Genomic DNA, 104,632 nt, shown 5'->3' on the forward strand with positions numbered 1-104,632 from the left:
ATATAAATTTATTTAATTTATAATGTGTTATACAAATGACCGATATCAAAACTATTTAGTAAATAGCACATCTAAATAATATGCTGTAATTTGTGATATCAAATCTTTTTTTACATTTTACTTTTCTTTTTTGAAGTTGTTTTTCTTTATCGTACTTATTTTTAATGTACATGTACAACTATGATATAACATTTGATTTTTTTTAATTATACCTTTTTTATCAACTGGCAATTTAGTTAAGTTTTCTCTTAGATTATACACCTATAGATGTAACCACTAAAATGACCTTCCTTGAAAGAGCGAGATCGTTAATTGTCAAACCCATGCAAAGAAACAGGACAGAATATATAGTTTTTGTCTTTGTCGACATGGCCGGTTTTATTGTTTGGCAAGAACAGATTGTGACAAACAAACTTGGCGTCTTTTGGATTTTTCTGTGATTGTGTGAATTTACAGTGTTTATTGCGTATAAAAATTGGATAATACAGAGTATTTAGTGTACGTGCGATGGTGGGTTGCAGTGTTTTGGGTTGTAAAAGCCGGAGTGAGCGAAAAATTGAAGGAATAACATTTCACACGTAAGTAGGCGAAATTATCATTTCTTTCGTTATTACAACGCCAGATGATCATCGATTATGATGTTTTGTGATGAATTCAGTGATGTGATGCCAAGAATATTGAGTTGTGATACGTGTTTTCACTATCTTAAAATAAAATAACGATTAACGATGAACGGTTCAGGGTTGCCATAATGGCTACTTTAATTTACCCAAATAAATCATATTTCTTTATTGTCAGTACATACATACGATTCGAGGTCTTGTTTTGTGAAGAGAAAATATAGATTATGATTATAATTAAAGATTATGATTGTTGTATGTTTGTTTGTTACTCAATCACGCAATAACGTCTGGATGGATTTCAATGATATTTTGCACATGAGTAGTTTATTACCTGGATTAACACGCGGATGAAGTCGCGGGTAAAAGCTAGTAGTATAATATTTTTATTTAGAGGAAATTAATTCTTCTGTACGTAAACTTTAATTTTAGTTACATTTATTTAAGGGCTTTATTGTAGTTTATTTAACTTATTACTCAATAAAGATAAACTTTCGTAACATGCGAATAAAATCTTCTTTTTTCAGGTTTCCATCCAATATTGATGAAAAGAAATGGCTGGATGCCACTGGACGAGAAAAGTGGCTGCCAACAAAATATTCAAAAATTTGTTCCATTCATTTTGATGATGATTCATTGCTGTATAAAAATAAACGAGTACAATTAAATCATTCAAAGTGTTGGTAACGAGAGGACAGTAGTGACTTCCGGTTTTCTACTCTTTTTTGCCAAGCTGTACTTATTTCATATACGTATATAGTAATAAATAATAAACATGTTTATGTTATAGACTGGTTTTATTTCATCATTGAACGTGTCGTGTGTGTTTTATGTCGTGTCGGTCGATAAATGTCTATCATTGAGGTATTATTAAAGAGAGGACACCACGAACAAAATCTGTGCAACAAGCGCGGCGAAGCGGGCCGGCTAGTGAGTCATACACTTTGTAGATATTCTGCCTCTTAATACTTATTAAAAAAATATGAATAAAATTATCAATTAAAACCAATCAATGTAACAAAAAAAAATGGTCCGAGACGATTGACTCTAACTCGTGTTACAAATACTTATGTAGTTTAAAAGCGATGCCCTCTCTAGTACGTAGTACGTGGTCAATGATGTCCATACAATTCTCCTTACCTACCTTACGGAGGTTTTATTAAAGTATTTCGTACGACTACGACATAAGAGTTACATTATTGAAGCTAGCATTTAAAATATGCAAATTCAGAATTTTTAGTTTGCGAAGTACTTACAGGTATTTATAAAGTCTGTTCGCGATCAAGTAAGATTCATAATATTTTTTACCTAATATGTGGGAATTGCCAACTTATTAGGCAACACCACAAAATTCTATATCTGTTTCAAGTGCGGTCACGCCATGGTTACATCTATAGGTGTATAATCTAAGAGTTTTCTCTAAAAATTTCTGGCAACACTCATGATGATATCGGAACGATTTTATCGGACAATGTGAAAGGGCAAATTGTATCCGATATCGGATATCGGCTATCGGCGTCCGATATCCGATATCGGATCGGATAATGTGAAAACGCTCTTATTAGATGGGTGATAGTCGATCTTAATTTTTAATTTGTATCTTAAACTAAGGGCGTTTGTCCACTACAAGGAATTTTACGGCCCGGCATTCCGATTTTTTACGGTCCGGTATGGCACGCAATTAATCTAAATATTAGCTTGTGCACTATACGTAATTTTACTGTCCGACATTTTACTTTTCCCTATTCCGGATGGTTTTTTGAGTTTACGAGTCGCTGTAGGTATAATTGTTTTCGAGTGCCCACTTGCTTGGATTTTACTCTTTTTATTGCACATGCCAATTGAAAGCAAGCTCTTGTTTTACTTTCTTTTAGCTGGCAATGAGATTTGAGAAGTCGGTATTGTTATTTTATATACATTGACCAAGCATTGACCTATAATTATTATCTAAGTAAGTGTTGGTAAGTTAAAATTCAAGTGGGAATAGATTTAGCTCCTCGTCACCGATTAAAATAAATAAGTGAAACACGCATTTTAAATCTCTTACGGAACTTTACTTTTTATTATAACGAAGTAATATAATATTTCACCTTCTATATTTTTACTCGTTTCTTGTAAAATGCGAAAACAATCATTTATGATAGCATTATACCGCCATACTTCCTCGAACTGTACCGCACTGATCCGAGTAAAGACGGACAGGTGCACAAGCAATTCATCGGTTTTTTCATGCCACACCGGACCGTAAAAAATCGGAATGCCGGACAGTATAATTCCTTGTAGTGCACAAGCGCCCTAATAGAAAAGATATCATCCTGGCAATACGTTTTAGCAAACTTTTTGGGTAGAGTATTTTGATATTTTCTATTATGTACACATGTAGGTATAATAACTTTGATGTGGTAGAAACACATATTATGTATTAGGTATATTATAATATTTCCATGGGTAGAAATAAAAATTATGATATTATATGCGACGGAATTTTTTTCCCTTATTTTTTTATTGCGTTAAGCAATCTTAGTTTTTGTCATTTTGAAAATGTTTTGAAATTCGTTAATTTCATTAATAATCTATGGAAGTGCCGAAAAGCGAATTGTGTGCCGGTCGAATTTAACTATTTTTTTTATAAACGTATGAGTGTCCTCATCTTGCAATTATTATAAAAAAGTATGCCTATACATAAACTATGTATTATCACAGACTAGTATTATGAATATTCTTATGAATATTTGAATATGAATCGCTTACTTACAGAAATCTACACTGTTCAGAATTTACATGGGCCATTTATAGTACCTACAGTTCAAATACCTATACTTCTTATAGTACATACTATCTCTATGACTTCTTAGTGCTAAGGAATTGTTAGAAACTGTATTCTCGAAAAAACTTAAAATAAAATTGTACATAAGTAACTAACTATGTATGCACAAAGCAGGCGAATTCTTATAAGTATCAACAAATCCATTTTAAATATTAAGTATAAACAAATCGATAAATAAATCTATCCCATATCTACAAATCACAATTCACACCATATTTAACTTATGACCTTAAGCTTCAGCTTTTTTCCAAACTCATTACAATAACGCATGTCGCTTATACGTACCTTAAACTTATACATTGCTTACAATTTTCCGGCTGAAAGAAGTTGTGATGTTGAGATCACGGGTCGTTGCACCTCAATGGCGGGGAAGCAAAACCACTGACACAGCTGAAGCGCAGCCATTGTCGCGCGCCTGCACAGAACGCATGCGCGGCTGTTGAAGTTACCGCGAAAAGACAATCGGATGAGTTCGCCGCGAAAAAGTTTCTGTATATTTTTGTAAATATTATTTTTGATATTATTGAAAAATATATAAATCATAATTTTTACATAGTTTGTTGAGTGTTTGTGAATTATTTTAAACATGAAGTATAAGGTGAGTTTTGAATTACCCTCAATTTGTGTATTTCTGAACGATTAATGTTTACTTAATATATGTCTATATATTTTGAAAGTAGCTTGTATGATTGAAATGAAGAGAATTCGCAAAGATATTCCTGTATGTAGGCAATTTATAGAACAATATTAAACTTACACGAACTTTAATCAAAACATCCAACTCGGTAGGTATATCCTACCCGCAAATTTCTGATATTGTGAAGAAAGAAGAAAGTATACTTAAAGTTTTAATTTTTAAAACCTTAATTATTACAAACGTTTGTTTGATTGGTTTATATGAAAATGGATGCAACTGCATAATAATAATATAATGGCACTAATGAGTAAGTAGGTACCTAAATAAAATTCTTGACAATAGACAAAACGAGGGTTACGCTTATTAATTATCTTAACTAGCGAAAAACCTTGTGATAGGTAGCATTTGTAGGTAACATCATAATAACCTTTATGCTGATAAAATAAAACGAATTTGAATACATTATGTGCAATATACAAATGTTTCTCAATTGTCATACTATACAATTTATATAAATATTATATTGTCATAATATAATTGTACCTATCTTTTAAATCCATTTGTGGTAATTTTTGAAACTAACTAGGTATACTGATTTCAACTTTTAGTGAATTATGTAGTTTGTACACAATTTATAGTTGGCATTCTTTATTAATCTATTGCAAGAAGATCGAGGAAGAAATCATACTGCCAATGCCGGGTGGTGCCGGTTAGTTTTGAAATAAATTTCTCAGTTCACTTTTTTTAAATACAAATTGACTCAAATTTCGGGGGAAGTAAGGCAATCGCAACAATATTATTGTTCAATAAACGGCAATTTTTGTAGATAGGCTTTCAGGGCCTACTGAAGGAATTTCCTTGGGATTAATTTTCAGTTTGCCAAAAAATATTACCTAATTTACGTATAATATTATATGCTAAATTATCATTATTTTAATAAGCACTTTAAAAAAACTTACACTTATTTATGTTACTGTACTGTATGAAAACCTCTAAATCAATCGAACTGATTTAATTCGGCTTTAGTTACATAATATACAAATTTGATTAATCTGGCACTGACTGACGAATGAAACAATAACAAAAAATCTATATTCGTGAACAATACCCATTAAATAAACATAAGTTAATATTTTAATAAACCAATACCATTGTTAATTCGGACGAAGATATTTTGAAATTTTTATCAAAACAGTGTGCATGTGGTTAGCATTGATGTATGTAATTGGCAATTCGTTACTAACTTACTAGGTATGCCCCGCGGATTCAACCGCGGACAAAACGAGCGTAGATCTATTATCACAGTCTATTATAGTTATTACCTACTAGCTGTGCTCCTCGGTTTCACCCGCATTGCTCCGCTCCTGTTGGTCTTAGCGTGATGATACATAGCCTTTAGCCTTACAATCTTGATCTTGATTACTATAAACCTCTAAAGTAAATAATTATCGTGACTTAAATCTTAAGTAATTTCTAACGTCTCAAACTATCTCTTAACAGAATTTCATTTTAATTGGTTCAGTGATTAAGACGTCAAGAAGAGACAGACAAACAGACTACTTTGCATTTATAATATTAGTACCTAAGAATGGCTTAATTAAAACCATTTTTTAGTGAAATGTAGGTATAAGTTGAACAAAAGGACACAGACAAAGGACATAATTGTTACCAGATTACATCTGAGTCACTCTGAAATTTGAGCCAAAGTATCAATTCCAAAAGTTAACACTCCGGTATAAAAAATATCTATGTCCTCGCTGTAGTAAATAGTTATTCACACCATGATTCACACCCATTTATAAATTTTTTGAATAATAAAATCACTCTTTAATCATAGAAAGTTTACCTTTACTTTGACATTTAAGCTACTTTCTCACTCCGCTGATAAATTTGTATTAATTTGCTACAAATTCAATCTAGGCCACAGCATCTAAACATCATCAATCTATAATTATAAAAGCGTGTCGTATAATCTAAGACACCCACATAGTATCGATATCAACACAATGACCGTACAATATTTGGGGTCCCGTTAAAGTGACCCACATTAGCACCGTTATCCTCCGCCATACATTACCTTGAGGGACGTTGACCGTGTAACAATAGAGGCAATTATGGATATAATTCATCATATTATTTGAGCCATTTAACTTGAGCAACAGGTTGTCGCACGTGGCTTCGTAGGAAATATACAGTGGGTCATCTCACCAGGCTCAAAAATATACAAGTTTGACGTGTGAGAATAAAGAAAGACTACGTATTATACAGAAAATGAGCACAAATAATATATTCACAGATACCGAGATGGTAAAGTTCAAAAAGCCTAATAAAAGCTCGATTAAGCTTTGCTATAGAACTTTATAAAATATCCTTATCCATAACTAGCTGTTTCCCGCGGTTTCACCCGCATTGCTCCGCTCCAGTTTGTCTTAGCGTGATGATATATAGCCTATAGCCTTCCTCGATAAATGGGCTATCCAACACCGAAAGAATTTTTCTAATCGGACCAGTAGTTCCTGAGATTAGCGCGTTCAAACAAACAAACAAACTCTTCAGCTTTATAATACATATTAGTATAGATACATATACCTATGTATTTGTCGGTATCACTTATTTGTTTAGTTACTGAAAAATCCAGGTGCCACCGCCCAATATATTAATTTACAGAAATAAATATACTAAAGAACCTAGCAGTTGCGGTGAATCTATAAAATATAATTACCATTATTCTATCGTGACAATTGCCCCGCTATTATATTTATTAACAAAATTATGACAAAAAGTGTGATTCATTCGTTACCCAATTATTGGACAATGACTATTTCTATAATCAAGATATTCAATTGAATATTAGCTGATTGCAGCATCTTATTTAATAACTAGGTGAAATTTTATCACGAATCGTTGGATTATTTGATTAGCGGGCAGTGGAGCAAGATATTGTATTTTATAATTCATTGAAAAATTGCATTGATTTAAAAATTATTGCATGAACGTAAATGAAGTAAGAAGAATAGAATGTAGTAGTTTTAGATAGGTACATCCTACAGATAATGTATTATCGATCATCGATATAATATTTTCTAATTGTATCAATTCGTTGTAGTAAATTAGTGATATCTTGTGAAATACACCTCAAAAATATGTGACTAACACACAATAACAATACTTATGTTAGGTATGTTGTCGCGACCAACCACATAAATACATTGCATAAATCTTTTTTAAATCTTTTTAAATAATTTAATTTATAAAGTAAAAGCTCGCCGAATTGGTTATAAGTTTATAACTTTATAGGGAGGAGGTAATGTGCCTCATAGCCACCAGTCACCACTCAGGTGGTTTCCTGTTTACAATATAATTAGTTCATTTCATAATATATGCGTAATAAACGTAATATGAAGATGCACCATAAATAATACATTGGATGTTGTTGGACGTGGCGCCGCGCCGTGTCCGCATTGTGATTTAATTATCTAACGAGATCTGCATCTCGTGATTGTTTGTTTTCCTTATCTGGGTATGTAAGTAAGTATTTAATATGCAGTGTCGTCTTCTTTTACTTATTTTAGAATATGTATGAAACACATAGCACGGTTTTTTTTAGTACAATGCAGTATAACAGAGCATAATATTATGACGTATAATGGTGATAGTAATTCTTTAAAATGTCCCAACGTTGCTCGCGTAAACTCAATGATAATTATTTTCCTAAAAAATCACAACAACTAACAATAATTTAACATCTAAACTTATTATCTTATTTCAAACTTTTAACGCTCCGCCAAGTTCAGTGATCGATCTCTAATCTTTGAACTTGAAGTGACGAAACAAACAGTTTCACTGTCTATTGCTAGTTCACCGTAGATTATTGTAATCTATGCGAAATCTATGGTTGTTATTACTAAGCACATTGCCAATTCAAGGGTCACGAACCACTGCATCACTTCAAGCGATTATAATGTGAAATACTTGGTAAATATTATTGCATTAGATTATGCAGATGCTTACAGATGTAAGCGAGATTGTCTTTCCTAATGGCTTTGGTTTTTGTTTATTGTTATTTATGGTACATTAATGCGTTACCATTACTTGTATACGTAGTATATTATTATTAGTCTGTGCCATTACATAATGTGTTTTGTGTAGTAACTGACTTTAGTAAATTAGTAGGTAATAACTAATATGTGCTGTGTGTCGACTGGTTTCGTCATTGTTAATGAAAGCTCTATAGTCTATAGTATAAACGAACTTAACTGAACATTTTGGAGGACAATAGATCCACTAACAAAATTTTTATTAAATGTTACTTAGGCCGTCTTGCATGCTCACCCGGACGATTTATGGAACATAGGTACGAAGAGAACTTACATTGGAAGTTACAAAATATAACACCGATGATAATACGTACTATATTAGTCCAATACTAGATAGAATAGATAAAGATAACATGACAAAAATAATTTTTTCATAAAGTGCTAAATCATTATCCCCTTATTGATTTTTTCTAAAATAGGTACATAATTTTAAATTTAATGACGGGTTAAACGTTTTCTCTGTATCTCTAGCAATTACTATTCGAAATTTATTACTTAGGTACTTATATATTATGGCATCACTACCATAGGAGAGTTTGTTATAGAGCAACGTAAATTGATAATATAAAGTTGAGAGTTGTTTATTTATTTAATTCAAATGTAATTTATGTAAGTACAAATTTTCCTATAAAGAAAGCACACTGAATAATAATTTGTAGCTTATATTTGAAAGCCTACGAAGAAAATTCGAACAAAAACATTGTATTCAAAAGAAACAAGAAACTAATCATGCTTCTTCTCATAATTTTTAGCTTCCATTACTAACCGTGCTTATTTCACATTCTAAACGATATAATATACCATATTAAAATTTAAACCTCCATTTCCTTAGATAGGTACATCATACAAAGTGAACAATTTATATGAACAAGACAATATAGGCTCACAATGGAAGGGAAAGCAAAAAGCACGTAAGCCAATTCTCTCACGGGTGAAAACACGCGTGCAATACACGATACGATATTATTTTACTAATCGTATGTGTTTGTTTAATATTACACCTGTGACGTCATTATTTGTATATAAGGTTTTTGTTTACAAATCCATCTCTAAGGTATACTATAACCAAAGAATAGTGTACTGATGTAATAGTAATAAATTACAATATCCTAATTAGGTACAAAATGTTGGCTTTTAGGTTAGCGTATTAGCGCATTTTGCGCTGTTCTCTGAAAATTTGTGCGCATATTTTTATGGTCATTATATGTGAAGATAATCATTATTTATATTTTTTTTAAATAAATAAATGTAAACTGGGAAGCGAGATTTAAATGCATGAACCTACTAGGAGGGTGTTGATAATGCAATTTAAAGAAAATTCAAGGAAAAGCTAATTAACTTATCCAATAGGTATGATAATATTCGTACATTTTATTGACCCTCTATGTTTCAATTCAACTCAATCATATTGCATCACACATTTTAAGAGACGCAGTTCTTGTGAGACTATTTTTTTATTCTTGTACCGTCATGGTGTCTGGGTTGCATAGCGTGGATCAGCTTAGCTTCCGCCATGTACCATACTGTAATTAATGGAGAAAAAAAACATAGATAAAATGTATTTATAAAACATCTGTTGTTTGTTTTTAAACGATGACCGCGTTCTAAATACTTAATTTAAGCTTAATTTATTCATAAAGGATAAAATTCTGGCCAAAAATAGAAAAAAAAAGAAACGAAGTCAATGTTCCAATTTTGAATTGAGCTTGGAACAAATGCGTGTTTAAATTATTGTGTGCTAGAAATATTTATGTAAATTAATAATTGTAAGATTTAAATGTTATATTTAGGATTTACATAAGGATTTACATTTAAAATTTCCAGGTAAGCTGTGACTGTATTTTTACTGTAGGACCTTTATTAACATAATGTATCATCACTACATAGTATAAAACAAAGTCGATTTCTCTGTCCCTATTTCCCTATGTCCCTTTGTATGCTTCAATCTTTAAAACTACGCAACGGATTTTGATGCGGTTTTTTTTAATAGATAGAGTGATTCAAAAGGAAGGTTTTAGTATACAATAATTTGTTATGTTTTAGACAAAGCGGGCGTAGCCGCGGGCGGAAAGCTAGTTAGATTATAAATGATCAAAGCTTTTAATTCGATATAATAATCTATATCTTTTTTGTCTGATAAGTACGTTAAATATTTTAAACGCTTATTGTTACGATCTTAGTTATTGTTTTTGTTTTAACTATCTTACCTATATATATATTTATGACCCGATCTCAATTTCATTAGTCACCATTGTAATCTTTTTTTCCATATCGAAACATAACACCAAACTTTACAAAAACTAGTAGGTAACAACCCAGAAATGTATAAAAGGCATGACAATGGTGCCACTAGACCGACATACATGACATAACTACCGGTAAAAACGTTTTATAGGCATTTAGATTAGTTGTTCAGTGGATTTAGGCTGTTAGGTGATGAGGGCCATTTGCAAAGCCTTGGCTGAAATGCTTATTGTTAGAACCTTGGTGTTTTATGATAAGATGTAATTGGTGTACCTATTTGAAGTGATAAATAATGTACTTGTCTATCTGCATGTTCATGGGGTCCCGGACCCTCTGTTTATTCCCGGGACTCCCGAACTGCTCCCCTTTGATACGTCAGTATTAATAGTTATAGTAATAGTAGTAGTATAGTATTATATTACATGTGGTAGTACTAGTAGTAGGTACATAAAGAAATAGTTTAAGCGATCAGGGGTTTTCCTTAAAGTGGAATTAAATCCCAGCACATCTATTTACTTAAATGTTTTTTTGCGGCAATGTAAATATAATATAGTGATGTCATGGGCGTAGCTAACCATGGGCACAGGGTGGGGCAAAAAAAAACCAGCCAAGTGCGAGTCGGGGTCGCGCACCGAGGGCTCCGAACGAACCTACTTTTTATTATGTTGTAACTCTAAAATGTATGTTTTAGCAATTTTTCCTTTATCTGTGCTATAAGACATTGCTTTTAACCAAATTTCAAGACTCTGTGTTCACGGGAAGTAATGTAGGTTTTGATTCCCTTGTGAATGTCGAAATTTGCGATAATTTGCAGCATAAAATGGCTGTATCTTTTGATTGCGTTGGCTTATAAGTTTGAGTTTTTCACAGCTTTAAGAGACCGTAGACATATAAATTTCAGCTTGATAACTCTACGCGTTCCTGAGAAAAAGTGTGTTGACACCGACAGGCAGACTTTGTTGTGCGTCTTTCTGTCTGTCTAAAAATACCTTTTTTTTCAAGAACGCGTGGCGGTATCAAGCTGAAATAATAATGAATAAATCAAAACAAACAGAAGATACCTACAGCCGTTTATATTGCAAATTTCAACCCTATATTATATAGTTTATCAGCAGTCTAATACAATAATATGATTCCTTTTTACCATAAAATATAGGTCTATGTAAATAGAAAAATAAACCATTTTAAATAACTCAGTAAATAAAGCAAAACCTTGCACTTCCGATTTCATGTTTGTTTTAGGTTAATGGTAACTTATTGACCATAAAAACACAAAATGCAGACAGATCCAGGTGGAACTTTGCTCGCAATTTATAGTTTTTGACCGATATCTCGAAAACTATCCACTTTAGGGCAAAAGTTGCTTAGACTTTATTGTAGAAAGTAAAATTTCGCATAATTTATACCATGTAAATTTTTTTGTAAAACTTACTATTTACGGTTTATGGCCTATTTGATGAACCGGTTGATCGTTAAAATATTGGATTAATGAATAAAATGCATGTATGTACATAGTTTTTAGGTCACTTTATTCTATACAAGTTTTGTTTGAAATTTTTTTTCTAGTGCCCATATTTTTTGAGTTGTTCCACGTATAATGTAGAAATGCCAAATGCCACCGCTCGGCGGATGACGTGGCAGACCAAAAGTTTTTTTTACGGATGTAATAAAAACGAAGAAGAAATTTCCAATGCAAGTGGATTTTCGGCAAAATTTTTGATTTTTTTTTACTTATAGTAAATTTTTAATACATTTTTTAAAATATTTTCCTTAATTTTATTTTTGCATCCGAATATAAAATAACTACTCAATATTATTTAGTTGTACGAAATATATACGAAACATACATAGGAAACTTGAAATTTACTATTTAATATCGCCAAACGTTAAATAACTCAAAAAGCATTAGAAAAAAAAAGTTTCAAATAAAGTAATCTTAATAAATGGATAATGCATAATATGTATAATATATTAATGCCTGTGCATTTCATTGATTAATCCAATATTTAAAGAGTTACTTGCCAAATATGATTAACCGGCTCATTAAATAGGCCATAAATCGTAAACGGAAAGTTTTACATAAAGTTTACAAAGTATAAAAGATGTAAAATTTAACTACCTAAAAAAATTTCCTAATACTTTTTGCCTTAAAATGGATAATTTCCGAGATATCGGCCAAAAACTTTTATGTAAGATTGCGAGCGTAGCTCCACCTGGATCTGTCAGCATTTTGTGCTTTTATGGTCAGTAACTTATCCTAAAACAAAAGTGAAATTGGATGGGAAATTTAGTGCGAATTTGGCTATAAAAACAGCTTTGAATGGGGTAACACTACTTTTTCTGGCACCAAAAGTGGTTTAAATCATGTAACATAGAAGCGCAAGCTTTTTGTTTGGATCGCATTTTTTTTGTGTCGCCTGACAACTTTCGAGTGAGAATTTTTTAACGGATATTAAGTTTTGTAGTCAGTACCTAGATAATTACGTTTTTTAGATTTGGTTAGGTACCTTCCAGGTCAGAGCCAGGGTGGGGCAAGTGCCCCACCCTGCCCCACCGTGGCTACGCCCATGAGTGATGAAGGTACGATGTTTACTGGGTAATACCATACTACAATAAATTATTAGCAACATGATGAAAAAACAATTTTAATATTAAAGCAAGTAAAATATTAAAATTAACAAATATTTTTATAATTAATAGTAAGTATTTCATATAAATGTTATGAAATATTTTAACTTTCTCCATTCAAAAATTATTGTATTGCAATGTTTGGCAACAGTTTGCCAACTTAGTATGGCGAATTTGAATATCGTAATAAATGGACACGAATTTTCAGCGACTTTTAGGTCATTAAAATAATGTTTTATTGTTTTTCATAATATAGTGTATTAAAACATTGCTTTCAATATGACAAAATTTAATTTTGTAACCTAATTATTGTGTCATTGTTTTAGTTGTGAATATCAATTTGCGATCTAATTAAAATTGTTTTGAAGGTAAAAAATATCAATTGTTATCAATGGGTATGCTTGCGAGATTATTTCCTAAATGAATTAAATTCTAATTGAGTATAACGTGGATATGTGAACTATAAGTAAAATTTTACCCTACTCTAAAACTGGGTGAAATTTTATTATATATCTTTAAATACAATATTTACCACATCTGTGTAGAACCTTTATCTACAAAAATATCAAAATGAGATCAAATTTAAAAACAGGGTTTTATTATTTTTAAGAGACAAAACGCAGAAGCAGAACAAATGACAAATTTAGTACAAGGAATAAACAAGTGTCTATCAATTAAGTTTATAGCCTTAACCTAGACAAATGTCAAATACCTAATTCTTTTAGAACATTAAGATAATTTTAATAGTCTATGTACATTTTTATTACCTACTTCTGACTTTGGAAAGAAACCTAAATTTTACTTACTACATATATGTGTATCGTCCTTAATTATATGTATCTTTAGGACTTCAGAAGTCATACGTAAAAAAATACTATCAAATTTAAGTTTGATATCTGCTTAAAATTGTCTCAGAAATTGGATATAGACTTATTGCACGCCTCATAAGCGAAGCGTTGAGGTGGGTACTACCACAGTATTACCATTATTTCCTACAGTAAGGAATCGCCTTTGATGTCGCGCGATGCCGCCGCTAGCGTAGGTAATGACGCTGCCACACGAAAATACGCTAGTGTTGCAACAAATGGGAAATAAAACAATTGTGATTATTAATATTATGATGAAATCTTTATTCATATGTAGGTACATTCAAAATAATTGCGATTATTAAATCTGATGTAATTATTTGTTCATAAATATATAATTACAGATATTGCACTGCTAAATATTATTTACGTGGACACTTTATTTTTGGATGTTCTTAATTGTATATTATAACATTTAACTAAGTAATGCATTCGCATTGGGATGTACAATCTGATTAGAAAATAATGAGGACAACATATATACCTACATAGCTTTGATTTTAATTCAACAGATACAATTAATACTAGGGATGTAACGATACCGATACCGATACCGATATATCGGCCGATATATCGGCAAGCCGATATATCGGTATCGCCGATAATAAATCAACCGATACCGATATTTTTTTATTAAATTATTTCTTTTCTTTTATGTTTTTGCATTGTATTCATTCATATTGTTTTATTTCTGTTTCTGTAATAGTGTTAAGGAAGAGCGGAACCTCCTGACACAAGCATTTTATTTGCTTACTAGGAGTGTTCTAATCACAAATTTGTTTATGTAAAGGAAAGAAATAAATAATTTTGAATTTTTTTAATTTTTAACGTGATAACGTTTTTAAAATCGTTTTAGTCGGGTGACATGTTCATAAACTTGTGTCACACCAAAACCTCACGAGCGCGATCGCAGGTATAATGAGAGAGAGACGGACCGATCTCCCGTTTCATCTCGAGCGCTGCCACTGCATTATGTTATCACGTAAACATCTCGAGCGTAAGCCTACTTTACAAACAACCAATTCTTTTGATATCAAATAATTCAAAAATCCGCGCCCAATGAACGATGCGGCAGGCCGCCCGCGCGTGCGCACTTTGTTTTCTGAAAAAACTCTACCAATTATAGTAAACTTTTATTAGGTACTGATTGTATGTGTATTACTTAAAGTTTAACTGACTTCGTAAAATAATAATACTAAAATAAATGGTTTTGTTGTTTTTTGATTTGGCATTTTTATTTAAAAGAATACGATTAACAGTTGTCTCTGTTAAATGTTGGTAACTTTTTATGCATAATTCACTATTTATTTTTCTACCAAGCCATCGATATCGGTATCGGTATCGGTATCGCCGATACATTACTAAAAATATCGGTATCGGTATCGTATCGGCAAAATCATGTATCGTTACATCCCTAATTAATACAATCTTTATGAAATATTGTTTCCTTCTGGGATTTCAATGTAGATTTACATCCGTAAACCGAACAGTTTGTGCGCGCCATAATAGAATATGTAAGTACCTATGTATAATAAAATTATTACACAAAAAATACGACTGCGTCATCCTTTCGCGCTAGGTAAAGCAAACTAAGCGTGTTTGCTTTACGCGGCCCGCGTCGCCCGACCCCCGCCAGTTCCCCTCCGTTTCTCTGCACAAGTACATTCGTCGCACTACTGTAGGAAATAATGGTAATACTGTGGTACTACTGTCACTTCGCGCAACACATCTGATTTTTCAAACTTAAAATGTCTTTATGTATCATACATTGCACTTGTAGGATAATACATACACACACATATTAAGAAAAAACACTATTTTTAACGTTCATGATATTTTTGATGTCATTTTTGTTATTTAAACTAGTTAAAAAACAGTTTAAAAAAGTTCTGTCTTGGACGTCCGTGTGTCTGTATGTGCGGATCCTTTTTCTTGTTAACACGATAGCGACCGAAATACTTTACTAATCGAGTCTTTTTTTTTCTCTTACGCTTGAGTATGCTCAGGAATAGAACCCTTTCATTTTTCAGGGTCTGATTCGATGTGGTTTAATTGTTATTAAATAAACAAAAATAATAATTAATAAATATTTATTTAAAAAAAATTATGAGGCGTGCACTTTTGGATTTTCCAAATTATTTTCACTTTTGTTATTTGAAAAATTTGTTATTTCAAATTATTGTTTTACTTTCAAAGTGTGTTGATTCAATCAACACAAAGATGGATCGTTTATGAATGAATACCGTACCCTCGTTTGTACAATGTAAAATATGTACTCCGTACTTGCTCTCATTTCCTCTAAAACCATGATGTAAACATTTGATGACTAACAAACAACACACAAACGTGTACTATCTCTGCTAATTGTTTTCAGACAATACCGTTGATCTCATTTATCTCAATTCGCTTGTGTGACTCTAATAACATGCGATACTTACGTAATACACATGATGTGCACTTTTACTAGTGTAGCCTTTTCTGCAACTTTGTCGTCTGCTTTAACCTAATCTCAATTATTAACTTATTATAACTACCTATTTAAAATTCAATGTACGATGCCTGAACGAGCGGCTAGATTAAATAATATTGTTAGAATTTATGGTGTCCCTCAGGGTACAATATCTGGTCTCCTATTTATTATTCACACTTTCACTTCAAGTTTGTCTTCACTCTACTATCTACATATAGATCTTATAAAACCTTGAGTTTCGAACTCCCACGGAGCCTTTGAGGTTTGTGTGAAAATCTAGAACTTCCTTATAAAGAGGATCTTCCTGAAAGCCTTTGTGGCTAAGTAATACATCAGAAATACCAGCAGCCACAGGCCAGAGTAATTAGGATTTTAATTATTCCAATTTAAAATTATTTTATGTATGACGTCTCTAAATTGTTAAGTAAAAAGGTTTTATTTCCTGTGTAGAAATTAACTACTTTCACTTCTAAGTTTTATTGTTGACCCACTTATCATTACACCGGAAATATAATAATAAAAGGACTTCCTAGGCAATATAAATTAAATTTCCTTTAAATGGAATATTTTGTGATTTCAGTGGAATATCTATGGAAAATATCACAGGAAAATATTAATAAAAGGATTATTTAAGAAATGTTTTCCGTTATTGACGTTCATTCTCAGTAACAAGTGTTTCCCAGTTTGTATTTGTGGTTTTGAATTATTAATAACGTACATAATATTTATTTACCCACATTATCTAGGAACTATAATAAATTATTGTACAAATAGGTATGTATATTTAAAACAAAGGCTTCCAAATTCCATCCAACATTACGCGTAAACATCCATGACTAATTGCTGCGGATGCTAGGGGTATTTTTTTGCTTATTAGGTGCGCGATGTGTTTATTTACTATCATCACAGCATTATTTTATTAAAAGACATTTTTTGTAGAAATCTCTCAAAAGATAAATCAGACGACGAAGCACTTAAAAAGTTTTAACTTTTAAACTCTGCGTTACATAACAAAGCTTTTTACATAATTTTTAATATTGTACAAAACAATTTTCTACTCATTATAAACATGACAATTTAAGATTTAAAATCATGTAAAAAATAATTTATGTCAACAATATAATCAGCAGAGAATTTCAGCCAGCTGCAACTGCAAAACAACCTTGATAAAAGCATATTGCCTTCATATTACTTATTAACTTTAAACGTAAAATTCCTGTAATTTAAAGGGTAAATCATTATAACAGTCACGTTTGGTTCCAGGTGAAGAACGCTGACAGTGAGAGTCAACGTCAGCCAGACTCCGTCCTTGAAGAGAAACTGTAAGTGCGCATTGAATAATTCCACATTCAGTTTATAACTGTTTCCATTTGTGTCTTAGAATTTTGTATTGTGAAAATATAGAAAACGGCCGGTTTCTTATTGTAGGTACGTATTTTTTGTTAAACATTTGAGCAATGTTGTTAAACTTGCAAATGTTGTTGAAATAAGAAATTTGGATCTGTATGTTGGTGTAAGAATATTGATAATGGAAACTACTACAGAAAATTTAGGCCTTACAAATTATAGTATACCGAACTTTAGAAAATAGTGTAATTGAATTGAAGTCAGTACTAACATCACAAAATAATTGTATAATATGTAGTACTACCTAACATTGCATTATAATAATAACTAATAAGTAATGCTTATATTATTACGTATTTCAACTGAATGCTGACTTGCTGATGCACAAGAAGGCTTTCTAAAGCTCAGACTCAATGGGATGGTCGTAAACTCGTAACATAGGTAATGATTGCATAGGTAATGTAACATCATCTCAACTGAATTGAATAATTTTACTCGTAGGTAAAGGTAAGAATAATAATATAATTGTAGATAATGAGGCCCCACAAGAAGAGAGATTTTGCGAATATGGTAGGGTTGATTTTTTTTGAAGTTTCTAGATCATTGAACTACTAGGTACTAGGTACCTATAAGTGGAAAGCTAAATACTTTCGGCCAGTCATTGCTCCGATCAAAACCATATTGTACGATCTTTTCAATGAAATTACGTGAAAGCGAAGTCATAAACACAATGTTAAGGTCTAGAGATAGTAAGAGCACGTTGGTTGTGTAATGTGTATTATCTTTATGTGATCGCAACACGCTTATACCGTGGCTTTGTTTGCATTGAATTACCTTTGTGTTGTTATTAAGTGGTGTCTATGATTCACAATTACTCGACTGTCGAAAAAGATTGTTAAACAGATTTAGTTGTAGGGTGAGGTAAATAGAAGTAACTATAACTTTTTGAATGAACTCCAAAGAGATGAAGGTACAATTTAAAGCATATAAGCATCTCTCAAGCAGACAAAAAATGGCTAACTTGATTCAAAGTTTGAAAAAAAGTGATTAGCAGAGCGTGGTTTCGATCCACGGACCTCTGGGTTATGGGCCCAGCACGCTTCCACTGCGCCACTCTGCTTATGAGCGCTAGTTTGAATTTAGGAATTTGTTACCCTTAGTTGTTACCTATATTCTTTAAAAACTAACACTAACTTAACTAATAATATAATATACTCAAGTTGGAGGTTAGCACATAATCTCGATATGTAATGCAATCTTACATAATGCATGAAACATCAGTGATGCGTTTACAGGAAGCTGTTTTGATGTAAATTGTAAACGGTTGTAGAATATTGATTATTGTTTATAGAAGAGGTCCGTGACCTTCGTGCTAGACATAGATCAAGAATATCGTATAATAAAAAGTAAAACAACTAAAACCAAACTACGACAAAAAACGACGCTGAAAAAGTATAAAACAAGATTTTCAGAATTCTACTATGTAGAGATAAATTTTCATGTTTGGAAAGGCGTAGTCACACGTTACATATATCTACCGTAGTACTTTGAGCCTTTTGCTTTGCCGTAGTCGGGTAATAAGTGATTTATCTTTTTAATTTCACTTATCAGATATTTTAGTGCTGATAATTTTGTTTAAGTAATTAATATTGATTCAATTTCTCTTCTAGGACACAATGTTTTTTTTTAATAAGACCTTTTTCAATACATATCTCACAAAGACATTTTCAATCTCTCGGTATGTATTTTCCACTTTTTAGGGTTCCGTACCTCAAAAGGAAAAAACGGAACCCTTATAGGATCACTTTGTTGTCCGTCTGTCCGTCCGTCCGTCCGTCCGTCTGTCAAGACCCTTTTTCTCAGGATCGCGTGGAGGTTTGAAGCTGAAATTTATATCAATTACTCAGGTCTACTGTCCCTTGAAGCTGTGAAAAAATCAAACTTCTAAGCCAACGCAATCAAAAGATACAGCCGTTTATGCCGCAAATTTTCGACACTTGCAAGGGAATCAAAACCTACAGGGTGCTTCCCGTGAACTCAGAATCTTGAAATTTGGTACGAAGCAACGTCTTATAGCATAGATAAAGTAAAAATTACGAAAACCATAAATTTTTAGTTACATCACATAATATATATTTTTTTTAATAATTTTAAACTTACTACCCATTTCCTCATAAACGCGTAGAGGTATTAAATTGAAATTCATACCAAATACTCAGGTCTAAAATACCTTTAAGCTGTAACAAAATCAAACTTCTATGTCAACGCAATCAAAAGAAACAGCAATGTACGGAACCCTCGGTGCGCGAGTCCGACTCGCACTTGGCCAGTTTTTTTGGCTCTATTCCTAAATACTTGTGTATAACGATAATGCTAATGGTATACTCTTTTATAGATTTATATGTATTAAATCAATTTCCACTACATTAAACGCATTCTAGCCAGGCGAAGAAAACGTGTTTATTACGGTAATATTTTTTATCAGCCCATTGTCTCGGCTCAATAACTAGCGTTCTCACATGGTTCTCACTAATCGGCACGTTTACTTGCAATTTTCCATACATTTGATCTAATTACCTACTACAAGTATACCTACAGACTACAGTGTTTTAGAATACGAATGCAAGAAATTGCGAATTTATAAAATATAGAAGCGAAATTTTCGGTTAGCAAACGAAGTCACTGTTTGTATGTATTAAATATATCTAACATTAATATAATATACCTAGTATTATATCATCTGTGTTAATACCTATATTATTACTTCGACCCACATGGTACGTCTGTAGTACGTAGTCAGGTGTATCGACCACAACTTACCTGAGATATTAAAAAAATATCTGCTATCATCTGAATTTCAAAGCTATTTATTTAAACCCAATGACACATTAGAGAATAATCACTCTGATTGGGGGCAATTAAAACTTTCAAGGTAAACCATGCGATAATCATGAGAACTACCTAGGTAGGTATGTCTTAACTCTTCACCATTTATTTAATTACCTATTTGAAGTATCTCCTCCTATATTTTAATACTTACTACTACAAGATTATCACTTAATACAAACAAGAAGAAAGAAAATAATTAGTACCATCCCATGGCACATGGCATTGTTATATGCGATTAGAATGCATGGCGCATGCAACTTAGCATATTATGCAAAATGCTATCAGGCAATTAGCATACATCCCTTTGTTGTCAGCTTTCATGTCTAATGTTTTATGAGCATTACCTTGGAAAGATCGATAAATGATACATTGTAAAATGGTTAGAATATATGCGAAATAATTTCTTTTTCTGCACATGGAGTTAATAAAAAGTATTAATTTACGTTATACAAAATTTATATAAAACAATTTCAATTCTGACCAGTAGTTCCTGATATTAGCGCGTTCAAACAAACAAACAAACTCTTCAGCTTTATAATACATATTAATTTAGTATAGATTGGTGAGGCAATGAAATGTCTTAATATTATGTTTATTAATTGATAAATATGTAAATTAGCACAAATGTACGTCCTTATAATATAATTGAATATGTAATTATTTAAAAGATGAATTTTGGGACTCATAATAATTTATAGCTTCACTGTTATTTGCGTATGTATTTTTATTTGTTGACCATTTTTTGTATCATTTGGGTTGGATATCAAAAGCATGATAAACTTATGACGTATTTTAAAATTAAGATATTATTTTAAATTTAAATGCAATTCAACGATGAACACTTAAAATAACAATTATTAATTATTCTAAATGCAGTTTGGATTACTTAAGTCTTAAAGATTATACAATCACTATATATACACAATATACATATGTATAATAACAATAAAGGAAGATATCAGGAAATAAGTAATAAATAACACCAATGCTACACTGATCTCCTTGGTAGGCGCAGTGAGATAAAATTACATTACGATGTATCGGGTTCGTGATGATAAGAATAGTCTGTAACGAGGGCATGGAAGTTTGATATTTTCCGTATTTTAATAAATACCTTAGTTCAAAATATTTATGAAATAATACTGATAGAGATAATTGTACTCTGTATTGAGTAATATGAAATATTTTATTGAAAGCTGCGATAAATAAGCTGCGCAAGAATAGAAATTACAACGTTCTTATACTATATCCTACAGTTTTGTCCCAAACAGTTAGTTAGTATTTAGTCCTAACGTCCCGTCTCTGAACTCTACATTTTTTTTACAATTACATACAAACAAGCTTCTTTCTTTCTACGTTTACTACTTCCGAAACAATCTTCAACCAAAAAGTACACATCCATCGAACCTTACCTTCCACCAAATCAATAACACATCAATAACTACCGCCTTCCTGCAATAGAAACCGAATAACCATCGAAATAAGTGAGGACCATAATTGTGACGCCGCACGCGACGCTACTGCTATAGAGAAGTTAATCGGTCACGATTTTACGCTCTAATTGCGTAATTTATGTGATATGTTACACTGCGTTGTTTATGTCATATGCTCTTGGAAATAACAATGACGTAGTCATCATCATCAGCCTATGTAAGTGGTACTGTAAAGAAACAGGCTTCTTAAGCGTGTTCCAGCCATAGTCCATCATGCTGGCCAGGTATACGAATTGAACTGCAAAATCAAACTAATGAAGACTTAAGTTATCTAAATCAATATAGAAATTGGCATGGTTCAGATGATCTTTATCTATAGTCTGTACATATACGTTATAGTAATGTATAAGATCTTTTAAAAAAATAAATACCCATGCACGAACAAATAGGCTTTACACGATTGTATTAATTGCGATATATTTAGCCAACATATACGTTGACATTTCAAACATTACTGAGTCACTGGCAAGTCACAGTCGTGACACAGGTTCGTGGCATCAGAAATTATGATATCAGTGTATTCCCTTAACTTTTGCAAATGCTAATTTTGCGGCTCATGAGCAAATGCTAATTTTGCGGCTCATGAGCTCATACCTATAAGCGGCATAAAGGTTATGTTGAATGTAATTTCTAGGGGTGTTTGTAGGTTGCTTTGATGGTACAGAATAAGAAAAAAAAATATGATAAATTAAAAAATTCACTAATTATTATACCAATATCCTATATCGACCTAGTCTGCAAGCGATCACTCGTTGAAGTCTTTTGCTTGAAATACTGCGTGAAACAATTTTTTATATACATAATATTCCGCTCTCCTTTCCATAGTAATATTGGGCAGTAACTGTTTGCATGTATGTTTTTCATAAAAATTTCGCTAAGTAAGTATGTCTAAATTTGCACAAAAGTGAAAAAGGCCATGTACTGATTTCTATAGGAGTGACGCCGCGTGTGATCACTAGTATAAACAATTTAATAATTAATTTGGTATAGGTTACAATATACAGGTACAACAATAGATTTATCTCTGTTATTAAAAGCCTTGAAAACTAATTGAGTGACAAGGATGTCGCAATTTTAGGTCGATTTCTGATTCTGCTTTTTGTTCCGCTTTTGTTAATAAATGTTTTGCTGAATGTTTCAAGTGAGCTAAATAACTTCTTTCCAATAAGGTTAGGTATGTTGAATGTAATTTTATACTGTTAAAGAGTGATTATTCAAAATTTTAATAAGTACACAAAATGTAATATAGTACCTACGTATTAATGAATTGCATTCATTTTTCATATACTTGTAGATATCCTCCTATCTCTTCTTATCTTAATCTTTATCTTATCAATGCGAAAGTTTGTGAGGTTGTGTGTGTGTTTGTTACTCTTTCACGCAAATACTACTGAACCCATTACAATGAAATTTAGCAGACATGGTTTTATCCCGGAAATCCCAACGGGAACGGGAACTATGCGGGGTTTCCTTTGAAAACGCGGGTGAAGCCGCGGCCGGAAATCTAGTTTAATATAATTACCAAAATTAACTAGTTCTTTCTATTTTGAACCCTGTAATTTTCTTCCTAATCGCTAATAATAAAAACTAACTCATCTACTTAAGAATCGTAAGGTATAAAAACGCGTTAATTATACACATACATACTTAGGTACCATGTACATATATATATACATTGAATGTACACTTTTTATAGAACAAGTCTTCACCACAACAAACACAAAGCCTTCAAACCCAGAATAATCAAGTGACAAGTATGACAAAAGAAATTTAACATAATTTATCTCTGCCAGGAAGTTATAGGATACAAAGACCTCGGTGGTCCTGTGATTTCCGTACAGAAATCATCATAAATTATGGATGCGCAGGACTAAGTATAATTTTCATGAATCATCGTCGCTTCGAGGGACCTTCGGGAACAATGAAATGTTGTTTTAATCAACCACGCAGATGTACAAGCTAATTTTTATGGAGATACTCGTATAACATGCAAGTCATAGTAATGTGTAATCAACCAATTTTTTTCTTTAGCTTGCATAAAGAACGAATTATGATAATGCTTATAATATCGATATAGCTTTTGATAATTTTATTGAATAGTTTTAATTTGATTTGGTACTTTACGATGCATGTTATTTATTAATAAAAATAACTTGTTTTCTAAAGATAATAATTTACTATCCGGTATCCCCCCAAAAAAGTAATGACGACTTGTATAATTATATGATTAAAATAATTATCTGAAATTAAATCATAAAATATCATGTAGAATTGAAAATGAAAAATACGAATAATTTATGTAGGTTATGCTTTGTATGTGCCAGACTAACATCTGTTTAAATTTATTTTAAAAGTGTTTTAGTATCGCATACGTAGTGTAGTGTATCTATGAAATAGATATATACATTGTCTCACGTACACCAGTGGTGGGGACAGCTTATAGCTGTCATTAGTCAGTCGACGGCCGATGCCGGACTGGAATGGACGTGTTCCCGCACTATTGAGTGTAGTGGTGAGCCAGTGCAATTCTACATATATACGTACTGTAAGCACAGTACAAGTGGCGACGAGGTAAAAGGTCAGTGTTACAATATTATAAAGAGAACGCGTGCAATAAAAAGTTTTAAGAAATTTAATAAAAAAGGGAGAGGGTATGTAGTAACATACCAGAATTCATTTTGAAATGTTAAAGACAGAATAACCGTTACGTCCGTTGGTTCATATTAAATACAAATGCAATTTCAATTTTATCCAAAATCCTTCACAAGTTAAAATAGAACGACACAATAAAAATAAAATCTTTTGAATTTTAATCTAGTAATTAGAATACGCAGTTATTTTGGTTTGAATAATTTATTGAATATAATATAATATAATTTATTGAATTTAAGTAATTTATTTTCAAGACATCCTGTGAGCATAATATAATGTTATCAGGAGAGGTTAAACTTCTTGTTATTTTGAGTTAATTATATGGTCACACACTCACATTGAGGAAACCTAGTTTAGAGGCTTCTGTGATAATAGATATTTAATGAACAGTACCGTGTTTAGGTTGTTGGTAAATAATTACTCACTCACTATTTAATTTCGCTTATTTGTTCCACTCAGAAGGAGGAAAAATAAGTATAAACTTACTATGTACACACTGAATTCATAATACACTTATTAGAAATTAAACAATAAATACTGATAAAAACAAATAGACAAGGAATAAGAACGAACGATTTTAAATTTAAACAGAATTAAACTGTATTGAAACATTTTAGAACTACCCGCACATTAATGAATATTTTAGCCGCAGAACGCATACAACGCTTATACTGCGACTCGTTAAATGCGAATATAAATATGAAATAAAATATTTGAAATACTTGTTTGAGTAATATATACATAATATTATAAAAATGCATACACTAAAATACTGTGTGTTAGCCACACCTAGTTTTATTATATTATTCAAGTGGCAAACTATTTAAGTGTCTTAACGTTCTCACGACTGCTACTTATCTGTAACTAATTTCGTTAAATTAGAAATTAGAAATAAATATTTAAAATGTCGTTAGACTATAAATAGATTGGGTAAATTAATATATATCCATGTTTGTTTAATGCATAAAAAGCCACAATATAAATACAAGTGGTAACCTGTAGTAACCTGTAGGTACCAAGATGTGACAAAGTATTATGGACTCGCAACCGCCATGGTTATAATTTTATATTATTATGACATTACATGTAAATTGGGCGGCTAAGCGTGGGACGACCTCCCACAAGATGGACAGACGACCTGGTTCGAGTGGCTGGGAGTCACTGGATGCAGGCCGTCCAGCAGTGGACGTTCCATGGCTGAAACGACGACGACGAGTAAACTCGTTTGAATTTCATATTCTATTTGAAATGAAAATAGATGGACTTCCATTAAATTGGAGGTATTGACTTCCATTAAATTGGAAGTATGGACTTCCATTAAATTGGTAGTATGGACTTCCTTTGAATAGGAGGTATTGATTCCCTATATATAGGAGGTATGAAAGAAAGAAAGAAAGATGACTTCCTTTAAATAGGAGGTAGGGACTTCCTTTAAATAGGAGGTATGGACTTCCTTTGAATAGGAGGTATTGATTCCCTATAAATAGGAGGTATGAAAGAAAGAAAGAAAGATGACTTCCTTTAAATAGGAGGTAGGGACTTCCTTTAAATAGGAGGTAGGGACTTCCTTTGAATAGGAGGTATAGATTCCCTATAAATAGGAGGTATAGATTCCCTATAAATAGGAGGTGTTGATTCCCTATAAATAGGAGGTATGGACTTCCTTTAAATAGGAGGTAGTGACTTCCCTTAAATAGAAGGTCTGGACTTCCTTTAAATAGGAGGTATCGATTTCCTTTTAAAAGGAGGTATGGATTTCCCTTGAATAGGAGAAATTGACATTCCTTAAATGGGAAGTGTGCCATCGGGACGAGGCTACTTTACATTCGAACGTTTTCAATGGGAAAATGTATCCAACAGTAATTCTACGTGTCACTCTTTGGTTGGTGCCAAAGGTAAGGTGTCGACTGTCGAGGTCGACAAGTGCCAGCAGGCCGGCAACTTCACTTTGCGCAGCATGGATGGCGCTGCCGCTCTCACCACTGCTTCGAACGCCATGTCATCGCGTCGTGCACCGCAGGAGTCGAGCTTCGAGCGTCATGCATCGAGTATCATTCGTTGATACGCAACACGATATCCTAGGTACCGTGACATCACATCTGGGTCCGCGACACCATGCCTGGTGTCCGCTACCACGTCGAGCAACGTGTCAACACATCCAGCCGGTGCTCATCGGAATCCAGGGTGACGTATAACTGGGTGACTGGTACCAAACTAATCTGTATTGCAATCATTCACATAAAACGGTCAGTAGATAATATAATTTCACATTGAGTGTGCAATTAGAAATAAAGTAAGTTTTCAAACTGTAGTAACTTCACAATGATGCGATGGTAATACTGAACAGATTTTGTTGTAGGTTGTAACGTACAAAACCAGTGTGTAGTTAAATCTTATTACATTAAATTTAACCCAACGTTTTACGTAGTTATATAATTATTATCTCGTGTGATATTACTAGTATTTCACGTAGTTTGGAACCTACTGATGATCTACATCAGTAATTCATGATACATATTTCAAAAAAAAATAAATCCTGTGGCGTAAGCACGTCTTTCATATTAATTGCACGAAAAAAAGGAGGAATAAATACTCAAATTATGACCAGATATCAGAATAAACTATATTAGCAACGTGTAAAGTTTATACTGCAAAAATAGTTTAAATTCTAGAAGTATTACAATCTACCTTCATAAATACCAGACAGTTTTAAACAACTACCTATAAATATATTGCAGACAGGGTTGATAAATTACTTACTCACTTACTTACTTATTAATTATTGACATCATATTGGACATGCATTTGCAATAATAATATTATAAGAGTAATTTCGTTATGTATCGAAATAACACTAGTGACATACCTACCTAATATTGTTTAATGTAATTTAAAATATAAATAATTTCTCGTTCAACTACGAGTGGAAGGATTAAGAATCTTATAACTTGTATATAGGTAATATCTTTGTAATTACATTCCGCAAATAATGATGATAATATGAATTTAAATATACCTTAACGGTTTTGTAGTTAGCAAGTTAACACTAGCAACGAAAGTCATTGAATTGAACGTAAACGATAAACATTCACTTGTCCATATATTACAATGAAAAACCATTTGCGAATTATTTTGAATTGATTTCTTGACTACCCACATTAGTACGTACTAGTCGACAGATCTTACCCTTGACAAATCGAAATGACATGCTATGCAAAGACAGCTTTATAACTACTTGAATAAAGATGAAAAGTAATGCGTTAAGTAGTTGCATCAAGATATTTAATAAGTTTTTCGTAACTTTTGATTAAGGCGTGATTTCCATTTGACTTTAATGTATAGATACTTAATGAAAAAACGTGATGTACAGCATTGCCTAATTGACTATGAAAAAGAGGCAGGTTTAATTTAATCGAATAGAAGGTAAATCGAAACACTTAATACTCGCATATTTTAATACTTTCTTATTTACGCAGTTCATAATAAAATGTAACAGATAATTACGTGTTTAGATAAGCAGCTGACATAAGGTAAATCCTATGGTTAGAATACGTATCTTGAATTGGTTTTTGAAGGTTGTTCAAATGTTCATTTATTGTATTGTTTAAGGTAATTTAGAATTCAAACAAAAGGTACTTAGATCTCAAGAATGTTTGGGTCTGTTGAAGATTAAGATATTTAGATTGTTTACACAAAAAATACAAAAATAGCACGGTTATTGGCGTATACATAATACATAATAATATTATCGTCAGATAAAGTCAATTGGTTTAAAGGAGAAACTGAACACGTTTTTAGTAGGTAATTGTGTAGCTTTAGAATTCAGAACGCAAATCCTAAACATTGAGACATTTGCAGTTTGAGTAATAATCAATATAAACATGTAGCATTGAATTTGGTGGTGTACACTCATCAGTACGGAATCTTGGCCACTTACAAATTTGCTGATATTAAAAAAAAAAAAAAAAAATAAGAATAAAGTTAATAAGTTTGAAGATATGCAGATACTTTAAACTTATGTTAGGTAGTAAAAACATGGAGTTCAATAATAAGTTTTGTACTATTTTTGAGCAAGCCAAAATTTGTAAATTTAGATAACAATGTCATATTTTCTATAATTGTCTAAAGGAGATTGCCCAAGTGACTATGGCACTTGGTATCGCAATCAAACTTGTTGTGTCAAGATGAAATATAGCTCAATTTGAAGTTTGATATTGGTACTTTTAGAAACGATTAAAGTTTTCTTTAAAAAAATAATTTATCGAGTTTAAACTAACGATGAACGTTAAGTTTTACATTTATTACATAGGTAATATTTTGATTTACAAGACAAATGTGAAAAGTGAATCGTAATAAACATTATTTCAAAAGAACGTCAAACAATGCGTCGAACACATTCATTCAACATTCATTTCAAATAGATACTATGACATATGACGCAGGATGCTTGCTAGAGAGATAGATATATGTGTCAAAACAAAAACTTTTACTTTTATTTCTATTTATTCGGTATTATTTAGACTTAATATTGATACATATGATCATTGTAAATGCAAATAGGAATTAGCAATATCGCGAATACGTGGCACAACTAAAATTTTGCCGATGCCACCCGTAGTCATTCTCCTTTGTTGAACTGTCGAATACTACAAAATGTCTAATCATTTTGAAGGACAGACGCTGTTTATAAAATGTTGGTTAATGTTATACACTTCTATACAATATTCGTTTGAAAATAGAAAAAAAAATTTTTGAAAAGGAAGGGCAGGGGTGGAAGCTAGTACGGAATGAGTTTATCAAGTATCAAACGAGTAGGTTTGATAAGTATGTTCTGATTTTAAGAGTTCTTCATTAACTTAGGTTTCAAAGTTCTATTGGGAATTATTGATTAATAACTTGATAACTGTATCATTCTATAATTTTTCATTATGTGATTATTTGGAGCGAAAATTAATTAATTTTGAAAAAGGAAGGGATGTAGTGTATCTATGAAATAGATATATACATTGTCTCACGTACACCAGTGGTGGGGACAGCTTATAGCTGTCATTAGTCAGTCGACGGCCGATGCCGGACTGGAATGGACGTGTTCCCGCACTATTGAGTGTAGTGGTGAGCCAGTGCAATTCTACATATATACGTACTGTAAGCACAGTACACGTAGTATATTATTATTAGTCTGTGGTATCGCATTGCTTTCACCAACGTGAATTAGTACATCCTTGAAATCATGTTTTTGAATAAGTTTGAATAAAAAAAAACATAAATATTAATAAGTTAGGTATTAAAGATTCATGAATGAAAATTCAATGATATCTATTAATAGGCAATATTATTATATATCATTTCTTTTTGTATTATTTTTACGATACTAGATATTTGGGTTATAATTTCGAAGATCTACATAAAGATAATTTATAATCAAAATAAAAACGCACTCTTATATTATACTAGGTTTCCGCCCGCGGCTTCGCCCGCGCAGTCAAAGAAAAACCCGCATAGTCCCGTTCCCGTAGGATTTCCGGGATTGCGTCATTTTCCCGGGATAAAAAGTAGCCTATGTCCTTTCTCGGGTATCAAAATATCTCCATACCAAATTTCATGAAAATTGGTTCAGTAGTTTAGGCGTGATTGAATAACAGACAGACAAACAGAGTTACTTTCGCATTTATAATATTAGTATGGATTAGAAGAAATTCAGTGGAGTTAAAAGGGAAAGTTAGAGCCTTATTAGGGGTTGTGTTCACTGTTATATCAGCATCTGCGTCGTAAACCATAAAGCACGCCTGCAAATTATATTATTTCCGTTAGTGTCCAAATTACAAGCATAGCGGATTTAAGAAAATTATTACCAACTCATCATCATCAGCCCATATACGTTCCCACTGCAGGGACATGGGTCTTCTGTGAGGGTACAAGCCATAATCCACCACGCTGGCTAAGTGCGGGTTGGCGGATGTCACATGTCGTCGAACTTTTGATTCTTCAATATGTCAGATTCCTCACGATGTTTTCCTTCACCGTTCCACCAACCCAATAAATTTGCACATTTGACTAATTTTAGTACGCGGCGTTCATTGTATAGACTATAGAGAGTATTTTTATAAATTAAATTAATTTCCCCGTTAAAATTTATTTTAGCAAATATATACGCTCCCGCCCACCAATTACGCCCGTGCGTAGGTTGGAAAGCAGCGGACGTGAGGCGGTTTAATTGTTCACAACCGTTGGCCGAGCCGTGGCAATGAACCTGACTGATTCACTATCGATACTTATCCGATGATTTATTTCATGCAGATTTGATTTGGTATTCATAACCGCTATGTCACTTGATTGCTGAGATGAGATAAATTAGTGTGTGAATTTTTATTATTGGTTATTATAAGCTGTTATAACAACACGACGTACTGAAGGATCTTGAAAGGTTCGCTAAAGTCGTGCAGATAGAACGAACAAGTCCACACGTAGGTAAAGTGTGGATATGTTCGTTCCGGGAAAATTTAACATAGGGAAAACTTTGGTAAAATTTTCCCGGATCCTATACTTATTTGTGCTGACATATTATACGTACCTATACATACATAACTATTCATTTTTAATTTACATCTAGTAAAAGTACCTCATAGGATGCCCGTGTCCCACTCCCAGCAGTGGAACGTATACCTATGGGCTGATGATGATGATAATTATTACCTATAGGTATATTATGTGTTCTTAATTATAAAAGTTATCTATAAATATTGGATGAAAAACAAATTCTCTTAAATAAAACTTTTATCATGCATTTATTAAATTCAATTTATTTACACGTTACACCCAATCACTTTGTAAACAAAAACTATGCTCATAAATATTTGATACTAGCTTTCCGCCCGCGGCTTCGCCCGCGTTTTCAAAGAAAAACCCGCATAGTTCCCGTTCCCGTGGGATTTCCGGGATAAAACCTATCCTATGTTTGTGTTTTTGTTAATCCAAGTTACCATCTATATGTGTACTAAATTTCATTGTAATCGGTTCAGTAGTATTTGCGTGAATGAGTTACAAACACACACATACACATCCATCCTCACAAACTTTCGCATTTATAATATTAGTAGGATATATTTTGCGATGCATCAGGGTCAACAAACGATATACTTTTGATGACAATCACTTACTACGAAACCCAAAACGAGTTTTGATATGTACTAAAATTTTTGCATACCGAACCAGTATTAACGCCTCTCAGGTCAGAGTACTTTACATTATCTTTATGATAATATTGTTGTTATTTTTAGGGTTCCGTACCTCAAAAGGAAAAAACGGAACCCTTATAGGATCACTTTGTTGTCCGTCTGTCCGTCCGTCCGTCCGTCCGTTCGTCCGTCCGTCTGTCAAGACCCTTTTTCTCAGGAACGCGTGGAGGTATGAAGCTGAAATTTATATCAATTACTCAGGTCTACTGTCCCTTGAAGCTGTGAAAAAATCAAACTTCTAAGCCAACGCAATCAAAAGATACAGCCGTTTATGCCGCAAATTTTCGTCACTTGCAAGGGAATCAAAACCTACAGAGGCTTCCCGTGAACTCAGAATCTTGAAATTTGGTACGAAGCAACGTCTTATAGCATAGATAAAGGAAAAATTACGAAAACCATAAATTTTTAGTTACATCACATAATATATTTTACGGAACCCTCGGTGCGCGAGTCCGACTCGCACTTGGCCGGTTTTTTATATTATCTAATATCATATTTTACGTATAAAAATAACTCTCTGAATCTAGAATAGAATAACGGTTTGTACAACATATTTATTTTTAATTTTTTATTTGATTTTAAGAATCGCGAAAAAATTTATAAAATTAATCAAAATCACATTAAAATATACAAGTGAAATAAGAATCCCATGTCGAGTTTGGAAGAAGCAAAAAATGTGGAAAATACCGATCTAAATGTGGCTATTTTTTGCACAAATTACAGATTTTGGGTTTTATAATATGTCGTCATAACCATGTTTTGTTTTTATATATAACTTACAAATTATTTTAATTTTATTTTGTATATAGTAACACAATAATGCAAATAAAATAATTAATGGTAGAGCCCAATCTCTATGGATGTAAATTGAATTGAATTTTTACACATATGAATGAAAATTCACCCTCTTAAGATAACAATAATATAGGTATGTTCTTAGAAAGTATATTAACTCAAGAACAATGAATATGCTGACTCGTTGATTTGATCATATACATAGTACATAGTTATATGTACGGATATGTTATAATCATAATTAGTAATCAATGCAATACGTATCTTATTATCTATTGTTACTAAATAGTTAATACTAATTTATACGTTTTAATTTGAATGTTTCACTGTATAAAAAGAAAAGATTGATAATAACAAAACATGGTACGTAACTAACCTAATAATTATATTATTTTTCCACTGATTAGCCAACTGTGAATGTTTATAAGCACAACTTAGGTATATAAGCATAATTAATCTCATCAACTGATGGGATGGAAGATTATGAACAATTACGCACAATTAGGTAACTAAGTACACGTCAATTATCCATGTGAAATGGTTTTCCTTAAATTAACTAAATTGCATACATTTAAAAACCTCAAATACACACAAAAAATCTCGACCTAAACTAATTTTATATGATTCTGAATACACATATATTTATAGAAACTCCCAAATGCCATAAAAAACAACTCTGATATTTTCCTTATTAGAATAAGTACCTATGTAATTACGGTTTTAACGTACTCAGTCAACAATTAAAGTGCCTATATACTATGTTTAGTTATGTTACTATTCTACTAAAATAAAATTTCCAAAATTCAATCGTGGTTTCCAATAATTCACACTTAAAGTATCAAATAGTATAGTTAGTTTTATAGTGGTATTGCCACTATAAAACTAAGTAACTATAAAGGGCACAATATAAAAGACACGTGGAACACCATTGACTGCATCAGACGACGATTACGACATATTAATTAAATAATTAGTTTAATTGTTTAAGGAGCCGCTGAGTCGATTAATTAAATTAACAAGCCATTGTTGTAGTTTTAAATTGAACAGGCAAATGTTTCTTGCGGTATAACTAGAAAATATATGTGCAATTTCTTTTATGACTGATTCAAAATTTTATTAGGTATCAGAGGTATGACTTGAGCCTAAAATATTCGATTAGTGTAATCAAGTATGATCATCGAGGTGAAGGAACTTCATCGCGTAGATGGATATAGTAAAAAATATTTTACAATGAAAATCCTGTACACGGCCCCAAGGCATCAAGGCCCTTACACAAGCTATGAATCTTTTGAGTACTTTCCCATTTATGCATTTAAACAGAGGCGGCTTTGAATACTTAGAGGCAATGGTCGTTTTGCAGAATAGAAATATTGTAAGTTTTAAAATATTACGATAGATACCTTTCCTTGGTAAGGTAAACAAGTAGTCTATCAAGAATGTTATGACGAGATTTTATATAATTATTTTATTTGATAAGCCTCTTCCTCGAATACCAACATCTTTTACCACGGGAAAAAAAATCACCAAATCAGTTATAAAACCCAATCTATCTAGCTTTATCCATGTTTCGTAGCCCGAAGCCCTGGGACATTGCCCCTACTACCACCTGATAAGGCCACTACAAAAGAAATAATAATTACTACTAATAAATCCCACAGCACGTGCATCGAACAACGCCGTGGGATGCATACTAAGTACCATTTACATTATGTATAAAATATATTACGTAGATATATTGTTTAGTCACCGTTACATACGATAAACATCTTTCGCGTACCGTAGTTTTCCTTTCGTGGTTGTTTCTTAAAAACAATAACTTTTATGGTTTAACTTGTATACGTAGTATATTATTATTATAGTCTGTGGTTTAACTTTAAAGCGTAGGGAATAATCCTTACAATCTGAATTAGATTATTACCTTTACTAGGAATGTTGCGGTATCAAAGACATTAATCACTGATGTCTCAGAATTTCATTTTCCTTCTAACAAAATTACATGGTATTACAATGCTTACTCATTTTTAGCATAGGCTGTATAGTCGTTATATGATTTTTCTTATAGAAAACGGAAAAACTTTAAACTAGTAACTATATGCGCTAGTACATAATATTAAATACCTAATATAAAGTGAAGTCCCATGTCCCCTAGTGGGATAAGGGGCAGATGCATTATACATCTGTTTCACTGATCGATTTTCTTTAGGGACAAGTAGGTGATCAGCCTTCTGTGTCCTACGAGACCGAGACATTTTTTTTTCTTAGTCTCCACCGGGAATCGAACCCAGGACCCCTCGGTGCTACGGTCCCGCGTAAACCACTGTACCAAGGAGGCGGTCAAAAAATACCTAATATAGTTAATAATAAATTGTTACTAGATATATACGAAAATAAATAACACGATTAAAGACTTTTCTAACATAGTATTACGTAAAATAAAATAGCTTTTTACGAGAGAATTTCAAAATACGGCTCTAAGCAATTAATGTTCTCATATAATGTTTGCTCAATGTTTAATGCGTCAATCAGCAACTTTCACTGCGCATTAGCTGGTACAAGCCATGGTTGTGCGCTGTGCATAATGACAATCGAGGAACCATTAACAATTATAATATTACTCGCTTTCCGGTGTATTATTTGCTCGCACCTACGAATAGTAATGATTATTAAGACTCTACATATAACATAATCATTATTAGAGCCTCTATAATGTAGAGACATTGTAGAGCTTTGCTCTTCAATCTCTATCCCCTATTTTTATCCTTGTAAGCTCTTTGACGTCTTGATCAATTTAGTCTAGGATCCTGCAGGCAGATAGTATACAAAGACTTCTACTTGCTTTAAATAAATTCGATTATAGCAATTTCTGTGCTTTCTGACCTCTAAAGTGACTTATCCCGCTAAATATTCTACATATTCCATCTTTTAATTTTATTATAACCTTAAGTTAATTACAAAAATCTCACGATATTTATAAGCTTACTTACACGCAACTCGTTATCCCGCGCAATTACACAATTAAAATGTGTAAGTAATTTTCAATTATTTTCACGGCAATAAATTGTTAACCAAAAGCGAACAAGATATTTCCGCATCATCCTTTAAAATTTAATGTAAACGAGACAAAACGTTTCGTACAACAACTTCCTCAAAACGTACGACTATCCATGTTAGGAGATTTCATATTTAGCATCGTATTTATCTTTTAATTAATAGGTAATTGGTCAATTTTTCAAAGGGAAAAAAAATATGGAGGTAAAGGATGAAAATTAAATACAACTTGTCAGCAATTTTTTCAGGCTTTATGCGATTATCATCGATGATAATAAAATTTCATATTCCATTGTATAAAAAAAGGGGTCCATTTACTTATATTATTACTTACTTAATCTTATGCAAGTCAATATTTAACAATTTATGCAACTTTTGCTAAATAGATTTGTTGATTAATATTTTAATGCTTAAATAATAAACTATAACAACTTAAGTGAAACAATAGTTAAATGTTTCTACTTTCTTGTATTGAGCCAGATTTTGTAATTGAGTTTTACAACAAATTTTATATTCTTCCGTAAACATTGCTTTAGCCATCTTAGGCTTCTCAACGATCATATCAGACATTTAGTAAGCGAGAAATTATGAATATGAAGATTTTAAGATGGTTATTTAAAGGTTGTTCCGGAGTTTTATTCAACAAAATTATTATTATTTAAATTGTGATAACGTTTTGTTCCTTTGTTGTGTGCTTCATATTTTTAATGAATTGATTTTCATTTATTGGTTCATAACATTTTTATTTTACGGCTATTATGCCATAGATTTATGGTCATTTATTGATCGTTAGCAAAATTTTCAACGACTCACTTTTATTTTCATATAGCTTTCCTATTACAAAACCTCTTATAACAATAAATAAAAATAAAATAATCTTTCACAGAGAGAGAACCGTCCGATGTTCGTCGATACTGATCGTGGGGCTAGGGGTGTGCCTGATCGCGCTAGGGGTGTACACCACTGTGTTAGTGCTGACCGACTATAACAGCCCCCAGCCGTGTATGAGCGAAGTGTGTGTTGGTACTGGTAAGTTGAATATTTCAGTTATTTAAGATATTATTATGTACCTGGTGTATTTTAATTTTAATGTTTTAAAATATTTTTCGCTCTCTATAGAAAGCCAAGGTTGATTTTATAGTTCAGCATAGTTACCACAGAACCCTCCCCAGTGTAGCGATTAGCGTTTATTACCTAGCGGCAAAAAATAATCTCGATTTATCGTCATAAAATGCCAATTTGAAGAAATTCAACCACAATTACAATGACACGAAAATTTCAATATAAGATTTAACTCTTCCTCATAAAATTATATTCCTACCTACGATGAAAGATCTATGACTATGTAACTACATATTATGTTTACACGTTCTTGCATTAATTATAATTGCCCCAAAAGAATGCTAAGTAAGCACAATCATTGTATTTGCATACCCATCTGCTATAATTAATAATTATTATGCAGATATCTAAAAAATTGCGTAACCGTTTATATGGTTCAATCATTCTCCATTTGCATACCAACTTTAATAGGGCTATAAATTCCACTATTAGGTACTTATGTTAATAAAAAGCAGTGATTTATACATGCGATTAATTTATGGAGATGCGTTGTACGTTATGAAAACTGTATCAAAATACATATGTCCTGTAACAAGCTTTCTGGTCTATGCCTCGTCCGCTTTGTCTAAAACTTAACTTAAACGAAACAAAACTACTATATTTCAGAAAATAAATTGCATTGAAATCCGTTGCCTAGTTTTAAGACATAGGATCATAGAGATAGACAGCGGGAAGTGACTTATGTTTAATAATATTATGTTGTAGTACGTACGTACGTACCTAGTGATAGTATTCTGTATTGAACTTATTTTACTAGCTCTATGTGATACACATTAAATCCACAATAAATCGTTACTAATACTGTTAGGTTCATTGCATTACTTTCACTAATTGGATAGGTATGCATTAAAGGAGCTTTAGAAGTTGAGATAAAGGGACTTTCACGTTCCCCAAATTCCTTTTCCACATTTTTTCAGTAGAGTGGAGCTCTACCGAAAAAAATTCTAGTACCTAAGTAACATTTGCGTCACAAATATTTCTCTGCATTAAAATTTTCAGATACACTTTTTACATTTTACACCACAAGTTAATCCAAAACATGCCATTATTAATTAATAAAGTTATGAGTCATCGCAGAACCTAATGAACTAATAATATTCTTGATCTAACACGTAGCTGCAATGTAAAATGAATTAAAAATCATTAAAAAAACAATTACTGTGTTAATTAACTCATTTTTAAAACGTGTAAAATAATTTTATTGCATGTAAGTACCTCAATTTTGTATACTTAAAATAAATTAATTATTCATAAATATTGAAGACACGTGTGCTCCATTTATAAAACTGCGCCATTTTCATCAATAGTTCACCACTATTGCATCAACCTAACTTATAATAACGCGTAGATATAATTAACTATGTACTATCTTTCTATTGCGCCGATCACATGTTTTCATTACAATTAATAAATATTAAATAGGCATCAGTAAAACAAAACAATTATTTTTGCGAGGGCCCTTTGACGTATGTTCATAGGACTAATAAATATTTAATTCATCCTATGAGAATACATACATGCATAAATTAGGTCCAATTCAGAATTTTCTTGATTCTTGAACAATTTTTATTCGAGAACGTCTAACATAGAAACTACCCCTACAGACTGCTAGGTATAATCAAATGTACCTACCGCTTTAAACTCTATCGGAACGAAAGCCTCAAACTAAAGCTTGTTTTAGATTTAATTACATAATTGTATTAACATTTACTAACAAAATTATAGGAAACATAATACATATGTACAAAAAGTAATACATAAAATAAAAAATATACATTTTTTCAAATCAGAGTGACCAAAACTCATTAAATATTTGTTTGTGATTGTGGAGTATGTAAATCATCAACGATATTTTAAAACCACCATTATGTAATCATATCGATTAAATATAACTTATTTTTGAAATTAATCTGCCTTAGCCCTAGTTTTACATTTTCTGTTTATGTTTTCGATACGTAAACAGAGCCTCGTGGCTTCGTACACACATTAATTAAAAGTAAATAGATTTAAGTTTGATATACATATGTTGAGATTTTAATTATTATGTGACTAATACAATTGAAAAACACGTGGCGTTTAGGAACAATATACTTATAATTTATAACAAACAAGTTATTATGCGCTTAAATTCTTTGGAAATACGTTTTATATAAAAACTACATGCATTGCATGTACTGTATGCAATAGTGTTGGACAGTGCATTTAAGTGAAGTGTTTTGTAGTTTTTTTTAACTCGTAAATTGGTGAAGGCTTTGCAATGGCCGCTAATATGATGTTATTATTAAACGTCGGTTAGTATCAGTGAATTTAAAATTTTCGGAATTTATCTTGCATAAATAATAATTAAGAAAAATTGTGTACCTGCTTGAACTTTTTATTTACCTACCGCTAAAAGGAGGAAACGCCTTCTAAATTCCGAGCGCAAATCTGATAACGTACCTAGTGTATTAATTATGTATATCGAGTTATCAACATAACGTATTTGTAATTGAATCTATTGTTTTTTACTTTTTTTGCTACATTTTTAATGGAAGTATTTTTTTTTTACAAATAATTTTCTGGAATTATTACAATCTAATCCCTTAATACAATCTAACTATCACAAACATCCACAGCATCCCGCGTACTCTCTGCAATGAACAAAGAAGTGGATCCTTGCACGGACTTCTACGAATTCTCCTGCGGTGGCTGGATCAAGAAGAACCCGGTCCCCGAGTGGGCGACCTCCTGGGATCAGCTATCGAAGCTTCGGGAACAATTGACTTCGGATCTAAGGGATCTGCTTGAAGCGCAAGATGGTCCTAATTCGCCGGAAAGCGTGAAGAAGGCGAAAGCGCTGTATCGCACTTGTATTGATGTTGGTGAGTACTTTTTATGGTTTTATATTACACTGTAGTCTATGTTTTAAATGAGAACTTTCTTCATTAGTGATAATATTGAATACTTTTTAATATATTTTATAATTTGCGAGCATATAATTTTCTTGTAAATGCTTTGTGGTGTCAACATTTTGATGAACATTTTCAATCGTTAAAAAATAAGTAATTGTAAATATATCAATGGTGTTTTAGATCATAAACATATTTTTTATTTCACTTGTTTCATTTGTTGGGTATCAACTTAGAGCATTATGGTTTAATGCTCTAAGTTGTAAGGGTATCAAAAATAATTATTTTTATAGGCAATAATTTTTAATTGCCACTTCATAAACAAACAACGTTTTGCCATAATCATGTTACACCTAAAGTGACAAAATTGACTTTTTGTAATTTATCTAAATTCGACAACAGATAAAATGGAATCCCGCGGGATCCAACCGATCCAGGACCTCCTCACCGATCTGGGTCTTCCTCCCAACCCTCCCGCAATAAGCAGCAATATCTCCTGGGAGGAGGTCGCTGGTCGTGCGCGGAGGAAGGTCGGTCTCAGTGTGCTGCTCAGTGTGCAAGTGTTGGAGGATGTGAGGAATACTAGCAGAAATCGTGTTGTGGTGAGTATTCTAACTTAGTGTGGACAAATAGCTTGTCACTTTTAATATTCTATACAAAGTTCTTTGCAGCTTTTCGAACCGGTGGTAAATTATTATTAATTTTTGTACTTTGACGATTCAAAAGCGCTTCTAAACGAAGTGTAGTTGAATAAATAAATGTTTGAGTTTTAATAAACAAATACTACACAAATCTAATTTGTGTATATTATGAGCAACAGTGTGAGCGAAGCGTACCTATTCAAAAAATACGAGTGTTGACTGTTGTGTTACTATAGCTTTTAATTCTTCTAAATATTACAAATGAAGTCACTAATCTGTAACATGAAACAACAATAATTTTATACATAAGCTCATAACATTTCGGTATGTGCCTGAACCTTTTAACTGTCTAGGCATATTTTTATTCAAGATTTCATATCAGTTTGCACTTTATAGTTGAAGGTTGTGAGGAGAATCGTGATGAAAACCCCATTCACGATTTAATATTATTATTTTCAATTATATGATAGTAAAATTATAGAAGCGGATTTTATTATGATCAAACTATGCCTTCTGTGGGCTTATTTTGTGTTATTGTTTTGGACTTATTTCGTGAGGTACTTACAAGAATATGTAGTATTATTATTGATTCTATTTTCTTTCATTAGATAGCTAGCTTGTATGTAATAAAACGATCTGTATGATGATTTATCGTAATATCTGCAATATTTAGTCATATTATAAAGTACCTAACACTGACATTTATGAAATGACGAATTCTACACATTTCCCTTAACACGAAAGTTTATCACTAGTCGTTACGTAAATTATTTAATAATTGTCCTTACGAGCGACACACAGCAGACACGGGTTCAAAAAAACTTTCTCTTCAATTATGATACCATTACATAAATGTCGCTTAAGTTACTACTTACTACTTACTATGGGCTTGAAAGCGATGTGCGAGATTAATCGCTGTTCAATTATAAAGACTAGCTGTGCCCCGCGATTTTACCCGCATTGCTCCACTCCTGTTGGTTTTAGCGTGATGATTATTAAAGCCTTCCTCGATAAATAGGCTATCTAACACAGAAAGAATTTTTCAAATCGGACCAGTAGTTCCTGAGATTAGCGCGTTCAAACAATCCACAGAACCAAATAAAAAATCCACATACCAATACTTGTCAAAACACCATAATCGCATTAGCAATGAAGAGCATTAGAATACTTTATCAGCAGCATCAGGGCAATCGTGACGAGATATCCTTCGTCCCGGCACGCGGATCCATTGTGTTTATTATAATACTAGCGGTCCGCCCCGGCTTCGCCCGTGGCACATACGTTTTCTCTACATAAGAACCATCCTCGTACTTCAAGGAATATAATAGAAAAGAATAATCGAAATCGGTTCAGCCATTCACACGTGATGCCGTGACAACGCGAAACGGGTGCAGACCCGCCGCCTTTTTAATTTTTATAGCTCCCGCCGCGCAGCGCGTCGAACGCGGCAACTGATACACAAAAATAATCCTTATGGCATGATTCTGTATTCACGCGCGATGACTTGTAACGTATTTCATGTATAACTTTGGTGTTTCTACACCGATTTACATGATTCTTTTACTATAACCTGCCCAGGAGTATGAAGAATAATTGTGCCAAATTTAGTTAAAATCCGTCGCGTAGTTTTTGTTTCTATAACGAATATACAGACAGACAGACAGACAGACAGACAGACAGACAAAAATTTTACTGATTGCATTTTTGGCATCAGTAGCGATCCCTTATCACCCCTTCATAGTTTTTTTTTAAATATATTTCATGTACAGAATTGGCCTCTCTACAGATTTATTATAAGTATAGATTTTATGTATTTAAGCTTATTATTATATGTTATATTTACCGATGTACGTATCGATATTCGTATGTGATTAAAATATTATGTAGAGGATGTAGAGCCAATTTTCTTGTTGATAAACTGGATGACGAAATTTAACAGCATAAGTTTTGTTAGAATTCTGTGATAAAAGATCAAATAAATAGAAGAGAGCTCAAATAGAATGTCAACTCATTCTCTTTAAATTTAAAGTTATCGAAACATGAAAAAAAAAAACAATTTTCAAGCCGTAAGTTTCTTATTTAATACATACTAGGTTTCCGCCCGCGGCTTCGCCCGCGCAGTCAAAGAAAAACCCGCATAGTTCCCGTTCCCGTGGGATTTCCGGGATTGCGTCATTTTCCCGGGATAAAAAGGAGCCTATGTCCTTTCTCGGGTATCAAAATATCTCCATACCAAATTTTATGAAAATTGGTTCAGTAGTTTAGGCGTGATTGAGTAACAGACAGACAGACAGAGTTACTTTCGCATTTATAATATTAGTATGGATGTTACCTTATAAGCTTAGGTAGTACATAAATTTTCAACACGTAAAAGCAACTGCACATTATTATTTCCTATTGTAGCTAAAAATCTCAAATTAAAGAAATAATCCATTTAAGTGTAATTTTACATTCCCGTAAACACACTTCAATTTTACAAATTTTCTTTCATCGCCAAAATTTTCTACCGTTGTATAGAATATTTTAACTTATAAATGCCCATTCCAGATCGAGCAAGTGACCCCGGGCTTCAGCGAGCGCTACCTGCTCCACCCGGAGCAGTTCGCCCACGAGCTGCAGCAGTACCGCACCTACATCCGGGACATGATCGCTGAAGTGGACCCGCAGACTGATGCTGACAAGTTCGCTGATGATATCGTCGGGCTGAGCAAGAGTTTGGCCAGGGTGAGGAATCGTGGGAGGGAAATATACATACACCTTGTACACAACATGTAAACATGTACGCACACATAAACGTAAACGTACACGTACATGCACGTATGTCGTACACATATACACAAGGATACGTGCTACATCAGGGACATGATTGCTGTAGTGGATCCTACTATTAAGATCCTACTATTAGATATTTAATTTTTAATTGTGTTTTGCACAATTTTATTTAATTTCGACTGGATGAAATTTTGTTCGTGGTCGTCGTCATCGTTGGTAGGATGGCCGAATCCTTAGGCAAAACATCATACGCTTATGTCAATTTGTATCGATAGCGTATCCTATTCCTTAGCGTTTTGATGGTTTCTCGGCGCTCTGAAATATTAATTTGATTTTATTTTGAATAATCTGTCAGATAATGACCCCAATGGAGGTCCGTCGCAGCGGCTCGCACCTGTTCCACGACGTGAGCGTCGCGCAGTTCGTGCGGGGCTCCGCTGGCGGACCCGCGCAGTGGACTGAGGTATATACACATCATTTATATATTGACTAGGTTTCCGCCCGCGGATTCGCCCGCGCACTCAAAGAAAAACCCGCATAGTTCCCGTTCCCGTGGGATTTCCGGGATTGCGTCATTTTCCCGGGATAAAAAGTAGTAGGGTTGTTGAGGATTCCTCTTCCGCTTCCTCATAATGCGGAAGTTCCGCAATATTTTGGGTTCCTCTACCGTTACCGCATCCTCAAAAATGAAAATAAAAAAATCCTCTTCCGTTATCGCTTCCTCAAAATTTAGAGGAAGTTTATGAGGATGCTGATCCGATCGGGCGGCGAATTTACAAAGCCTATTTAAACTATGTATTTGAGTTACGAGTCGGACTCTACTAACGAACAAGAGTAGAGTCTTACCGCCATATTTATATCTGCGCCTAACACTTATCTCTAAACATAATAATATAACATTTTCTCTCATACTCAGAAGAAACATATTTTACCAAATAATGTTTGTCAAAAGTTTTCATTCATTTTAAATTAAAAAACAAACAAGTTGTTTAAGCTTACATAATAATATCTACCAGTTAGTTTTTTTTTTGTGGAAATCGCCTAATGTCGCTTCTGGCACTGATATAGATTAGGTTTTTTCTGTGGGTTTTTTCGAGTAATATGCATAAACAAAAGCTCATCTGAGTCCGGCTCGTGACTCAAATAGTACTTACAGGCTTTGTAAATTCGCAATCGGGCGAGCTAACCTCCCCTAACCTTAAACATCAATATGTAGAGACAGGAGAATGGCTTTTGTTTTAATTTTTAATTTTAAAAGTTTTTGTTTTTTAATTTTGATTATAATTTTCTATCATCCTCATCCGCTTCCTCATCCGCATCCTCTTCCTCAAAAAAATATCCTCTTCCTCATCCGCATCCTCTAAATTTGTGTGTGAAAATTCCTCTTCCTCCTCCTCTTCCTCATAATCACTTCCTCAACAACCCAAAAAAGTAGCCTATGTCGTTTCTCTTGTATCAAAATATCTCCATACCAAATTTCATGAAAATTGGTTCAGTAGTTAGGCGTGATTGAGTAACAGACAGACAGACAGAATTACTTTCGCATTTATAATATTAGCACAGATTAGAGAATAGTTACTTCGTAAATATTAGTATGGATAGTGTCCTTTCAATTTATTTTTGTGAAAGGAATAAAGGAATCCTCCACTTTGATGATTTGAAAAACATTTCACATGTGGTCATAAGAAACACGTACAATTACAAGCCATATAACTAATGTGAAAACTAAGCCATTTTATGGTTTTCCATCTGATTATTTTCCAATTTATTAACCAGTTCTTAAAAGCATGTTTTATCTTCTATTAATACTATTTCATCAATTTCGTTTATAAATCTAACTTATCGCAGTTTACACAATATATAATATTATGTATGCTATTAAATCAAGTTAGTTTTTTTTTTCAAATTCAAATTCATATCAAGTTCAAATCCTTTATTTGTAAGATTTAACTTTTACCATCCAAGTTCTAATCCCTGAATCTCAATACTACCTCATATTTTTCATTATCTCTCACCCCTTTCAATATTTTACGTCAAAAAAATATTTATATTATCTTCTAGCACGACTGGGACAAATATCTACAAACAGTCTTCAGCAACACGACCGTGGTCCTGGACCCGAATGCGGACCGGCTTATTGTTATGGACCTGCCGTATTTACAACGATTGGCTACTTTATTGTCTGAAACTGATCCGTTACTTGTTGGTATGTTATTCTTTATACTAGTATTGTAAAATTAAACATACTATTTAGCGCTTAAAAATTGTATGTCATGGAACGCTTCATGTAGTGAAGCGTTTTTGTAATTAAAGGACGTTTCGTGTTGAGCTTGCTTCTTATTAAATGTTTATTATCACTGCATAATTATTTCTATAAAACGCTTCAAATACTGTAGTTTGATTTTTATTAAATTTATTCTTGTCCAAGACTGTTTTATCTGGCGAAGCGTGCTTAACATTGTGTAACTATCACAGAGTGACAGAGCATTGCAAATGCTAAGTTTGTTTAATATTAAATCATTGTCTAACAAACCAAACCAATTGTTATTGAACACTTCATCTAGCGTGTTTAACATTAAAAACTATTCCCACACAATGATTCATCGGTTGTAGCGTTTTTAACATTAAAAACCATTCCCAACTTAATTGTTATAGAACTTTTCATCTAGCGTGTTTAACATTAACATTGTTATGAACGCTTCATTTCAGTGATTGTTAGCGTGTTTAACATTAAATATTTTACAGAGCGCTTCATCTGGTGGAGCGTATTCTCCACAGTATCTCCAATGAGTATCTCCCGTTTCCGCGACCTCGGCTTTGCGTTCAGTCGCTCCGTGTACGGGTTGAGGACAAGAGCTCCAAGATGGAAGACTTGTGCCGCTAATGTTAATGCGAACTTTGGACTGGCCCTGTCGTTGTTATATGTGGAGCGACATTTTGATAATGCGTCACGGGTTAAGGTGGGTGGAATAGTTAGCGATTTTTCGCTTAATATTTGTTCGGTCGTGCAAGCGTGTTTATGTTTAAAGTAACGTTTTCTTATACATATTGACTGCATTATTTGATTTGACTGGCCGGTTGGCTTGGTTGGTAGTGACCCTGCCTTCCAAGCCACTGGTCGTGGGTTCGATTCCCACCCGGGGCAAATATTTGTGTGATGAACATAGATGTTTGCTCTTAACTGGGTGTTAATTATCTATATAAGTATTTATTTAAAATTATATATGTATGTTTATCAGCCATCTGGTTTCCATAACACAAGCGAAAGCTTAATATGGGATCAGATCGTGCCGTGTGTGAATATAGTCCCGAAATATTTATTTATTATTTATTTATTATTAATATTGTTTGTGCGAAACACGCGAAGCTAGATAATATATAAACATTAAACATACCTATATAGATTTGGAAAAAATAAATCATTTTTTACGTTGTGGTGTTGTTTTTTTTCTAAATCAATCAAATAACCTACCTGGAAAAACAATACCTTCCATTATCTTGTAGTATATTTTAACAACAAACATATTTTATTTCCCAAATCTCCATGTATATTTCCTCTAGTTCTCCCCTGGAAGATATTCCTATACAATCTCCAACTAAATAAATACCCATTAACTGCCTTGAAAGTTATTCTTGTGTATTTTTCAACTAAATAAATATTAAATTATCCCCCAGGCACTAGAGATGGTATCCGACGTACGCGCCGCGTTCGCGGAAAGCGTGTCGCAACTCACTTGGATGGACGACACCACACGAGCTCGTACGTTACGTAAACTGCAGGCCATACGGAACTTCGTGGGCTTCCCTGAATGGCTGCTCAATACTACGAGATTGGACGTACATTATAAACATGTGAGTGACCACATACATGCATGCGGATGTACACACACATGTAAAAAACTACGTACGCACGCACGCATTTAAACACATACACGGACTCACGTGCACACGTTTAGGCAAATAGCAGGCAATACAGTTCGTGAGCTTCCGATGGGTGTACTTATACACACACACTCTCATACACACCTGCTCAGTGCGCACGCACACATGTAAGTATACACATACATGTACGTTCGCTTCTCATCACATATTATGTAGGCACGTAAGTGTACGTACGCGCACATTCACAATCGTAATATCAAATAACCACGTGGCTTTATGTGCACGCGTATTATATCAAATTTTGATATTAATCGAAAAAATTTAACTGCATGTACACAGAGTACTTAATAAGCAAATACATAGTATAATTATGCATTCTACACTTGAAACAAACCGAACACTAAACATTCTAAAGTGAAAGCTATTGTACATAATATAACTGATATAATTTTACTATGACTAAATTTCATATTTCATTACAGGCTGAAGTTGTAGAAGGCAACCTGTTCGAGACCTTCCTGAAGCTAACACAGGCGGCTGTCAAGAAATCATTTGAATCTTTACGAGTGAAGCCTGACAGAAATAGGTACTTTTTCTTTTATTCTTAACTAGCGGTCCGCCCCGGCCGTGGTACATAATATCTATTTTTTCTCTACATAAGAACCATCCTCGTACTTCAAGGAATATAAAATAAAAAAAGAATTATCGAAATCGGTTCAGCCGTTCTCGAGTTATGCGCTTACCAACACATTTTGCGATTCATTTTTATATTCTTAATAGCAAATTTGTAGCATTCAAATTTAAATATTTCGAAATACGTTTAAATTTCGCAGTTATTTAAATCATTGTTATTATAATAACTTTCAGGTGGGTAGCGACAGCGACAACGGTAAACGCATTCTACTCTGCGACACTCAACTCAGTCAGTAAGTAGTTTAAATTAGTCGTTTTTTTGAGTTTTTAAAAACTATGTGACAATTTCAGTAGGTAGGTACATAATTTCCTGCGTTTAATTTACGTAAGTAGAATTTAAAGAGTTTATTAAATTGTGTTTTTTTTTTGCTTTTCAGCATTCCCTGCTGGTATCCTACAGCCACCTTTCTATGGAAATGGCATTGAGTAAGTAAAATTAGACACAATTGTTTGCCATGCAAAAATACGATTTTTAAATACTACTGAGATTAATATTGTTTTGTTATTTCAGGGCAATAAACTATGGATCGATTGGTGCAATAATGGGACATGAAGTAACGCATGGATTTGACGATCAAGGTAAATTATTTATAAGGTTTATAGCTTTTATATTTTATCTTGTCCACACGTAAGCAAGACTTTTTTTGTGCGTGTGTGTGCGATCGCGTGCGAATTGTATCCACGTATATGCGAGTGCGTACATGCTGTATGTATCCGCGTATATGCGAGTGCGTACATGCGTGTATGCATCCGTGTATATGCGAGTGCGTACATGCGTGTACGTATCCGCGTATAAGTGCATGAGTGCAAGTCTGTGTGTATTCATATATTATCTGTGTTTGTATGTATTAACATTTAATACTTGTATCAGGCCGTCGCTACGACGAAGAAGGCAACCTGAAGCAGTGGTGGTCGGCGGGCACGCTGGAGCAGTACCACGGGCGCGTGCAGTGCATCGTGCAGCAGTACAGCCAATACCACATGCAGCAGCTGCCCAACTATACGGTTAGATCATTACTATACACAACTATAGATAATCACATTAAATTATACATATTTATCACTAAGAAAATAAATCGTTAAACGTTAATAATATTATAATACCCGAATGTTGGTTTATACGACATGAAAACAGTCAATGCCACTGTGTGGATTGACTGTTTTCATGTCGTGTGGTCGAACCACGTGTACATGTACCGAGCGGTCTTGCGAGGCTGCTCGATTCGAATCGATACGTCATACGTTCAATTACTATAGTAGTACTTACTCACGTGAAAGTGAATGACTATGCCCAGTTACAGTTAGTAGAAGCACATATCTATAGTAATAATATTATAAAGCTGAAGAGTTTGTTTGTTTGTTTGAACGTGCTAATCTTAAGAACTACTGGTCCGATTTGAAAAATTCTTGCGGTGTTGGATAGCCTTTTTATCGAGGAAGGCGATAAAAAGGCCTTATTAGGCTACGCTATCATTACCTTAGCGTAATGATATAGGCTATATCATTACGCTAAGACTAACAGGAGTGGACAGCTAGTACGAATATATTTTCATTTTCCTATATCCCAAGGTCGCTTGGAAGAAATCGCTTTAAAGTGATGAGGCCGCCAATCTGTACGGTGAAGATTTCTTTTGTGTTAAATTGTATTTTATATCTGTGTATAGTGCAATAAAGTGTTTTATAACATTAATAAATAGATACTTATATAAACTGCATTATTTTAAAACTTTTTCAATAAAGATATTTTTCTATTTTCTATTAATATTATTATTAAAAATGCACTTATGGTCCAGGTGCACGGGTTCAACACGCAAGGCGAGAACATCGCCGACAACGGCGGGCTACGCGCCGCGCTACACGCGTACCGCATCCACACGCGCCGCACCGCACGACCCGCGCCGCGGCTACCGGGTCTGCCGCAGTACACACCGGAGCAGCTGTTCTTCTTGGGGTTTGCACAGGTATGACCATAATAGACACAGGCTAGGGTCATTGTTGTCCCTGGGTTTTGCACAGGTATGATAGCAGACAGACATGCCGGAGGAACTTTTCTTCTTGGGATTTGCTCAGGTATAACAGCAGGCACTATAGAATAACGGGTAGTAACGGGTATTGCATTTTGCATAGGTTTAGATGAATTTGTCCCCCTGGGTTTATTAAGAGAAGGGTATATTAGATATGAAAAAAATTTAATTGAAAAATATTTAAAATACTACGCATCCTCGCACATCTCTGGTGGAAAAGCACCCTAAAACTTTGATAGAAATTAAAAATATCATGAGTTAAGTTTCAATAATTTGCTATTTTGCCTTCGGAATATGCTGACGATGCTGCTTGCAAACGGCTAAATTATACAATTTGCCTGTGACATGTTTTATACTGTATTCTTCTACCAAATATGCTTATACATAACAAATATATTTCAGATATGGTGCGGAAATTCAACAGTAGGAGCTCTCAAGTCGAACCTGGTTGAAGGAGTGCACAGCCCCAACAAGATCCGAGTGATTGGAACTCTCAGTAACACAAAAGAATTTTCAGACGCGTGGCAATGCAAGCCCGGCTCACCAATGAACCCGGAACATAAGTGCGTTCTGTGGTAACGATATAAGTAAAAATGTAAATAAATAAGTGATACTGCCTAAATCTTGAGTTACTTACTCGAGTGTAAAAAATTAAGTCACTGACGTAAAATACACTTAATTTGACATTGACACTAAAACGAAATAGCTATTATAACATGAGATAATCTCATGTCCAAATTGAAAATAACAATTTGTAACGTAAAATATATCTGTTACGTTACAAATTGAAATTACTTCAGCATATCAAGATTTTTTACAAAAAAAAATAAAAAATAATTGGATATTTTTTTTCTAATATTTCTTTTACTCAAGTTAAGTCAACTGAAATGTGACTATATTTTAAGTTGTTGCTGAGCAATGACAATAGTTTATAAGATCTTAATTAAGTTATTAAATAATTGACCAGTTAATTTATGTTACCATCTGATGCATATATCATGAAGAAAATAGTTACCATTTTTTTTTTGTTCTAAGTATATTACTCTTACTCCATTTATTCATACATATCTCGATGTTTATTCAAGAAAATTTTTAAGAGAAAAAGTTATAAGTCCACTCGACAAATTGTTAAATAATATTACGAGTGACTAATTGCTAGTTTTTATCAACTTTGTTTTGGACTACATAATGTTATTTATAATTCCTAGAAAATTTACCAAGTTATGGAACACCAGTGATTCTTTATAGTTACCATGATAATGTGAAAAATTTTGTACATAGAATAAGTATTGACTGTTAGAATAGTATTTATATGTAAGCGTGTAAAAAGCTGTGAATTTATAATCCGTCCGTAAGATAATTTTAGTAATAAATAAGTTACCAAATAATTATGATGTATCCATGCATTTTATTTAGTACCAATTGTTAATGGCATTAATTAAATAAAACGTGAGATTATTCAGTTAAGTTAGACTTAATTTTAAATGAAATAAAAGAGATTTTTAATACAAAGTACATTTTATTTCTTTCTAAAATATTGGAACTTGTATACAGGTGCAGAAACTGGTGTGCCTCGTTGTACTTTCTTAGGTTTCATGATCTTGGCGTCATGCAACTGTCGCTTTAACTCCATCTTCTGTTGTGTGACCATCAACAGCTTTTCTCTTTCTATCCTCTTTGACAGCTCTTTGTATGTATTTTCTTTTGCCTTCTTTGCAGACAGAAGAGTCTAAAAAAGATGTTTTATAAATCAGGCACGCAGAATTCAAAATGCTATTTATTGTGAGACCCAATCTTTAAATTTTTAGTCAAATCTTTCTTAACAGTCTACTTAGTTACTTAAATTAAAATTGAAAAAATCTTAAATGTGAAGCCAATTTTTTCAACTTACTACTACTAGTAATTTTCTGAACTCAATACAGTTCTCATACTTGTATTAAATTTATGAAAATTACTTCATATAAGTAACAACTAACAACCATTTTTACAACTTACAACCAACTTTTTTTCCTTACAATTTATTATCTACAAAAACATACTAAAATCTTACTTGTTCATCAATTTCCGGCAATTTCAACTTATCCAAATCAGACAAGCGAGGTCGATTGGACTTCCTATTGATAAGGGAAGGGTGTGTGTCCAAACGTTTAGCAATGTCAAATTCTTTCTCGTCTCCCTCGTCTACAAAAAATGTGTGTGTGTTTGGTGTTGCGTCTGCTACATCTGTCATATGGAGCTCCGACTGGAAAATTATAACTATGAAGTTTTAAGATTCTATAACAGAACATACAAAAAGGTATCTTATATTTACATGCACATAACAAAAGCTTTGTCTTATATTTTCTATTACTTTCTTTCTCTTAAAATCTTAAAAATTGAGCACAATAATATATTAGAATTTGTTTACTAAAAATGTCTTCAATTAAAATGGTAATTTAGTTTTATTAAGATGCAAATTATTTGAGATGGATTGAAAGACAATACCTGCAACCTCTGGATCCTGCGGCCCTCAATGGTACGCTTCATGTTAATGTACTTAATATCTTGTGTCTGCATCAACTTGATCTGCTCCACTGAATGTTCATTTTCTTTTTTAACCTCATGATGAACCTGGAGTTTTAATTTTAAAATATTTAATAGTTTTATTTGGTTAGTTTTTATTTATTTTTTTACTTTTAATGTTAGGTAGATATATAAATTACTTAAGTATATTATACAAGCTGTGCCCCGCGGTTTTACACATGTTGCTCCGCTCCTGTTGGTCTTAGCGTGATGATATATAGCCTATAGCCATCCTCGACAAATGGCCTATCTAACACCGAAAGAATTTTTCAAATCGGATCAATAGTTCCTGAGATTAGTGCATTCAAACAAACAAACTCTTCAGCTTTATAATATGTATTAGTATAGATAAATGACAAGACACGGTTTTTGTATGATAAATATTGAATCCCAAAAGTACTTACTCCATCCTTCACTCTAGAATTTATCATGTGAAAATAAAATTCATCTGGATTTTTATCAAGCGCTCTTTTGCGAATGACTTTAAGGGTTTCTCCCTTTTTATGGTAGTCATCGGCACGTTTCTTGTAATCTTTCTTTTTCTCAAGTAAGCCTAAATGTTTTCGTTCAGCGGGTTGATGCCTTTCTCTGTGAGTTTTTTGGTTAGCTTTAGCGGCTTTCTTCCACGACGACATTTTTAGGTATTTCTTAAATTACTCTGGGTTAAAATTTATATATGTACTTATATATCATAACTCAAAAGCAGACACATATTTCTTCTAAAATTATATAGAGAAAATATAATTCCAAATAATTTTCACGTGTCCTCCGTTCAATGTTGATTGTTGTCGTAGAACTGTCAGGTCAAGCGTCAACTGTCGTCTCACGTCTGTCACATGTCAGCATTGATAACGATCTCTAGCATCTCTAGTCTATGGCAGTATTGGTGTTTTTTTTTTGTTTTTTTTTTTCACGGAAATATTATTATAGACATGTGTTTTCTATGCATTTAACCACCACTCATGAGAATATAATAAGTAGATACGTATATTATAACAAAAAAAATGTATGCGTGTACTAGAGTACACACGTAAGAAGTGAAACTTCTTTATGACCTTAAAAATGTCACGCGTACGGCGTAACGCAAAAATGTTGCACTAAATTTTTGTCCAACCCCGATAAAGAAGTTTCACTTCAATAAATAATACCTTTAATAAAGCAGAGTGCTAGTGTAGCTAGCATAGCATAAAACTAGCAAAATTTGCTATTTTTATTACGAGTAATCCACTTTCTGTTCAAATAAAATTATTATAAACTCACAGAACAGTAAAAACAACTCGTTAGAACATTAGAACATCAATTATTATAACATTTATCTGCTACTAAGAGGTCGATCAAAATTGGTCTAGCTGTTTTATTTATTTTGCTAGACATTATTATAATACTATGTAATCTAAAAACAAAAGAGAACGTGCAAATCTCGGGTAGAACTGGTCCAAAATGGGTCCAAATAATAAAATTATTTCAGTGTAAGATACTTACTGTGTACCTATCTCATTTCACCAGGAAGACTGTAGGACGTAGGTATATCATTATGCTTAGACGAATAGGAGCTGAGAAAAGCGGGGAACACTGCGGGACACAGCTAGTAATTTTATGTTCATTGAATTTCCCAAGGAAAGCGCTGGCCGTAGCGCGCATGAAACAGAAAAATTAGACTGGCGCTCTGTGTTACAGGCATTATCACTTTTTAAAAATGTAGTTCTAGCATGTAGTCATTACAATACAATTTCAATAAGGTACCTACTTGTCATCTTATTTGTTTTTACCAACAAGATGAACAAACAAAATTATGCATCATATTTAATGAAAGGACTAACTAGTTAGATGGTAGGTTATTTATGCACCTTGTGTGGTGTCCAAATTCAAATTTATTACAATAATTAATTAATATTTAATATAAATTGTAATCACGAATACAGTACTTATAACTGATACTACAATAATAATATAATATGCAATGCAATGTAGGTACATATTCAATACGGTAGGTATTTATACATATTATGTGATTTAGCATTATGATTTATTATAAAATAGGTAGGTAATAAAGTAATTTAGATAATTATGAGATAATTGCATATTAGAATTAACTAAGTAAGTAAGTAATTATTATTGTGTGTGATTTCCTTTAATATATTATGTGATAGGACTGTAAAATGTTATTAAATTAAATAGAAAATCAGCCATGGATAGAGCCCTCTGCTTTTCCATTCTTCTGGTACGTACTTTATTGTCTTCGTAGTTATAGGTACATATAATTATAATAATGATTCTATTGTTTGCTTATTGTTTTAACTGTTACTGCATTTTTATTAGTAAGTATGTACTCAATGAAATAAAAATGGTTATTTACGATTTGTAAAAATTAAAAAATATGTCTCACAGCCATTCAGTTACTATGTACTACGTACAACATAGTAACAAAATGCTCACAGCTAACCCTGCAGGGACGAATCCACGACGAAAAGGTACAATATAAAAATTAAAGTAAACCTATAAAAATCCCAAGGTCATCTAGTTTAAGATAATCATATTATGGCACAGTACTGTTATCTGCTGACCCGGTTGTGTCCATTGACCCAGTTGGCCCGTGGCCAATGAACCTGATTTTATTAGGCCAAAAAGTGTGGGTTCGATCACCACTTTTAGAAAAATAATGTTTTGGAATTTGGATTTTTACTTTTCTAGATCCATGCTTTATACACGTAATAAGTATGAATATTGTATTTAAAAAGGACTTAATAAAGCTTGCTATAGCTCGGGAATATTATTCTTATATTATTACTTAATTATCACCCTCTATTACAGCTTTCTGGTGTGTATGTTACATACCAACTTCAAACTAACGTGTGCACCAGCAGCGGTCGGTTTGCATCCCCTGGCGACGAAACGTGTACAAAATACATCCTATGCATTCGTGTACCATTTACACAAACATTTAAATATTACAACTACACGTGTCCTACTCCCTCGTTATTCAACCCGAATAATAGCGTATGTACTACAAACTATACATGTAAAGAAACTTATGTAAATAAGTCTCTATGCAACGCAGAAGGTCGTATCCCCGATCCTACATCGACCAACTGTACAAAATACATACAATGTATCAATATTAACAGTACTTATCAAGAATTCCCCCAAAGCTGTCCAGATGGTACTTATTTTAATCCCAACATGACCGAATGTGATGCGCTTTACTCGTGTCCTTATTTTTCCTGCCCTTCATCAGGCAGATTTGCAAACACTACAGATCAAACTTGTCAGTCCTATATTTTATGTGTTAAATACAATAACGGCACGTTAGCTCACTATTCCTATACATGTCCGTCGATTTCTTTGTTTAATCCCGCAACAGAATTGTGTACGACTCAGTATGTATGTCCAACGATGAGAAATTCTACACTTTAATTTAATAAATTTACCTACAGTAGGAATGAGGTGATTCAGTATTAACTTTGTTTTAATATTAAAATATTATTAACTTGCAGTTGTTTAATTCTCATGTCATCATTGCTAGAGCAATAATTGAACGCATCGGAAATTTTATAATCATATTATGTAATATTTAACTAAGATGTGACGAGTTTTCTTATAAAATAATGTAATAATTTCATGTGTTTATATATTATATTATAAATACTGCGGATTGGAAATGAAACACCTTTATTAAAATGTGAACTGGTTTTATTTCATAAAGATACAACTTAGTTACTATAATATAGTTACATAATTATTATTATATTTTATTAGTTTTACTTACTCCATAAAATATAATATTGCGTATACAGTACAAAATTTATATTCAAAATTAAGGCTAAATAAAGTTTCTAAGAAGTGTTAGGGTGCTCTATTTCAGGAGATTTTCGCATCACAATGGGTAATCGTAAGAATATCAAGAATAGCAACTCGAGTGCGCTGAAAAATCCAATCCCCAGGAACATGTTGAAAACACCACCTAAGGATGCTGAAAGAAAAAAACATAATATTATTTTGTTTACAAACTGATTTATTTCCTTTACTTACACATACTCAATTGCTCAAATAAAGCAATGTAAAGCCACGGATAATATAATACTGTACATAATACTCATGTAGGGTAAATAAAACTCTACACTTTTAGTTTTGCTGAACCATGCTGAAACCACTGCTGAACCAACATTTTGTGAGGATGGATGGATGTTTGTTACTCTTTCACGCAAATACTACTTACGTAACTAACCGATTACAATGAAATTTGCTATGTAGGTAGCTGAAGACCCAGAATAAGACATAGGCTACCTTTTATCCCGGAAATTCCACAGTAACGGGAACTATGCGGAATTTTCTTTTTTTAAAGGATTGCGAAGTCGAGGGCAGAAATCTAGTAAAAAAAACTACTAATAGTTAGGTTAATATGGAAACGACAAAAAAATTTGTGAAATTAATAACTTGCGTACACAATAATGTAATCCACGTCTCTGTCGGGTTCACGGTGAAAATTCTGGACCCACTGATTCTCATTCGGATATTGATTACACTGTCCAACGATACGTTGACGTTCGCACTGAAAACATTACGTCATGTTTCCAACATTAGCTACCTTTTGAGTGAAAGAAACTGCGCTATAAAAAAAGACGGGTTGCACTGGGGGAGTGCCGGCAGAAGTGAAAACTTGATTATTAACGTTGAGCATGTTTGATATTTTGGAATGGTATCCGTCTTACGCTTTTTCGATCAAGTCACGTGTCCTGACCAAGTCCTGACGCGAGTTTAAGATTTTATACCCATTACAGAAAAAGTGCTCAACGCCGCTAAAGAAGTTTTCACTTCAAAAAGTATCAGAGCTCGCAAATTTGTCCTACACAACAATCATCACGTTTTTTGTGTAAAGAAAAGGCTTCTAGTTTTCTTTTATATGCCTAGTCATCTTCATTCAGTAAATCAATAAAACATTAGAATAACTTACTACAAAGTATTGAAAGATTGCTCAATAGCACTCATTCGACTCGATTCCAACGCAAGAGAGGTGGTCACCTTCTTGCAGGTTGGTAAACAGTTGCAGGTATTGTTGTCTGAAATAGTTATAAAAATCATGATGTAAGTGTACATTTTTTATCACGAGAATCCATTGTAAAAGCAATGAATGTATTTTTCAAATTTAATTAATAATGTGTTAGTTACCACGTTTAAAATCTCTTAGGCAGCTCAACTTTTGTAGGGTACAGGTGGGCGGAACATTCATTTCTTTAGGTGAGTTGATTCGCACTACATCCGAACACCCACATCGTTGTTCCATACATTTCAACTAAAATGGAACACATTTTAGTGGAGTTAAACTTTTTATGTTGCTTATATAATGTCTCATTTTATTCCTGTAGTGTTTATGGTAAGGGAAAATTAATTACGTACGTAACTATATAAAACTAATTGAAGTGAAATTACCAATGTTTAGGTTTTCAAACGTTATATATCAGGAAAATAAACTACTGGATTTAAAGCTTCAATTTGCTACTTCTGAAACTCACCAAGCATCTACTCCTCGAGTACAGTTGATGAGCCGCGCAGGTTCCATCAAAAAGCTTGTCCATGTCGCTATCTATAACCGACACTGAAGTCAAATGGGCTTCATACAAATATCCAGGGCGAAGCGGCGTCGGCTCGAACCATTCTTCCACGTCATATTTGGTAAAGAACTATTTTCCGCATAAAAGACAAAATTAAGAAGTATATTATAGCAGTAATTCTGACTGGTTTAATTCTCATAGATAGCCTACATCCACCTATAACCATTTAATATTGAAAAAAAAAACGTAAACAGCAAATTCGAAGCTCGTAAGTAAGCTAATGCTTAGTAACTAGCGGTAACTTCTAATAAACATGCACATGATAATATTATATTTCTATTCTTTATATGATAGGTACTCACTTCACAATTATGTAGCATTGGCTGGTTGTAACACTGCATGGTAATGCTCAATGTCCACATTGTTTCTATTTGAGACAACGAACCTGAGGCCGTTTTAAAGCTGCAATTTTCAAGATCTTTTAAATCTATCTACGATAGAAATCCAGATTATTTCCACTACTTACATAGAAGTACCTACAGGACTGTGATTATATATATATATAGAAAAAAATTAAGTCCGTTCGTATCAATTGAATGAAGTTTTCGTCAAACAAGAGATATATCAGAAACCAAACCCCATACTCTGCGGTGGACTAAGGTCTCATAATTGATATTGCTACCATAAAACATTAGAAGTAAGTACCACTTACTCTTTAGGCAATGCAGTACAGCAGACTCCCCATTGAGTCAGCATTTTAGTAAACAACCGGCCACAAGATATCGCTTTATCCTGCCATTGACATGCCCTCAAAATAGTTTCGCATGCCGGCATGATAGTGAATAAGGCTTGTGTAAAAGTGATGCCATTTTTGTCTATAATAGCGCTGAGAACAGCTAGACGTTCTTCTGTTACGTATTTTCGACGTAAAATGCGCTCAAATATTCTGGGTAATTGTTTTGCTACTGTTGCGTTTACCTCGCTGGTGGATAAAAAACATAACTGATAACGTCAGACTTATGCTATAGAAACTTTAGTTCGCATTTATTATTTCATATTTTACTGCAGAGAGACTCCTAAATTATGTATTATGCTGCCAAACAACTCTGAGTTCGAATCATTAAATTTACCACTAATCACAATACATAGGTAATTATTATTGGCTGTCATACACAATAATAAAACTCAAATCATATTCCTACAATATCATCAAATTTTCGAATCTCACAAATGCTCAGAAAACATTCGAGCGACAGTTGCCACGGGCGGGCAGATGGCCACTAGCGGCATATCCACATCACGGTCTTGCATCATCTCCTGCAGCGTCAGCAGCGCGGGCACCTGCATGAACCGTGCCCACACCACCGCGCACAGCACCGCCGAGCAGCAGGCACTTGCGCAGCAACATAGTAGCCATCCTAGCCTGGAGGATTGTGGGACAAGTAGAGATGATTTGTTAGACGTGATGTTGTGATGGTTGTTGAGAAAAATACTGTAGTGGTTTTAAGGTCTTTGATAAAGAAGAAATTTACTAAAAATGTAGACTTTTTTTAAAGAAATATTTTGAGAATAAATTAAGAAGGTAACTAAGTACCTTATTCTACACTCATTAGATACTTACCTATCACAGTAATATTTCGAGTAAAGATACTTGAAACCATGAAACGTAGTGGTCTCGAGAAAATGTCTAATGACACGAGCGTACGATTTCATATTTTATCAATTTCTCATGAATGTACAAATGGGCAACAATATTTTCTATACAATGAAAAATCACGCATTCAATAGAACTTGAAAATTCTAAAGGTTAATTATCGATGACTATCATAATTGCTGGTGTTTAAATCGATTCAACGTTTTGTAGATCGGATCAAAAGGACCTTGATACCTGTAATTATGAACTCAGATTAATAATTAGAACTTAGTACAAGTTTTATATACAAGCTGCTCGTCCCGGCTGGGCCTGCCCCGCACTACAGAGTCCCCGGGACTTCCCTTGGCCTCCATTGTAAGAAAGGAAGTGGATTGATACCGTTTCATTTTATTATTGCTGGCTAAATTATTGTTCGTAGCTGGGTTCGAGAATATGCTTGCAACAGTTGGACGTTAGAGAACAGACGAGTGTCAAAGATAAAATTAATTTTACAATGTACTTATCGCGGTATCAACATCACCGAGGATTGTGGCCGAGCCTACACCTATGGCCTACACCATCATATGCGGATAAAGCGCGTCACACACGGTGAAGATACTATAATATTTTATGTTAACCCATTGACCACCGAGCGGCCCGATCGGGCCGAGACACAATAGATTTTCTATTGTGTCTGTGATCCGAGGACTGACGGATTGATTCTCTAATATAAAATATTACAGTATCTTAAGGTATCCGGTATCAGCATTCTCACCATCATTTTTCATTTTGTCATTGCGTACTAAGGACCCCTGTAGAACCGCCATCCTGTTACAAATGACCCGAAATTTTGTGTCAGTGATTCGGGTTATTTGTAACAGGATGGCGGTTCTACAGGGGTCCTACCTTAAGATACTGTAATATTTTATAGTAGAGAATCTTAACATAAAATATTATAGTATCTTCACCGTGTGTGACGCGCTTTAATCGGATTAGTGGATTAGTTACATATTAACTATATTCTATACTATAGACAATCGTATATTCGTATGGAATTACTAGGTAATGAATAAAACGACAATGTTATATTTTGAAATTATTTTTTATTAAAACAGGAAGACGTCTTACAGAACACAGAACCGTACGAAGCACAGTACGAAGAAATTTTCTGCCAGAAAAATTCTTACAATGATCGGCCGCCCTTAATCCATGGCCTTATGTCAATATGTGTCAAACTCGGTGTCAAAAGTCAAAACTCAAATGTCATTTGAGAAATACAAATAAGGCTAGCTGGCTAGCTGCATACACATTACACTCGGAATGGGTAAATTATCCAATTCCATAATCTGAATTCATATTATTAATTCAGGTTTCAGAAATATCAGTTTCTCAGATTATTTCTTTTAGACCTAAGTGTGAGCGTGATGATAGATGCGGAAAAGTTAATTTTGTGCGTCCAAACCCGCCCTTGTATATGGGATATTTACGATTTAGATTACTATGACCGGGAAAAAAAAGATTTAGCGTGGATGGATATTTGGTATTTCTTTAGAAATTTGCGGCACGAATTCAGGGGGGGGAGGGGAGGGAAAGGGAGGGGGGAGGTAAGGAGAGACCCCCTATAAAGTGGGGGGGTGCGGAAACCCCCCCTTCTATTTTTTTTTATTTTTTTTTGAGATTATATTTATACTTAGCTTTCCGCCCGCGGCTTCGCCCGCTTCGTCTAAAACATAATAAATTATATACTAAAAGCTTCCTCTTGAATCACTCTATCTATTAAAAAAAACCGCATCAAAATCCGTTGCATAGTTTTAAAGATTTAAGCATACATAGGGACAGAGAAAGCGACTTTGTTTTATACCATGTATGTAGTGATGTAGTTAGAAATATATCGAAGATTATGGGCTTTCTTGACTGCTCCGGCGCTGCAGAACGTGGCGCTTGCCCCCGTGTACCTCGTTGCAGGCAGGAGGCTTCACTCGCCTTCGTAGCTTCGGCTTTTTGGTCGCCTTTGGCGACCAGCCTCAGCCACTATGGCTCGCTTGACTCTGCCTGCTCCTCAGCACACGCGGGCGCCACGCTCCTCCGCGCCTCCGACTTTTTTAATACACTCTAGTGTATGACAGACAAGTACCACGTGGAATCGGGGTGGACAGATTCGGTTCTGTGATTAACAATTTGTATGCAATATACATACAATAAAAACATTTTTTTAAATAATTATTTATTCAAATCTTGTATACATGTTTGATACAATTTACAATGGCAATGAATGGATCCATTTTATTTTTTCCACCAAGCGTCTCCACATATTCTATAATATTATCACCGAAGTTTGCTGGGTGGTTATAGTTATCTTTTTTTAAAAATCTTTTTACATCATGCCACTGGGACTCAAATGGGTCAGGGGCAACAAATAGGTTGTCTGGGTCTGAGTGATTAACTTTTTTATGAGCATATCCATATCCCCAAACAATCATATGCTCGCCAATAATCCATATGAATTGTTGTCCACTCAGCAACATGCTTTTGAATGAACTATGGTTTTTAATATGTACATTAAGACATTTGTTATCTCATTCAAACACAATTCTTGTAGTTTTGTCAATGTAACTCAAATAATTTTGAACATAATCTCGAAAATTTAAAAAAAATATTTGTCTGTAATTACACGTTTCCTCACGAAAAGCCGCTAATGTATGTTTCGGGGCATCATTATCGATCGATAAAAATTAAAATCGCGCCGAAATTCGTGCCGCACGTTTCTAAAGTCAACCCCCAGGTATTGTTAAGAACTTGTTATTATAAAATTTAGATATCTTAAAAAATGTTTATTGTTTACCGTCTATAACAGTGTATCATCCAAGCATTTGAGTTTCTTACAAGTTTTTAATTATGTTAGAAGCTGTGTCATCGAACCTACATACTTCAATTTTAATTATTGGTAAAAAAAAAACTCAATCAATCGTATTATATTGTATCTTGGAAGCTTTCACCAGCAACTCGTATCTGTTTTATAGTAGGTACCTAATAATAAATAATAACACTGTATTTTTTCCAACAGTTGCCGAAATCAAAAAGAAGTGGGGTAACTGTCGTGATTATTACTTGAAAGATGAAGAAAAATTGAAGGGTTTTAAAGGATCTGCTGCAAAAAAAAGGAAAAGATATGTTCACGCAGACATTTTAAGTTTCTTGGACAAAATAAAGAAAAACGAAAGAAACAATAAAGAAAATTATGAAACCGATGACTCTGAGGAACATGAAGATGAGGAACAATGGAATGTTAGAACACACAGAGAGCAAGAAGATATAAAAACGGAATATATACATATTATGGATAGTAATACATATGAAGAATCAAAAGCAAAAAAGGAAAAACCACAAACTGTACCAGCTGATATATTCAAAATATTAAAGATGAAAAAAAACACAGCAACTAAAGATTATGATGATGATGAAAAGTATCTTTTGAGTTTTTTAGGTGACATGAAAAAAATGACACACATGCAAAAAATTGACTTTAAGTTAGGAATGGTGCAATTACTTAAAAATATATTCACAGAAAATTCAGATAATTATTATATTAAATCAAACACCCCTAGCCCTCAAAGTAGCTATAATTCGAGTTAACTACATGATAGTAGCTTTCTCAACAGGGCTTGCTAGAGTGGTCAAAGAAAATTAACAATAATTTTCATACATGTCACATTTGTAAATAATATTAGAATTTATACATTTTGGAGATTGAAATGCTCTTCATAATAGATCTTCCTGTGGGAATGAGATATTAAACTCCTATGCCCAGAAATAAAAATATATCAATATTGCTGCATTGCGATGTGAAAAGAAGACAAACCAGCTTTATCTTTGGCATTTATAATATTACTAAGTATTAAATAAGGATACAAGAACCAGGCCATATATAGGCCAGCTGATTATATTTTCAATTTTTAGATCTTCTAGACTTGATGTGTCTACAACACTGGATTTAGCCAGCAGGTTGTTATTTAGTTGATCCGTATTTCACAACTAAGGAAACCGTCACATGTAAATAGGAATTTTTTCTTTTTAATAAATATTTTATTGTATGAAGGTTGTTTTTATTTACTTATTCATATTTATCTTAGAATATTTCCTTGAAATTTTTAATTACTTTTAATAAATTTATAGAAATAATCTTGCATTATACTTTCCTTTCCATATATCGAGTTCCTTTAGTTTGTTCGCATTTAGAGAATCAATCCAGTTCCAATCCAATTTCTTTTTTTTTTTTCATAGAGCCAAAACAAACAATGACCAATCTGAATTTTTAAACAACTGCCAGAATTTAGATTATGTATCCAGAGGGCCATGTTTGAATTCAGATTCTTATGAATCATAGGTACCTAATATCCGTAATATCTCTGTGGGTAATCTGATTTCCGGAAGTACGCCTTACCATAGACTATAGATAATATAATATAATCATCACACAATAATAAATTCAAAATACTCAGTTTTATTTTTCAGCATAGTTGCACGGGAAAAAAAATAATTGATACTTTTTAAATTCATTTTATTGAAGATATTTGTATGAATAACAATAAAAAAGAAAAGAAAACATTTTATTTTCTGTATATCAATAGAAGGGAGCATAATATATCTAGTCCTAAACCCGTAAATGGGGATAATTTTCTAAAAATAATATAAAATTTTCTGTGTCACATTTTATGACTGTATGGAAAGATGTACATTCTGAATACATAATATTAATTATTCCTGTTTGGAATTCAGAACATTTGTAAGTTTTATTGATCAGGGAATTCATAATCTGAATCTGACCTTAACAAAAAAAGCCATTTCAGATGTATGAAGGCAGCCTAACATAGATTAAACAAATTATACTATGTGAGCCATCAATTTTTATCAATAGTTCACATACTTATATAAATTTAAAAGTTAGGATTTAAATCTTGAGTTTGCTCTTGTATTTAAATCAATAGATTATAACTAAAATTTAAAAATCCACTTGAAAAATTTATAGGCATATATTTATTATTTTATCTAAAAAGATTACCTAACTAATAGAAATAATTGACTAAAATTAAAATACCCAAAAGAAATATCTTGGCTTCATTTCTTATCTTATGGCTTAAAGCTTGCTAAATAATCATAATTGTGAATTCTTAACTAAAAGTCTCATTAAAAATAATCTAAAATTTATCTTTGAATTGAAATACAAAATATAATTACTCCACTACTCTATTACATAATTATGAAAGTACATATGTAATTATATTTACTTTGTGCGCATATAACAACATGAACAGATCACACTCAATAAGTTAGCAAACATTACTGACATCACATTAGCTTTACATTTTGCTAATTATAATCAGATTCTATTCCTCATCAGTCATCAGGCTGTGATTGTCATGTAAACGTAATACAAATCCCAGATGTAATAAAATTTTAACAATGTAATCATAATAAGTATGTCATAATGATGTAATGTAACGTTGAAATTGTTCAATACACAAAACAGATGAGTGTACATTTAAAACACTGCTTTATCATAGTTAACCCATTGAGCCCCAAATGGCCCGATGGATTCCGGGGCCTGAGTTATTAATTGCATTAGTACTGCATTACACTATTCGTCCAGTATACATCCAACACATTACTATTCCCTAGTACTGCGATAAACACTTTCATTTGTTTCACCAATCACCATATATAATTTCCATCACTATTCACTACACAAGATCACTCGTTTGCCACGGGTTCGGTGGCTGTGCTGGTACAGAAGCAGACGTCGAGCAAGCAGAACACAGCTCGGCAGACGGGGCAGGAGCCCCGGGCCGCGAGCCACGAGCTTGGGGCTCCGGCCGCGCGGGTCGCCCACCAGCGGGCCATGCACGCGCAGCACCAGAGCACCCTGCAAATATAGCAATAGATATTTATATTATAAGCAATTGATTATTGTATGCATGTTTTACTTAAACTATCTCATCTTTAAAGGCAGTTACATAATAAATCCGTTGAAAAGTAAATAATATCTGTAAAACTAGGGTAAAAAATTAACACAGCTGCCTTGGGCTTTCTGGATTGACCAAGGATTATCCAGGACCATGGATTATTGATCGTAAAATTATTTGTAAAATCGATTTATTACTTTTTTGAGTTAAAACCACAAAAAAAAGAAATGAAAAAATCTTACCTAGATTATAATCATAATTGTGAATTCATATGTGTTTTCGTTAGTAACATATGTGTTTTCAGGTTCTCAAACTAAACTAGATTCCACACAATACACATACCTGCAGTTACATTGTTGGCAAGGTGGGGGCCCACCTTGGACCTCCTCGGTTGGTTCACAACGCTTGTTTATCTTCACCTCGGCCTGATTCTGCATGCAGCCAATACATTGTTCCAACTCCTGTTGAAATGACTATTATTTTTGTTAAGTTTATGAAATATAAATATAGTGACATTGCAAAAATTATTTTAGAAATGTCCATTTTTGGCAGTGATAATAATTAAAGCAATGAATTTATTTAGTACAAAAATCTAACAAACATGGCAACTTTCTTTTTCTAATTAAAGCCAGAAAAGAGTATTGTAGTCCTGTCAATAATAAATTTAAGCTTTGTAAAGAAAAGCATTCAATGCAAATGCTATATTGAAATATTCCCAAAACATGCATACTATTTCACATACACTTTTCTCACCTGATCCACATGGTAGACAGGATTCTGATCAACATGTTCCTTGAATACTTGCACGAATCTCTCAATGAGTGGTGGCATTAAGGATATATGTTCAGGAACGCGCACAGGCCTGTCAAGCCTCGGCTGTAACTCCCGCAAGGCTGCTGTAGACATTCTGAACACAAACCGTTCAATATCATCACGTAATGGGATGACTTCTATGTTTACAAATTGTACTTCTTCTTCACCAGTGGGTGTGAGATTGTGAGTATCAGTCTGTAATAAAAAATAATATGAAGCCAGGTTACACCTATACTTATATTATAAAGCTGAAGAGTTTGTTTGTTTGTTTGAATGCGCCAATCTCAGGAACTACTAGTCAGATTTAAAAAAAAAAGTTTGTGGTTTTATGAAACCACGGTAAAAGTGAAACTGTTCGAACGGTTCCGAACACTGCTTTGTGTAGCGCATGTCGCGTGACGGTCGGCTGCCGAGTAGGTATACCTACTCGGCAGCCGCGATACACGCGACATGCGCTACACAGACCAAAAAGTTTGAGACGATGTAATAAAAGTTTCACTTTAAAAAAAATTTTGGTGTTAGATAGCTCATTTATCGAGGAAGGCTATAGGCTATATATCATCCCATTAAGACCAACAGGAGTATGTATAAAAGTTAAAATCTTTTGAAACATTGGAATAAGAAAGTAACTTTTCCATATAATTAATTAACATAGTAATAATTAATTGCGTAATTTTAATAAGACATAGATATCTCTATCTATATAGAAGCTTAGAAATGTATCTATACAGAATTCAATAAGATATGCAAGTCTAGTAGTTTTCACACATTAGAAGCTACAGGTGGTTAGCATTTATTGAAATAATATTTCACAATCTAGATATGATTAATTTATACTTACAGCAGTAGCAACAAGGGTGCAGTCTGATTGTTTTATAATATTAACATGGTACTGGGACACTTTGATGACCCAAGTTTGTGTAGCTATAACTTTGCTAGTTGCACTTAGCGGTAAGGAGACTTTGTCCACCCTAAAAATAAATTATACATCATTAAATCGTATTTTAAATTATTTTTTTTACAGTGTTTTTAGACTATTAATGCCTGATACTACTCAGACACATTTGGTTGAAAAACTGAGTAGTAGAATGTATTTGTTAATTACCCTCGAAACTCAATATTAAAGTCAGCAGCCAGCACTCTCCAGTCTTGCCTGTGCCTCACGTACGGCATTAGCGCCTTAACCACAGGATGGTTCGTCTTGTCGTACTCCCACCAGCACGTCACAGTGTACATCATGTAGGCAGGGATCAGCGCCGTCGCAATTAAAGAAGACAGCATCCATTCCCCGCGTTCTCCGCCGCACCACAGCGTGATAACGTAACCCAGCGGCAACGACGCATGTATCAGCACTGTTATCGAAATCCTCTTCATGTGGTATTTAATAAAGTTCATGTTCTCCGATCCGAGAAAACTATCGAACACTTGCGGAATCGTAAAACCAGCGGATACGAACTCCGTAGGCGGATAAACGACGCATATCGAGAAAAGAATGTAAAAAAGTGTTATCAAAATATCCATTTTTTGTGGTGTTTTCGGCGATAACAATGGTATGTTATCGGTTTTCTGATATTATACACTGTTAAATTACAGGGAAGAAAGAATATTTATCATTGTGTTACGTTTACTGAAAATATTATAATTAAATATATTATGTTCATGATAAATTGTCAAACAATCACAACAAGTAACAACCACAAATCACCCACAAACGCACGAAACAAAAACTGAAAACACCACACGTATGACAATTATTGATATTGATATTATTGACAAATGACAACAGTCAAGTGTCAACTAACTTGAAAGATGAAGGCTTGCTTGAAAAAAATGTACCTAACTACCTACCTAATTTCTGTCAGACTGGCGGCAACGCACTGTTGCACATCTTCCATCTTTTTTAATAATTTAATAATCGACACGTTTGAATTGCTTCTGCAAGACTTGACAGTGCAAAATGGCATTTTTAGCGGAGCACTCGCAGGCGTCCTTTCGATGTTTTACGAATACGCAGAGTGTTTGTAATCGATTACGCAAGTAGTTTTTATGAAAGCATAAGATTTTTCGATTCGAATAATCTTATACCTCGGCAAAAGGGGAAACGCCTGCGAGTGTTATCCATTGCTTGATGATCTAAGGCAAGAAGCTTATATCTAATACACTGGAGATTTCAGTATGAACATTAACTTGTAACAAGAAAATATGACCTTGAATGACGTCTGTATGTTTTTCTCCCTTTCACACCTAACTAACTACCTAGGTGTGAAAGGGATAAAAAACGTTATTCCAAATTTATTTGTAAGAAATTATGACATCCTTATTCTTTATTTATTCTAATCATATCTATTCATTGCATAAGGTTTGAATAAGCAAGTTTTTATTTGTACGGCTGTTAAAGGGCTGATAGACGTAGGAACTTTAAAATCGCGGTTTTAAAGTTCGCGTACTTACTCGGCTCGACGTCGGTGACACACGTAGAGCTTGGTCAGTAGCTTCTCACGTGTCACCGATATCGGACGTCACTTTGTCATCAACGGAGGGAATTTTGTGTTATTCAGGAATTATATGTATTATATTATATCCATAAAACTAAAAGCAGAAGACGAAATCAGCAAAAGTGGGTGAAAAACTGACTTTCAAAAAAGAGCGTTTATCTCACGTAAATTTGGTGAATTAGCTAATACGTGAAGAGAAGAAAGACTTGCATAATTGTTTGAGGATGCCTGCGCCGTTATAAAATAAAAATAAAATAAATAAATAAATAAAATCTTTATTTTGCTTTAAACATGGTATTCAATGGTGATACAATTATATTAATAAAGCACAAACATGTTCAGCCAATACAAGCATGCAAAAATAAAATAATAAAATAATTACCATAGGAGTTAATGGTGCGTTCGGGTTGAACTTTCCATGAACTCCTTTGTGGTATAGAAGTTTTTTCATTAAGCCAATTAAGAAAATGTTTTCTAAATTTATAATCATTAGACGTCTTTAGGTTATTTGGCAGATGATTGAATATTTTAACGGCCATCCCCACGCAACTTTCCCTGTATTTGACGATACGAGGGTTCTCTCGTAAAATTAATTTATTCCCTTCGTGATCTCGAGTTTAGTTGGGAGGATGCTTTAAACAAACTACTATTTCTAAAAACAAACATACACAGTTCAAAAATATATAAACAAGGTAGGGGTAATAAACCAAGCTTTTTAAATAAGGGTCGACATGATTCAGTGGGTGCTATTCCACAGATGGCTCTCATGCATCGTTTTTGGGCAATGAATGCTCTATATGAAAATAACACCTTATAATAGGCTAGACAGGCTAGGCTCGCGGCTCGCGGCGGTGACAGACGTGCGAGTGAAGGCGGGTTACGAGCAAAATTTCAAACATGTTGGATCGTCAACGAACTTACTCGACGGCTTTTAAGTACGCGTACTTGGGGTGATACACGAGCGAAAAAGGTCGTCGAGCCACAAGTTCGCGTACTTACTCGTACGTCTATCAGCCCTTTTAGAGATGGATGGATTTATCCTTAGATCATTAAGTAATGGATGGAGCACGCTGGCAAATGTTCTAACTAAACTTTCTGCCGGTTTTGGTGCGGGGAGGGTAACTCACACTTTGAAACACTATCACACATTCACAAAAATAATTTGTGTCTTTACAAACTCAAACTATTACAAAATGGACAGACTAGCATGTTTTTGCACACATACATCGATTACACAGAAAAATCTCTATACATATACGTAATAATACAATCGCTCTAAAGGGATGTAACCATATCGATATTACAAAAATAATAATTTTGTTGAAATTAGAAATAACATTAATATTATATTCATAAAAAATACTACGCAGGTCATTTGTAACGTTTTCATCATTATTATATGCATACGAAAAAACAATAAAACGCCATTTTATTTGTATTTGAATATGTATTTATTCAACACATCACATATTATATTCAATAAAATAAATATCGGTCCAGAAATTTTTATTATTTCTGTACCGAGGTGTCCATTCTGATTTTCTCCCACAGCATTCAATCCACCTTAGCCTTAAAGCAGGATTTTTTGTAAATCTGAAATATACGCAATATTCGTACATACATATAAATAAAGTAGCTGCTCCGCGCGGTTTCACCCCCGTGGCTCCACTCCTGTTGGTCGTAGCGTGATGATATATACCTTCCTCGATAAATGGGCTATCTAACACCGAAAGAATTTTTCAAATCGGACCAGTAGTTCCCGAGAATAGCGCGTTCAAACAAACAAACAAACAAACAAACTCTTCAGCTTTATAATATTAGTATAGATTACATAATAGAATAATTACAAGATTAACATTACAAAAAAAACGGCTAAATGCGAGTCGGACTCGCGCACGAAGGGTTCCGTACCATTAAAATGTTCTGCCAGTTAAAAGTAACCGAGCGTAAATTTTAATAAATATATACAAGACTTACAAAATAAACATTATACTCCTTTTTATGCAGTTGTGTAAAATTTTAATATAATAAAGAATTAATCTCATCTCATTTCAAATTATACTTAGAAATTAAATATTTTTTTATCGACGTTCAAGTTAAAAGCAGTCCGTCACTAAGAAAGTCGTAAAAATTAACGACCTTTTAAGCGACGAGTTTTTAAATTCAACTCTATCACTAAGTTCATAAAGATTAAATTTGAATTTCTCTTCAAGATAGTCTCGCTACATCACTTTATAGTCTCGTGGGGAGTGCGGTTCAATATCGCGTTCTAAATTCAACTTTATCGCTTAGTTCATAAAGATTAAATTTGTATATTTTCTCTTCAAGATAGTCTCGCTACATCACTTTATAGTCTCGTGGGGAGTGCGGTTCAATATCGCGTTCTAAATTCAACTTTATCGCTTAGTTCATAAAGATTAAATTTGTATATTTTCTTTCCATGATAGTCTCGTGAGGCCGCATCAATGATCGAGTACACACATGACTCGATTATTTGTCTTGATCATATCGCTAAACGATACATCGACGATTATTAGAAATTGCATTTAATTAGAAATGTACGTTAAAAAAATAAAAAAATATACACAAATGAAAGGTTATTCCATCTTTTTTAATATTCGACATGTTTGAATTGCTTCTGCAAGACTTGACAGTGCAAAACGGCATTTTTAGCGGAGCACTCGCAGACGTCCTTTCGATGTTTTACGAATACGCAGAGTGTTCGTAATCGATTACGCAAGTAGTTTTTATGAAAGCATAAGATTTTTCGATTCGAATAATCTTATACCTCGGCAAAAGGGGAAACGCCTGCGTGTGTTATCCATTACTTCATGATCTAAGGATTTATCCATGAAATAACAATACCTGTGGAATTCAATACTGATTTTTCCATGAAAAAAAAAAAAGAAATGTCAGTGTCAACTGTCAATGTCACTCAAATGTCTCGATGCGGATAGTGGACACGTCTCACCGAATAGCGTATACTAAAACAATTTAAAATCTGTGTATTTCGTCATTTATGTATCGGATTATTAATATTCTTAATACTATACTATAAAGTTGTTATTAGTACTGAGAAAGAAACCCTAAAATAAAGGTATGCAAATTGCTTATTGCATATTTCATGTGTCTTATCAAAAAAAATTTCATGTTATATCTATGTTTCTATTAAAATTAAAATGTTAGAGAAAGTAAATGTGATGGGAAGAGCTTAATAATTGAATGACAATAGTTGATGAGCCTCGGTACGATTGATAAATCTATTTATATGTACCTTTTCAGAATCATGGGGGGAGTAGAACAACCCTGTTATACTTTGATTAATTTTCCAACCGATTCGGAGCCTTACAATGAGATGCAGCTTAAAATTGACCTTGGTAAGTTGATTTCTTAACTTACTTACATGGCACTTCAGGCACTATTCAATTTAATACATATAATAAGTGTATTCAATTATTGCATCAATATGTCAATAGGCAAAACATTTGTATCTATAAAAACACTTGCAAAGTAATATTTCTTTTACATATTGGACCCCATTTCATATTAAGTTCCCATGTTTCAGAAAAGGGAGATATTAAAAAGAAAATAGAAGCTCTGAAAAAGACAATTGGAATTATTTTATCCGGGGAGAAGATACCTGGTCTCTTGATGATAATCATCAGGTTTGTCCTGCCGCTACAGGATCATACCATCAAGAAACTGTTGTTGATCTTTTGGGAGATTGTCCCGAAGACCACACCTGATGGCAAGCTGATGCAAGAGATGATTCTTGTCTGTGATGCTTACAGAAAGGTAATAAAGTTTATTAAGAAGTTGATTTAGTAAAATAACATATATATTAAAATAAAAATATATATTAATAAATATCAATAAGTATTATTTTACAGTTTTATTTAACATAAAAATTCAAAAGTCCAAATATTGTTTGAATAAAAAATTATTAATTAGCTACGTCAAAACAGAAAATTTTTAATCCCTCCCCATATATTTTCTTTTACTATGTGGGTGAAGCTACTGTTGCATAGCTCGTACATAATTTTAAACATTATCAAAGTTTCATTGTTTGCATTATTTTATTACAACTGATCACAATATTATCTTGCTATCATACATTTTTAGGACTTGCAACACCCCAATGAGTTCTTGCGTGGATCCACCCTGCGTTTCCTCTGCAAGCTGAAGGAGCCTGAGCTCCTGGAGCCCCTGATGCCAGCGATCAGGACTTGCCTTGAACACAGACACTCCTATGTGAGGAGGAATGCTGTGCTTGCGATTTTCACTATTTACAGGTGAAATAAATGATTGACATATTCAAATGAATGTACCAGATTACATTTTGATTATCTTTTCATTAATTTTAAATATTCAAAATAATGATAATGCGTCCTAAGTTGTTGAATGCAGCAAATGTGTGTATCCTACTAATGTATAAAATGCGAAAGTTTAAGAGTATCAATGTATTTATGTTCCTTACTTCCTCTAAAAATTACTATAGAAAAATAAGGATTGACTTGGATTAATTGAGGACATTATTCTGAAATTATAACAATTCTACATTAATAGGAACTTTGAATTCCTCATCCCCGATGCTCCGGAGCTGATAGCCAACTTCCTGGAAACGGAGCAGGATATGTCGTGCAAGCGTAACGCCTTCCTGATGCTGCTCCATGCTGACCAGGAGCGAGCACTCTCTTACCTGTCCTCCAGGTTGGACAGTGTGCATGGGTTCGGAGATATTCTGCAATTGGTTATTGTGGAGCTGATCTATAAGGTAAGTTTTATTTTTTGAGGGTTTTTTTGCCATGTAGTTTTTTACATGCTGTCTATTAGCTTCACCTGTATGTTTGTTTGTAACCAACTTCTTTGGGCGCGATTTTGACCCACTTTAAATGGCCAGATTTCGTTCAAACTTTGTAGATTTATTGAGGACCATAACAATACACTAATTTGATAAAATTATTCCATTTTTCTATTTGCAAAAAGCGTGTCTTTTAGTTTTTTTAGTTTATTTATTTATAGAAAGTGTTTTTGCAATAAAGGTCTGTTTGAATGCTTGAAAAAAAAAGTGTTTGCTCACAATGATCATTTATTTGTGACTGACTTAATTTAATATGTTACAGAAGGATAAACAATTATGTATAATTTATTGTAATCACTAAACATTTTCTATTTAAAAATAGCTTTCTGGCTCTTCTCTGTTGTAACTCTGAACCAGATTATAAATTCTATGTATTTTGATGACTCAAAGCAAAAGTTGATACTTTGGGTGACCTTAAGAAATAATTGTATGCTCTAATACCACAATGGATATTTTTGCTAGCAGTGCAAATGCTATCCTGGACCTCTGTAGCAGGTACTTGGATGCATTTAGCCGCACATAATATGTATCTCCGTTTTGTCATTTTTTACATTTCTATACTTCTATACTAATATTATAAAGAGGAAAAGTTTTCACGCATAAACCTCTCAACCGATTTTGATGAAATTGGGCACAAACAATCTTTAGACCCTGAGAAAAAACATAGGCTACCTTTTATTGCGAAATATGTACCACGGGCGAAGCCGGGGCGGACCGCTAGTCGTTACTAAATTTAGTGTACGCTATGTTTTAATTACTGTATGTACAATGAATAATTCTGTTTAAATAAATATTTAATTATTATTTTTTTAATATTAAGACGGACCTCAACCGCCGGTGCAGCCTGAAAATCAGCGCTGTTTTTGTGCAGCATTTTGCTGAGGCTGTATCCGTTTGCTAATCTTAAGATAAATTTTGTAATGTTAATAATGAACAAGTACCTTCTAGGGAAGCGCGTTCCATCTTAGACCACATCTCAGCTTAACATCAGGCGAGATTGTGGTCAAGCGCTTCCCTATTACCAATTAAAAAAAAAAAAATGTTTTTGGCTGTGTTTTTTGCAATAAATTTATTTTATTTTTTTCTTTCTTTCAAATAAATAAAGGTGTGCCACGCGAACCCGGGCGAGCGGTCGCGGTTCATCCGCACGGTGTACGGGCTGCTGAACGCGCCGAGCGCCGCCGTGCGCTACGAGGCGGCCGGCACGCTCATCACGCTGTCCAACGCGCCCGCTGCGCTAAAGGTTAGCTTTAACCTTACAAACATCAAAAAAAAAAAAACACTAAGCTAATGTAGATGTAAAATTATTTTCCCGGTTTCAAATAGTACCTTATTTTTTGTGATTTTTCTAAAGCTTTCGATTATGTAGAAACACAGTTTTGCAGTTATGCAAATGGGTGTCCCACAAGGTTCTATTTTAGGTCCGGGTTTATTTTCAGTATATGTAAATGATTATGTATGTAAATGATTTTATATTATTCAGGCTTGTTTATTTGCTGATGACACTTCTTTGATTTAAAACGCATACAAATTAAGACATTAAATTATAGACTCCAAAGTGGTGAACAGCTTATAATTTATTTCTAATCACTAAAAAACGGAATAAAAAATTGCTGATAAAAAATTATTTCAACAGGCAGCAGCGGCGTGCTACATCGATTTGATAGTAAAAGAGAGCGATAACAACGTGAAGTTAATAGTTGTGGGCAAGCTGAGTGCCCTCCGGGCGGAGGGCGGGGAGGGTGCGGCTAGAGCACTGCCGGACCTCGCTATGGACGTGCTGAGAGTGTTAGCTGCGTCTGATTTAGATGTGCGCAGGCACACCTTGCAACTTGGTGAGTTATTCTTTCTTCTAGATAAGGGATTTTAGGAATATTTTATGGTATGGTAGATTTGGCTGTATCTTGTGTTAAATTATTCATAGAGATTTTTTTTCATAATAGTGATTGTGTTGCGTGATATTTTTGAAGTGAAACTTCTTTAGGCGCGTTGAGGGTAAAATTTCAAGGTCGCGTCATGGCAATATCGTCACGTCATGGAATAAGGCGACGATTTTAGTATCTTTCAATCTTACTAAAGAAGTTTCACTTCTTACACGTGTGCTCGGCAGACATGCACTTTTTTTTTCAAGTATAATTTTTTTTATGATTTTTTGGGTGTATCAGCCTTGGAGTTGGCGACGCCGCGTCACGCGGAGGAGCTGGTGGGGGTTCTGCGCAAGGAGGCGGCGCGCGCGCACAGCGCCGACCACGACGACGCGCACAAGTACCGCCAGCTGCTCGTGCGCGCGCTGCACCGCGCCGCCACCAAGGTACACCCCCCCCCCCCCTCCCCAGAGCTCAAATAAGTGTCGTCATAAATGACCAGCGACATAACTAACTTGATTAATTATTTTTTTTTAATGAAACTTTTATTACATCGTCTCAAACATTTTGGTCTGTGTAGCGTATGTCGCGTGACGGTCGGCTGCCGAGTAGGTATAAAGCAGTGTTCGGAACCGTACGATAAGAACCGTACGTGCCTAAGTTTCACTTTTACCGTGGTTTCATAAAACCACACAACATTTTTATATTTATTTATTAATTCTTTATTGCTCTGAATAAATTACAATTGAGACTTAATCTAGGATACATTGTAACAACGCGGCCTTATCGCTAAATAGCGATTTCTTCCAGACAACCGGTTGTATAGAGAGAAATTAAGTAAAGGATAGGAGATGTCGACTTCGAAATTATTATCATGAGAGATTAACTTTGAACAAAACATTATTAAATCGATTTTCAACGAATTTATTACAAATACGTACAAACATTAAAAACCTTCCAATCTATTGCATGTTGAAATATTTCAAATGTGTTAAATTATGTCCCCTAGTCAATGGAAACTTGCACTAATATACCCCTCCCGCTCAGTTCCCCGAGGTGGCCGGCAGCGTGGCCCCCGCGATGGTGGAGATGCTGGGCGACGGCAGCGAGGCGGCCGCGCACGACGTCATGCTGTTCCTGCGCCACGCGCTGCACTCCTTCCCCGACCTCGCCTCGCAGGTCTACTCGGTGAGACTTAGTACACTGAAAGAAAGAAAGAAAGAAAATACGTTTATTCGGCAATCAGTAAGACACAATCAACACTGGTCACATGGCACTTGCAACATGGCACTTACAATTTGGCAGTTGTCATTTATCACTGTCCATTTGTCACACAGTACACACTACGTACACACGTCAAGTGACACTAGCAACATTATACACTTCCACCATGATTAATAAATAATTTGTGTATTGAATTGATACTTTTGTAAATCATTAATACCTGTTTCATCAAAATACATCTAGCTATTTAAAATCCTACTGATAAAATATGTATTGTAATTGTAATTATTTTAATTTTGACACTTTCCAAATTCAAATATACCACAATTGACAATTTGTATAAGATATTTTTTTTCCTAAAATAACATTTCATGATTTTGTCTTTAGTCCATTGAATAAAAAGTTCTAGAGTGCGTGAGTTAGTAACGTAAGATGTTTCTTCGGAAACATGTCAAGAGTCCCTAGGTAATAAACATACTAAAACCCCGGGCCACTAGGAGGAGCCCCGGAGTGGGGGGAGGGGGAAAATGGGTCCATTTTTTCATTTTTCGCTTAAATCTCAAAAACGGTACATGTTAGAGAAAAACTTTCAAGGAAAAGTTGAAAGGCCATAAAATTATCTACAAGTTGTACCTGAATCATTTTTTCCTATATCCTACCGTTTCTGAGTTATACGCAGTAAAACATGATTTTGGCTCAAACAATTTCCACATCAATCGATCAAAAAATATTTCTTTCTTCCAAAAAACTCAAAAGTGCAACTTGTGACCGGTACTGATAGATTGCTCTTAATTAGTTCTATAATTGATAAAATAAACACATTCCTTCATGGAAGCCTTTAGGAGGAATCGATTGTCAAAATATTATATTATGGTAGTTTGAGTTACTGAACTTGATCTTTTTTTTTTCTTCCAAAAAACTCAAAAGTGCAACTAGTGACCGGTACTGATAGATTGCTCTTAATTAGGTCTATAATTGGTAAAATAAACACATTCCTCCATGGAAGCCTTTAGGAGGAATCGATTGTCAAAATATTGATGTTTTGCATTAAAACAAAACATGTATTATGTGTCGAATAAAACACACAGCGTTGGTGAAGAAAGCTGTCTATGAATCCTATATATCTCTATGAAAAAGGGTCACCTTACCGAATATCGATGGATCTTTCACCTCACTAGCAAGAGCGCGTCCCTAGTATGTCATCTGTCATCGCCAATTTGACATCACCTTTGAAGCGCTGTCATCTGCCTCTGCCGGCATAGCATCTTCATCAGCAAGCAGTAAACTGCAACGCTGTGTGTTTTATTCGACACATAATACATGTTTTGTTTTAATGCAAAACATCAATATTATGTGTCTTTCTAAAACACACAGCGTTGGTGAAGATGTGTTTGATATCTGCTGGTGAAGAAAGACATACAAACGCTATGTTGAAAATAAATTATCTTGTTAATATTGTAATACCTAAGAGTATTAACAACTTAAATTTCATTCCTTTCAGAATGTTAAATGAACCTCTTGTATTGTAAAATAAAGTTATATTTTAAATTCTAAAAACAATACAAGGGGGTTATGTAGCAACAACAAAAATAGTTTTTCTTTCATGTAAGAACTAACCATATATCCTCTAAATTTTAAATTATTCTCCTCAGATAATCATAAGCCAATACTAATGAACTAAGTCTTAGAACCTAAGAACTGATTTATTATTTCTCTGTATCTTTGAAACAAATCAAAGTTCAAATAATAAGATAAAAATAACATTTTAAAAATTATAACTCAAAGGAAGATCAATGTCATCAAGGATAAACAATGGAGCCTCTAAGGCTAAATACTACAGTAAATAACATCTGTATATAAAATAACTATAATACCAATGTTAACACAACTGTACCTTAAGCTTTAAGCATGTTTGTTACACATTGATCATTACTTGGATCTTAAATCAATTACAATTAATTAAATAATTAATTAAACAGTTTAAGGTTACCTTAAAGTAAACCAGACTCACTGGCACTGGCTAAATTGACTGATTGACAGTAAAACTTTATAAAGGACTGTATGGTCCTTCCATTGCCTCAACAGGTTGGTGCCCTTACCACCTTCTTGAAGCCACTGCTGGACAGGGTTGCTACTGCCTTTAAGATCTGGAAGGACCTTATCTAGCCAGACATAAAGGTTTGTGTTGCAAGCTTAAAGGGTCCGCCCCTCTATAGATAAGAATCAATTATCTACTTTTAAGACTGAAAATCAGTCCTTTGTTACTTGAACCAACCTTTCCACATGGGTCACTGGGCATATTTATGTGTCTGGTTGTCCTCACAACCGACCCCTGATGGATAATATGTTGTTGTATCCATTTTATATCCAAATTCAGGTCAGGTTATAATCTTATTTTGCTGCGATAAAAAACTCTATTTTGAGATCTTCAGAAGTCATGTTCATGTCATGAGCTTCTCGGCCTGACCCCAGTAATAGCATAAGAGCTCCTGAGAGAATAGGGTCAGCTTGCTTATTATAGACCTAGGCTAATTAAAATTAATTAATTTAATTTAATTAGCTAAATAGAATCTCTGTGTACTAGATTACATGCATTCTTCTTTTTTTTTTTGCATTATGAAAGTCACCTCCTGCTTGGAGGATCATATGTTGGCACTGTGGAGGGGCACCACTACCTAACTGCTCTTTCTCCTTTGCTCTACAATGGGCTTTTTTCTCCCCCCCCCCCTTTTCTGACTGAGCAGTTGGGGGGTAAGGCCATTCACCAATGGTCTGAGTGCTCCTGACTTCCGGGTCAATAACCATATATAACCATAATAGTCAATAACCATAAGCCATCTTTAGGCGCTTGACATCGAGTTGCGGAGAAATGCCCGTATATTATTATTATTTATTATATTAATCATAAGCCACCCTTGGGTGCTATGTATCTGCCCGGGTCCCGGGGTGCGAGGTGCGCTAGTACACTTGGAGGATTATCCTTGGAAGGGAATATTCAGCCTAGGCGTCAGCTCCATCAACGACTGCAGATGTCGCATAATTCGAAGCAGGCTTTGGCAAATATGCCCTGGCACTGCACCTCTTTGGATAGCGGAATGGACCATATCAGGAGCCTCCGAAATATATTTCCTGTTGTACAAGGTAGGAGAAGCCACTCCGGTACAGGTAGATTTCTTGAGAGGCAATCTAAATCAAAAGCCATTTAGGCGTCCTGGAAGCGTGCCAAGAGTTATTCTCAACTTCTCATCTAGGTCAGGTCATTGACAAAAGTGCTGATGTTGCGCTTGCTTTTGAAGATTTCTTTAGTAGTGTCCCTGCTAGTTTAACTAAGAATTTAAATTCGTCTTCAGCGCTTGCAGAGTCTTTATTGAGGGATCACGTTGCTGAGTGTAACAAATTATTTGAATTGCGACACGTGACTGCTGATGAAATTGTTAAAACTTTTAAAACATTAAATTTAAAAAAAACATGTGATCTCTGGGGTATGTCTGTAAATTTAGTAAATAATATCATAGAAAACATTGCCAATCAACTAGCGTTTATATTTAATCAGTGTTGCGACTGTGGTATATTCCCTGATTTACTAAAGTTTAGCAAAGTTATTCCTTTATTTAAAAGTGGTGACCAAGAAGACAGTAATAACTATAGGCCAATTTCCATATTACCAACTTTGAGCAAAGTCTTCGAGAAACTAATTTTAAACCAATTAAATAGTCATTTTGCATCAAATGGTTTACTGCACGCCAAACAGTATGGATTCACAAAGGGGCGCTCTACCACTGATGCCGGAGTAGCTCTTTTGTCACATATATACAAAGCATGGGAAAATTCAAAGAATGCTTTGGGGATATTCTGCGACCTTTCTAAGGCTTTCGACTGTGTAGAACATTCCACTCTATTACGGAAACTAAATTTTTATGGTATCAAAGGTTTAGCTCAGGATCTCATAGCTTCATATCTTCAGAACAGGGTACAAACCGTTGTCGTTAATGGAGAGAAATCTCGCGGTGCGCCGATTAACATAGGTGTTCCGCAGGGATCTATCTTAGGACCGTTTTTGTTCTTAGTGTATATTAATGACCTACCTTATTATTTGCAGGATATGTGTGAAATAGTACTGTTTGCAGATGACACCTCATTAATTTTTAATGTGGATAGACATGACACAAATGTTGACGAAGTAAACTCTGCTCTTTTACGCATATCCAATTGGTTTAATGCTAATAATTTACTATTAAATACAAAAAAAACAAATTGTGTAGAATTTATCCTCCCAAATGTAAAAAAGGTGAAAAGGAATATTATTTTAAACGGGGAGGTATTAAACCCTGTGGAATCGACTGTTTTTCTTGGTTTGACATTGGATGAGAAGCTTCAATGGGGGGCCCATGTCACCACCACCGCTGCTAAGCTCAGCTCAGCTGCATATGCAGTTAGAAGAATAAGGCATCTCACCGATGAAGAAACGGCTAGATTGGTTTACTTTAGCTACTTTCATAGCATAATGTCCTATGGAATTCTGCTATGGGGCAGGGCTGCAGATATAGAAACTATATTTATATTACAGAAAAGAGCCATACGCTCTGTATATAATTTGCGTGCTCGAGACTCACTAAGAGATCTCTTTAAGAATACTGGTATCCTTACTGTACCGTCGCAGTATATATTTAATAATATTTTATATGTACATAATAACGCTTACTTACACACAAAAGTAGGAGATAGACATTGTTATGACACAAGAAACAGAAATAAAATTGAAATGCCATTATTCCGGCTAGCTAAAGTTAAAAATTCATTTATGGGCCAAGGTATACGCTTTTACAACAGAATTCCTCATAATATTAAAGAGTTTAGTAGTTCTAAATTTAAATCTTATATAAAAAATGTACTTGTCAAGAGAGCCTATTACAGTATTAAGGAATATATGGAAGATAAAAACCCATGGAGGGTTGTCGCGTAAAAACCACAGGACAGTTCTTTGGCATATTATGATATTACATATTATGTAATTTGTAAAATTGTAAATCTGACATGATTAAAAAGAGCAACTATGGAGTTTCTTGCCGATTCTTCTCCGTAGATACTGCTTTCCGAATCGGTGGTAAATGTTAAAAATATGTACTTAACGACGTTTCAAAAGTGCTTCTAGAAGAAGTCTAATTGAATAAATAAATGTTTGAGTTTGAGTTTGAGTTTGAGGTACAGTTACTCAGTTGTGAGGGCTAAGAGAGTTAGCAACCTTTGTATGTGGGCGACCAAAGTCTGATTGGTTGCTTGGGCTACAGGATGTGCGCCCCTTTCCATCTACTCAGAAGCATTTTTATTGCATACCTATGGTACACTACATATAAGTCAGAAATTCTAAGGCCAAGTCCCCTGCTTCCCTCTCCATTTCTCTGACAGGTAAGTACTGTTCAGATGTCCTACTCAGCCCGCATCCGCGGTATCTGTAGTTAGGAAGTGACAAACTTGTTCTTTTACAAAGACTATGACATTTCTGTGTATGTTGTCTTTTCCACAGCTCGTAAGTCTTGTGTAGCATGTAGAGGGAAAGCCTTTCTCTCTTGGTCTGCTGTGCGCGAAACTCTAGAGAAATACCTGGAGGCGACAACTGTACAGTCCTCTCAGTGTTAGATGTCTAGAACTGTCTGCAACTCTTATTTAGTGCAAGACATGGTCCTCTTAATGACTACCACAGTATGCTCTATCTTTGAAGCTTTTGGGACTAGCAATAACACAGACATTTCTATACTATCACACATGAGGCACAAGTATCCAGGTTTACAATGTACATTTTGTAATTGATGTGCCAAACCTGCTTTCCCAAAATCTCTATGGTCTCCGGGACCTGTAAAGTTAATTGGAACAATCCTTGTAGACAAAAAGATAATTGTCTAACTAGAAGGCTGTGGCTCATTCTGTGGCTTTACTAAAATCTCCATGGTCTCCGAGACCTGTGAAGTTAAATTATTAGAATAATCCTGATAGTCTAACTAAATCAGAGGGCTGTGGCCCTTTTTGTGATTGGAGTGCCAATCAAGCTTTACCAATATCTCCATGGTCTTCGCGACCTGTGAAGTTGAATTGGAATAGTTCTGCCCATCAGGCTTTACCAAAACCTCCATGGTCTCCGCGACCTGTGAAGTTAAATTGGATTAGTCATGGTAGACCAAAAAGATAATTGTCCAACTAAACCAGAAGGCAATGGACTTTATGTGGCTGTAGTGCCAATCAAGCTTTTCCAAAATCCTCACAGTCTACAAGCCCTGTGAAGTTAATTTTGTAACGGTCTCAATAGACCAAACTTAATAGCTTAAATAAAACAGAAAGAGGGCACCTCTAGCTTGTAGGGTCTCCGTGACCATTTGAAATGGCTGCAATATGCAGGCAGAAAATAGGCCAATGATGCCTGATTGTACAAGCCAATCCTGGCCTTGGAAGAATCTCATTACTGTTACCAATGATGTCTAATTTTACAAGCCAATCCTGGCTTTGTAAAAATTTAATTAGTTACCGTTATAACCTGTGATATGTATCAAAATTACCTGGTTAATACCTAGGTGTTTAGGTGTCTCAGATTGAATATCAACCTGGCGGAGCCATCAGCTCTTATTGCCAGAAGCATATCTGAATGTAAGTATGGCATATATTTTTCTGTGTCTTTCTGGACACTCAGTTCTTTCAGCATAACCATACTAAGCTAATCATGGCTAAGGACGCCTTGTACATATTGTCAGTACATATTTTTGTAGAAGATACAAATAAAAAATACAAAGATTTTGGTTACTTTACTGTTGATATTATAAAAATTTTATCACTCCTGAGTGTTAATTTTAAGGCAAGCTCTTTCACTTAAGTAAGAAAGGAACTAGATAAACATCATTATCATCGGTAACATTATAAGCAAGAATGATATCATTCAACTGTTCGGGGATATGGTAAATATGGGTCCTTGATGATGATAATGTATATAAACATATCTACATCTCCTAATATGCAATGTCTATTTCTTATGATTTTTCAATACTTATTCAAATAAGTACCCATAGAATCAAAGCTTATTCTGGTATCAATTGACTATGAAAACACGCTCTTTATGTTAAGAATTATTTACCATAAACTAGGTAATCTCAACTTGTAGTAATCAGTACCTCATACTGAAAATTGTGTGAGACCGTTGTTCACATTATACATTCTATATCATATCTTAAGTAATGTAAAATCTATATGTGACATGTTTGATACATGATAGATATGTAAATTATATTATAATAGTTAATTAATAATTTCTTCTCTTTAGAATATTGTGATAGACAGGTTTTGTACCTATCTAAAATATCAGTACCTCTTAATTGTTTTGAACTAATTGTGTAGTAGTGGGCACTAAGTAGTAGGTACTCACTTTTGTTGAGGTAGTTACAATTGAATGGTCAAAGTGATTGAGATACCTCACTACCTGCTGCTGGGGCTCGTTAGTCATAGGGGATCACGGTCGATTCCATAAACCTAAGTACCTTCTACCTAGGTAGCCTAACGATATCTTACAATTCTGGTTAAAAGCAATACTTGACACAGTAACCAATGTGCCTGTGTATGATAAATAAACCCGATGATAATATAGCGATCTCACTATAGGCATGCATTGTGTTTTATTACTAATTACCTACATCTAAATATTGATGTATTTGTGTCAAATACTGTGAAAATATGTATGCCACGTGTTGCATGGAATTCTATGCACGAGTCCGGACATGTTATGACAAGTCTGATTGTACTTACGGAATTTCTCGTCTCCCGGTCTCTTGGGCAGTGACGAACCATTGCTTCTCTCGTCCTCCGAGGACGAAAAAGAGTTCCCGCCACTATTATACATACCAAAGCACCGGTTTTCGAATTTTCTTCCGACAACGTGGTCTTTTGTGTTTCATATTGGAACTAATTCCGTTCCTAAACCAATTACTACTAAAATTTAACGCTTTATGTGTTTTATTCAGGTAAAAGTAACTTAATCTGATCACTTTTACTAGAGATAAATACTAATTATATTCTGCGCGATGTTATTGCGCACGAATTCATAAACGCTATGCCGGCAGAGGCAGATGACAGCGCTTCAAAGGTGATGTCAAATTGGCGATGACAGATGACATACTAGGGACGCGCTCTTGCTAGTGAGGTGAAAGATCCATCGATATTCGGTAAGGTGACCCTTTTTCATAGAGATATATAGGATTCATAGACAGCTTTCTTCACCAACGCTGTGTGTTTTAGAAAGACACATAATATTATATTATGGTAGTTTGAGTTACTGAACTTGATCTTTTTATTTTTTTCTTCCAAAAAAACTCATAAGTGCAACTTGTGACCGGTACAGATAGATTGCTCATAATTGGGTCTATCATTGATAAAAATACCAGATTCCAACACGGAGGCGTTTACGGGGAATTGAATTTTATTAGAGTAGTTACGATACTTGAACTTTTTATTTTTTTTCTCCAAAAAAACTCAAAAGTGCAACTTGTGACCGATACTGATAGATTGCTCTTAATTAGGTCTATAATTAGTAAAATAAACACATTCCTCCATGGAAGCCTTTAGGAGGAATCGATTTTCAAAATACTATATTAGGGTAGTTTGAGTTACTGAACTTGATCTTTTTGTTTTTTTCTTCCAAAAAACTCAAAAGTGCAACTTGTGACTGGTACTGTTAGATTGCTCTTAATTAGGTCTATAATTGGTAAAATAAACACATTCCTCCATGGAAGCCTTTAGGAGGAATCGATTGTCAAAATACTATATTAGGGTAGTTTGAGTTACTGAACTTGATCTTTTTATTTTTTTCTTCCCAAAAACTCAAAAGTGCAACTTGTGACCGGTACAGATAGATTGCTCATAATTAGGTCTATCATTGATAAAAATACTAGATTCCACCATGGAGGCGTTTACGGGGAATTGAATTTTATTAGGGTAGATACGATACTTGAACTTTTTATTTTTTTTCTTCCAAAAAAACTCAAAAGTGCAACTTGTGACCGGTACCGATAGATTGCTCATAATTAGGTCTATCATTGATAAAAAAAACAGATTCCACCATGGAGGCCTTTAGGAGGTATTGAATTTTATTAGGGTAGTTACGATACATGAACTTTTTAACTAACTACCCTAATAAAATTCAATTCCCCGTAAACGCCTCCGTGGTGGAATCTGGTATTTTTAGCAATGATAGACCTGATTATGAGCAATCTATCTGTACCGGTCACAAGTTGCACTTTTGAGTTTTTTGGAAGAAAAAAATAAAAAGATCAAGTTCAGTAACTCAAACTGCCCTAATATAATATTTTGACAATCGATTCCTCCTAAAGGCTTCCATGGAGGAATGTGTTTATTTTACCAATTATAGAACTAATTAAGAGCAATCTATCAGTACTGGTCACAAGTTGCACATTTGAGTTTTTTGGAAGAAAGAAATATTTTTTGATCGATTGATGTTGAAATTGTTTGAGCCAAAATCATGTTTTACTGCGTATAACTCAGAAACGGTAGGATATAGGAAAAAATGATTCAGGTACAACTTGTAGATAATTTTATGGCCTTTCAATTTTTCCTTGAAAGTTTTTCTCTAACATGTACCGTTTTTGAGATTTAAGCGAAAAATGAAAAAATGGACCCATTTCCCCCCTCCCCCCACTCCGGGGCTCCTCCTAGTGGCCCGGGGTTTTAGTATGTTTATTACCTAGGGACTCTTGACATGTTTCCGAAGAAAAATCTTACGTTACTAACTCACGCACTCTAGACCCCCCTTGGAGGGACTCATTCAATGGACTATCGCAGAAACTTCTTGAATGCGTGAGCAACATTCGCGTCGGCAAAATCGCCCGCTCAGCGCTGTGGTTGTTGGCGGAATTCGCCGACACAGAAGAAAGGGCTTTAGCCGCACTTGAGATTCTTGATAACGTCATACCAGCGGCTAAAAATGCTGATGCAAAGGTAAGTCTTTTTTTAACTTCTTCTAATATAAGTCGTATATTTAGTCAATTAGACAAAAAAATGTGTGTTGTGTTGTGTTTATGTGTTTATTTTCAGAACTTTGTTTCTTTTAAGTGTTGTGATGTATGATTATTAAAATTAAGTTATATTTATTTGTAGTAAGATTGGTCAAATGTTTTCCAATTGATTAACGAAATTTTAATGGAAAAAGCTTGCATAAGAAATGATAAAAATGGGCGTGTGTGCCGTGTGCACACGCGTCAAAAGTGAAATTTCTTTGGCAAGATTCAAAGATACCAAAATCGTCGCCTTACTCTATGACGTGACGGTATTGCCATGATGCGACCTTGAAATTTTACTCTCAACGCGCCTGAAGAAGTTTCACTTCAAAAATAAATTCCACCAGGAGGAGGAACCAGAGAAAGCAAGCAAACAACCGGAAGCACCAGCTCGTCAATTAGTTACAAGTGACGGCGCGTATGCGACACAATCTGCTTTCAACTTGCCCCAGTGAGTATTTTCATATTTTTCTATTTCCTGGTTGTGTGGTACTAATTTGGTTATCTTTAATGGACAAAATAAGAAAATTCATAGAGGTTGAACAAAAGTGGGCCAAATGTTGATCCCTGGTGAACTCCAACGTATATCTTAAATGGTTATAATAAACCCAGCAGCAAATTTTATTGTTTATTGTATTAACTTCATCAAACATATCTTGAATTATTTTCACAAATATCTCTGGTACTTTTTGTATTATGATTTGCTATCCAGTTTTATGTGCACTCTATCAAACGCTGTCTCTAAATCAATGTAGGCAATTTGTAAAAATTATTAGTTGATTTGCTGCAATAAAATCGACTGACTTTCTGGCGTACGTTAAATTAAATTTGTTAATAATAATAATAATAAGCGCGTAGGGATGTGACGACCCCATCGCCCACGGGTGGAATATCTATTGTCTACGTGACAATAGATATTCCACCCGTGCAATCAGTCAACCCGCAGGACACCTTGTGGCGGGGTGTCGGGGAGTAGCGACCCCGCGGGAACCGAGTGCTCCCGGGGGAGGCCCCTGTCTTCATCTCCGGCTCGCCTTCACCGGCCGGTCGGAGTGAAGCCTGACGAGGACAGGACCCCCACCTCTGGCTTGCCTTAACCGGCCGGCCAGAGTGGAGTCGCGAGAGCTTTTAGCTCGAAGGGTGGATGCGAATCATAAGTGGCGAGTGGGCACGTGATGCTGGACCCTCAGGGAGCGCGTGATCGTCGTTTAAAGTCCAGGGACGCCTCTCCACCCTTAGCTGCTCGCAATATGTTGCCCCCTTGTCGCACTATTGCAGCGACTTATTTCGGGGGCCCATACAGTGAGAGGGCGAGTCACCACCTGCCAACATATTTTTACTTTCTTTTAGTAGAAAGGCAGGTGCCATAGTTTCCAATAGTCCCCAAATACCGGCCCATTTAACATCCCACCCCATAGCCCAGTTTATTTTGTTTTTCCATATCTCGCAATAGTCCTACATCGGCCGCGGACTGCCTAGGACTCTGTAGTGCAGTCATGGGCAGGCTGCGGCTGGTGTCCCACAACACAGTAAAGTTCTCTAAAGGGCCTCTGCGTGTTGGATCCGTGTCCCCACGTAAGCCTTCCAAAGGACCGGGTACCTTCCTTATGATGGTACCCGAGTATTATGGAATGAGATACACATAATAATAATAATAAAGCCTTTATTTCCGAAAAAGTTGACATATATAAACATACAATTTAGAGATTACTTAACACTTAAAAACAAATTTCACTATAAAATATCCCTAATTTCGGTATGCCTTACGGCAAAGGCCTCCTCCAACTCTTTCCATTGTACCCTGTCTGCTGCCACCCTTGTCCAAAAGGGCCCTGCGGTCGTTTTTAATTCGTCCTCCCATCTCCTAGCTTTGCGACCCCGGCTCCTTACTCCATCCCTAGGGTACCAGACAGTAACCTGTTTGCTCCATTTTTCTTTTTTGCAGCGGAGCATATGTCCAGTCCATCTCCATTTTAGTTGGTCGATGTTTTTAAGGATGTCTGTTAATTTTGTTTTATGTCTGATGTCTGTACTCCTAACTTTGTCTTTTAGTTTCAGACCCAGCATGCTCCTTTCCATACCTCTTTGACAACTTGCTAGTTTATCCCTATGGCGTTTAGTTAGAGCCCAGGTTTCGCAGCCGTATGTTATACAGGGTAGGATGCAGGTATCAAACGTTTTCTTCTTGATCTTAATTCCCAGAGTCTTGCTTTTCATGATTTCTTTCATGGCCCAGTATTTCTTCCATCCTGTTGCAATTCTTTTATCTATTTCTTTGGACATTTGATCATAAGGTGATATAATCTGGCCGAGATACACATATTCCTCTACATATTCAAGTTTTTGTCCATTGATGGTTATGTCTATGGGTGATGAATTCGTCATAACTTTAGTTTTACTAGAGTTCATTTCTAGACCCACTTCCCTGCTTCTGTCTGCTAAAGTTTGTATCATGGATTCCAGTAGTAGCGGGTCTTCTTCTAATAACACCAAGTCATCAGCAAATCTGAGATTATTCAATCTTGATCCATTTATGTTAAGTCCCACATGCTCCCATTCTAGTTTCCTGAACATTTGTTCTAGCACTGCTGTAAACAGCTTTGGTGAGAGTGGATCACCCTGTCTGACACCCCTTTCAATTGGAAAAACATCTCCCATTGATTCCAGTCGGACACTAGCTTTACTTTCCTTATATATGTTTTTGATAATGTCTATGTATAAATTTGGAATTCCCTGCTCTTTTAAGCTTTGCCATACGAATTCGTGTTTGAGACTATCGAAAGCTTTAGAGTAATCTATAAATGCCAGATAAATAGTTTTATTGTACTCATTGTATTTTTGGATAAGCTGTTTAATTGTATGTATTTGATCAATCGTACTGAATCCTTTTCTGAAACCAGCCTGTTCTATCGGTTGGTTTTCGTCTAGTTGGTTTGATACTCTGTCCAGGATAACTTTTGCGAAAACTTTATATACGTTCGAAATGAGAGATATGGGCCTGTAATTCCCTATATCGTCCTTTGCACCTTTCTTGTACAAAAGTATTATGTGCGATTCTGCCCAATTGCTTGGAATACTGCTTGTATATAAAATCTCATTAAAGATCCTGGTAAGTATTGGGACTAGTTCTGTGATTGTCCCTTTCATCAGTTCATTTGTAATTTTGTCAGGACCAGGCGATTTTTCCATCTTTTGACTTTTAATAGCTTTCTCTACTTCCGATTGTAATATTTCTGGTATATCTTCATTAGCTTCCGTCGTGTATTGTTGTATTTGAACATGTCTTCTTTCAGTTGTCTGTGTGTTAGCCTGATTTGAATATAATGAACGATAATAGTTTGTCGCTATACTCTTGATTTTATTACGAGTTGTAACTTGCAGTTCTTTGTCTCTTAGCTTTGGTATCCATTCTTTTCCTTTTTCTCTAAGTTCTTTAAGTGCTTTCTTTGTGCCTCCCGTTTTGATAATATAATTTTCCAGGGTTTTGTGTCGTCTATTTATTCTATCTTTCCTCATATTTTCGCGGATCTGTTTGCTAAGATTGGAGATTTCTTTTTGGTTTTCTTTCTTATTAAGTATCAGTCTCTTTCTGTCTTGAATAAGTTTTAAAGTTGTTTCACTTAAATAGGGTTCTTTCTTCTTGTTTGTTGTTGTACTTGCCTGTTCTTGGAGCTTGTTTTCTACTTTTTTGTATTTCTCATCTAGTGACATATTTGAGTTAACAACTTCCATTAAGTCTTCTGTAGTTTCGAATTTCTCCCCCTTTTTGCGCGTTAAGTAAATATTTTGAACGGCTCTTGGTCTAGGCTTCTTTAAACCACTTGCTTTGAGACAGCTACGTACCATACGGTGGTTGGTATTAAAGTTTAGGTTTTTCACTATTCCCGTATCACTAAATAACTTCGCTTTGTTGGTTATTATGTAATCAATTTCATTTCTGACCTTTCCGTCTGGAGATATCCATGTCCATTTGTTGTTGAGCCTTTTGCGAAAAATGGAATTAAGAAGTGTTAAATTTTGCTCAAGCAAGAATTCTACTAACTTTTCTCCATTTCTACTTCTTTTACCTTTCCCATATTTCCCTATTATATATTCTTCTCCAGTTATTTGGGTACCTACTTGTGCATTGAAATCCCCCATGAGTACTAAATTGTTTTGAGAGTATTTTTCTGAAAATTCCCTTAGTTTATCATAGAATGTATCTATTTCTGCTTTTGATGCTTGCTCTGTTGGCGAGTAGACTTGAATTAATGTCCAGTTTTTCTTATGTTTGGGTAAGTTAATGTGTATTGCCGCTATTCTATCTGATATTCCTTCAAACGCGGTGATGTAGTTCTTGAGTTTTAACTTCACCAAAAAACCTACTCCTCTATGTCCAGAGACTTCGCCTTTATAGTACATAATATAATTACTTCTCTCTTCTATTCCTTCTCCTAGTCTCCGCATTTCACTTATGCCCAAGATGTCCCACTTGATGGTTTCTATAGCTAACTCTAGTTCTTTCAAACTTTCTTCTGTTCTCAAGGTTCGCGTATTAAGTGTACATATATATAAATTACTTTGTTTTTGTATATCTTTTTTTGTGTTGAATTTAGTTGGCAGATTTGTTGGAGGGTGGTGGTCGTCTTCCCCCACGGTGACCAGCCGGCTTGGGGGGCATTTTCTTGATGTTTGTCTTATATCTATATTTGTTTTATTATTTCTTTGTTTGTTCCGGTCGGAGGGGGCCTTTACTTGTTTTTTGAAATCTCTGAAACAGAGGCGGATCGTTCGCGCGATACATATGTAAGGATGCTTGGCTTGATTACTCCTCTTTGGGTCTTAGCATTTTCATCATACTTTGTGTTCAGTTTTTTCTGAGATGAATCGGTTGGAGAACCTGATTGTTCTCTTTTCCTTTTTTCACGATGGCTGTTGTTGGGTTTCTTTACAATTAGCTTATCGTATTTTATAAATGCTACATTCCCATTTTTTCTTTCTATTTCCACTTGTTGCTGTAATTTTTTACGTGTCTCTAGTACTTCTTTAGAGTAATCCTCTTTTACATATACGCCTGGAGGAAGGTTTCGCTTGTTTTTCAAAATTATATGTTTCTTCCATATAGTTGTTAGTGATATTATAACTGGACGGTTCTTATCTGATTGTTTTCCGATTCTTTTAATATTACTTATTTCTTGACTATCTAGATGTATTCCTGATTCCACAACAGTTTCTTTCACTAAATCCACTAGTTCTATTTCTGTCTTCCCCTTTTCTTCAATGCCGAAAAGAATTAAATTTTTTCCTCGTTTTTCCTTTTCTAAAAATGATATTTTTTGTTCCAAATTACTGACTTTAGTTTTAAGGTTGTTATTTTCTTCTATCAATAATTTCATCTTTTCGTCTAAGGCCTCCATTACATTTTTCGTTATTGCTGTTGTTAATGTATTTGTTTGTTCGTTAAATTTTTCGTTAATTTTTGAAAACAAAATTTCCATTTGTTTTTCCATATTATTTTTGGGTAATTCGGCTTTGAATGCTGGTAACACTATCACTACTATTTATGGTTGAAATGTCAAAGTCAATGTTTGTTGTCACTTGTCACTGACAGTTTGTTTGATATTTGACAGTTATTGTTCAGTGGAATGTTAACGTTTTTTTTTAGGTTATACTAATCAAATAAAAACAGTGATTTGTTTTGGGAAGCACTGTATCAAACACTTTAACACTATTTTGGGATGTTTTTAAGCTCTAGGTAAGATTTAAGCCTAATATGAGTTTAAATTGTCACTTTTGCACTATTATTTCAATAATATTCACAGAGATCACTTTCGTACGTCTTTACACTTTCGTCACCGGAACCGGAATTCAATTAAATTTGTTACGGCTCTTTAAAAAATATATGGACCTTTTGCTAACCCAGTATTAATTAATTGGCATGATGGTTGATTAATGATTATGTACATTGAAGTGTGTTAACGTTAAATCCGTGATTGTTATCTAAAGTTCTGTTGTCACGAAAGCAACGATAATTAAAATCGAGGTTTAGTAACGATTGGTGCAGTCATAAAGTGGATAGTTTACAATTTTTTTATTTGATATTTTTAACACACGTACAACCCTCATTATCCGATTCGAACTTGACCGGTATTCTTGACGTTGTATAATTTGAACGCTCTAATTAAGTTGAATGTCCGTCTGACAATTGACCAGTTTTCTTGACGTTTTATAATTCGACTGCTCTGATTAACTTGTGCGTGTATCAGGGCGTCAACAGCCGACACAAAAGAGGGTCTGTCCACCGCGATCCGCGCAGGCGACAGCTTCACAGCAGCCTGCGCCTGCTCCGCGCTGTGCAAGCTGGCGCTGCGCTTGCCGCCCGCGAGACGTGCGCACGCGCTGCGGCTGGCCGCGCAGCTGCTGGCGTACCACAAGCTCGGTGAGTGGGGGGAGGGGGGGACAGTTACACAGCAGCCTGCGCCTGCTCCGCGCTGTGCAAGCTGGCGCTGCGCTTGCCGCCCGCGAGACGTGCGCACGCGCTGCGGCTGGCCGCGCAGCTGCTGGCGTACCACAAGCTCGGTGAGTGGGGGGAGGGGGGGACAGTTACACAGCAGCCTGCGCCTGCTCCGCGCTGTGCAAGCTGGCGCTGCGCTTGCCGCCCGCGAGACGTGCGCACGCGCTGCGGCTGGCCGCGCAGCTGCTGGCGTACCACAAGCTCGGTGAGTGGGGGGAGGGGGGGACAGTTACACAGCAGCCTGCGCCTGCTCCGCGCTGTGCAAGCTGGCGCTGCGCTTGCCGCCCGCGAGACGTGCGCACGCGCTGCGGCTGGCCGCGCAGCTGCTGGCGTACCACAAGCTCGGTGAGTGGGGGGAGGGGGGGACAGTTACACAGCAGCCTGCGCCTGCTCCGCGCTGTGCAAGCTGGCGCTGCGCTTGCCGCCCGCGAGACGTGCGCACGCGCTGCGGCTGGCCGCGCAGCTGCTGGCGTACCACAAGCTCGGTGAGTGGGGGGAGGGGGGGACAGTTACACAGCAGCCTGCGCCTGCTCCGCGCTGTGCAAGCTGGCGCTGCGCTTGCCGCCCGCGAGACGTGCGCACGCGCTGCGGCTGGCCGCGCAGCTGCTGGCGTACCACAAGCTCGGTGAGTGGGGGGAGGGGGGGACAGTTACACAGCAGCCTGCGCCTGCTCCGCGCTGTGCAAGCTGGCGCTGCGCTTGCCGCCCGCGAGACGTGCGCACGCGCTGCGGCTGGCCGCGCAGCTGCTGGCGTACCACAAGCTCGGTGAGTGGGGGGAGGGGGGGACAGTTACACAGCAGCCTGCGCCTGCTCCGCGCAGCATTCATTTTTTATTAATAAATTGTTTAACAATGTTGGTTTGCAGACCTGACAGGCTTTTGCCTACCTTTGCGCAAACTGTCAAACCTATCTAAGCTGTTTAGTTTGCTTTTTCGTATGTACGTAAATTAGAATAAATTTTGCTTAGTTTTCATTTTTTGGGTCCAGATGTTCACACGTCATCCTACGAATAAATTTTTCTATAAACAGATTTGCAAATAAATAATTATTGGTATTGTTCCCTTCCCACAATACTCGACCACCACAAAAAAGAAATATTACGAAATACCAAAAATATTTTTATTGATATAACATTATGTTTTTAGAGGGTGCAAACGGTCTTACAGCGGACGACATCGAGCACGCAGCGGTGTGCATACGCGCGGGCGCTGAACGACCTCCAACCATCACTGAAGCATTACTGACTTCCTCTAGACAAGCTCTTGCTGCATTACTGGCTTTGCCTGACCGTGCGCAGCCTGAATTGTTGCCTGAGGTTGAGGTAAGGGAGGATTAAGGGCCGATTTTTCAATCCTTGGTTTAAATTTATCCGTCCAATAAAGTATTACACGAACATTTTAAAATGTCATCTGTAATCTGTCAAATACGGACAATTAGAATACATTTTTGAAATGGTAGTTTAATATGTTATTCGATGAATAAGTTTTAACCAAGGATTGAAAAATCAGCCCTAAGTGAAAATAAATATAGAAGCATAGTGCAGGGAATCATGTGCAATGGTACAGAACATTTTGGTCCTTCGAGCGGGATTGATGTTTTCGTTTTGCTACTGGATTTAGTGAACAATTTATGGTAATCTATTAGTAGTATATTAGAGTTAGCCAACAACATTAAGCCAGCTTTAATACGTACGCAACATATTTAATAATCAATCAATCAATCACAGTGTACGCAATAATCGAATTGAATGCCAAATTATTATAAAACTAGCTGTGCCCTGCGGTTTTACCAGCAGTGCTCCACTCCTGTTTGTCTTAGCGTGATAAAATATATCCTATAGCCTTTCACGATAAATGGGCTATCTAACACCGAAATAATTTTTCAAATTGGACCAGTAGTTCCTGAGATTAGCGCGTTCAAACAAACAAACAAACTCTTCAGCTTTATACTACTTTACAACCAATTTTTTTTTCAGGCGGATCGTGCGTTGACAGCTGTAGAAAAACGTGTGGAAGTGGAGCGTGGTATAGCGTTCGGTGCGCTCGCTGGAGCTGCCACCGCGCACCAACACGACATGTTCGAGCTCTCGCTCAACAAGGCTGTGCAGGGTGTGTACACACACACACACAGACATTCAAACACATACACTTATATGTGCCACGCAGATAGAAACATTAAATATTCACATACGCCTACATACAAATGTGCCAAATAGACAAACATTAATTATTATGGGTCACGCAGCACATTAAACATGCACACACGCACACACATTTATACGTGAATGTTACTCCAAGTAAATGTTATTAAACTTTACAATGGACGAGTAAAGGTTCTTATAGACACTGTGCTTTAAAATATTTATATGCAATGGTAAATTTTAATTATTTACTGTAGTTATCCCTTTATGGGTACGTTTTGATAATAATCACAATCAAATTTATTCATGTAAATATTAACAAATTTTTATTTCACTTCCTACACCTCTTACCTTTCACCTCGTGTTCACAGTTCAATCATCACTCTCACGATTGTAATCTATAATAAACTATCAAATTATTGAAGTGAAACTTCTTTATCGGGGTTGGACAAAAATATAGTGTAACATTTTTGCGTTACGCCGTACGCGCGACATTTTTGCGTTACGCCGTACGCGTGACATTTTTGCGTTACGCCATACTCGTGACATTTTTAAGGTCATAAAGAAGTTTCACTTCTTACGTGTGTACTCTAGTACACGCATACATTTTTTTATAAATAACCCATTCCACACCCAGGTCGTCCATCAGCCAGCAGCACATCGGGCGGCAAGTTGTCCCGCGTGCGGCAGCTGACGGGTTTCTCAGACCCGGTGTACGCGGAGGCGATAGTCGCGGTCAACCAGTACGATATCGTGCTTGACGTGCTCGTTGTTAATCAGACTGGTGAGTTTTCGATCAAATTATCGTTAGTTAAAAGTTAAAATTTAAATGTTCGTCCAGTGCAGTTCTGAAAACTGGATTTAAAATTATTGTATATTTAAGTCGTTAATCATTTAGTTTGTCATTCCATTAAGGGATTATTTGCATTTTGTTAGATTTAATTTTAAACCATGACACTTGAGCTTTTATATTAAAAAAAAATTGTATTATTTAATGTCCAGTTTTAGTTATTCTTCAGATCGTCAGGAATGATTAAACAAATGTTTCGGGAAACAAAAAACAATTAAAATATATTGCGTTATATAAGACAAATCATTTTCATACATAAGCAACAATAATGGTCCAAGTAGGGTCCCTTGAGGAACTCCATGTCTGTTTTATTCATATGTGGACTTATATGCAACCATCTTGGTCTTTGTCAATATTTATTATTTCCTCATATTGTTTTCTATATGCCAGATAGGTTTTTATCAAATTCTAGGAGCATTTATGTGTGAAGATATTGTGATTTACTAAGTCAAATGCTTTCAAGAGATCAAAGACATGTTTTACTGCTGGCGATTTTTTTATCGACATTCTCTGTTACTGTTTTAATCACAGAGAAGCTTGCATAGTAGATTTATTAATCAGATTTTTTTTATTTATATTGATTACATCTTTATATTAGTTAAAGGGCGATAATTTTTCCCTTTAAGTGTAACCCAAAGTGTGTTGCGTGTTCCTAGAGGACACGATAACCATTTATTAGAAAACTTCTCTTCTTTAATTGGCGGTAATATTTCCTGTTACATATAAAACGATGCGTGTTGTCCGTTCGCAGAGGACACTCTGCAGAACTGCACGGTGGAGCTGGCGACGCTGGGCGAGCTGCGGCTGGTGGAGCGGCCCGCGCCGCTGGTGCTGGCGCCGCGGGACTTCGCCACCATCCGCGCGCACGTCAAGGTGGCCTCCACGGAGAACGGCATCATCTTCGGCAACATCGGTACGTGCACAGAACAAGTAAAATTCTGCCTTGCACTTGTATGCACATGTACAGAGTCTCCTACCTGGTGGTAGGAGACCTCCTATCACGGTGTTTGTACACACATACCCACAGAACATATAAAAGAGGTTAGAATGGCAATAATTCGCCGTTCATAAGTGTCGTTATTGATGATGATAATAATGATATTATTGTTAATGATGCCAGTGTACGAGGTGTCAGGCGCGTCACTGGACCGCGGCGTGGTGGTGCTGAACGACATCCACATCGACATAGTGGACTACATCCAGCCGGCCGCCTGCTCTGATGCCGACTTCCGCACCATGTGGGCCGAGTTCGAGTGGGAGAACAAGGTGGGAGAATGTTTAACTGATTGTTATTCGTTTTGTAGTCGTAGGGGTGGGAAAATCTTTAAAATAGTACAATAGAGTTTTTCTTTGTTGCATAAACGTTTAAATAAAATTAAAATAGTAAAGAACGAATATAAAATGTAACAATGATGATTTGATGTTACTTGCATAATCTAGTGATCGTGATGCGATGCGTGATGTATTAAGTACTAAATGGAAGAAATTCATTAGAATATAACAAGTGATACAACACAATTTAAATAACAATTTATAGACACGATATAAGACGTAATAAATCGATTGCGGTGCGTTTGTCTTGGTAATGTATTGTTTTTTTCTTTAAGTATTTGCGGAATTTGGGGGATGGAATGAACGTTGAGAAACTTAAATAAAAAATATAAATTATTAATCACAAAAATATCCAAGTCATCTAGTAATAATAATATTTTTCTCAGCCTATCATTTATCTTAATTAAAACTACAATTTTTTTCTAGAAGCTAATTTAATTCATTTTTAATTACCAGGTGTCAGTAAATACCAGTATTACCGACTTGCGTGAATATTTGGACCACCTGCTCGCATCCACGAACATGAAGTGTCTCACACCAGATAAGGTAAGTCCTATTTGATTGTGGAAAAGCCGTTTTTCGTTTTTCTCTTTATTTTTATGTTTTGTAATAATTTTCTGCCTCTTTTTTGAGAAGTTGTTATTAAACTAATTCATCAAATAATTAACTTTTTCATCACAGATGTTGGAGTAGCTTGTTTAACACACATTTAAATGCATGCGAAAACAAAAAAAATACTTTAGCGATATTTGACCTTTCCAAAGCATTTGATTCTTTGGAACATTTCATTTTGTTCCTTGAAATCAAATGCTATATAATTATTAGTATTAACTTTTTAGCACGAAACCAAGTAGCTGTATATGTTTAGAATACGATACAAACCATTGTTGTTAAAGAGAATCTGGGCGATGCGTTGTTTAACTTTGGTGTTCCACAGGGATCTACTTTGGGTCCATTTTTATTTTTGATATATTATGTATATTCAAGGGTATCTTATTACTTGCAGTTTACGTGTGAATAAGATATATTCGCAGAAATCTATATTTAATTATTCTATTTAAAATATCTTAACTTATTGATTTACAGTTACTAGTTAATAATAATCGTAAAATGATATTCATGGTATTGAACTTGCTCCCCCCGAACGTAAAAAAATTTGCAACGAGTTAACAGAGGTAATATTACCCTGCGGAAACCTATCTATCTACTCTAAGCAGGGAGACAGTATACCTGTTGATTTATCTATCTATCTATTCAGGCTTTATCCGGGCAATGCGGGTTCATGGCGGCGAATCTATACGCCCGTTCTATCTTCGGCGAAGACGCACTAGCGAATCTATCCATAGAGAGCGCACTGCACCGCCCCAACGCGCCTGTTGTTGGACACGTCAGGATACGGGCTAAGAGCCAGGTAAGCACAAAGTCATACAAAAAAAAAAATTGGTTGTCTGTAAAGTCGGTTTACTGACGATAGTTGAACGTAACAACGTCCGATTATGCTTCTCTGTCGCTCGTTCCGCGCTCTCGCTTGCACTTCAAGCCTTACATGGAACGCCTCAGAGCGAGGTAACGCCGCATGAGTCATGTTTTTTCGTGCGTGCTGCCGACTCTATCGAATTATAAGACGTTGTCACGTCAAAAAAAGATCGAGTGTACCGCGCACACGTGTCAGAAGTGAAACTTCTTTGGCAAGATTCAAAAATAACAAAATCGTCGCCTTACTCCATGGCGTGACGGTATTGCCATGACGCGATCTTGAAATTTTACTCTCAACGCGCTTGTACAAGTTTCACTTCAAAAATTATTCACTGTACGTGTACTAGAATTACATATGCAATTCTAGTCAAAAATTATTTAATCTCATATATTTATATGTATGTACTTAAAAATATATAAATATGTGCTTTAAAATGTTAACATTTTAAAACTTTATTTCTAAACAATTTTTTTTTCTAACAGGGCATGGCACTCAGTCTCGGAGACAAGATCAATCTGATGCAGAAAGCGCCGACACACAAACAGACGGAAAATGCGATCCCCGCTGCGTAAATATATATAATTTAGGATGTAGGTTAGATTTAATATTATATCCTTGTATGGCAAGGAGTGTACTTTAAAATTTATTATAAAGCCAATAACATTTATAAAAAAGTATTGTCACCAATAGGACTTCAGAATAATGTTCTTTTAATTTTGTTATAAACTTATAACTAGACATCGGATTATATGCACTAACAAAATGCCAAAATATGCATGCAAATATGCACTAAAAAAGGCCGAAATATGCACTAAAAACGACTGATATGCCTAAAATATGCACAATACAAAATCAAAAAACCTTTATTATTTTATATATTTAAATCAAAGATTGTACAAATACAGTGAAATTTTCATGAAATTTAATATAGTTTTTGTGCCAATATACAATTAGGCATTTTTACCTAATTTTCGAGCGCAAATTTGTGACGTTTGTCACCCGCGAGCCCAGTGTTGCCACCTTAGACCTTTCCGGGCTAAATCTAGCCCTTTTTTGGAATTCAACCCATGTTTTAAGTTTTAGGGTAATCTAGCCCTATTTTGAATAGCTCAAAATTTACTTAAAATGGAGCCCATTTTGTAATTTTTCGCCATTTTACCATGCCAAAATAGGGTTTGTTTACTCGCTGAGTGTTCTGATTGGCTAATAAAGGTTAGTCGACCAATCAAAACTCCCGTTACTTAACGAAATATGCACTATTGGGGAAAAAGGCTAAAATATGCACTAACGCCGTAATTAGCGAGTTTTATGCATTTGCATATGCAAATATGCAAATGCATATAATCCGATGTCTACTTATAACTATTCTTATTATATTTTATGTCGTGCATTTAAATCATAAATTATTCAGTGTATTCTTCCTTTGTCAGACATATTATTATGTTGATTGGTTTATATTGATATTTTATTAATAAAATTACTTATTCGATATGTATAATTTTGTTTTATTTCTTACTTAAATCATGTATTCCTATTTCCTTCCTATTAGATCATTGGTCAAACTTTCATCACATATTGTTTGACAAAGTACTCATATATAAGTGTTATCGATGTAAAAAATATAACGCGTTTCATTAAAGAAACGAATCTTCAATGACGGCCAAAGCTGACACTGACATATGGTAGGGTCAGTAAAAAAGAAAAGAAAAATAATGTAACTAAATGGATATTTATTTTATTAATTTTTCAAATTGTTTTGGTATTTTTTGTTATGGTATTTGATATTTATATGAATTATCATATTTACGTTTACATAATGCAACAAAAGCTCCATAATACTTGTAATGAGCCCATAAAACTGAATAACTTTTCCCAAAGAACATATTTTGACAAATTCCAATAAAACATTATCGCAAATACATAATTGTTATTATTAATTTATGATAAAAACTATTATAGGTAAAATCAAATACATTTTATTGATTTTACTTTTCTCTATTTTTTTTTGCATGCCGTACGGCCGTGTGTAAGCGAGAGGGAATGATAAGCGCCGCCATTTAAGATTCGTTTCTTCAATGAAATGCGTTATACACATTTAATAATTACACCTAAGTGTTATTCTAGCATAATCTAAGCACTTTTCACAGTTCCGCTCGCGCGCGCTCCGAGTGCGGATGTGTAGTAATTAATAATTATTATCGACGATGGTGCAGTGTAAGAAATGTAAACTGTTCTTGTCAGCGACAAAGGACGATGTAGTTAAGTGTAAAGGGACCTGTGGTGGATTATTTCACAAAAAATGTGCAAAGAAATTGCCGCATAACGATTTATGTGAAGATTGTGTGAAAATAGATTCAACACCCAAATCACCGAAAATCGCCATTGATTCTGGTAATCTTACAATAGAGAATCTCTTGACGGAAGTCAACAAAAAGCTAGAAACAGTGTTTAAAATAGAAAACAAACTACAGGAGCTGACAGGACTAGTCGAATTTTATTCTGAGTGCTACGGGGAACTTTTAGAATTCAAACATAAAGCAGATAGGCGAATAACAGCCTTAGAAAGACGCAATGTTTATTTAGAAAAATGTAACATGGCATTAGAGGAGAGATTGGAGAAGATTGAACAAAAAGAATTGGAGAGAAATGTAGAACTAGCATTTGTGGAGTGTCACGAAAATGAAGATCTGAAAGTGGTGGTCGAGTCTATCGCCAAAAAATTAAACCTTCCAGTTGAAGACATACAAGAGGTAAAGAGGGTAGGCGCGCCAGAAAAGAAGGTAGTGACAAAACTCGACGATAAGCCGCGTCGACCGCGCCCGATCCTTCTTACGCTGCGGTCTAAGGCGGCTAGGGACCGGTGGATAAAGAAACGAAAAATTCTTCTTACTAACCACAACATTTATGGTAATGAAAATCAACAAAGGATTTTTATTAACGAAGAAATGACCCCATTAAAACGCAAACTTTTTTGGACCGCCAAGCAGCAGCTAAGATCAAAATATTCATATATATGGTTTCAAAATTGTAGCATATTAGTAAAAAAAAATGAGTCTGAAAAACAAATTTTTAATATAAGATGTGAAGAAGATATTAAGTCCCTGATTCAAACCGAAGAAACACAAGTCGAGTAATTAGCAACGTAATACTGTATTATTCTATTATTTACCGTTACTGTGTTAAGGCTCATACATACAGTATTAAAATATATTTTATAATCTTTTATGGATACTTCACTTGACAATTTGGATGATGGAATACAATATACTCGATACAATGATACGAATGATTGGAGCAAATATTTTAAAGGCAAACAAAAACAATTAGATATAGTACACCTAAATATAAGATCATTAAGAAAACACTTTAGTGAATTTATGGTCTTACTACAACTTTGCGATGATAAAATAGATATAATAATACTATCGGAAGTAAATGTAAAAAAAGAAGAATTATCGTTTTATAAAATACCGCAATACAACTTACATGCAAATACAAGAGGAAATAAAAGGGGAGGGGGCTTATTGATATACTCTAAGAACTCATTGAATTTTTACGCAGACATAAAAGAAACTTCAGCCTCGGAAATACTAGTTGGAAAATTAAAAACAGATAAAAACATAGTTCACATAATTGCAACGTACCGACCGCCGAACTCTAATAGATTGCAATTTTTGAGTGAGTGTGATCTTCTACTTAAGCAGATATTACCATCGGATGATATATTATTCATAGGTGACGTAAACTTGGACTTGTTAAACAACAGACTGAATAACACAATTTCACAATATAAGAATATGATGTGTGAATACGGCTTAAGATGTGCAATACCGGCGAGTGAGATTACGCGCGAGGCGATCGTTGACGGCGTCGTGCAGTCGTCGTGCATTGACCATGTGTGGGTGCGTACGCGCAACGCGGCGAGCGTCTCTGCACACATGCTCACCTGTAAGCTGTCAGATCATCACCTGATAGGAACGCGCTTAGATCTCGTGCCAAACGTTTGTGAACCGTATGTACCGACATTAAAGTATACTTTGTGTAATAAATTAGTTAAAAGTAAATTAGATAATGTTGATTGGTCGGAATTGTTGACATTAAATTGCCCATTGATGTTGTATGAAACATTGAGTTCGTTGTTTGGCAGCATTTATAATTCTTCTAAAGTAGCAATTGTACAAAATTCTCATAGGGAAACACAACCATGGGTAACTAAAAAAATTAAGGGAATGATTGAGCGAAGAGATGAACTATTCAGAACTTGGAAAAAATATCCTAAAAATATGAATAAGAGGTTAGAATATACTAGGTATAGAAATAAAACAAATAAAATTATAAATGCTGCCAAAAATAAATATAAGCAGGGGGAACTACAGAAATGTGAAGGGGATTTTAGAAAAATATGGTGTAAAATTAATGAATGGCTGGGACGTAGCAAAAATAATGTAGATGCGACAATAATGAAATATTTGGGCGAGAATGAGAATATTGAGAGTATATGTAATAATTTTTCAAAAACATTTACACAAGAAATTGTAAGTATAAAACATAAATGTAATCAAAAATTTTTAGATCGTAATGAATATGTTAAAACGAGTAATGTTTCTTTTAGATTTTTAAAAGTGAGCAAAGAGAAGGTTGAGAAGGTTATTGACAAATTAAGCTGTGATAAAGCCCCAGGCATAGACAAAATTAGGGTTCAAGATTTAAAATATGTTAAAGAAAAAGTCAGTCCCGTTTTGGCAAATTTTATAAATATGTGTATATCAAATGGAAAATACCCAACAGAATTAAAGAAATCTCTAATTAGGCCAATATATAAACATGGTAGTCATTTGGATTATTCTAATTACAGACCTATAGCCATCTTGTGCGTAATTAATAAAATTGTAGAAAAAATAATTATTCAACAAATAACTTTTTTTTTGGAAAGTAATAATGTATTGTCTCAAACACAGCATGGTTTCCGGAAGGGTCGTAGTACTGCGTCGGCTTTAACTGACTTTTCAGATTATGTAAACACAGGGCTTGGCGGTGGGCAGCGGGTCCTGGCACTGTTTATAGATTATAAAAAAGCATTCGACACGCTGGGCCACGAGCAGCTTTTACAGGCTATGGACGAATGTGGGGTAAGGGGACCAATTAACCAATGGTTCCGAGAATATTTGGCGAATAGAACTTTACGTACCGTCATCAATGGAACGACTGGAGCTGAGATACCTGTGGAGTTAGGAGTCCCGACCGGCTCCGTTTTCGGCCCGGTTGGTTATATTATGCACGTGAACAGCGTGTCGAATGTGGTCAAGAACTGTAGGGTTTGTATGTATGCAGATGACATGTGCCTGCTGCTCGCCGGCAACGACACAGCAGTCATGGTGGACAGAGTACAGAGGGATTTCGAGAACGTGTGTAAGTGGGCACATGACAATGGTATAATTCTCAATATACAAAAAACAAAATGT

The 104,632-nt window shown here is 34.6% G+C and overlaps 6 protein-coding genes and 1 non-coding gene across 9 annotated transcripts; 3 read left to right on the plus strand and 4 right to left on the minus strand.

Annotated features, from left to right (window-relative positions):
* The first annotated feature begins 3,830 nt into the window (after nt 1-3,830).
* LOC149902597 (neprilysin-11-like) lies at nt 3,831-50,897 on the plus strand. Of its 2 annotated transcripts, XM_090109940.1 has the most exons (17): nt 3,831-4,045; nt 17,653-17,711; nt 36,735-36,877; nt 39,586-39,831; nt 40,261-40,460; nt 43,047-43,223; nt 43,627-43,734; nt 45,333-45,477; nt 46,017-46,231; nt 46,947-47,123; nt 47,636-47,739; nt 48,021-48,079; nt 48,224-48,272; nt 48,358-48,425; nt 48,718-48,851; nt 49,640-49,807; nt 50,273-50,896. In XM_090109940.1, exons 1-17 carry the CDS (start codon nt 4,034-4,036, stop codon nt 50,447-50,449), a joined length of 2,241 nt encoding a protein of 746 aa, XP_089966066.1. In that variant the 5' UTR covers nt 3,831-4,033; the 3' UTR covers nt 50,450-50,896. The 2 variants fall into 2 exon arrangements, with proteins under 2 accessions (XP_089966066.1, XP_089966067.1); XM_090109941.1 differs by lacking the exons at nt 3,831-4,045; nt 17,653-17,711; nt 36,735-36,877 and adding an exon at nt 39,138-39,261 and having other exon boundaries at nt 50,273-50,897.
* Nucleotides 18,785-18,856, minus strand: TRNAM-CAU (transfer RNA methionine (anticodon CAU)). Its single transcript has one exon. It is a non-coding gene; the product is annotated as a tRNA-Met (tRNA).
* A 472-nt stretch (nt 50,898-51,369) lies between the features above and the next one.
* On the minus strand, nt 51,370-53,236 carry LOC149902599 (putative U3 small nucleolar RNA-associated protein 11). Its single transcript, XM_090109942.1, has 4 exons — nt 52,837-53,236; nt 52,355-52,480; nt 51,921-52,112; nt 51,370-51,599 (listed from the first exon to the last, which is right to left on the minus strand). The coding sequence occupies exons 1-4, from the start codon at nt 53,065-53,067 to the stop codon at nt 51,390-51,392; spliced, it is 759 nt and encodes a 252-aa protein (XP_089966068.1). The 5' UTR covers nt 53,068-53,236; the 3' UTR covers nt 51,370-51,389.
* Nucleotides 53,237-56,225: 2,989 nt separating this feature from the next.
* On the minus strand, nt 56,226-59,988 carry LOC149902600 (sodium channel protein Nach-like). The gene is made up of 10 exons (XM_090110258.1): nt 59,923-59,988; nt 59,862-59,869; nt 59,209-59,473; nt 58,694-58,983; nt 58,344-58,443; nt 57,943-58,110; nt 57,599-57,722; nt 57,384-57,489; nt 56,875-56,981; nt 56,226-56,402 (listed from the first exon to the last, which is right to left on the minus strand). The coding sequence occupies exons 1-10, from the start codon at nt 59,986-59,988 to the stop codon at nt 56,266-56,268; spliced, it is 1,371 nt and encodes a 456-aa protein (XP_089966384.1). The 3' UTR covers nt 56,226-56,265.
* Nucleotides 59,989-62,494: 2,506 nt separating this feature from the next.
* LOC149902601 (uncharacterized) lies at nt 62,495-63,705 on the plus strand. Its single transcript, XM_090110299.1, has one exon. It carries the CDS (start codon nt 62,510-62,512, stop codon nt 63,245-63,247), a length of 738 nt encoding a protein of 245 aa, XP_089966425.1. The 5' UTR covers nt 62,495-62,509; the 3' UTR covers nt 63,248-63,705.
* A 1,313-nt stretch (nt 63,706-65,018) lies between these two features.
* Nucleotides 65,019-68,121, minus strand: LOC149902602 (E3 ubiquitin-protein ligase TM129). 2 transcript variants are annotated; one of them, XM_090110382.1, is made up of 5 exons: nt 67,493-68,121; nt 67,229-67,358; nt 66,328-66,582; nt 65,917-66,047; nt 65,019-65,534 (listed from the first exon to the last, which is right to left on the minus strand). In XM_090110382.1, exons 1-5 carry the CDS (start codon nt 67,906-67,908, stop codon nt 65,363-65,365), a joined length of 1,104 nt encoding a protein of 367 aa, XP_089966508.1. In that variant the 5' UTR covers nt 67,909-68,121; the 3' UTR covers nt 65,019-65,362. The 2 variants fall into 2 exon arrangements, with proteins under 2 accessions (XP_089966508.1, XP_089966509.1); XM_090110383.1 differs by having other exon boundaries at nt 65,917-66,035; nt 67,493-68,120.
* A 3,697-nt stretch (nt 68,122-71,818) lies between these two features.
* Nucleotides 71,819-99,791, plus strand: betaCOP (coatomer subunit beta). Its single transcript, XM_090109987.1, has 20 exons — nt 71,819-71,979; nt 72,165-72,259; nt 72,448-72,677; nt 73,005-73,174; nt 73,449-73,656; nt 74,849-74,986; nt 75,380-75,578; nt 75,909-76,054; nt 76,656-76,796; nt 86,664-86,819; nt 87,226-87,329; nt 93,124-93,296; nt 94,517-94,692; nt 95,347-95,479; nt 96,149-96,295; nt 97,113-97,274; nt 97,482-97,627; nt 98,150-98,239; nt 98,952-99,104; nt 99,653-99,791. The coding sequence occupies exons 2-20, from the start codon at nt 72,169-72,171 to the stop codon at nt 99,740-99,742; spliced, it is 2,853 nt and encodes a 950-aa protein (XP_089966113.1). The 5' UTR covers nt 71,819-71,979; nt 72,165-72,168; the 3' UTR covers nt 99,743-99,791.
* Nucleotides 99,792-104,632: the final 4,841 nt, after the last annotated feature.

This window comes from Colias eurytheme, chromosome 15 (assembly GCF_061535395.1).
Source record: "Colias eurytheme isolate Ceu_HAF_F1 chromosome 15, ilColEury1 Martin Lab GWU primary, whole genome shotgun sequence".
NCBI lineage: Eukaryota > Metazoa > Arthropoda > Insecta > Lepidoptera > Pieridae > Colias > Colias eurytheme.

Excerpts from the sequence above, each read along its gene's own strand:
- LOC149902602 (XM_090110382.1), bottom strand. The coding sequence starts at position 67,908 with ATGGATATTTTGATAACACTTTTTTACATTCTTTTCTCGATATGCGTC. Across the intron at positions 66,048-66,327 it reads CTGTCTACCATGTGGATCAG|TCATTTCAACAGGAGTTGGA; the intron begins GTGAGAAAAGTG and ends CAAAAATAATAG. Across the intron at positions 65,535-65,916 it reads TGCCAACAATGTAACTGCAG|GGTGCTCTGGTGCTGCGCGT; the intron begins GTATGTGTATTG and ends CTATATTTGCAG.
- LOC149902601 (XM_090110299.1), top strand. The coding sequence starts at position 62,510 with ATGTTAGAAGCTGTGTCATCGAACCTACATACTTCAATTTTAATTATT.
- betaCOP (XM_090109987.1), top strand. The coding sequence starts at position 72,169 with ATGGGGGGAGTAGAACAACCCTGTTATACTTTGATTAATTTTCCAACC. Across the intron at positions 72,678-73,004 it reads TCTGTGATGCTTACAGAAAG|GACTTGCAACACCCCAATGA; the intron begins GTAATAAAGTTT and ends ATACATTTTTAG. Across the intron at positions 96,296-97,112 it reads GCTCGTTGTTAATCAGACTG|AGGACACTCTGCAGAACTGC; the intron begins GTGAGTTTTCGA and ends GTCCGTTCGCAG.
- LOC149902597 (XM_090109940.1), top strand. Across the intron at positions 48,852-49,639 it reads AGCAGCTGCCCAACTATACG|GTGCACGGGTTCAACACGCA; the intron begins GTTAGATCATTA and ends CTTATGGTCCAG. Across the intron at positions 49,808-50,272 it reads TCTTCTTGGGGTTTGCACAG|ATATGGTGCGGAAATTCAAC; the intron begins GTATGACCATAA and ends AATATATTTCAG.
- LOC149902600 (XM_090110258.1), bottom strand. The coding sequence starts at position 59,988 with ATGGAGGCCAAGGGAAGTCCCGGGGACTCTGTAGTGCGGGGCAGGCCC. Across the intron at positions 58,111-58,343 it reads CAATGCTACATAATTGTGAA|TTCTTTACCAAATATGACGT; the intron begins GTGAGTACCTAT and ends TGCGGAAAATAG. Across the intron at positions 56,403-56,874 it reads GACGTGGATTACATTATTGT|CATCCTTAGGTGGTGTTTTC; the intron begins GTACGCAAGTTA and ends TTTTTCTTTCAG.
- LOC149902599 (XM_090109942.1), bottom strand. The coding sequence starts at position 53,067 with ATGTCGTCGTGGAAGAAAGCCGCTAAAGCTAACCAAAAAACTCACAGA. Across the intron at positions 52,481-52,836 it reads ATTCTAGAGTGAAGGATGGA|GTTCATCATGAGGTTAAAAA; the intron begins GTAAGTACTTTT and ends TTAAAACTCCAG. Across the intron at positions 51,600-51,920 it reads TGCCGGAAATTGATGAACAA|ACTCTTCTGTCTGCAAAGAA; the intron begins GTAAGATTTTAG and ends CATCTTTTTTAG.